The 144,179-nt window shown below is 35.4% G+C and overlaps 5 protein-coding genes across 7 annotated transcripts; 2 read left to right on the top strand and 3 right to left on the bottom strand.

Annotated features, from left to right (window-relative positions):
* The first annotated feature begins 34,907 nt into the window (after positions 1 to 34,907).
* LOC141341175 (rac GTPase-activating protein 1) lies at positions 34,908 to 49,314 on the top strand. Its single transcript, XM_073846317.1, has 16 exons — positions 34,908 to 34,989; positions 36,403 to 36,605; positions 37,395 to 37,531; positions 37,630 to 37,702; positions 37,843 to 37,899; positions 38,526 to 38,624; positions 40,223 to 40,364; positions 40,440 to 40,585; positions 43,724 to 43,885; positions 43,959 to 44,054; positions 44,407 to 44,605; positions 46,216 to 46,321; positions 47,500 to 47,636; positions 47,729 to 47,851; positions 49,068 to 49,179; positions 49,260 to 49,314. The coding sequence occupies exons 1-16, from the start codon at positions 34,908 to 34,910 to the stop codon at positions 49,312 to 49,314; spliced, it is 1,929 nt and encodes a 642-aa protein (XP_073702418.1).
* Positions 49,315 to 50,077: 763 nt separating this feature from the next.
* Positions 50,078 to 59,828, bottom strand: gmppaa (GDP-mannose pyrophosphorylase Aa). Of its 3 annotated transcripts, XM_073846011.1 has the most exons (13): positions 59,544 to 59,828; positions 58,720 to 58,817; positions 58,509 to 58,612; positions 58,202 to 58,394; positions 57,160 to 57,219; positions 56,959 to 57,089; positions 56,801 to 56,815; positions 55,893 to 56,027; positions 55,694 to 55,791; positions 55,565 to 55,611; positions 54,068 to 54,160; positions 50,555 to 50,723; positions 50,078 to 50,471 (listed from the first exon to the last, which is right to left on the bottom strand). In XM_073846011.1, exons 1-13 carry the CDS (start codon positions 59,581 to 59,583, stop codon positions 50,371 to 50,373), a joined length of 1,284 nt encoding a protein of 427 aa, XP_073702112.1. In that variant the 5' UTR covers positions 59,584 to 59,828; the 3' UTR covers positions 50,078 to 50,370. The 3 variants fall into 3 exon arrangements, with proteins under 3 accessions (XP_073702112.1, XP_073702113.1, XP_073702115.1); XM_073846012.1 differs by lacking the exon at positions 56,801 to 56,815; XM_073846014.1 differs by lacking the exon at positions 57,160 to 57,219.
* Positions 59,829 to 62,117: 2,289 nt separating this feature from the next.
* Positions 62,118 to 70,339, top strand: LOC141340510 (protein lifeguard 3). The gene is made up of 11 exons (XM_073845509.1): positions 62,118 to 62,360; positions 63,461 to 63,531; positions 63,643 to 63,707; positions 63,826 to 63,879; positions 65,762 to 65,812; positions 65,893 to 65,932; positions 66,016 to 66,053; positions 66,149 to 66,236; positions 66,520 to 66,615; positions 68,241 to 68,294; positions 69,834 to 70,339. The coding sequence occupies exons 1-11, from the start codon at positions 62,123 to 62,125 to the stop codon at positions 69,981 to 69,983; spliced, it is 945 nt and encodes a 314-aa protein (XP_073701610.1). The 5' UTR covers positions 62,118 to 62,122; the 3' UTR covers positions 69,984 to 70,339.
* Positions 70,340 to 70,390: 51 nt separating this feature from the next.
* On the bottom strand, positions 70,391 to 113,162 carry dars1 (aspartyl-tRNA synthetase 1). Its single transcript, XM_073845508.1, has 18 exons — positions 113,007 to 113,162; positions 104,001 to 104,103; positions 103,137 to 103,166; positions 102,181 to 102,238; positions 101,401 to 101,493; positions 96,644 to 96,746; positions 90,137 to 90,239; positions 89,261 to 89,341; positions 88,144 to 88,203; positions 83,183 to 83,294; positions 78,552 to 78,686; positions 76,774 to 76,921; positions 76,063 to 76,209; positions 75,921 to 75,963; positions 74,864 to 74,944; positions 74,657 to 74,768; positions 74,386 to 74,457; positions 70,391 to 70,855 (listed from the first exon to the last, which is right to left on the bottom strand). The coding sequence occupies exons 1-18, from the start codon at positions 113,027 to 113,029 to the stop codon at positions 70,764 to 70,766; spliced, it is 1,596 nt and encodes a 531-aa protein (XP_073701609.1). The 5' UTR covers positions 113,030 to 113,162; the 3' UTR covers positions 70,391 to 70,763.
* Positions 113,163 to 117,929: 4,767 nt separating this feature from the next.
* Positions 117,930 to 119,833, bottom strand: cxcr4b (chemokine (C-X-C motif), receptor 4b). The gene is made up of 2 exons (XM_073845759.1): positions 119,783 to 119,833; positions 117,930 to 119,499 (listed from the first exon to the last, which is right to left on the bottom strand). Exons 1-2 carry the CDS (start codon positions 119,795 to 119,797, stop codon positions 118,453 to 118,455), a joined length of 1,062 nt encoding a protein of 353 aa, XP_073701860.1. The 5' UTR covers positions 119,798 to 119,833; the 3' UTR covers positions 117,930 to 118,452.
* Positions 119,834 to 144,179: the final 24,346 nt, after the last annotated feature.

Here is a 144,179-nt window from a genome sequence, read left to right as displayed (position 1 = left end):
AGTGCAACGTGAAAAAAAAAAAAAATAATAATAATAATAATAATACACATACACACATACATATATACATATATATATATATATATATATATACACACACACACACACACATATATATATATATATATATATATATATTATATTTAGAGAGATTAAAGTCATAGTCGAATTAAAGTGGAAATTATGAGAATAAAGTCAAAATTATGACTGAAGTCAAAACATTACAAGGATGAAGTCGAAATGTTTTAAGAATAAAATCAAAATTTTTACTCATTTTGACTTCATTCTCGAAATATTTCCACTTCATTCTCGAAATATTTCGACTTCATTCTCAAAATATTTCGACTTCATTCTCAAAATATTTCGACTTCATTCTCAAAATATTTCGACTTCATTCTCATAATTTCCACTTCATTCTCGTAATTTCCACTTCATTCTCGTAATTTCCACTTCATTCTCGAAATATTTCGACTTCATTCTCGTTATTTCCACTTCATTCTCGTAATTTCGACTTCATTCTCGTAATTTCGACTTCATTCTCGAAATATTTCCACTTCATTCTCGAAATATTTCGACTTCATTCTCGTTATTTCGACTTCATTCTCGAAATATTTCCACTTCATTCTCGTTATTTCCACTTCATTCTCGTAATTTCGACTTCATTCTCGTAATTTCGACTTCATTCTCGTTATTTCCACTTCATTCTCGAAATATTTCCACTTCATTCTCGTTATTTCCACTTCATTCTCGTAATTTCGACTTCATTCTCGTTATTTCCACTTCATTCTCGAAATATTTCGACTTCATTCTCGAAATATTTCGACTTCATTCTCGAAATATTTCGACTTTATTCTCGTAATTTCCACTTCATTCTCGTAATTTCCACTTCATTCTCGTAATTTCGACTGTATTCTCGTAATTTCCACTTCATTCTCGTTATTTCGACTTTATTCTCGTAATTTCGACTTTATTCTCGTAATTTCCACTTCATTCTCGTAATTTCCACTTCATTCTCGTTATTTCGACTTTATTCTCGTTATTTCGACTTCATTCTCGAAATATTTCGACTTTATTCTCGTTATTTTGACTTTATTCTCGTTATTTCGACTTTATTCTCGTTATTTCGACTTTATTCTCGTTATTTCGACTTTATTCTCGTTATTTCGACTTTATTCTCGTAATTTCGACTTCATTCTCGAAATATTTCGACTTTATTCTCGTAATTTCGACTTCATTCTCGAAATATTTCGACTTTATTCTCGTAATTTCCACTTCATTCTCGAAATATTTCGACTGTATTCTCGTAATTTCCACTTCATTCTCGTAATTTCCACTTCATTCTCGTAATTTCCACTTCATTCTCGTAATTTCCACTTCATTCTCGAAATATTTCGACTTCATTCTCGAAATATTTCGACTTTATTCTCGAAATATTTCGACTTTATTCTCGTTATTTCGACTTTATTCTCGTAATTTCGACTTTATTCTCGTAATTTCCACTTCATTCTCGTAATTTCCACTTCATTCTCGTAATTTCCACTTCATTCTCGTAATTTCCACTTCATTCTCGAAATATTTCGACTTTATTCTCGAAATATTTCGACTTTATTCTCGAAATATTTCGACTTTATTCTCGAAATATTTCGACTTTATTCTCGAAATATTTCGACTTTATTCTCGAAATATTTCGACTTTATTCTCGTTATTTCGACTTTATTCTCGTAATTTCCACTTCATTCTCGTAATTTCCACTTCATTCTCGAAATATTTCGACTTTATTCTCGAAATATTTCGACTTTATTCTCGAAATATTTCGACTTTATTCTCGAAATATTTCGACTTTATTCTCGAAATATTTCGACTTTATTCTCGAAATATTTCGACTTTATTCTCGAAATATTTCGACTTTATTCTCGAAATATTTCGACTTTATTCTCGTTATTTCGACTTTATTCTCGTTATTTCGACTTCATTCTCGAAATATTTCCACTTCATTCTCGTTATTTCCACTTCATTCTCGTAATTTCGACTTCATTCTCGAAATATTTCCACTTCATTCTCGTTATTTCCACTTCATTCTCGTTATTTCGACTTCATTCTCGTAATTTCGACTTCATTCTCGTTATTTCCACTTCATTCTCGAAATATTTCGACTTCATTCTCGAAATATTTCGACTTCATTCTCGAAATATTTCGACTTCATTCTCGAAATATTTCGACTTCATTCTCGAAATATTTCGACTTCATTCTCGAAATATTTCGACTTCATTCTCGAAATATTTCGACTTCATTCTCGTAATTTCCACTTCATTCTCGTAATTTCCACTTCATTCTCGTAATTTCGACTGTATTCTCGTAATTTCCACTTCATTCTCGTAATTTCCACTTCATTCTCGTTATTTCGACTTTATTCTCGTAATTTCGACTTTATTCTCGTAATTTCCACTTCATTCTCGTAATTTCCACTTCATTCTCGTTATTTCGACTTTATTCTCGTTATTTCGACTTCATTCTCGAAATATTTCGACTTTATTCTCGTTATTTCGACTTTATTCTCGTTATTTCGACTTTATTCTCGTTATTTCGACTTTATTCTCGTTATTTCGACTTTATTCTCGTAATTTCGACTTCATTCTCGAAATATTTCGACTTTATTCTCGTAATTTCCACTTCATTCTCGAAATATTTCGACTGTATTCTCGAAATATTTCCACTTCATTCTCGTAATTTCCACTTCATTCTCGTAATTTCCACTTCATTCTCGTAATTTCCACTTCATTCTCGAAATATTTCGACTTCATTCTCGAAATATTTTGACTTCATTCTCGAAATATTTCGACTTTATTCTCGTTATTTCGACTTTATTCTCGTAATTTCCACTTCATTCTCGTAATTTCCACTTCATTCTCGTAATTTCCACTTCATTCTCGTAATTTCCACTTCATTCTCGTAATTTCCACTTCATTCTCGTAATTTCCACTTCATTCTCGAAATATTTCGACTTTATTCTCGAAATATTTCGACTTTATTCTCGAAATATTTCGACTTTATTCTCGAAATATTTCGACTTTATTCTCGAAATATTTCGACTTTATTCTCGAAATATTTCGACTTTATTCTCGAAATATTTCGACTTTATTCTCGAAATATTTCGACTTTATTCTCGAAATATTTCGACTTTATTCTCGAAATATTTCGACTTTATTCTCGAAATATTTCGACTTTATTCTCGAAATATTTCGACTTTATTCTCGAAATATTTCGACTTTATTCTCGAAATATTTCGACTTTATTCTCGAAATATTTCGACTTTATTCTCGTTATTTCGACTTTATTCTCGTAATTTCCACTTCATTCTCGTAATTTCCACTTCATTCTCGTAATTTCCACTTCATTCTCGTAATTTCCACTTTATTCTCGTAATTTCTACTTATTTCTTAACGTGGAACTAAAGCACCGTTGTACCCCACAGATTCAAGACAAAAAGACAAAAAATGCCCCTTAACAATTAAACAACGTATTACAGCTGTCACGATTAAAATGAAATGTAAAAAATAAATGAGAAGTATCAATTTGTGTTAGTACTTGTTTTACACGCTACTTTGTGCACAGTTGAGCCTTATACCCAATCAAATGCATTTGTGTTGAATTTAGGAATGCACTGGCCAGTCAGAGGCGCTTAAAATAGTCTGCACAGAAAACATTGGAGATGCGATTAGTGTGCACACTCGCAAATTCCCTCATCATTAACAAAACGGTACAGATATAATGTAAATAAAAGACTAATGTTGTAGCTTCAGTGATTATAATAGGGAGCTTTTGCCAGACTAGACTATTGTAATGTACTGACATGTGCACATGTGACATGTGTACTGACATGTACTGACAAATAGGTTTTTTATATTGGTTTCTATATCGATGTTATTAATCGTTATTACAGTATAAATCTACAATAATGATTTTGTCATAATATTGAAGCCCTATGACCTCCTGTTTACATGTATAATTTAAATTTTAAACACTGTAATTGACAACAGTTAAAAAAATTCATTTAAGTAATTGGGTAAATAAAAATTGCCCTTACAAAGGTATAAAATGGAATTAAATCAACTCCAGGTGGAAAATTTTGCCCCTTAATGGTAAAGTTCATTTCTGACCTTGATGAGCAATAACTTATATATGTCCTCATGGTATGAAGCATGTTAACACATGTCAACATGTGAACTAAAGCAATTAGTATTCAGCACTAAGGATTCCTGGAACATCATGAGAGGTTTGCACGCAAGATTATACAAGAACTCTTTCCCTCAGCTCTCTGGAAGAGCAGTACATTATTTGTTACTTTACTTTATTTAACTGACACTTCAAAGCCACTTAAAGTGCACACTATGTGAAGACCCCAACAGCGTTCTGAGGTTAAGTGCCTTGTTCAAAAAAATAAAGTCATCATAGAAGATCTTGTAAACTTTCTGCTGACAGGTCACCACTAGCCAGGTTTGAAATGATGGGCTTTGACTCGCTAGTGCAGATCTTGAACCACTGCATCACCACCATGACGGATTTGATTTTAACCATGCGATTCAATTCAGTGTTTTTCAACATATGCTCTATTCACAGACTTACATTTCATCAGACTACTCTCCAAGCTGCTTGTTGACTTTAAATTTGTATCCGTAAATGGATAAAAATAAATAAATCTCATGCAACACTTACACAGCTCTGAGAAACTTGTCAAGGTGAGTTTTAATTCGCCTTAGTCCTCACAAGGAAATCTGTCCTCTAAAATAGAATGAAATGTTCCTGTATAATACTATAGGTGTACAAGAGGTTGTTACAGGTTCTGACAAATACTCATGTCACTTTAACTGATTTGCATTGAATGCACTATACAGAGAGAGAAAGCAAATCACTAAACGTCCACAACATTTTCTTTTTCCATCACTGAAAAAAATAGATAAAAATTCTAAGAGATGTCTGTGTACATTTTATGTTGATCAATAGCAATTGTTCTTCAAAGAATAATGAAATAATCAAACCAAATCATCCATACCTCCAGACACATACATCATTTTTAACAAATCAGGCACTAAAACAACCCAGACAGCATTTGAAAATAAACGGCACTATTATTCTTAGCGAGTTCCCCTAGTGTGTTTAACGTCTTCTTTGTTTGAGTATCATGTATCCCAGTGATTGAAAGTTAGCATATTATATATTTATTTAGTCTGTGCAGCTGTCCTTGTCCTAACCTCCCTCATGGGAATGTCCTGATGTTTGTGACATTTTAATAACAAGGCTATTTTAAGATGTGTTTACATGGATTGCTCCCAATCTGTTTCACTTTGTTCTTCTGTAGGGTTTGATGCATTTGTTTCAACATCTCTATTTGCACAGCAGTACAACACTCGTCATGTAACGTCTGTCTATAATTACATACTGCCAGACTTTTTCTTACCTAGATCTTAGTCGGCTGTCAATTAGATATCAGAGATCTCATTTGAATAAACTCATCACAAATACATCACAAATGCAGAATCGATCTTCTTTCAGCTAAAATATTAATCACTGTACTTGGTAAAATACAACAGAGCTTAATTAAGTTCATGACACAGACCCCCCAGATCTCAAATACAGCTCACTAAATGAAGTGGTTGTGTCTCTCTCTATAGGTCACCAATTATTAAGTATTAACACTTGTGAATGGCATGTACTACACTTTCAGTTTCAAGTGATGCATGCATTCTTCTGACTGAGGTCATTAAACAAAACATTGTGATTAATGTTGCTTTGGTAATGTCTTTTAAAAGGTAAGCTTACCACACATTCACATGAAGAAATTATTCACAATCTACTGAAAAACAAAACAAAAAATGCAGGTCACTGCTTTTTTACTTTTTTAAAAGAAATGTTAGCAAGATTGCATTAAATTGATAAATAGTAACAAACATTTATAATTTCTTTAAAACTTTAAAAACAATTGTGCTGCTTTAATACTTTTGTGGAAACAGTAATACATCAAGTTTAATGTAGATAATAATAATACGAAATGTTTCTTGAGCACCAAATTAACATTTTAGATTGATTTCTGAAGGATCAGGTGACACTGAAGACTCAAGTAATGATGCTGAAAATTCAGCAGGAATAAATTACATTTTAAATAGAGCCGTCAAATCAATTAATCACGATTAATCGCATCCAAAATAAAAGTTTACATATGGTGTGTGTGTGCGTGTATTTATACACAAATACAGTGCCTTGCGAAAGTATTCATACCCCTTCATTTTTTTCACATTCTGTTATGTTGCTGCCTTAGGTTATACTGCTTTAAATAACTTTTTTTTCTGCATCAATCCACACTCCATACACCATAATGGCAAAGCATAAAACAGGTTTGTAACATTTTTGCAAATGTATTAAATAAAAAAAAACTTAAATGATTTCATTGCATAAGTATCCGTTACCTTTCTGGAGGAGCTCAGGAGCATTCATATTGCTTGTAGATGTTGCTACACTTTGAGTGAAGTTAACCTGTGGCAAATTCATCTGAATTGTTACACATGTCTTAATAAAAGGTCTAACAGCTTAAAAAAAAAAAAAAGGAAGAAGTTTGAAACAACACAGACTCTTCCTAGAGCTGGCCTCCTGGTCAAACTGAGCAATTCATGAGAAAAGCCTTGGCTAGAGTGGTGACCAAGATCCTGATTATCACTCTAGTTGAGCTCCATGATCATATGCAGAGATAGGAGAGACCTACAGAAGAGCAAACATCACTGCAACGCTCCACCAATCTAGGGTTTATGGTGGTGTGGCAAGACTCCTCTCCTCAGTGAAGACACATGAAAACGCATTCAGAATTTGCAAAACAGCACTTAAAGGACTCTCAGACTGTGAGAAACAGGATTCTCTGGTCTGGTGAACCTCAATTCCAAGCATCATGTTTTTTTAGGAAACCAGGCACTGCTCATCACCTTAAGAGTACTATCTCAACAGTAAAGTGTGCTGGTAGCAGCCTCATGCTGTGGGGCTGTTTTTCAGCAGCAGGGATTGAGGAACTCATCAGAGTAGAAGAAAAGCTCAGTGCACCAAAATATTGAGATAACCTCAATAGTCCAGAGCATTCAGAACCTCAGACTGAGCAGAAGGTTCATCTTCCAACAGGACAATGAGCCTAAGCACACAGCAAGCGGTTTACAGACGACTCTGTGAATGTCCTTGAGTGGCCCAGACACAGCCTTGGCCTGCCTTGAACCCAATCAAATATTTCTGGAGAAACCTGAAAATGTGCATCTGCCCCCATCCAACCTGACAGTAGGGTTGTTTAAAAGTAAAAATCAAAAACTGTGGAACCAATTAAATAAATAAGAAACAAATATTTTAAAAACACTTCCTAGATAAACGTCAAAAGTCAAGGTTGGATATTTTTTTAAATCCAAAATATTGCCAAACAAGCGCTTTTGCATTTCATTTCGAAACTAAATCATCCGCTAACGTCTTGTCTTTCTCACCTCTCTCTTTTTGCCAGTCAGCTCGACTCAATCTCCTCACCTGATAAATAAAATCTAATGTGACTGTTGTTCAGCACACTGTATTGAGCAGCCATGTTCAGTTTTTGTAATTTCTGTTCTCTAACTGAACTAAATGATTTTATTACTATAAAAAAATCCAAACAACGGCGATGGGCAGTACCGCAGTGTGCAAGTGATAAAACCGGTGTTGCGGCTTCACACTGGTATCACCGTCAGAGCTTGAGAGGGGAAGAGGTGAGGAGAAGAATGACAGATAATTAGCAAATGCTGATGAGCAAAACTTGTTGCATCTTACCCAAAATCAATTGAGGCTGTAAAGGTGCTTCAGCTATATACTGAGTTAAGGGTATGAATACTTATGAAATGTACTTATTTCAGTTTTTCTATTTTTAATAAGTTTACAATTCTGTTTTTGTTTTGCTATTATGGTGTAAGGAGTGTAGATTGATGTGGAAAAAGTACATTTAAAGCAGTTTAACATAAGGCAAGTACATAAAATGTAAAAAAAAAAAATGAAGGGGTAGGAATACTTTTGCAAAGCACTGTATATGTAGACAAACTTTTATTTTTGGTGTGATTAATCGATTTGACAACAATCATTTAAAAATGTGTTAAATTAATTTTAAATTGTAACGATATTTCACAGTATTATTTTTATTTTAACTTAATTTATAATAAAAATAATAATAATTATATTAAAAATAAAAACTACCAACCCCAAACTTTTTAATGCTAATATATTTAAATATTGAAACTATTTAAACATTTAAATAACTAGACTGCTCCTTTTGATTAAAAAGTTTGGACCCAACATTTATATACGCAGACACACAACTATGAGACATGTGTTAAGACAATCAGTTAATTCATTGTGATGATGTTAATAATTCCCCTAACTGGATACCAATATGTTACTGGAATGCTCAATTCTACAATTCAATGCAAACAATTAAAAAATAGTTTGAAACTTTGTCAGACACTTTACTCATCTCAAATTTCAGCCCTTGTTCTCTGGCTTTTCAACTGTCTGTTTTACTAGCCTACAAGACAGGTGGTCCAAAACCTTTAGTGCACTTGAAAAAAGAAAGCAACTTCAAACAGAATCTGTTTCAAGCTTTGAAGTCTAGTTATGGTTAAAAGAGCAACCAAAAAAAAGACAAGACATTTTCGTAGTGGTTATATTCTAATTTCACAGTACTTGTGCAGAGGCCTTAGAAGATGTCAGATGAACTACCTACGAAGAAGAAAAAAAACTCATCTTAATCTATTCTCGTCATAACCTATATAAGTTTGACTCTTCAGTAGAGGGAAGTTTATATGCATATAAGGGGGTTCCTAGACACCTCTCGCAGACAACACTGGCCCGCGGCTACAGGGAGCTGAATGGATTAAAGTTCAAAGGCAAGAGCCAGGGATTACTCACAGATTCAAAGTCTTCAAGGGTGCAGTGCAGCCCCTGAAAACGACAAGATTTCACCATGTCCCAGAGGCGGTGAGCGGCTCGATCATACAGCTCCTGCCAGTCAAACCTGCACAGGTTGCACTCCGGCTTTGTGATGTTAAGTCGTGGCACGTATGCGCCGCCCGTTCGGCTGGTGCACTTAGTGAGGACGGTGTCCGCAGGAAGGCCCCAAATCCCTCCAATGTGCTGCACATCACAGTCCGTGAGAGCGGACAGCCGGACCGGGTTCATGTTGCACAGTGTAACAGCGGGAAATTGAATCTCGTTTCTCTCCTCATCTAGTTGGGTGACATGGTGGTATTGGAAATAAAAAGCAATAGTGCTGAAGAAATAGTGTAGGAGGAAGCCTAGTGATCCCAAGATGGCCAGCAGCCAGAGCGAGTATCTGACGGAGCCCATGTTTGGCTGAAGGAGGTTTCGGATTCCATGAAGAGAGGTTTGTTCTGCTAATGCTCTCAGATACGAATGGCGAGTTCTGCCGGCTTTTGTGGCGTGTGATTGATGGAGAGCTTCGTCCCACCACCTGTAAGACACATCTGCCATTGTCAAAACGTCTCTGTTGGAAAACATGCTAGAAGCACTGGTCATGAGCCTTTTATAGATCTCAGAGGTGGACTTAATAGGCTAATCTACCAATATAATCTAGTCTGAAAACTTTTAAGTGAGGCCATCATCTGCATTACATACTTTTATCACGATGCGATTTCATCTACAACTTCCTCATTAAGACTTCTCGCAAGCAAGCAAAAAGGGAAACGAGTCTGAACTCTTAAAAGTTAATTTACTGAAAGTTCATCATCACAGTGATTGTGACTGAACACAGCGACTGCAGTAAGATACTGAATTCCATTACCAGTCATTAAAAAAAAAAAAAGATATCTTGAGATATCTAGGCTTTCTCTTACCCAAATGCTCTCTGTTCTAGTGAAATTATAAAATAAAGCAACACAATTTACCACTATTACGATACTCTATAAAGACATACAAATAGATGTAAGACAAATAGATTTTTGGTGAAAAAAAAAATGCTGGCTGTGCAAAATTTTAACGTGCAATGTTTCATTCCATTAAATTCTCATTAGCTCATGATCAGGCAATGGAAGTCTAAATCAGGGTAAATCAGCTTGTTCAACTAGTTAATATAAAGGGACAGATTAAAAACAACATTTAACACTTAAATTAGGGCTGGGCGATTTGGCCTAAAATCAAAATCTCGATTAATTGAACATTTTAACCCGATTACGATTAATGAATGATTATATTTAAATAATATACATTTTTTTGCCCTCATAGTTCACTGACAAGTTTTGCACAGTAAATATGCTCACATATTACAAGTGAGAGATTTTTGAATGAAGGGTGCACACACTATCTACTATCTATGATTATTTATTGAACATTAGTGTTGAACAACTGAAATTAAAGCACATATTGCTTAAAACGAAAAGTCACATTTTTTTCTTAAATTAGTGAGAATAAATAACTTGCAATTAAATTATTTATAAAATAATGATAAATACGGTATTAAAAGTAGAAAATAAGCAGTATCTCTTCTAAATACAATTACTCTTGTATATTCTGTAAATACTTTTTACTGTATAAATACTGCTTAAGCTCTCCATCGACATGTCGGCGGAATAACGTAACGTAACGGCGCGGGGTCACCTGACTCCACACGCAGTAATGTTTTTAAAGGGAAAGTAATTGAAATAATTGACCAGGAAAAATTTGATCGATTATAGGTTCTGAATGTCGATTTCGATTACTTTTCGATTAATCGCCCAGCCCTAACTTAAATAGTATAAGGCTTTTTACAACAACATAAAAAGCCTCACTATTTAAGTGTTAAAAACTGCTCATTACTATTTTTATGACTCAGTTATACATAAATGAGTATTCTATAGTTTTAGTTGTAATATTGTAAACGTAGATTGTGCATTCACTCAAAAATCCTGAAAAATGTAACATAAAAACCTGGTTTAAATTGGTTACTTTATGATATACGGTGATATACACACACACTACCAGTCAAAAGGTTTTGATGTTTTTTAAAGAAGCCTGCATTTATTTGATCCAAAGTACAGCAAAAACAGTATAAATTTGAAATATTTTTACTATTTAAAATAACTGTTTTCTATTTAAATATATTTTTAAATGTAATTTATCCCTGTGATTTAAAAGCTGTTTTTTAGCATCATTACACCAGTGACATGATCCTTCAGAAATCATTCTAATATTCTGATTTGCTGCTCAAAAAACATTCATTATTATTATTACGTTGAAATTTTTTCAGGTTTCTTTCGTAACATTATAAGTGTCTTTATCATCATTTTTGATCAATTTAAAGCATCCTTGCTAAATAAACGTATTAAGAAATTATACTGACTCCAAGCTGTTGAATGGTATATTGTATATTGTTACAAAAGTTTTCCTATTTCAGATCAATTCTGATCTTTGGATCTTTCTATTCATCATCGAATCCTGAAAAAAATGATTTGAACAGCAAATCAGCATATTAGAATGCTTTCTGAAGGATTATGACACCCTGAAGACTACAGTAATGATGCTGAAAATGTAGCTTTGATCATAGGAGTAAATTACATTTAAAATATATTGAAATAGAAAGCAATTATTTTAAATAGTAAAAATATTTCACAATATTACTACTTTTGCTGAGTTAAAGCAAAAGAGACTTCTTTAAAAAACATGAAAAATCTTACTGTTTAAAACTTTTGACTGGTAGTGTATATATTTATTTATTCATCCATTCCTCCAACAGTTCTTTCTGATCCTCAAATCTAATTGGCTGAGAGAAGTCTAGTGATATCGGAACTCCAACAGTTTCACCATTTGTATCCCTCTGTTTGCGTATTTCTCTCAGCGAGTGTCATTGAGGACACCCAAATCTACTATAATTTTAGAAATAATACTGTTTTTGTCTCTCAGAATGTAGTTTTCAAAAGTGTAGCATGACTGCAGCTTAAACAAATTCAAATTGCGTGCAACTCAGAAACCGTAGCTTTCAAAGTAGCTTCCCCAAAACTACAAACTGTCTAGACTAATGCCTCTTTGTTTGCACAGATACAGATAACTAGAAGAGAGGCTTACGGATCGATAGGGTGATTGACAGGCTGAGCTCATTTAATGAGAGAACTACATTGTTTGCAATGCGGGATTTGTTGAGCGGCACCATTGCCAAGATGCAGAATGCGTAGGCAAGATGATGAGAGCGGCCATCTGAATCGGTTTAAATTCATACTTGTATACATGCACCAATATACATCTTCAGAGCTTCACCCTGTGGCACCATCATGCTCAGATGACAATGATTCTTCTTGAAGTATGAAACTGGGTGCCCTCTGGCCACCTCCCACACAGGAAGATGCCGAGTATGTCACTCCCACTGGCACAGATTTAAGGACAGCCAGAGCACTCCAGGTCTCTCTCTACCTGACACTTCGACACATACACAATGGGGTCCAAAAGTCTATGCCTTTCTTTATCAGTCGTAAAGAAATTATGCTTTTTGAGGCAAACATTTCAGGATTTTTCTCCATATAGTGGACTTCAATGGTGCCCCTCCAGAATGCAGTTTAAATGCAGCTTCAAAAGACTCCCAGCCAAGGAAGAAGGGTCTAGAAAGTCAAGATTTTCTAAGTGGACTGTTAGTTCTTGTTTAATAATACAAACATGCATTACCTCAAATTTATATTTAATGGATGTGAATCTAAACAGTGAGTCACAGACAGCCTATTACGTTTCATCAGTCAACAGCCTGAGAGAGAAAACTTTCTTTCAAATGTAACTGTGGAGAGATTTACACTTACATACTGTATATACTCTTCAAAGACAAAAAGTGTATACAGCATTTATGTGTCAAATAGAAAAAGCATTTACCTAAAGATAACATAAGCACCAAGGCCAGACAAGTGTCAGCAGTGATCAAACAGATTCCTATGATTTTATTGGTTAATAGTATTTCTCTGGGTCACATCACTACAAAATAAATGTCACTTTAAAGGTTGAGAAAAGTTATTCCATTTTAATGATTATGAAAAACATGTTCAATAAAGCAAATAACAAGTACTGATGAATTGTGCACAAGGCCAGAGACATTATTCTCATGAAAAGGAAGTGTGGTATTTATTTATATACACACATATATATATATATATATATATATATATATATATATATATATATATATATATATATATATATAAATAAAATAAAAAAAACTTGCAGATAATATAGTATTTAAAAAGACCTCTTAAGCGTATTGGGTCAAAAAGGCATTCTAAAGTCTAAAGTTAAACTAATTGGATTTTATATAAATTCAATCTACAACACATAATCATGTACTCACCATCTTGTCATCCAAGATGTTCATGTCTTTCTTTCCTCAGTTTTAAAAAAATATGTTTTTTGAGTTAAACATTTCAGGATTTCTCTCCATATAATGGACTTCTATGGTGCCCCGAGTTTGAACTTCCAAAATGCAGTTTTAATGCAGCTTCAAAGTGCTCTAAACGATCCCAGCCAAGGAAAAAGGGTCTTATCTAGCGAAACAATCGGTTATTTTCTTTAAAAATGTACAACTTATACACTTTTTAACCTCAAATGATTGTCTTGTCTAGCTCTGTGTAAACTCTGTGTATTTCGGTTCATGACAGTTAGGGTAGGTCGAAAAACTCCCATCTTATTTCCTCCTCCAACTTCAAAATCGTCCTACATCGCTGTTTTACCTTTTTTTGTAAAGGGCGTTTGACCTTCTATGCATGTTCTCTTTGTAAACACTGGGTCGGTACTGCAGCGACGTAAGACGATTTTTAAAGTTGGAGGAGAAAATGACATGGGAGTTTTTCGACCTACCCTAACGGTCATGAAGCGGAATACACAGAGTTCACGCAGAGCTAGACAAGACAAGCATCTGAGGTAAAAAAAAGTACAGAAATTGTAATAACTGATCGTTTTGCTAAATAAGACCATTCTTAAAAGCCCTTTGAAGCTGCATTCAAACTGCATTTTGAAAGGGGAACCATAGAAGTCCAATATATGGAGAGAAATCCTGAAATGTTTTCTTCAAAAAACACAATTTCTTTACAACTGAAGAAAGAAAGAGATGAACATCTTGGTAGAGGCGAGTACATTATCTGTCATTTTTTGTTCTGGAAGTGAACTACTCCTTTAAGTTTCCACAAACATTACATTCAGTTCACAATTAAGTATATTCTTTTATATTTTTTTTCTGTACTCATTTCTCTTTTTAAAAGCATGCTAAAAGTGTAGTTCTTTTTCACAGGCGTTATTAGGAAAGTAGTCTCAGCCTCTTACATCATGCCCGTGGACCGCTGGCTGAACATCTGATGCATATCGCACACATAGTTGAAAACACTTCAGGAGTTTCAAAGTCATCACTGGATTGGTTGAATTCTGCAGGATTTCCAGGAGATGTGTGTCGCAGTTTTTAACATTCCGCCTGGAAACAAAGATGTCATTACGTCAAACCCCCTGATGAAAGAAAGCCGTTGTGTTTACAACTCTGATGATAAGTGCTTATAAGGATCAACTAAATGCTGAATTTTCAAAAGTATGTGAAATATTTAAAGTTTGCAGCATAGGATCTTTAAAACATGTCCAAGAGTTTTTCACAATGGTCTGTTATCGTGGGGACATTTCCACACCACTAAACATGATGAAACATGATTGGTTGCTTTACCTGCCTCTTGGGCAGGCCTTGGCCATACCTGAATGCAACCTGTGAATAGGCTTTTAGAGGCAAGAGAATTTGGTAGAGAATCTTAGATATTGAGATGCATTTAACCGAAGTGTTATTTTAAAAAAGCATAAAGATCAAGCTGCAGTGAGCTGTCGAGTAAAGGAGGTGCGTCTTCACAATGTGACCCGTAGAGGGTTCATCTTTTAAAATCTTCACAGAAGGAAGTTTTCTTTTACCCTCGTCCGAAACAAATCAATCAGACCACAGCAGGCACAATCTGCTTCCATTTTCACCACTGTGATTGTTTTAGAATGCTGCAGCTTTCTTACTCTCAGGTGCTAAATCCTTTGACGGTTGTGGACGCACTTCTCTCCTCTATGATTTGAGGTGAAGTAAACATCTAATGGGAGCCGTGCTGAAGCCAGAATAGCACACATAGTGGAATTGATCCCAATCTTCTCCGCAAGATTGACAACACTGACTAGACTCGGTGGACAAGCCGAGGCAGCAATTTTTTCCTTGTCTGTCTTTTTATAATACTTTGGCACTGCCAAACATGGCAACTTCTGGTCGAGGCAGATCAGAGGTTAAAGACTTTGTTGACCTGGTCTGGTCAGTAAAAAGCTACACATTTTTTGTTGTTGTTAACATTAATGTATGTATTCCACCTGATAAAAGATAATGTTAGCATATAATGTCCTTACTGCCTTGAACGTAGAAGTTGTGTTGCTGGGTCAGAAAGCTCAAAGTTTTTGTGTTCTGAAGATGAACAAAGGTCTTATGGGTTTGGAAAGACATGAGGGTGAGCACTTCTCGAATTTTCATTTTTGGGTGAACTATGCCTTTAATCCAACATTTATTTATTTAGTAATATATTAGTATGAAACATTTTTTTTTTTTATAAATAGTCTAAAAGTGACCCGCAAATGAACTGCATGGAAGACTAAAACAAAATGCAAATAAAAGAAAGAAGAACGAAAAGATGATACAAAACATAAAAGCGCGTGTTTACCCTAAAACTGCTCTACATTTGTTTGCATTACGGTAACTGCATCAGCGACACGAGTAGCAGGTCATGGACCTCAGAAATGGCTTTGAGATATGATTGTGTAAAAGTGCCAGCTTTCATCATGCAGCCTGAAAGAAAATCAAAGCTGATTCTAATTGCTGCTCCACCAATCCACTTTCATTCTTAGACAAACTCCAGCTTCATCGCAGTGGATTCTGCAGTGTGGCCAATCCATTGAGATGAATTTCCACTTTCTACCTCGCATACAATCAAATCAAATCCAAAAATATACATATAATGGAAAGGAAGGAATGAGGCCAGCATGGTACTAATATTTGAAAGATCAGAACAAGAGCCATGAGTAACAGTGCGCAGAAAGAATAATGTAGGACGTATGTTTGAATCAGTGCAGGAATTCAAGGACATTTAATTAGAGCTTTTACCCAGCGCGGTAAAGAGCCGGGATACGGAGTCATTTATACCTGTGTCAGATTCATAAGAAGCCCTTGTCACGCTGTTGACAGCCCATGACATTATGCCAGTTACGAATAAAAGCTGTCGTGAAAGAATGAATCTTAATTGCTAGCTATAATCTGCTGTCTCGGTTTATGCCAAATTGCTACATTGTTTTCATAATAAACCAGGAGACCAGGCTGCATGTTCATTGGAGAACGATAATGATTTTTTAATCTGAGACAATTTGCCAATGTTCCCTTTACACTATACTGTAGTAATTACAATTACCCATAGCAGGGATAAGCAGAACTATCATCATATTTAACTCTTTATCTCTCCAGATAAGCTCACAAATCATGCTCCTGGGGTAATTAGCTGCCTGGATTAATGAAACTCCACTAATTAATAGGCCTTTGTCAGTCTTCAGTGACAAAATGATGTTTTACCTTTGACAGCACCACACTGCTGCAATCCCTGCCGTCTGATAGGCCACAACACAAAGGACGGAGAGAAAATAACGCAATCAGTTAAGTACAGCACTGCAGCACTTGCAGACTAATAACCTTAAAGCAGGCAGAGGCAAAATACAGTTTTTGCTGTGTTCACACTAAAGCTTTAGATCCAGATTAGAGAGTTTTTGAGTTAGTTTGGTAAGAAAACAGCAGGGTCTGGGAATACCATTCATGTAATCTGCAATTGGTACAAAGCAACCTGGCCTAATTTGCGTAAATAAAGCAGGAAGGTAGTGAAAACATTGTTAAAATGCATTGTGGTAGGGATATAACGGTATCAATATTGCGGTACTGTGGTATCGTAATAGCAAAACTCGATATGTTATTGTGACGATATGAAACGATAGGTCTTTTGTGAATTTTCTAAATATATTTAAACTTCTTATTCTAACATAAAAGGCATTAAAAGTTGTGTTTCAGGCAATTATGCTTTGGCACAGTATCTGTCAGACAAACTAAAAGCACAATATGGCTTAATCCCTTCATCAAGTCTGTTTTCGCTTTCGCTTTGTTTAAGCGATCAACTCGTGACCCGTTGTTTTCTGCGCCTCAGACTCAGTTCACAGTGAATGCAGTGAACTTGTTTATTGCATGTGCGTTTGGCGCATGTTTGAAAACACAATGGCGAATTATGCATTATTTTCACAGCAGCTGATAACAGCATTTCGCTAGATTTGTAGTGCGATGTGTTTTTGTGAGCCAGTTTTCACTGAAGCTGGAAGTTTCAGTCTAAATAAAAGCTTTACTGCCGTTTCCGTCAAACTAAAAGCTTAAAAGTACAGTATGACAATTAGCTGACAACTAGCGTTTTAAATGGGTAGCGTTACTGTAGTCCAAATTCAAAATATCTCTTTCAAGTGTGGAAATTAGGAAAGTAGTATTATAATTTCCCTACTGTAATGTAATTTTCATTTATTTTACAGTGCAGTTGTTTTATATGGCTATTACTGTCATAGGAATAACAGTAATATAAAAATAGTTGTTGTTGTTGTTGTTGTTATTATATTCTAATTTGCTTCCTAAAACACCAGTGTGAATGTAATTTAGACTGAGACGGTATACCACAAATAAAAAGAGGGTTGAGTCCGCTTTAAAATTCAGGTACAAGTCAATTCACTGACCTTTTTCTGACTTAAGATTTCTTAGTTAAGAACATGTTTTGGAGCTCTTAATTTTGAACTCTCAAAGTACACTAGATCGAATTATTTAACTTTAAAATGTACACAATTTTCATTTTTTCCAAGTCTTCATTTGTCTTTTTTTTTGTTTTCTTTGCACACAAGAAGTATTCTCGAAGCTTCATAAAATTAAGGTTGAACCACTGATGAACTATTTTAATGATGTCCTTACTACCTTTCTGGGCTTTAAACGTGGTTATTACATTGCTGTCTATGCAGGGTCAGAAAGCTCTCGAATTTCATCAAAAATATCTTAATTTGTGTTCTGAAGATGAAAATTCGTACAGGTTCGGAATGACATTAATGGCGAACGATCGCTTGAAAGGGGTCATCGGATGCCCATTTTCCACATGTTGATATTATATTGATATTATATTAATAATGTTGATTCTTTAGGGTCTTAATGAGAAGTCTATAACATACTCTGGTTAAAATTTCTCAATGGTAGTGTAAAAAAAAACACTCTTTTTACCTTGTCAAAATCAGCCATTTTTAGAGCGAGCTATTCTGTTGCATGGTCCTTTAAATGCTAATGAGCTCTGCTTGCCCTGCCCCTCTCTGCCTTGGGATGACCAGCTGTAATGTTTACTTTAGCCGCATTTAGCCACGAAACTTGCTAACTAGCACATTATTAAGAATAAAAAACCCTTATACTCAATTCTGCTGTGGGTGAAGCTGCATCAATGATTCGCATTCGGGATTGGCTCTTTTCTTTCAAAAACTAAAGTAACATTAATCCTCTGCGACTTCAGTGGCTCAGATGTCGGAGTAAATGACGACTGCTATGTTCATTATTACATCCAACAACAGAACACCTCAATCGCTCATTTAGAGTCTTCCTTTGCACCTGAGTTGACACAATGGCGATCGGAGTCGGACTGTTTCAGCTCGGTGAGGGCGGGTCTATGGTAAGGCGCTCATGTCAATCAACTATAGTGGGAGCGGCCTCTGTCGGTGTGCCGTCACAATGACAAGAAGCTGAGAATGACATGATTTTAAAAAGGGGATATTACTTTTAAAGATGAAAAAAAAATACCACTGGGTGGATTTTTTATCATTGTAGGGTGGTTGTGTACACAAACAACCAACACACATTAATGTTCAAACAACATGTAAAAGTGAGTTTTGCATCCGATGACCCCTTTAACAACATTAAGTTTTTTATTGTGTGATAAAAACTGGCTGGAAGTACATTATCTTCACATATTCTGAAACATTTGATTGTGCCTTTGCAAGAGATGCAAAAATGCTAACTGAAGGCATCAGCAGACGCATGCAAGCTGAATTCTGTGTGTCAATTTTGAGTGAAGTGGCGCTAACACCACTTTCTGTTTTTGGCAACTTCTCCTCCTGAGTTGTTACCTGGCTACGGCAGTAAACATCTGCTGCTTGTACTCTGGGTGGCACTCGTACTGATGACGCAAATGTACCGAAATACAAACATTTAAAAAGAGACCAGCAGGGCAGAGAGAGAGAGGTAAAATCCGCTTCGCGTCGGGTCCTGATCACACTGTCGGGGCTTATTTCTGCGATAACTACCGGCTGCCTGTACATTATCCCTTACTTATTCCTGCCTGTGTACATAACAGGTAACTCACTGTGTTTACATTAATGACCCGTCAAAACGCACTGTGGTCAGTCAGCACTACAGTAGTTAGCCCAGTGTTGTTATTTTTGTAGTCCACATGCTACTTTTCGTTACCCTGGAAATCCAGAGGTCTCGCGAGAGCACAATTTGAATTGTCTCTGCAAGACACTCTGGCATCGAGCAATGATCCACATTACTGCATTACGTAAGCAGTTCTGGGAACCAATCAAATGGGTGTATCTGATGTAGGCGGGCCAGAGGCGAGCTAAGCTGATGACGACAGCACTGCGACGTCCGGAATCATTTAGTAAACAGATGAACACCAGTTGTTTGAAACGGCTTTGGCCGCTACAATGAACGAGTTAGACTTGGCTTTTCATACAAAAGAGGAACAGAAAGCCGCGCTTGAATCGTTCCTTTGTAAGAAGGACTTATTTGCTGTTTTGCCGACTGGATACATCAAGAGTTTAATCTATCAGTTAGCTCCGCTGGTAGCTAAGCGTATGGGGCTCACACGGTGTATTGTTGTGATTGGTCGTGGCATTATCCAATTGCGTGCATTGAGAGTTTCAAATGCATGCTTGGTGCCGCCCCTCCAGTTAGACACTTTTCATTACTCGATGCCAGACCCTTAATCTTAATAGATTAGGGTCTGGATTAGGGCTGGGCGATTTGGCCTAAAATCAAAATCTCGATTAATTGAACATTTTAACTCGATTACGATTAATGAACGATTATTTTATTTATTAATAAAATTATATTTAATTATATTTATATAATATTTATTTTTTTGCCCTCATAGTTCACTGACAAGTAGGGATGCACCGAAATGAAAATTCTTGGCCGAAACCGAAAAAGAGGAAACCAAGGCCGAAAACCGAAACCCCGAAAGAATTATGCCAATTATTAGTACCATTCAATTTATGGCTATGACTGTGTACTAATCTTACTAGAATCAAGGCATTGCAATTGCATAAATTAATATTAAAGTTTCAAAGAATAAATCAATTATATTAATTTAAACAATTATTATCAATCAAGTATTTTATTACTTGACATATACATATATTTTACTGCCTTTGTTTAAATTGTTTAATCGTTTACATTTTTATAACATTATCTTCTGGATCCATCACATCATAGACTGTAAAAAAATTCACATTTACAAGTCTACGCGTTTCTCTTCCAGCAGGAGGCGCTGTCAGACTGGTACACAAAGCAGCGCAACAAATGACTTTGAAACGTGCAGCGCTCAGATTTATTCAATGGATAGCCTTGTGAAGTTTTATCATTTCTTGTCTTTCAGTCCCCACATTTAACACCTGAAATCATAATTAAGACTTTCTTAACCCTTAATAACACTGCAGTTTTCAATTAAAATTAAGAGCTTTATTTCAAGAACCGATTTTCTGAAACAAACCTTGCACAATATGCGTTTCTTTTTATACGTTTCCCACCATATTCAGGGCACAAGGAAAATATTAGGGGACTAAATTAATATCAGCATATGAAGTATAATCGTCTCTCACTGTCTCTGAGAGAATGCACGTCAGATGCTGAAAATCAGTTTTCACTTTCATTTTAACATTGCGCAGTTTTCACGTTGCTTGTGTGACATCCATTGGCTCACCTCCATGGTTTAAAACATAAATATTAATAAAAATACAGTATGAAAAGACATATCTTTAAAATATTGTGACGTAACACCAACGTAAAGCTAATGTTTTTCACTCACTGAAAGCTACATCTTGTCTCGATCTCTGCTCTTATCACTGCACGCACGACTGCAGACACAACCCCTCTGGAAATTTCGGCAAAACAAGTTTTGCAAATCGCTATCCGTGGGTCTTTCCATACGTCCACACCGCAGACGTGTTGCTTCAGACAAGCACGTGCAGGCTGCGGTTTCTGTTTGTGTCAACATACTGTTTCGGCCGTGTTGTTTCGGTGATAAAAGTCTTTCGGCCGAAAACCGAAAATGCACTTTCAACGTAGAAAATAAGCACTGTCTTCTAAACAAAATTACTCTTGTATATCCTGTAAATTTTTTAAGCTCTCCATGGACATGTCGGTGGAATAACGTAATGCAACGGAGCGGGGTCACGTGACTCCACACGCGGTACTGTTTTTAAAGGGAAAGTAATCGAAATAATCGACCTGGAAACATTTGATCGATTATAGGTTCTGAAAGTCGATTTCGATTATTTTTCGATTAATCGCCCAGCCCTAGTCTGGATTTTCCAGGCTAACTTTTCGTGGCAATATCAGCAAAACATCCCAAGAATGCAAACCAGTTTACAAAGGAGACGACGACTGTTGGAATTTATTTCGCTCATTAAGCACAGTAATATCATAAAAAATGCATTTTCTTATTCACATCCTACACTTTGTTAAAATGTGTGTACAAAATGAAACTATTGAAAATTAAATGCAGTCTCCTTATTTTGTCCTTGCTGCAAAATGCTTGATATTTCACATCTTTTAACTTCAGAAATACTGCACTTAGACATGCACAGACATAAATAAATGTCAATTATGCTCGGTGGATAATAAAGATTAAAAATTGCAGAAGAAAATGGATATATCCAGATTTGATATATGATATATTTAATATATGAATTTAGAACCACTTATGAATGAAACAAATTAATGGTAAACACAATTGCACACCACTGTTTAACTATTGTTTGGGGTTTGTAACAACTTTAAATCTTTTTGAAAATTTTCCATGCATACCAAATGCATTTGTGTGATCAAAAATACAGTTACAGTAATACTGCTGAATTTTCAGCAGTCATTACTCCGATCATCAGTCACATGACCCTTCAAAAATCATTTTAGTATGCGGATTTGATGTTGAAAACAGCTGTGCTGCATTTCTAAACATTCTTTGATAAATATAAAGTTCAAAACATCATTGCATCATTATAAATGTATTTACTTTTACTTGTTTAGATCAAATTAATACATTCTTGAATAAAAGTTTTTTTTTTTGAAAAATCCACAAACATTTGAACATTAGCTTATACATCTGCTCTAGTATTTATAAACTACTTCTTTATTAGTTTACTTTGTGTCAAGTTCACAATAAATTGTTAATATATCTATGCTTGACTTTAAGTCTTCTAGATCAAATGCCACCGCGTATATTATGTGATTTATATTACACACCAGCCTTTTCTGTCACCATTTCAACCCTGTAAAGATAGTGCATGAACTGCTGATAGTACAGTACGCTGTATTAAATGTACCAAAATAAAGTCTTTTTCTGACACCTTTGCAGTCAATGCTTGGCAGAATGATGAGTCAAAACTGTGGTGCAAAGGATTTTCAGAAAGTCGTGGGAACTCTGTATAACTCTAAAACTAAAACAATGTACGCCACATGGGAAGCTGACATCATCTTCAATCAAATAATGTGGCATTGAGAGACCTGTCCTCCGTTCAGTCAAGATTTACATTCATCTGATACAGGAGTTTCTCTCCCTATTCACACTGTAGTCTGACTTGCCTGTTTTAACACGGTTTGTTTCAGGCTATCAAGGCGGCTCCTCTCTGGAGAAGCATCTCTGAGGAACAACAGGATGAGGTTGGCTAGAATAATAATAATAAAAAAAAAAAAAGCCTAATAAAATCTCCAGTGAGATGTACCCGATTCATTTCATGCTTGAAAGTCATTTGACAGTCTAAGTGAACAGTGGCAAAGGGTGGATGTTTTCAAGTGGCAAAACATAGGGAACCGCATCATTGTCAAATAACTCAAAACATACAGTTCTCTGCCAAGAATGCCATTATAGAGCCCGAGAACAGATCCAGAATTAAAACTTTACCTTTAGGAAACATTAGAGTGATTGTTAGTAATGGAATAGCTTTGCTTTAAAATCATTCATGTCTGTCTTGTCTCTTTTCATCTGCAGTAAAGCCCAGAGCTGCATATACAATTAGATAAGCTAAACTTCAAATGTTGGTCTTTTCATAATCCATCTGAAAGTAAGAAATTGCCATTTCTTGGCCAAAAAGCAACACAGACAATATTTTCTAATGATTAGTGAAACATTGGACAAAACATGACTGCAGCTGTTCTTGATATTTGTGTTTAAAATACACTACCAGTCAAAAGATGATTTTTAATGTTTCTCTTTTGCTGACCAAGCCTGCATTTATTTGATCCCAAATGATTTGCTGTTCTAGAGACATTTTTGTTATTACTATTATCAATATTGATTTATTTATCAACAGTTCAGTACATTTTTTAGGATCAGCATTTATCTGAAATAAAAAGCTTTTATAACATTATACCATTCAAAAGATTTAATAATAATAATAATAAATAATAATAATATATGTTTTTTAAGCAGCAAATCAGAATATTAGAATGGTTTCAAATCATGTGACTGGAGAAATTATGCTAAAACTTCAGCTTTGAAATCACAGGAATAAATTATATTTTAAAATATATTCAAATAGAAAACAGTTATTTTAAATAGTAAAAATATTTTAAAATTTTACTGATTTTGCATCAAATAAATACAGGCTTGGTGAGCAGAAGAGACTTCTTTAAAACAAAACAAAAAAAAATCTTACTGTCCAAAAACTTCTGACTAGTGTACCTTAATTTCTAATTAAAATTTAATTCAGAGATAATCAAAATAATAATAATAATAATAATAATAATAATACATTATTAATACAATAAAATATATTTGTAACTATTACACACAAACACACACATACAAATCAACAAAATAATTATTACTATTTCAGATGAAAAAAAACAGTGTTTCATTATTTTTATAATAAAATATACTTTATTTTAATAGGTTTCACAATGGTGTCCCTTTTCTTTGTCAACACAAAAATAAAGGTATTTACAAAAGCATTTCATATTTCATCTGCTAGGAGTTCAATAGTTTTATTTCAATAAAAAAAGGTTATTAGTAGTTTTAGCTTAAAAATAACAACACTAATGGCAATATTAAAAAGTATCCCACTTTTCCACATTAAAGGGATAGTTCACCCAAAAATGAAAATTGTTTCATTAATTACTCATGTCTCCTCATGTCTTTCCAAACCCCAAAGACCTCGCTCATCTTCAGAACACAATTATTTTTTATTTTTAATGAAATCCAAAAGCTTTCTGATCCTGCATAGACAGCAACGCAGCTACCATGTCCAAGGCCCAGAAAGGCAAGGACATCATTAAAATTAAATCAATTTTTTGAAGCTACGAGAATACTTGGCTTCAAAACTTCATAACATTATACTGAACCACTGATGTCGCGTGGACTATTTTATTAATGTTCTTACTACCTCTCTGGGCCTTGAACATGTCAGTTGCACTGCTGTCTATGCAGGGTCAGAAAGCTCTCGGATTTCATCGAAAGTATCATAATTTGTGTTCCGAGGAAGAAAAACTTTAAGGGTGAGTAATTAATGACACAATTTTAATTTTTGGGGTAACTATCCCTTTAAGAAGAATGATTACAGCAACGTTTTTTTTGCCATTGTGTCAGACCAAAAACCAAGCGCTGCTTCTAAATTTCTTTATCAAGCAAATAGCGGAAACCTGAGAACACCAGCTGAGACTCTGAGGAAACATATGAGTATTTCTACACTTTTATATTGTGTCTAGTCTAGTCTCATGTGCATGCTAGTCCATTTATAGAGACTTCACAGCAATCTGTCTCTTCAAAGAAAAGCAAACACTGTTTCTGCCTCATTGAATGCAACTAGTTGCTTTGATATTATCTGAAACTGGAATGTCACTCGAAAGGTCATCCACTGACATTTGTAATTTCTTAAACAACGACACAATAAAACGAATCTAAATGTGCAAGAAATGGAATGCAGTCTGAACCCAACTATACTGTTAAATGTTGACATTTCTCCTCTGTGCACTTTCAAAACGCACTGGTTTTATCCTCTCTAAGACTAATGAGTCAGAGAGACATTAGTCATCTCATAAACTGATAAGTGATCGCAAATGGTCAAGCGCACTTGGAAATCCAATATTTGCTTAGTTCTGCTTAAGTGCGTCAAACGGCACCAAACTTTCCAATCAGTAGATATGGAGATAAAGCATAATCGAATAAAGCCAATTAAGGTAGATGGTCGACACTTTGACCTTTTCTCCAGTGTGGGTTGGATCCCATAGCCGGTTTCTGCCTTATCAAAGCGCAGAGCAAACGTACACAGACGGTGAGGGCTTTCCACTGCAAACACAGGTTTAATCTAATTCCTCAGCCTGGTTATCGGCTTCTCTGCCGTTTTAGATGTAAACCGAGTTCGGCTTTTAAACTTGCACTTGTAAAATCACACATTCTGCTTCCCCTAGAGAGAAGCTAGTGTGTTTGTTGCACATTTAAAAGCCATCTGATTAATTATTCAAGGGTATTATTTTCAGCATTCAATCTATTTCCTGCATCAGCGGTGCTGATAATGGGTCCCGGTGGAGTTGGGGAAGTCATGCATGCATATTCCTTGTTTATTCCATGCTCACCTCATAAGAACTTCACAGATGTACTGTACCTGGCTTAGAAATCAATGCTCACATGGGTATTAGAATACATTCAGGGAACAATTTCACAAACAGATGATTAGAAGAATTCAACCAGCTACCTCAGCTATGTATATTAGCTTGAGGCTTTTTTGTTTTGACAGTTTCAGTAACAGCGCTGGATGAGGCGCATTTACTTATTATTTTTTATTAGTGTATTTATACATATCTGAGTCCCCAGAGGTTGTTATTTTTCTTTCCCCAGGAGCATAATTTCAAGTTTTGTCAGCTGCTAAGTGCACACTGCGACTATGGAAGTATTGGTCTTTTAAGTTAACTTCTAAGCAGAAAATGGGTGACTTTATCAACATAATTTACAGTTTGTTCATTTCAACATAATAGGTGTGAAATAAACTATAAAATAAATATACACATACATTGCATAAATTAAATGGATATAGACAGGATTCTTTCGCTCTTAGAGTCTACGGCAGCTCGTAGAAGTGCCTGCGGGAAAGTTATGAAATTTGGCACATGGATAGAGGACAATATTAACCACAGAAAATTTGAAGTCTTTATCTTAAACTCTCTAGCACCACCAACAGGCCAAATTTGCGCTCATATTTTTGCTATTAACTTTTGAACTGTAAGGTCTAGAAGCAAAACTTATTTTTTTCCTCTCATTACTTTCCACCTAAATTGGCTCAGATCATCTTCAGAGCCTTCTAGCAAAAAGTTTTCAAAAGCTTTTTGATATACCAAATGGTTTTCATAAAGCGTGTTAACGAATTTGACAAACTTGTGCAAAATGGGCATGAGGCTATTTGACTGCATCGCTATTATCTCTGCAGTGCTTTAGTGGATTCTGTCCAAACTTGGTATGTGTAATAACAAGCATGACCTGAAGGCACATGAAAAGTGTTGGCACAGTGCCACCTACTGGTCAAAAGATATTAAAAATTGACATTTCTGCTTAGAACTTCTTACCAGTTTAGTCTTGTTAGATTTTGAATGGCACACCGAATCAAACAATGGCTAATTTTTCTATGATGGCCATTTTGAGTTTTGTAGTAAAATTCTGTATAACCGAAGGTCTTTAACAGGGGTCTCCAACCCTTCTCCTGGAGAGCTACCATACAGCTCTAATCAAACACACCTAAACCAGCTATCCAAGCTGTTCAGGCAAAGCCAGCAGAAGACAAGCCTGCAACACTTTAGCCAAAAAAGCATAACGGCTAATGCTAACGGAAAGGAGACCGGAGGCAGTTATTTTTTATGGATGTCAATGGAGGAGAGGCTTCACTATGCTGAATAAACAGCTTTTTTTTTTAGAGAAAACAGCTCAACATTTAATCAATCGACAGCCTGTCGGCTAATCTTCAACATGTTTCATGCTAAACAACACTTTCGGATTCAATTATTTTTAAAGTTCACACCGAAAGAAATGCTGTTTTTTAAGAAAAGTCACTGACTTTTTGCGACAGGTGGGATTCAGCTTAGCTTACGGCGCTTCTCCTTCATTCCTATGGTATCCGTAAATGGCGAATGAGTGTCGCACAAGTCTGACTGAAAATAAATGATGTCAAGGCTGTAATGTGATTGGTTATTAAGGCACATGTGATCCAAGTTAACCATTACGCTTTCTCCAATAGAAAGCAATAGACCAATTCAGAGTAGAAGTCACAGTTACGTCACTTGCAGCTGAGTGCGCATAGTGGTTGCAGAAAAACACTGGTAACAACGGGTAAAATCCATGCAATAAGAGAAAAATATATTTTTTTGCTTTTTGATGTCAAAATCGAAATGCAAATCATTTTTATAGAATACTGTCATCAAAGATGCCATTTGGAGCTAAACGCAGACATTTAAACGGACATACTATGGATGAAAACTGCTATGATTACTTTACTTTTAAAGCATAAATTTGATTTAAACAATAGGTCTACATAATATTCACTTATGCTGCTCATATGGGACAAATTATATTAGCCCTACAGTTACAGCATGCAATATTATTTAAACCCATCACTATTAACATTTTTACATAACCTTTATTTATTTTACCTCACAATTCTGACTTTGCAAACAAAATGCTAATTTATATCTCCTAATTCTACCTTTATAACTGGATTTACCTCAAAAATAGTCAACTCTGAGGGAAAAAAAGGCAGAAGAGCCAAGGGGAAAAGAGAGAATGATGAGTTGCTTTTTCTTATTAGAATTGTGAAATATCATCTTGGAATTGTGAGAATAAAGTCAGAATTTTTTAAATATAAAATCAAATTTACTGTCATTTTCTGCCACCAGATTGGCTCCGCCCACAAAAAAAGTCATCCCTGTTTCGGATCTGTAAGACTACCCCACTATCTCTAACATCAATTTGTTGAACAACAGTGCTTATCGCTGGGTGACAAGCTCTTGTAATATGCAAAGAACATTTTGAAAATTACATCTAATCACTATACTCTATAATCTTTTTAAATCTGATTATTTTGTACCGTATCCATGCGATTCTCTAGCCGTAAAGGCTGCAACCATTATGCACGCGTATCCCGAATGTTTACAAACCTATAATTGGTCAGACCCTCTCATCTCCCTAAAGTAAGACAATCTCTGGTTCAGGGCTACTTAATTACAGAAAGGTGTGTTAAAGCAGGGTTGGAACTAATGCTGCATTCCAGGCAACCCATTACCAGTGTTTTTCCAACCTTCTACCCGTAAAAGTGCACCGAAAAGGCAGTCAAACCCGTGAACTCGTACTAGATCGATGTACTCCCAGTTCCGAGCTCTGACGTAACATAGCCAGCGAAACAACAATGTCAGCCCCTACAGGTGCGGTGTTTATGCAAGTGGTACACGGTGGAAAAATAGAGTTTAGGACAGTATAACGTTGCAATATAAAAATAATAAATGCGCTCAGGCAGTTTGGCGTGACTTGACTGGAACGCTACAAAGTCGTGAGTCGTGGTTTGAAGTCGTGATTTACGGGCTCAAAAACCTGCCTGGAACACAGAATTAAAGGGATGGTTCGGAGTAGAATTGACTTCATTGCTATGCACTCCGAAGCCCATGTAAATACCCCATCCGAAGTTTTTTTTACCTTAGTCAAACATTTATGGAGATATTAGAGTTTTTCGAATTGCTTGTTACAGGAGTGAATGGTACATGTGATGTATCCCGTAAATTGCACCACTAAACGTGCAAGTAATCTTACCAAACTTGTACAGTAGTGTAAATAGGTTATGTACTCACAAAACGCTGCCTCAGAACATTTGTAAGTCCGCCATGAGTGTTTTAAAAACACGTTTTACCCGAGAACTACTAGTCTCAGAAACTACAAATGGCGACACGTCGGCGTCACTTCCCTGGTTTGAAAAAAGCACGTAAAAGTCCTCCTACAAGTTGACATGCACACAGTTGTAGTAGGAGGACTTTTACGTGCTTTTTTCAAACCAGGGAAGTGACGTCGACTTGTAGTTTCTGAGACTAGTAGTTCTCGGGTAAAACGTGTTTTTAAAACACTCATGGCGGACTTACAAATGTTCTGAGGCAGCGTTTTGTGAGTACATAACCTATTTACACTACTGTACAAGTTTGGTAAGATTACTTGCACGTTTAGTGGTGCAATTTACGAGATACATCACATGTACCATTCACTCCTGTAACAAGCAATTCGAAAAACTCTAATATCTCCATAAATGTTCGACTAAGGTAAAAAAAAACTTCGGATGGGGTATTTAGATGGGCTCCAGAGTGCATAGCAATGAAGTCAATTCTACTCCGAACCATCCCTTTAAGTCTGCAGGAAGATAGTTCTCTAGGAGCAGGGCTGGAGAACCCTGATCTTTACTGAGAATTTAAAACAGCTCCTCATCTCTTCATTTTACCTCTGTTGTGCTTCGCCCCTTAATTGCTGCTTGCAGCTATATTCATTTTAATTTTATTTTTTGGTCCTGTTATGGTTTGCTCTTGACTGGTAATAGTACCATAGAGCACAGGGAAGTCCCAGCTCTGCGTTCATATTTCTTTCTAGTATGCTTTTGACTTGAAGTCACACTTGTTTAAATGAATCATGAGTGCTTTGGTGAGAGAGATGAGGTGGTCAGGGGTACCAGACTGAAAGTTTGGATTCACTGAACTGAAAAACACAGTCTACAGGCTGAACGCTCATTACTGAAATCACTTCAGAATATCTCTCACCGCATTCTGGCACAAAGAGGTCAAAGCTCAAGTCAGGATCTGAATGTATTTAGACAGTTTTCACTTGCTTGTGTTGCTTTCTCTTTTACTACACAGGTCACTTTGGAAGGAATTATGGTTTAGGACATGAAGCAGATCAGATTTGACCCTGCAAGCTCATGGGAGGACTACAACGTCTCAACAGCTTTTATGTGACAGTCTGTGCTTATACAAGACCGTAGCTCCACACATCCTTCATCTTCACTTTTATATTCACGGACAGCAAACCTCACATAAAAAGGATGAACGGATCCGGGTAAATACTTAAAGAGAGAAATGGCTCATTCAGTAAAACCGTGTTGACTAAATAGGGACTAGTATCAAACACATTCATCTCTGGTCCTCAGATTAGCATCTCATCTGCTGAGCTGTGTATATACTCAGCCAAAGGCAATAAGTTTCCTAATGAGCCAATGCAGTGTAAAGCAAACATTAATATTATGCAAGAGACAATGAATTGCTTTTTTAATGTTTATGTACAGAGCTCCTAAAATCTATTTGTTCTATTCTGTAGACTCCCAGACAAATTAACATAAAGTACATCTTCCAGAAAAAAAGAAGAAGAAAGGAGTACAAGAAAAGGTGTATTTAAAAGATTTTAGTTTCTCTGGGGTGATTAATTAATGTTTAATCATTAAATACAAACTAATCTGTAATAAAATATTCAGAAAAAATAAACTACATGTTCAGGATATCTTTTATTTTATATAATGATGTTAGATAATATATTAATCAGAAAACAATGCACGTCATTTCTATTTATAAAACAAATTAGGTTCTATTATAAATCAATGTTTTTCCAAGATTACCAAATGTGCATTTGCCATCAGAAACTGATTATTTTGTGGGTTCTAAACAATGCAAATATCCAAGCACCCTCAGAGAAAAACAGATTTTGCATTCCAAGCAGCACACACGATCACAATTACATTTTTATCAATGTCGCAGTAAGAAGGGGCTTTAATTTAGGGAGGAAACTGCATTTCTAAACTCACTGCAAACAGTGGATTACAAAGACAAAGAGTTCATATATGAAGCGCCTTTGCCCCTTTCAGTAGAAAATGTAAAACAAATGGTGTTGCGATTTAAATATTACTCTTTATTTTATATAATCCCTTAATATTAACCCTAAATTTATATAATGCAACAAGAAAAAACAATATTGGTAGTCCAATAAACAAAGACAGCTCATGCAAGATCAATATAGGGTTATCATACATGATTTCTAGTCTTACAATTTAAATATTAGATAAGAAGAGCAAGGACCCAACAAACCCAAATGTTTACAATCAGGACCAAGCAGCACCACTGCATCTATTGCTATGCAAAGGGCGACATTTAAAACCCATGGCAGCACTAAAGATAGGACTAAAATTCAAATGCAATAGTGACCGAGGCCTAGCAAGCCAGTTAAACTTTTAACAATGAGAAAGACCTGGTGTTGCAAGTCTTTTATTTCCTGCAAAATTGAATTCAGTCTCTCCAAATGCCGGCGCTCTTGATCTCCTATGCTCAAAGCAGCCATGTTAAAAATGACTGTAATAAGATTTTTGGGTGCTAAATTAAAGTGACTCCAGTAGCAGCAGAACCCATTATTTGTGTAATGGAGCATTTGCAGTGGAGACTCAGAGCATGATATCACAGAGAAGCTTATTTTCTTGCGAACAGCGTTGAGTCAAGCAAACACAACAAAGCTTTGCTCAAACACCACCCTAATCACTGGCAAACTCACACAGCCCCATATGGTGAAGGGACAACAATCCTAGATGCTCAACACAAAATGCCTGGACTGCCCTCTACTGGCTACAATGGATCAGGGCCGAGAGAAATCTTGAAGGAGCTCTCAAGACGGTTTTAGTTTAGAGTGAGATCATTTTTTTCCCAAAATGATCTTTAAATTAGGAATTAAAATAAATTCGTAAAATTACAGTATCATCATATTTTGGTAGCCCTGTTGAAAAAAAAAACAGCATATGCTGGTTAGGTAGGTTTTGAAGCATGAATGCTGGTTTGAGCTGGTTCTTAGCTGGTCATGACCAGTTTAAACCAGCTTATGACCGGCACATGACCAGGGGCGTCGTAGTTGGGTGAAAAGGGTGACTAAATTACCAGGGCCCCAAGTGGGGGGAGGGCCCCTGAGGAGTGAAATTTTATTTTCTTTTAAATATAATTTTAAGATCACAATAAATGTTGTTAACTAATGTAAATCAGTGATGCGCGGGTCAATGTATAAACAACCCTAATCCGACCGACGTTTTCAACTAACGCAACTTGGACCGCAAAAAAAAGAAAAAAAAAAAAAAAAAAAGAAAGAAACTATTGTACCCGACCCGCTTCCTGTCTAATATTTGCGACTGACACAGCGATTATATGCGGCTATATGCGGTGGAGATGCGTTCACTGTCAAACATCATTTGGCATTAATTAGGTAATTTTGTCAAAATAAATGTTCTTGATTGCAAGAAAAATACAGATTGTTCTTGTTGTGATTTATTTTGTCTTTCCTTTATACATATTTAAATAGTTTCGTTTTTGAAGTACTCTAAATTATGTCAGTGATTCTACGCGATTAAATATGATCAAGAATTATTTTATTTCGATCTACAGTGTAATAAGAGTTTAGAAAAAGATTAGCCAATAGCCATAAATTATATATATATATATATATATATATATATATATATATATATATATATATATATATAGACTACAAGCTTATTCCTTTTTTCTTAACTTTTAACTTCTTTTAAAAATTATCAAGAATATTAAATCAACTTAATAGGCTAGGTTAAACGAATTTTCTTATACAAACATAATGAATGCAATTCAAAACGAAGTTTTTATAGATAAATTCAGGAATTATGAATATGACAAAAAAATATTATTTTATATATATTAATTGTATAGCTATAATAGTTGTATCAAATGAATAAGGAAATTATAGTGCCTTGAATTTATTAAGTAATGTTTAATTTCGTTCGTTTCGCTCTCTGGAAATGTAAAGAAAAAATACAGTTTTTACTTAGAATTCGTTTTTAATCCCTGGTTTTAAACAAGCATATACATGAGATCATTTATATGTTATTGCTTGAATAAACGTTTAAAATAGTGCTAGAAATTTTATAATTAAGGAAATTAAACAGACCTAGGCATTTGAAAAGACATAGTGAAATGTGTCTAATAATTCCAAAAAGAAAGAGAAGCATTGGACATAATCAAGATATTCGAGACATTTATTAGGAATACCATTTTCTTAACAATTTAAGATGCTGCATGTGTTTATCAGTCTAATCGAAGTGTGCGTCTCTCCTGCGACTTTCCAAACAAAAATCCCACCCCCTCTCAGAAAATACATACAACTGACATTACTATATGCGTTTAAAAGTAGCCTATTAAAATGGTACAATGGCATTGATCAGTTCAACGTGTTGGGAAATCGGGCATTTTGTCCCGCGTCAGCATTTATTCAACAGTTAATAGCGCTCAACATTCAAAAGGTAAATATTATTCAGGCAATAAAGTGTAGGTCTATGTATTTCATAGAAATAGTCTAGTACTATACAAACTACAAAGGTTTAATTGTCATCTTTATTTCAGGGACGTAGTACGCGAAACCCCCCCACCCCCCCCCCCCCCTTTTTTTTAGGGGGGGGGGGGCTTAGCCGAGTCAGTGCACAGGGCCCAGAATTCCCAGCGACGCCCCTGCACATGACCACCTTAAACCAGTTCATGATCAGCGAGGGCCAGCTTAAACCAGCATCCATGCTTCAAAACCTACCTAACCAGCATATGCTAGTTTTTTTCAACTGGTGTACAATTAGGTAGACCGAAGATGATTCATAATAGCTATGCAAATTTGGAACGTTTGTTGTTTACCGTTACTTTAAATTGAAGATTCGTTTTGACTAAAACAAAATTTGTTAATAATATGACAAAACCCTGTTGAAAAAAAAAAAAAAGCATTTGCTGGTTAGGTAGGTTTTGATGTTGGTATCCCTGCTGAAAAAAACCCTAGCTAAAACCAGCCTAGGCTGGTCTTAGCTGGTTTAAGTTGGAAGTAGCTGGTTTTTCTGGTTGACCAGCTAAAACCAGCCAACCAGCCTAGGCTGGTTTTAGCTGTTTTTTGTTTTTGTTTTTTTTTGTTGTTGTTTTTTTTCATGCTGGGATAGCTTTTGGTGCTGGGATTCTGGTTTAAGATGGTCCTTTGCAGGTTTATGCTGGTCCTTAGCCAGCAACATGACCAACTAAGAACCAGCATGCCAGCAAACCTACCTAACCAGCATACGTTGTTTTTTGTTTTTTTTTTCAACAGGGAAGTTATCTAAAGTAGTAAACAAACAAACAAACACATTTTCCACTTTGCCATTTACACAAATAGGTAGTCGAGATTGCTGGCCTGTACTAAAAATTACCCTGATATTAACTGTATTAAAAGTGATCGTTAACGACCTGCAGGTGCGATTCCAAAAAGCAGCTGTAATGACAGTTTCAAAACACCTTAAGTAAATTAAAAGCTCTTACCTCTGCTTTGAAATAACTGATGTGGAACTGAAGAAGTTTTCACCTGTTATTGATGGATGGACTTCCGGGATGATTGTTAGTATCCCAAACGAAACTGAAGTTCAGTATGAGCAACTCCATGTGACCCGGGCCGCGTACACTCACGTGACGCATTTAAAGCGGTTTGTTTGAGTTTGATGCGGGATCATCAGCTGACACGACAATGGGGGATCAGTTTATACGAGAAGTGCTCAGTCTGTGCTTGCAAAGGCTTGCTATTGAAGAAGCGACCAACTCTGAGCTCGGTAAGATGTTATAGGCCCTGTTTATTTTATTATTTATTTTATAGAGCTATAAAAAAAAACTTGCCCCATGGGTCCAATATGTCTGTCATCCGAAAAGCATATTTTTTTTCTTCTTCTTCAAAACATGTAATGGTCCTTCACCATGTTGCGTGGAGTACAGATGGCTCTTTTTGCAGTGATGTATTGTATGTATGTTTTGGCATGCTGTACTCTAGAGATTTGCTTTAGCACTAGTTTGTATGTTGCTCTTTGAGTAAGGAGTTTAAATACCTACTTATCCAGAGTTTTGTCTCTTGTGTGCTTTGAAAAACATATTTTTCATGATTTTATGAGGTCTTTAGTAATGATGTATTTCAATTGATGTATACAATTAATTTTCATGTTACTGCCATTCAGAAGTTTGTTGGGGTCTGTAAGATTTCATGTGTTTTTTTGTTTGTTTTTTTTAAGAATTTATCTGGGCAAAAATACGTTAAAACAATAATATTGTGAAATATTAAGAGTAGTCATGTTGTTCCTGTCAAAGCTGAATTTTTAGCAGGCAGTCTTCAGTGTCAAAAGATCCTTCAGTAATCATTCTAATTTGCTGATTTGCTGCTCAAGAAAACATTTCTTCTTATCAATACTGATAACAGTTGTGTTGCATAATATTTTTGTGATAACCATGATGCGTGTTTTAGGATTCTTTGATTAAATCTAGAAGACTGAAACTAACAGCATTTATTTGAAAGAGAAATATTTTGTGACATTATAAAGTCTATATTGTCACTTTTGATCAAATGTGTCAGTGCTGAATATGAGTATTCATCTGAGATTGGTAGTGTCATTGATATACACACTTTTTTTTTATGTACTTTTGCTGAGGTTAAATTAATCTCCAACTTGACCTAAACCTGAATCAACATTAATATCCTGGATGGCAATTACTTCTGAAAACTGTATGCCCACTCTATGATGAAACAGATGCTTTGAACTTAAATAATATGTCTGGTTGGATGGATGTCCAGCCCTTTGTAGAGCTTTATTACATTAATTAATAATTTGAAAATACTGTTCTTTCTGCATTATTTCAATATTTTATTACTGGATATTGGAAAAAAAAAAAGGAAAGTTAAGTAAATTTCAATGTAACATGAGGTATAATTTTGGTATCTGAAAAGAGCTTTTGTAGCCAAGAATACTTTTGGTTATTTATTAAAAGTATTAGGATTACCAAATTACCCACTTTTTATTACATTTTCTGTGACAGCTTCATATCTTTGTGTTAGAATTATTTAAAAAAAAAAAAAAACAAAGAAAAAAAGATTGTCTTGATAGTCATTCTTTGATGTGCATAAATGTGACCCTGGACTATATATATATACAGTATTTTTTGCTGTTTTGAAGTCTCACCAGTTGTCTTTTATCTACAAGAGTTCATTGAGGTGGTGAGGAACTTTGAAGCTGTCCGGAAGAAATGGCTTCATGCAGAGCTGGAGCTGAAAAAACAGAAGGAGCTCCTGGTAAAGTCTGATGTGGGCCGAGCAGCTCTGGAGGTCAAACTCAAACATGCTCGAAACCAGCTGGACGTGGAGATCAAGAAACGTTACAAAGCCGAGGCAGACTACCAATGCCTGGTTAGTTAAGAAATTATCAGAGCTAGGTAGTAACTGATTTCATGTAATCTGGATTATGTAATCAAATTCCAAAAATTATTTAGATTAAATTACAAGTTATTATATATTTGTGTATTTATATAAAATTATATATTTATAACTTTTCATTAAACTCATAAACCCCCTGCAGTTCCTTCACAAATACCAGTTTGAGAAACCTTGATGCAATATAACGTTTAATGCGCTTCAATGTTGTTGTTAATAACAACAAATGGAATACATTTTCTTACTTTTTGTATATTTTATATCAATATGGTACAAGATTATCTTATTTAAATCAATGTGATAAACGAGTTTGGTCAAAGGTAATCTAAAAGTAGTCTGATTATATTACCTAAAATGTGTAATGTAATGGATTACGTTACTAACTACAATTGTTGTCATGTAATTTGGAAGCAGTAACTGATTATAATTTGTAAGTAATCTACCCAGCCCTGGGTTTTTTTTTTTTGTTTTTTTTTTGTTTTTTTTTGTTTATCTACTGTACCTTTAAGACTTTATGTAAATATTGAAGTTGAAGCCAACAAGCAAAACTTTGCCCATTTGGCCAGTGCCACATTACATGACTAACATATAGACTTGATGGAGGGTGGCATTGAGTACAGGGCCATGTGAATGTGGGTGGTCATGACTCATGTGTTAATGTGCATAGGGATTCATAAAATAGAAGTTCTCTGTGATTTATTGACCATTCTTGTGAGAGTTTATTAAGGATACTGTATCTTTCTCGCTCATTAATTCATTTGACAGGAGCGGCAGATGCAGTTGATATGTGACGTATTGGTGCATGACAGCAAGTCTAATGCTTGTCTCAATGATGAGCAGAGGTCAATACTGACCAGCATCAGTCACAAAGGAGCCAGTGTCCCACAGCCCAGAGGAAAACGGTACCTCAGCACTCAGCGTGCTTTTCGTTTAGTTCTCAGTTTGCTGGAGATTTTCCCCCTTTTGCAATGCTGTTTTCCATCTTGTGTGTTTATATCAGGTTATCAGTGATTGATGAGTCCTCCTTCCTGTCGCATTCTGACATTAGTTATGACAGAACGGATGATGATTTGGTGGAGTATCATATTTAGTATCATTTTTTATTCATGCTGTAGGATTATTGCCAGACCCGAGCAAAGTGCATGTGCATAAAAATCACAGAAGAGATCAAAACAATTGTTTCTCAAAATTATTTTGCTGGTATGATTGCTAGGACTTGGACAGCACAGCGTTTCTCAAGCCTCTCAAGTCAAGAGCTCGTGAGAGAAGAGTAAGTGCTATCAGTTGCCTAGATAATAACTGTTTGTCTTTCATATTGTATATATTATGGAAATATTATTACAATTTTAAAATGATGTTTTCTAATTTAATACATTTTAAAATGTAATTTAGTCTTGTGATGGCCAAGTTTTCAACAGACATTATTGCAGTCTTCAGTGTCACATGATGCTTTAGAAATCACTCTAATATGCTGATTTGCTGCTCAAGAAAGTTGGTTATATATTGTTACTATCAATGTTTAAAACGGTTGTAATGCTTAATATTTTTGTGTAAACTGATGCATTTTTTCAGGGTTTTTTATTTTATTTAAAAAAAATCAATCCTTGCTGAATATAAATGCATTTTTTTTTTTTCCTTTAGAAAAGTGGAAATGTATGAATAGTTCAATCTTATTATATAAATTCTGCAAGTAGATTTGTGTCACTCAAAATACGTTATAAATTATAGTATATATAATATGAATGATTAGATTAGATTATACAATTGGATAGCACACTAAATATTCCCACTTCTTTTTCCAGATTTTTCAAGGTTAAAAAGACACAGCATTGTGTCTATTGTGAAGTGCTTACACTTGTCCTTAATGTCTCTCCCATTTTCACTGCTTGTTTTTAGCGTTCGTCAATGGGCCCAAGTGTTGGTCCACCGATTCAAAAACGTGGAAGAGTAAGCGGCCGTTCAGGAGATCTACTGGGGGCTAGACCACTGGAAAAGGTTGGTAAAGTTTATTAAAGCTACTATTTATTTTTTGTCTCAGTTGTTTTAAAGCTGACCTATTATGGCACTTTTTACAAGATGTAATATAAGTCTCAGGTGTTCTCAGAATGTGTCTGTGAGGGTTTAGCTCAAAATACCCCACAACTCATTCATTATATCATTTTGAAAATGCCTATTTTAAGTGGAAGCAGAAACATGCTGTTTTCGTGTCTGGATCTTTAAATGCAAATGAGCTGCTGTCCCTGCCCACTTTTTCGGAAAAGGTCGGTGCCTTTACAGCTCGTACCTCAGATACTCTGCCAAAAAACATCTGTTTGGTTTTGAGTATCATGTCTATCGCACCGTTTTAAACCATATTAGTTTAAACTTCCGATAAATGGTTTTCTGAGCGCACACATCCTAAGCATGCGCATAGAAAGCAGCTGTTACATGGTATGTGAGTACTAAACTAAGTTGTCTTTCTTGTCTTATTGCGCTTAAAAGGTCAAATACACACAAGTTTGTGGTAAAAACATTAGTCAGTTATGTCTGTGAGGTAAACAGCTGGAAAAGCTATCTAGTGGCTCGTTTTTTCACATGCTTTGAAAGAAAGGCCTACCAAAACAAAATGACTGGGTTGTCCTTTTTCATGTTTTCTGGGTTGGTAGATGCACCGGGACCCATTTATAGTTTAAAGTCAGATTTTCATGATATGACACCTTTAACCATTTCAGTAAAAACAAATACATGAAAAGTGAAACATTTTAAGGGCAAATGATCTGAATCACTATGATAATTTCAGTAAGTTTAGTGTTAAAATCTTTAGTAATCCTACATTGTCATTTACCATTTAATGAAACAGCTCCTCCTACACTCTTAAAAATAAAGGTTCTTCATGATGCAATAGAAGAACCTTTTTTTGTCTGAATGGTTCCATAAAGAACCTTAAACATCTGAAGAACATTTCTGTTTTATAGAAGGTTCTTTGTGGCAAAAGAAGGTTCTTCAGATTATAAAAAGGTAAGAAAGAGTTGGTTCTTTAAAGAACCTTTGACTGAATGGCTCTTTGTGGAACCAAAAATGGTTCTTCTATGGCACCTCTTGAAGAACCTATTAAAGCACCTTTATTTATTTAAGAGTGTAGCTAAGATATCAGTGGTGGATTGTAGCACACAGTAGCAAGCGTGAGGTATTTCTTGGAAATGTACAGACTCCTTCATTTTTTTTCTTTCTTCCTATTAGCAGGGAGATCATGTTCCCTCTTTAGGTTAGTCTGGTGTCGTTTCTCATCAGCCTGTTCGTTCATCAGTCCCTCATCCGACTGTTTGCCGTCATATTGTCCACACCCGCCGCCACGCTGCTCGGATGAGAACAGCAGTGGACCATGTCTTGTCTGTCTCCCTCCATGGGACTCATATCACTCCCACTCAGCTGGCACTGATCACTAAGAGAGAAGCAAAGCAATTTGGCACTTTGAGAAACTACATTTGTCCAGGAACGTGGACACGAGCTAGATAACCAATTGTTATGCTACTCTGAGGGTCTTCCAGTTCGGCAGAAAGAATGATTGGCTTCAAATGGATTTTTAGTGTGTGTTTGTCTGTGTATGTGCTTAGGAAATCGAGACGACGACTGTGAAGGCGTCTGTCACTACCCCAGAGACTAGAGGTCAGATTCACATGGTAATAGACATAACCCAGGAGACTCCGGAATATCAGTCCAGGCCTCTTAGAAATGAACATTTTCCGTCTGTTGATGGTAAATAAGACTCAAAGGCGCCACTTTCAATGACACATTCCAACCTTCCCAAACTAACCAGAGTCCTCCACGCAGAACAAACGTCTGTGTGGGCACACAGCGAAGTCACAGAGGCTGAAACAGTCGTTGAAATAGAGGTGAGCACCCCGGAGCCAGCCGTCCCTCAGGACCTCACGCCCACCGTGGATAAGACTTTGCAGCATGTATTTCAGCAAAAAACAGTAGGAGGCTTCAGTAGTACTTCTCAACATATTGTGAGGCTTTCACATCTGGTTTTAACAGCAGTTTCATGAGTCATGAAACAAACATTTATTTGATTTTTTTTAAATATATGTATAATATAATATAATATAATATAAAGGACTTTTTTTTACATTTCCAGGGTTCTCAGAAGCTGAGAAGTCATCATAGTTAGGTAAACTTGATTAGTGGTGGACATAATTTTCCTCAAAAGGAAAAGAAAAAAGAAAGATATCAAACAGTTTTCTGTGATTTTATACCAAGGTGATACAAGTATAATGTTATAAATGTGTCTTTAATTTAAAAAAAAATTAATGAATAATAATAAATAAATAAAAATATAGAAATACTTTTACAGTCTGGGAAAAAGATCAATGTAAAATGATGTGTTTTTTAAATATATTATATTATATTATATTAAAGAGCAGGTCATATGTTTTTTTTAAGTGTCCTAATATTTTGTTGAAGTCCCCTACAATGGGTTTAAGTGCATCTAAGGCAAGAAAACATTGTAATTTTCTCAGAATTTATACACGAGTCATTCGTCAGTGATTTCTAAATGGTTTGTTCGAATCAGCTTTGAGCATAATGTCCCTCCCTTTCATAAGCCTACTCTGGTCTGATTGGCCAGCTGGCCAAGCCTGTTGTGATTGGCACAGAGAGAAGTACTTGAACAAGTTAGTGAGCGCTACTCTGTGTTGCCAAGTCTGTGAATGTTTTTGATGTCCGCGGGTTGAAGCGACCCCAATAACGTCATATTTATGCAGATTTGCAGGGGAACCCTGAAAAAAAAGCGTGTATTTTACATCCCAGAATGCGTTTTTTTTTTTGTTTGTTTGTTTTTTAAATGGAGGATGTGTTTAACCTGGAAACCTAAAGCTGCACTAGGTATACATCGCATATTAGCACTAAAAACTAGATATTTTAAGCACTCACTTGTACATATACGTACATCATATCAATCGTACTTACAGGTTGCGGTTCGGAGACGCTTGTTAGTCCAAATAAAGAAGATTAAAAGCCAAAGAATATAATAGCCAGAATTAGAGAAGCAGTCCTTGGTAAAATGAAGAGCACACAACAAAAGTTATGAATTATATTGCTGTGGTATCATGAAAAAAAAAATATTTTGCAGGTAGGATTATGCTAATATGTTACCCAGTGATGTAGATCAGTAACAGGCAGAAGATTCAAAAAAATGTACTCATTAAACCGATTCTGAGTCGACTCTTTCTTTTGAGAGATTAACAACTTTGCAGATGGTTTAAATTGAAGAATAGCTATGGTACAAACTGCAAAAAAATATTTTTCGAAAACCCATGTGACCTGCTCTTTAACATTAAATTCATGTTTAAAATAACAAACTAATCACATAAAATGCAACAATTTATAATAGAGTTCTATGTACACTATCTACAGTTGCAATCAAAATTATTCAACCCCCTTGACCTGCAAGACATTTTGCTGCAGAGCACAACATTTTGTGAAAACAATTCAACAAAGGCATCAGTAAACTATTAAAGAAAGTTTATTAATACACATTTGAGTAATTCTGAGAATGTAAGTTGATGAATGTTGAAAAAAAATCAAATTGGCTCTAAACATTTATGTTCAAAATTATTCAACCCCTGAAAGTATATTTGCTGTAGAATCTTTTATTCTTTAAAACCACCAAGAAACACTGCCTCGGAGTGCTTAGATGCTTCTGTCACCTTTCTGCTGCAATTTTGGGCCATTCCTCCCCTGAAAAAGCTTTCAGATCACTGATAATCTTTGGTTTTTACTTTGCCACTACTTGCTTCAAATTCAACCATGTATTTTCAATGAGATATAAATCTGGAAACTGAACAGGCCACTCAAGAACATTCTATGACTGATCCCTGAACCAAGCGTAAGAAGATTTGAATGTATACTTTGGGATGATTGTCCTGCAGGAAAGTCCACTGATCATTAGCTTCAGACTTTACACAAAAGGCATCACAATGTTTGCCAAAATGGTCTGATACTTTAATAAATCAATGATATCCTTTGTATGGTCATGTTTTCCACTTCCTGCTACAGTGAAACAACCCCATAACAGGACTGGCCCACCTCCATGTTTGATGATGGAGATGGTGTTCTTCTGCTTATAAGCTTGGTCTTTTTTGCACCAGACGTACCTCTGATCCATACATCCAAAAAGTTCCAGTTTGGACACATCACTCCATAAAACATTCTTCCAGAACTCCACAGGTCTATCCAAATGAATTTTGGCATGTTCAAGGCAGCTTTTTTGTTCTTCTTGGTCAAGAATGGTATTCAGCAAGATTCCTCAACATGAAGTCTGCACTTGTCTAGTGTTCCTCTTGTACACAGCATTGAGATATTTTTCCTCCTTTCGTTGGGTAGTCTTGCAAGTCTTTGGCTGTACATTGCAAGTTTTTCTCAGTTGATCTGATCAAACATTTTATGACATTGTGCTTTTTTTGTTCAACAGCCTCAAAGGTTTTCTGGTTCAACACACTTTAATCTAAGGAATACAGCTGCCAGCTGTGTCTCTAGGGACTTGCAATGTCTTAGAAATCTTCATGTAGTTTTAGACTTTCTAATATAGCAAACTATTTCTTCTCTATTGATTTTGTGTGAGCTTTGATGACTTTACCATATTTGCTACTCATCTTCAGCACACGCATGGGCTAAGAGCATACTATGTGTAACACCCCAAGCTAATTCCATTTTTAATTAGTTTGTAAAGGCTTAAGACAATTTAAGACAATTTTGTTCCTGACCATAAAAATAACTGTCTTAAAACAGCAATGTTGAATAGGGGTTGAATAATTCTCAAAAACATTACATTATATATTGACATTATCACTTTTAATATGCCAGAAAACTGTTGTAGATGCAATATAGTCCTGGATCTTCAGAAAGAGCAAAAATCATTTGTAAAGTACTGCAGTTTCTGGGGGGATTGAATAATTTTGATTGCAACTGTAGCTCTTTCAGTATGTGTGTGTGTGTGTGTGTGTGTATATATATATATATATATATATATATATATATATATATATATATATATATATATATATATATCGGAAATAAATTCTAGGTTCTGTATGTCAGCAGTTTATATTTTCTAGGTGATTCGTCCAGAGACATGCGTGCCATGTGGGAAGAGGATTCGTTTTGGGAAGTTGGCCATAAAATGCAGAGACTGTCGAGTGGTGAGCCATCCTGAGTGTAAACAACTATGTGTAGAGAGATGCAGTCCTAATGCTCACGGTTCAGCCCAGCCCAATGAGGTATTCACCCTTTATAGTGCACATACACATCCTTACGTAAAGATGCCAAAAGTTGTTTGTTTCCCTCTTATAGGAGACTTTAGAGAGCTTTGCCCCCTCCGCACGTCCAAGGATTCCTTCTCTGATTGTTCAGTGTGTTCACGAAATTGAGAGAAGAGGACTTGAAGAGGTGTTTTTACTCAATAATACACCAACACATGGATGGTTTCTCAAGCTGAAAGTATAATCACAGTGCTTGAAATTCAGAGGTGTATAATTAAGCTTAATTTGGATTTAGGAAACAAGCCTTTTCTATCATATTGCAGTACATTACAACATCCAGTTATAGCTTATACGGTTTCTTCAAAGTGCCCTACACGATCCGAGCCAAGGATATAAGTGTCTTATCTCGCATATAATCAAACGATCAGTCATTTTCAAAGGAAAGTACAAAATTATATACTTTTTAACCAAAAAAAAATCTCAATGCTTGACCTCTCACAGTTTTAATTTATGTTTTTTTGGCTGACTGGGGTATGTAGAAAGGTATTTACAGAGTGCCCGGAGGAGAGCGCCTGGTGAAAGAACTGAGGGAGAAGTACGTGTCTGGGAAAGGACCGCTGATGCTTCACAAAGTAGAAGAGGTTCATGCTGTCTGTGGACTCCTCAAAGACTTTCTGAGGAAACTCAAGGAGCCTCTCATAACCTTTAAGCTTCATAGAACATTTATGGAAGCTTCTGGTAGGTTTTCTTAATAATGGAGATTATGGAGAAGCATTTCATTTTCATTTTAAATATACACTATACGGTTCAGAAAGAAATCTCTTATGCTCAACAAAGCTGCCGTTATTTGATCAAAGATATAGTGGAAATCGGTAATATTGTGAAATATTGTTACAGTTTACAGTAACCCCTTTTTTTGTTTGAATATATTTTAAAATGACCACTTGGCCTCAAGTCTTAGTTCAAGACCATATGTGACTCTGGACCACAAAACCAGTCATAAGGTTAAATTTGACAAAACTGAGATGTATACATCATATGAAAGCTCAATAAATAAGATTTCTATTGATGTATGGTTTGTTAGGATAGGACAATATTTGGCCGAGATACATCTATTTGAAAATCTGGAATCTGAGGATGCAAAAAAAAATCAAAATACTGAGAAAATCACCTTTAAAGTTGTCCAAATTAGGTTCTTAACAATGCATATTACTAATCAAAAATTACATTTTGATATATGTATAGTAGGAATTTTACAAAAAATCTTCATGGAACATCATCTTTACTTAATTTCCTAATGATTTTTGGCATAAAAGAAAAATCTATAATTTCCCATACAATGTATTTTTGGCTATTGCTACAAACATACCCCAGCGACTTAAGACTGGTTTTGTGGTCCAGGGTCACATTTATCAATTTGGACTCCTGATTAAGACTTGACTGTTCTGGTCTTTTGGCTCTTAACCTGGACTAAAACTCAAATAAGTTGGTCTTGACTACAACACTGAGTGAAAAGTGCTAGTGGAAAAAAACAGACTTTTATGGAGTCAGCGAGTTGGGTTTTTTGAACACTGTTTTAGGGAGTAAGGACAAGACATTCAGAACAGACAGTTTTTTCCTGCCCATCATCATTGAGTATATCAAAAGACCCATCTTGTCTTGACATTAATAGTCTCAATTTGACTTTCAAGATTTGGTATTCTTCGAGGAGTCTGACTAGATTATCCGAAATGGTGGCAATTTTGCAGAGGGTGGATTCTGTAACAAGCGTCTGGCGCTTGTATATGCCGGAGGCGTGAGGATGTATGCTTCCCTCATTCATTTAGGGCGTATGGTTATTTCCCATTACTTGTGATATAGTTGACAAGTCCCTGATGACTCGGAAACAATCAATGTCGAACGTTATCTCCCAAACCAGCGCTTGTCTTTTTCAGCATTTTAATTTCAGTCGCCGCTGCTGAATGGAGGGTAAGTGGCAGATTTAGGAGCAGTCAGGGTGCTTCTGCTATTATTATGGCGTTTTATTTTTTTTCTAGCCCTCATAGATTTAGGATGACTCCAGGGTAAAGTACCTCCCTTTTAAATTATAAATTGGATTGGATGTCATGGGGAGAACCATATTGTCTAATTTCCTTGGCCAAGAATGGCTGTAGCATATAAATGAGAGAAAGTCCTTCATAATGCACCGCTGCTACAGGTGTTTATGTACTTGTTTTGTGAACGCAGATATCCTTAAAGTCAGAGTTGATAAAGTGATAATTCACCTGAAACATTGCTCTGGCAATGCAGCGTAATTGAATCTGATACTGTGGCTGGCTCTGACAAAATAGTCATTTTATCACTCACAGAGATGACTGATGAAGACAAGAGTGTAGAAACATTAATAAAAACTATCAAAGAGTTGCCGCAGCCGAACAAAGACACCCTGGCCTTCCTGATTCTGCATTTGCAGAGGTAAATTGCTCTAATTTAGACATTTCTGCAACTCTGCCTTTGCATAGCTGTTTAAGCATACAGTTGAGGTCAAAAGTTTACATGCGCTTTGCAGAATCTGCAAAATGTTAATTATTTTACCAAAATAAGATGGATCATACATATGCATGTTATTTTTTATTTAGTACTGACCTGAATAAGATATTTCACGTGAAATATGTTTACATTTAGTCCACGAGAAATTAAGCGTTTCATTTATAATAGTCCAGAAGACAAAAAAAGTTGAATTTATCAAAAATGTACATACACTTGATTCTTAATACTGTGTTCTTACCTGAATAATCCACAGCTGTTTTCTTTTTGTTGTTTTTGTTTGTTTAGTGATGGTTGTTCATGAGTCCCTTGTTTGTTCTGAACAGTTAAACTGCTCACTGTTCTTCAAAAAAAAAAAAAAAAAAATCCTTCAGGCCCCACAAATTCTTTGGTTTTTCAGCATTTTTGTGTATTTGAGCTCTTTCCAACAATGACTGTATGATTTTGAGATCCATCTTTTCACACTGAGCACAACTGAGCGGCTCATATGCAACTATTACAGAAGGTTCAAAGACTTGAAAAACAATACAATGAAGATGAATAAAGATGTTTACATTTTTCTTATTTAGTATTATATATATATATTTTTTCATTTAGTACTGCCCTTTAGAAGCTACAGAAGATGCAAGTTTCCCAGAAGACAAAATAAGTCCTCAGTTGTCCTCAGTGTGAAAAGATGGATCTCAAAATCATAGTCTATGTTGGAAAGGGTACATATACACAAAAATGCTGAAAGACAAAAGAATTTGTGGGACCTGAAGGATTTTTCTGAAGAACAGCGGGCAGTTCAACTGTTCAGGACAAACAAGGGACTCATGAACAACTTTCATTAAATAAATCATTCAGGTAACAACACAGTATTAGGATGTATGTAAATCTTTTTTATAAGTGTATGTCATTTTTATTCAACTATTATTTTCTCTTGTGGACTATATGTAAATATCTTTTATGGGAAATATCTTATTCAAGTCAGTACTGAATAAAAAAAATAAAAATTGTGTATGATCTCTCTTATTTTGGTAAAATCATCATTTTGCAGATTCTGCAAGGTGTATGTAAACTTTTGACCTTAGTCATTTTGCAACTACATTCATGTTGTTTCTCAGAGTAATGCAGAGTCCAATGTGTCAGATGGATCAGAATAACTTATCCAGAGTGTTTGGGCCCACTGTCATTGGTCATGGGATGCTAGAACCTTCTCCCATGACTATTATGAGAGACACAAACACCCAACCCAAAGTAAGTTGCAAGAAAATCTTAATGTGATGCATTCCTTGTGTATTTAGCTTTATGTTACAAGAAATTAACCTCTTCTAATTTCTTCGCAACAGGTAGTAGCACGCTTTCTGTCCTTCCCCTCAGATTTCTGGGAAGGTCTTCTAGCTGATAAGGAGGATCCGCTCGTGACTCCTGTGGTGGATTCCAATGCTGGCAGTGCCTGTCCAAGTACTAGCAGAGGTATATGTATCCACCATGTTTTGAGTTGAAGGACAAGTTCATTTCCAGAATTAAAACCTCCAGATAATTTACTTACCCTCATATCATCCAAGATGTGGTCTGTCTTCAGTCGCAAAGAAATTAATCTTTTGAGAAAACATTTCAGGAATTCTCCATATGTGACCCTGGACCACAAAACCAGTCATAAGGTTAAATTTGACAAAAACTGAGATTTATACATCATATGAAAGCTCAATACATAAGCTTTCTATTGATGTATGGTTTGTTAGGATAGGACAATATTTGGCCGAGATACATCTATTTGAAATCAGAAATCGGAGGGTGCAAAAAAATCAAAAATGCTGAGAAAATCACCTTTAAAGTTGTCCAAATTAGGTTCTTAACAATGCATATTACTAATCAAAAATTACATTTTGATATGTTTACAGTAGGAATTTTACAAAAAATCTCCATGGAACATGAACTTTACTTAATTTCTCAATGATTTTTGGCATAAAAGAAAAATCAAAAATTTTGACCCATACAATGTATTTTTGGCTATTGCTACAAACAAACCCCAGCGACTTAAGACTGGTTTTGTGGTCCAGGGTCACACATAATGGACTTCAATGGTGGCCAATGCTTCAGAAGGAAACACGATGCATTAAGAGCCAGGGGTGTAAACTTTTGAACAGGTTGAAGATGTGTACATCTTTCCGATTTTGCATAAATATTATATTTTTCTCCATTTCGTACTGCCCTTCCCAGAATTATGTTTCCCAGAAGACAAAATAAGTCAAATTTACCCTGATCTTCAAATTCTTAATGCATTGTGTTTCCTTCTGGAGCATCAGTTAGCATTTGAACCTTCTGTAATAGTTGCATATGAGTCCCTCGGTTGTCCTCAGTGGGAAAAGATGGATTGAAAAATGACTGAAAAGGCTTAAAATACACAAATGATGAAGAACCAAAGAATTAAAGGATTTATCTGAAGAGCATTTCTATAGTCATTTTATAAATTAAACAATTACTTTTTCTTGTGGACTATATATAAACATCTTTTATGTGAAATATCTTATTCAGGTCAGTATAAAAAAATAACATGCATTTTGTATGATTTAAACAGTTTTTTATGATCTAAAGTAACTTTAACATCTTAAATGTAGTCGTATGTTTCAGTTTGTAGACTGTATTTTGTCTTGATTCATTAACTTTGTTTCTAAATTTGTAGGAACAGAGAAGATATTCAAGCCTCTGACCTCTCCTGAGTTAAGCAAATACTCTAAAACTACATCCGGTGGCTCAATAAAGGGTCGAATCAAGCATTTTGGTGGCACTTTCAATAACCCGTAAGCTGCTGCCTCTCATTGTACTGGTCTTGAGCATGTTAGTATTGCATATTTTCATAACCATTGTTTTCCTTTTCTAGAAGCAAACCAAAAAATGAACCAGGGAAAAAGAAATTCTTCACATCCCCCAAATGATTTATGTATGTGTATAAATATGTATTTTTGTGATGCACAGGGACACTTGTACTGTTATTTCCACAACACAAAATCTAGCACTTTATATACTACCTTGGAAAAATAACTTTTTCCTATGAATGTAATTCTGTCCAGAAAAAAAAAAAAAAAAAACTATGACATATGAGATTACACTCTTTGTATTTTCTGTATGTTTGTCTATTTAATGAAGCGGTAGGAGATAGAAAACATAGGTCCTGGAAAATATCTAAAGGTGATATAAACACAGGGTGAAATGTCAAAATAATTTAAAATAAAACGGATGAATTCATGTTGTCTTGTGCATTTATATATCTATAATAAGGGCAGTATCTACACTAAGGCCCTCAGAACTCGAACAGTATTATAAATTTATATAGAAGTGTTTTATTGCCAAACTGCAAAATGTGAAGTCTGTAATCGAATTATTCGTCTCGGTCTTAAAGGTTAAAATAAATAATTGATGGTCCTGTAGCTGTTTATCCATAAATACAGACACTGATTTTCTACAAGGGCAGCGGTAAATTACTTTATTACCTTTTGTGACTTAATCAAAATATAATTTACTGCAGACGTCTGACTCTTGCACTGCGTTCGGCTTTCAAACAGGGAGCAGTCACAGAAACATCAATTATTCAAAACAATTACCAACACGACTGGTATCCATTTACAAGATTTTACCATTTGACTTAGCATTTTTTGTTTTACATGACATGTTAAATGCTGGAACGAAATAGTAACAGACTGCACAAATAAACATCATTTTATTTTTGCACTTTTCTGTAAATATCTTTGACATTTCACTGACAACAGGGAGCCAACAAGCTGCAAATAAAATGAATTTCAAGTCATTTCAGAAACAGTTTGACAAAGAGAAGTCATTTGTTTTATCCAGCTTTGACGTGATAACACTGTACAATGGTAAATCCATATGCACAATACAGTAGCTGACATTTTAACACAAACACCACTGAATCTTTAGATGATTCATCCATCGTTTTCACTTCAAATACCTGTTTTAGTTGTATGCAAATGACACTAGAGTATGATTTGGTTTTTGAAGCTTCTGTTGAGGTCTTTGTGTGGCAGGACGATGGAGTTGAGTATAATCACTTCAGATGGAATATTTACATTACAGCCTGATGAGACAAAGAGAAAAGTCACATTAGATGAATCACTTTCATATACATAATATATTCATGATTATGTTCCATAAAATTACCTAGAATTGTAATGGAGGGTGTTAGTTTTCCATCTCTGAAGAGTGTCTCGCTGTCAATTTTGGCATATGGGTCATTAGGATTGGGGTCACTTGGGGTTCCTTCCACTCTGGCCCATTTACCAATGGTGCTGCCCCAGCCCACAATACTATTCAACACACAGCTGTGATCCTAGAACACACAGTCAGTATATATGTGACCCTGGACCACAAAACCAGTCTTAAAGGAGCCGTATGTAGGATTGTGGCCAAAACTGGTACTGCAATCACTTTCAAAATACTGTAGAACGGTGTATCCCCTCCCCATCCCCCCTGACTCGGGGTTGCCAGCTAAGCTGCAGGATCCAGCAGGAACGTAGGCTGCTACAAGGAGCTTCCAATGGCAAGTGACGAGTCCTACACAGTTATTTTTTTTCTTCTGTTAATTATGTTTATGCTTCATTAAGAGATGTTTTGCGAAGTAATTATGTATCGCAAAAATGTACTAATGGCGATTAGCGAACTACTTCGTAAAGATGTACTGTAATACCACATTTCAGTCGGAGCATAGATTGTTTTCATACCCTGCTAGTGGTGCGATATAACGCTTTTTATGAATGCATTTAGCACGGGTGACCGTTTACGGAAGCAAAGTTAGCCAAACAGATGAATCTTACCTGTCCAGGAGAAAATTAGCAACGATGGCGTCTGTCTTCAAATTCTTCTCCGTTTTCAGCCGTCTGCATCTTTCAAAGGCATCTCCTAAACCAGGGGTCTTCAACTAAAACGGCTCGAGGTCCAGTAATGAACCCTGCTCACCAGCCGAGGCCAGGACAATTATATATAAAAAAACTATTTATGTTTTTTGCGAGACCAGAGTTTCTGCAGTATATTTTAGCTTAAATTCTAGACATTTAAATACCTTTTTAAAGACCTGAACAATAAATAAATAATTAAAATGACTGTAAAAAGCATGATTTACAATTCAGATGCAGGTTTCACAAAACAAAAAAGATTTCTTCAATTATAAACTTCACATTCCAGCATTCAAGAGTCAAAAGTATCAATTTGTATATTATTTTAAACAATTATTGTCAATCAAGTATTATATTAATTAACATATACATATTTTACTGAGTTAATTGTTTAAATTTGTATAACATGATCTTGTCGATCCATCAGTTCACATTTACAACTCTACGTGTTTGCTGCCTAAAACTAGGACTGATTTTCACGTTGGTCTTTTTGACAACAGAAGATTGATACAAGCTGATTAAAAATGTCAGATCATTCTCTTCCAGCAGGAGGCGCTGTCAGAATGATACACAAAGCAGCGCCGCAGCTGACTTTGAAACGTGCAGAGCTCATATTTATTATTATATGGATAGCCTTATAAAGTTTCATCGCAATTCTTGCCTTTTAGTCTCCACATTTAAGACAACCTGAAATCATAATTAAGACTTTCTTAACCCCTAATAATACTGCAGTCATCAATGAAAATTAATTATTTTAAACACAGACTTCCAAAAACAACCCTTAGCCTACACGAAATACGTTCTTTTTATTTTTTCCCCACTGTGTTCGGCGCACAAGAGAAATATTAGGGAAGTAAATTAATATCAGCATATTAAGTATATTCGTCTATCATTGTCTCTGAGAGAATGTGCACGTCGCTGTTTTTACTTTCACTTTCACTTTAACATATTGCGTAGCTGAATAACAGTGAAAGCTACATCTGTCTGTACGCAATGCGCCGATCTCTGTTCTCATGACTGCATGTAAGATTGCACCCAAACGCTGACCCTGGTGTGCTTGATATAAATTTATTTATTAGAAATTGGCGTTTGGCATTTTTTTATTTAAATATGTCAAAAGCTTTCACGGTCCGCATGGACGCATCTTGCACCCCGGTCCTAAACAAATCCTTGTTTTATTTCGAACTTTGTCACGACGTATTTCGGATTCATAACGAGGCTTTTAGGTTTCGCAACGTTATACATGTGTTATCCGATACGTTCGTAGCTGCAGCAGAGCTGGCAACCCGGAGGACGAAACTCTACTGACTTCGTGATTGGTGGATAGCTGGAGGGTGGAGCTTCAGACCAAAACACAAAACGACAACAATAACATCAGTCGTGGGCTGCAACTCTCACTTTTAAATGACAATATCCTGGCCGGACCACTGTTGTCAGTGATATAAGTATTTGAAATGAACATGATTTCTTAATGTCTAGTGACATGTCAGGGCCATTTTATGATTAACTGAAATAAATTTCTTACACACAGTTCCTTTAAGTAGCACAGGTATATTTGTAGCAATATCCAAAAAATAAATAGTATGGGTCAAAATGATCAATTTATCTTTTATGCCGAAAATCATTAAGATATTAAGCAAATATCATGTTCCATGAAGATATTTTGTACATTTCCTACTGTAAATGTCAAAACTTAATTTTTGATTAGTAATATGGATTGCTAAGAACTTCACCTGGACAACCTTAAAGGAACACTCCACTTTTTTTGGAAATAGGCTCATTCTCCAACTCCCCCCCGAGTTAATAAGTTGAGTTTTACCGTTTTGAAATCCATTCAGCCGTTCTCCTGTTCTGGCGATATCACTTTTAGCATAGCTTAGCATAGATCATTGAATCCTATTAGACCAATAGCATCGTGTTCAAAAATGACCAACGAGTTTCCATATTTGTCCTATTTAAAACTTGACTCTTCTGTAGTTATATCGTGTACTAAGACCGGCGGAAATGCAAAGCTGCGAGTTTCTAGGCTGATAAGATTAGGAACTACACTTCCATTCCGGCGTAATAGTCAAGGAAGTTTGCTGCCGTAATATGGCCGAAGCAGGCGCAGTATTATCAGAAATGAGTTCCCAGCTAGTTTAGCATTTGCACATGTGCTGCGTGGTATTACTGCTCCTGCTTCGGCCATATTACGGCAGCAAACTTCCTTGACTATTACGCCGGAATGGGAGTGTAGTTCCTAATCTTATCAGCCTAGAAAATTGAAGCTTTGCATTTCCACCGGTCTTAGTACACGATATAACTGCAGAAGAGTCAAGTTTTAAATAGGGCAAATATGGAAACTCGTTGGTCATTTTTGAACGTGATGCTATTGGTCTAATAGGATTCAGTGATCTATGCTAAGCTATGCTAAAAGTGATATCGCCAGAACAGGAGAACGGCTGAATGGATTTCAAAACGGTAAAACTCAACTTATTAACTCGGGGGGAGCTGGAGAATGAGCCTATTTCCAAAAAAAAGTGGAGTGTTCCTTTAAAGGCGATTTTCTCAATATTTAGACTTTTTTGCAACCTCAGATCCTAACAAACCATACATCAATGAAAAGCTTATTTATTCAGCTTACAGATGATGAAACAAAAAATGACCCTTATGACTGGTTTTTGTGGTCCAGGGTCACAGATAGTGTATATTGTGTTGACTTGTGTAGTGTTATTGTGTTTTAAATGCCAGACAAAGCAATAGTGAGAGAAAGTTAATGTTCTGTGCCACTGCTTAAACTCACCTGTAAAGTAGCACCATGGAGGATGATGGACTCCCTGACGCGAACTCCTGCACCGATCGTTACGCCTGTTCCTATGGACACGTTTGGACCTAACTAAAAAAAGAAAAGAACAATACGGCATAAATTAAACAAATGAATAATTTAAGTCACTTTTGCTTATGTGAGTAATTTATAACACAAATGATTAAAAATGGCATGCAACAATCTCTGCCACTAGCATCAACAGCTGGATTTGCACAAACATGTTTCCCCCTGTTGTCCTATTATGCTCAGTTCCACAGTGCATGTTATTCTAAAGTGCTTTTGACTTGAGTCCACCATGTCACATTACAAGGGATAGTTCACCCAAAAATGAAAATTCTGTCAACAATTACTCGCCCTCATGTTCCAAACCCGTAAGTCCTTTGTTCATCTTCGGAACATAAATTAAGATATTTTATCAAAAATATCTTAATTTGTGTTCTGAAGATAAACGAAGGTCTTGAGGGTTTGGAACGACATGAGGGTGAGTAATTAATGACAGAATTTTCATTTTTAAGTGAATTATCCCTTTAAGTGTCTTTAACTACTAATTAATACAATTAAATGAACCATTTGACACAATGCACTTATTCTGTATGAAAAATACATGCATTTAATTATGTCTGTGATTAATTTCTACAGTGGAACCCAAAAAATGGAACATTCCTCACTTATGAATAACTATAAATTATTGTTTTTAACATTTTGTTTATTTTACATTGAAATGTAGAGAATAAAAACAAATTATATTTGGATATAATGCAAAATGAAAATTCTGTCACTAATTACTCACCCTCATGTTGTTCCAAACCTGTAAGATCTTTGTTCATCTTCACAAATTGACACAAGTTAAAACATTTTTGATGAAATCTGAGAGCTTTCTGACCCGGCATAGTCAGAAACACAACTGACACATTCAAGGCCCAGAAAGGTTGTAAGGAGATGGTTAAAATAATCCACGTGACACCAGTGGTTCAACCATAATTTTATGAAGCTACGAGAATACTTCTTGTGTTCAAAGAAAACAAACAGAGCAACTTTATTCAACAATTTCTTCTTTTTTGTGTCAGTCTTCATCAGTTCTTTGTGCACAGAAAGTATTCTTGTAGCTTCATAACATTACAGCTGAACCACTCATGTCACATGAACTATTTCAAAAGGTCCTTAAGACCTTTCTGGGCCATGAACATAGTAGATGCATATACAGGAAGTATCTTAATTTGTGTTCTGAAGATGAACGAAGGTCTTATTTGTTGGAACGATGTGAGGGAGAGTAATTAATGACACAATTTAATTTTTTTGTGTGAACTATCCCTTTAAATTCTTTTCTAAATAATGAAAATATAATGATAACTTAACTAGTAAACTGGTGACTTTTTGTTTTATTTTGACATGACCAAGACTGCAAAGGTAAAATAATGTTAATATCATAACCAATAATACTTACGCTCAAAATTATCGAAGAGAAACACTTACCACAGCAGTTGGATCAATGTTGGCAGTTGGATGTATATAAACATTTCCTAAAATAAAAATAAAAAGCATTAGGACTGCATAAAGAGCTCTGTTAGGCAAACAAAATTCAAACTTCAGGCAAGCATTTACCTCTGGTCTTTGGCCCTCCTTCTCTATTAGTAGCTAACATCTCTGGATGGGTCTGGTGATACTGGTTAAGATACAAACGGCTTGCATAGATCGCAGATCTGAAAGAAGAGGGAAGCACAGCGTTAACTACAATCATACACACACTATCAAATGTAGTTACAGCATAATTGTAATAAAACAGCATATGTCAACAACTAACCCTGCAGATTTGATTTGGCTCCAGAAGCGGTCTGTTTTGTACACATATAATTTGCCCTGGGCTGCCAGCGCCGTGAAGATGTCCTGCTCCAGACGGATCACCTCTGCCCGATGCCAGCCGTTAGACTGCTCCTCTCTGCAGCACACAAACACATAGTGGCAAATAAAGTCCTAATTTTACCTTCTGGTGATAGTAAGAGAATTTATTACACTATGATGGACAAACACATAATTAGAAGATGCAGGGGGTTAAAAACAACATGAAATGGCATTTGCAATGTATTTAACTTTGAAATCTTATATATTTATATGCATGTATTTATTAGCAAATCAGAATTCTTGCAACAATCAGGTTCTGTAAGTAAAAATTCCATTTATTTTCTCCCAAGGGGAATCGATTTTTAACAAGCCTTTGTTCGAGCCATCAATGCACATTCCCCCGGTTTCACAGACCAGGCTTAAGCCTAGTCCCAGACTAAAATGTAAGTCTGAGCTGTTCCAACTGAAACAAAATTGCACTGATTGATCTTAAAATATATCAGTGCCTTCGTTTTGTCTCAAGATGCACACCAGTAATGTTTTTTTTCTAAGCGTGTTTATAAAAATTACTTAAATGTCCTAATTGAACTATGGCCTAATCCTGGCTTAGTCTAAGTCCTGTCTGCGAAACCGGGCCTTTATGTTTTAGATAATGATGTTTAACAGGGGAATTTTTATATACTTTTTCTGCTTCAAATCAAAGTTTGTGATGTTATCACAACGTGTGTGACACGTTATCGTCACACACAACATGCTAACGTCTAGTTGTCAGATCACACAAGCAGGCAAGCTCACTACAAAGTCTACATCACACTTGCTGTTCCTTGTTCTACATCCAAACCAAACCGGACCTTCAGTCCACAAACTTACCCCTCATCGTAATATCTGATGATGGAACGGGAAACAGAACGATGGCAGACAGGAAGGAGTTAAAGGGGAAAAGACAAATGAAGAGAACCAAGGAAAAGAAACTGATTGAGTATGCATGCACTTCCATTGAAGAACCCTACAGGATTTGTCCCACTCACAACAGCATGTCCTGTTGGTTCTTCTGGAAAACTTCTCCGATGTGCTGGAAAATCTCCGGAGTGAACAGATATATTCCACAGTTGATAATGTCACTAACAAATGTGCCGGGCTTCTCGACATAATGCAAAACCTGGAGGATAAGATGAGACAATTACGATCTTGTTATTGCTTCAAGTTTTAAAGAATAAAAAAGTAATTACCTCATCAGTTTGTTCATTCTCAACAATGCAGCCATAGTTCAGGGACTGTTTTCTGTTGGCCTGAAACAATTAGATTTGATTTTCAATTAAAAACAAGCTAATAATCAATTCATAATCCTGATGTATAAGCAGCCTGGCTTGTGGTTTTTATTGTAATACATCTATTGTTTGAAACACTACCATTCAAAAGTTTGGAATCAGTAAGATTTTTAATGTTTTTTTAATGCTCATCAAGGCTGCATTTATTTGATCAAAAATACATTCAAAAATGTCATATAAAGTTATGTAACGTTTTTCTGTTTTAATATACATTAAAATCTCATTTATTTATGTGATCAAAGCTGAATTTTCAGCATCATTACTTCACTATTCAGTGTCACATGATCATTTAGAAATCATTTTAATATGCTGATTATTATCAGTGCTGGAAACAGTTGTGCTGCTTAATATTTTTTGAAACATCTGATACTTTTTTCCCAGGATTCTTTGATGAATAAAACGGTTAAAAGAACAGCATTTATCTAAAATAGAAATCGTTTCTAACAATATACACTATTGTACAAAAGTTTGGGGTCAGCAAGGATGTGTTAAATTGATAAAAAGTGACAGCAAAGTCAAATATTGTTAGAAAAGATTTATATTTTGAATAAATGCTGTTCTTTTAAACCTTTTATTCATCAAAGAATCCTGAAAAAAGTATCACAGATTCCAGAAATATATTAGGCAGCACAACTGTTGCCAACATAGATAATTTTATTAATGAATCAGCATATTAGAATGATTTCTGAAGGATAATGTGACACTGAAGACTGGAGTAATGGCTAATGAAAATTCAGTTTTGCATAACATGAATAAATTATATTTAAAAGTATATTAAATTGTTTGTTTTTTTTCAGTATTTTTGAAATAACAATAATAAAAATAGAACAAAAATAAATAAATGCAGCTTGATGAGCATAAGAGACTTCTTTAAAAAATATTACAAGTCTTACTGATCTCAAACTTTTGAATGGCAGTGTGCATAAACACAAGAACTCCTAACCGTGGTGCCAAGGATGACAAAACTGTAAGCGTCTCCATGCTCCTTCTGAAAGTCCAACATCTCTGGCAGAGGAAACTCTGAGCACACGTCAGCATTCATGACAAAAAATGCTTCTGGACTGCCAGACAGGATCTGATCTCTGAAATGGTAGATTCCTCCTCCGGTGCCCAGAGCAGCATACTCCTGAAGGTATCTAAGAAGGGATTTCAGATAATCTGTGTAAACAAAAGCCTTGATTGATGGGAATTTTCTGATTTTACACATAAATATAAATGTTATATAATATGAATATTATAAAGGAACTTACCTTATTGAGATTTTGTAATCTTGTTGGGCGCACGACAAAAATCTGTTTAGTTCTTCATTGGGCTGGTAAAAGCCAATAAGTAAGATCTCCTTCATATGTGGAAGCTAAAGAAAAAATAAGACATAAAAATGATTAAGCAAGTGCACCATTTTCCCACATAGGAAAACAAATAAAATACCTTTTTATCTCAATATGAACTGAAAATAAGTACCTTAGAACAGGCCTCAATGTGATGCTGTAACATTGGAACTCCAGCCACTGGAAACAAAGGTTTGGGCACCTCAAAAGACAGCGGGCGAAACCGGGTGCCTGTATAAACAGCACAAACACAGAATCATACTTTCGATAATTTAGGGTACACTTTATGTCCATTGATGATCATTTTATTTTTCTAACAATTTCTTCACAAAAATCATAATTTCACACAAATATATGTGTGCATCCTATTTCAGTTTGCTTGAAATTGCCTTGATGTCCCTTAAATTACAGTTTTGCAGTGTCCGTTTTATGTGAGTGGGTTTTCTTGAGAAGTCAGAAGTCAGTTATATGTTAATTTTGGTTCTAAAATCTGAATACCTCATATTTCTTATTCAATTGAAAATGGCAAAATTGACAAGTTAGTGACAGCCTTAACCTGTAGAGCCAACTCTTGAACATACTGTGTGACATACTGTGCCACTGATTATTATGAATAATGAACCACCATAGATTGCCATTTTATCATAATTTAACCTTCGGTGTGCTTTGAGTTGTTTTTGAAATGTTTTTTTTTTTAACATATTAAATAACTTCAATGCTGCTTCTCTTGTCCTTTCAGAGTGCATATTATATCAACATAACATTAACATGTTATGCAAAATATTACAAAATGGTAACATATTAAACTTTAAAATCATAATTGTGATGTTAAAAAGTCCTGTCCTTGATGACAATGCTGAGAATATCACAAAATATGAATCTTGATATGCAGAACAGACAAAATTGTGATGGTGTCAATCTGCACCACTGAAACGAGTCTGAGGGATATTTACTCACCTTTCTGAGGACCTCCGATAAGAATAACCGCCTTCAGCATGATTACTTCTTCTTATATATACATATATGTGCAAAAAGCTCTAAAAAAACAGCTAAGGTTGAAGTAAACAGATGGACGAGCAGGAAGTACTCAAACTCCTTCAGTGAATCGATTTGATGCATAAATGTCATTCCATGTTTGGCTTTAACGTGCAAAAAGACAAAAAAACAGTATTTGTTTATGTATCCAATTCCAGGGTAAACAGCATGACAGCTGCGTAAAATCTAAAGAGTTTACAGTGACAGTTCCGGAAGTACCGGGAGGGATTTTTCTTTTCAAAATAAAAGTCTAATCCTCGCTGTGGTTGCAATGAAACTGTCGGATAAACAAGACATCTAAACTATATGGTTTTTATTATATTATGTAATTATAAAATAAAGATTTATTGCTTGTGATTGTTATACCTCTATGGTTGCTGATTCTTTTTTTTTTACATTATTGCACGTATGATAGGCTAAATAACATCACATCACAGTATCCAAGTAAACTGAACTGTTTTCTCCTCTCTGTTAATGGTTATGTTCTGTGTACTTTCTTCCCTTTCCGAGTTCCTGCTCATTATTATCATTATTATACATTGGGAATATATTATATTTCTATAGTTCCACTTTAATATTTTTTTCTATCTGAGTATTGCTTTGAGGTTTGTATACCAAACAATGTCATACAAGATACAACCAGTTATATTTCTGCGAGTTTAATGCAAAAGCTGGTTGAATAATTCATGGTGTTGTGATGTATGTTAAAATGCGTCTAGACTGAAATCAGCAAAGCAGAAAGGAAGGCCTGGACATGCAGAGACAACCGCAGTCTTATCCGCCAGCCAAAACCTCCAGGCAGTTCTTTTTCATTCAAATCTTTACATACAGTGTGCAGTTTATGTATGCTTAGTTAATTTAAAAAACACACAGGGAAAATAATACTGTCACACTGTTACCACCATAGACTGTGAAAAAAAAGACCACGTATCAGATTATGCTAAATCATGTGTAAATAAATGGTTAATATTGATGCTATGTCCAGTGAACTGACAAAAAAGGGACTCACTTGTACATCATAAGAGCATTCATAGATGTGAATACAGGCCGTTTCTGATTCCTGCAGGACTCTGATAAGCAGGTCCTCTGTGGGGCATTTCAGAATCTTTTCCTTCATGCCAATGCAGAATTATAAGAAGGTTAAAATCATACATTTTCATAATCTCAACAACCACAGCATGCTGAACATTTTCTTTGTCACTTATTCCTTCTTTCTTTTTTTATACAATCAAATAAATGTTATTCTTCAAGCAATGAGCATTAAGACAAAAGTATCTATTAGATTATGTCTTAATCTAATATTTGTCTAAATTTGTCTAAAAGAGTTATGTAAAAAGGTTTACAAAAACGTGAAATTGCATTCACTTAAGATATCAGTGCAATAAATTATATTTATATATATATTATATATTATATAATATTATATATATTATATGACTTATTTAAATAATTAAGAATTAAGATATAAATGACCAATCACAATTCAGTTCAAATAAATCTAAGATGACTAGTCGCAGTTCAGTAGCCTATGCAAATATTACAACGTTACTGATGTATGCAACGTTTGAATGGAGAAAGATCTGAAAATAGTGTGAGATTTGCTAATTATAATAAAACAGTTCTTAAAAAAAATATGTAATGCTTACACAAACCAAAGATAGAGAGCACACCAATCTACACAACAAACTTTGTCAAGTCTGTGTATTGAACAATGTGTTAAATGTAATAGCATGTTCATATAGACTAAACAGTTATGTTTTAGCGCCGACTGTTGGCAGACAGGCTTTACTACAAGATCATTAACTAATAATGACCATCACAAAGATCTAACGTTCAACAAGTCCTTCTGTACTTGTTGAATAAGACGTGTTATGAATAAGGCAGCGTGTAGATATATAAGAATACACATATCAATCTGATCTATTCAACCAAAAAAGAAGGAAGAGTTAATATAATTCCAAATACTAAACAGTGGTCACACAATACGTTGTTTTGGTAAGATGACTAGACTAATTCGGTAAATAGATAGCCTACTGAGCGCAGTCCAGTGAGGACAGAACCCTGGAAACTAGAGATGGCACAACTCCTCCTAGTTGTGTTGCCTGGTTCCAGCCAATCAGAACGCTCCATCACATGCTGCGTTATTTACGTAGAGCAGAACAAGTTTATTCTGCACGCTCTCATTTCATTCAGTCCCGTTGCTGAGGTCACAGCAAACGTGGTAAGCAAAGTATTACTACATTAATTTACAATAATTATGATTATGCTGTTGTCACACTGGCAAAACGACTAGGAACAGTTCACTTTTGTTGATTAGGAATATTATTTAAACTGATTATAATGTGTAACTACTGTATGCGCTTAGTCTGTCTTCTTGGATACTCTGTATGTGTGTAAACAGAGATAGAAAGCAAGAAAGAACTATTAATATAGGTATTCATTTCTTAATTTAATTATTTAAGAACTTTAATTATGTGGCTTGTTGTTTCAGGGACATCACAATGTCAAAGTCAGATCCCCCTCCGAGTTATGAAGAGTCAAGGCAGCAGCAGCAGCAGCATGGAAACTATCCATACCCTCCCTACGGATTTACAGCCCAGACAGGGGTGTACACGGGCCCTGGACAGCCTGGCATACACCCCCAGGCAGGGTTTTGGCAGGGTCCTGGATACTGCCCTTCAGCCATGCCATCTATGATGCCATCCTTTATAGCACCAGGAATATTTTCCTCTGACCTAAGTAAGAATCAAGTTCTCATGTGAATCAAGTGTGATCTATTACTTATGTACTGTATTTGTTTGTTTTGTATGTGAAAATCACATACCAGTTTCTTTCCAGCAAACTATTGTACAGTGTAGCCTTCTTTTGTACTTTTTAGTTCATACATATACATATTTGTATTCTCATTTTTTTTCTTTTTTAAGATATGTGACCCTGGGCCACAAAACCATTTGTAGCAATAGCCAAAAATACATTGTTTGGGTCAAAATTTTTGGTTTTTCTTTTATGCCAAAAATCATTAGGAAATTAAGTAAAGATCATGTCTATGAAGATTTTTTGTAAAATTCCTACTGTAAATATATCAAAATGTAATTTTTGATTAGTAATATGCATTGTTAAGAACCTAATTTGGACAACTTTAAAGGTGATTTTCTCAGTATTTTGATTTTTTGCATCCTCAGATTCCTAATTTTCAAATAGATGTATCTCGGCCAAATATTGTCCTACCCTAACAAACCATACATCAACAGAAAGCTTATTTATTGAGCTTTCAAATGATGTATACATCTCAGTTTTGTAAAATTTAACCTTATGACTGGTTTTGTGGTCCAGGGTCACATATTTTGTAGAGATTTTTCATTTTATTGATATTAAGTAAAGATCATGTTCCATGAAGATATTTTGTAAATGTCCTAATTCCTACCCTGAATATATCAAAACCTAATTTCTGATTAGTAATATGCATTGCTAAGAACTTCATTTGAACAAATTTAAAGGCTATTTTCTCAATATTTAGATTTTTTTGTACCTTCAGATTCTAGATTTTCTAATAGTTCTAATAGTCCTGTCCTAACAAACCATACATCATTGAAAAAAAAAAAATGTATTTAGCCTTCAGATCGTGTATAAATCTCAATGTAAAAAAACTGACCCTTATGACTCTTATGTTTCGTGGTTCAGGTCACATATGTGTCTGCTTTTTATTCAGAAACCATGCACTGGTGGTTAAGTATCTGGCAAATATCTGGTACAGTAATTGTTTAAATGCAACCTAGTTGTCCAAAGTCACTGTGACTTTTATAATCAAATAAGTTTTTTTTGTGTTCATTGTCTTGTAGGAGATGCAGAGGGCAATTCATCAACTGGCGTATGGGACAGCATGAGTGTTCGGCATGCCTTCATTAGAAAGGTATCAAGAGTATTTATTTTAAAAATAGAACTAGTACAGATTTATAAATATGAAAGTGTAGAAATAAAATGAAAATAAAAATAATTTGGCTTGTGTTCATTTTTGCACCAGGTTTACCTTATTTTAGCAGTACAGCTGTTAATCACTTCTTCAATCATTGCGGTGTTTGCGTTTGTGTGAGTACAACAAATCCACAAAACAACTGAACTTTTATGAACTGCTGTGTGAATATGATACATTACACATACTAACGTAATGAAACTGGTGTGTTTGCATACATCTCTTATCTTACAGTGAGCCTGTGCGTCTTTTTGTGATCCAAAATCCTGCCATTTATTGGGCATCATTGTGAGTTATTTTACCATTTTAAGTCTAAATAAGGGACAAAAACAAATATAATATACTGTTCAAAAGTCTTGAATGATTCTCAAGAGTATATTCAGATTTCTAATATACTTGTTGATCCCTTGTTTTGTATTCATTGATGAACAGAAAGTTCAAAAGAACAGCATTTGTTTGAAATAAAAATCTTTTTGTAACATTTTAAATGTCTTTACCGTCACCTTTGATCAATTTAATGGCTCCCTGCTGAATAGAAGTATTTTTTTATTACCCCTCTTCTGACCCCAAACTTTTGAATAAAACAGTCAGACCAAAAATTATTCAGACACCATATATATATATATATATATATATATATATATATATATTTTTTTTTTTTTTTTACTAGTGGGTACGGTACACTACAGATTATTTATGTAAGTGAGGATAGCAAAATAAAGTAAACTGTGGCATATTATACCCCAAAAATCTATGGCAAGCCGTTCAGGAAAAAATTCATGTGTATTGTGTTAATATGGATTGGTTCACTGGTTGAATGTATGGTTTAATCACAAACGCATTTGTTCATAATACACTGGTATAACCAGACATGTATTGGTTTAGATACATCGGTCTGATCACATGCACATGGGTTTGCTCCTGTATACGTTGGTTCGTTCAAGTAAACATTGGGCTTCTCAATAATGCAATGGTTTCCTCAACTGTGTATTGGTTGAGATAAATCGGTTTCCTCAAGTATACATTGGTTTGTAAGTATATTGTTTTCTTCAGGTATATTATGGTTTAGATACATTGGTTAGCTCGAGTATACATTGGTTTGTTCAGCTGTAGATTGGTCTAAACCGATGTATCTAAACCAATATATACTTGAATAAACCAATATATAAATACACAAACCAATATATTCCTGAAGAAACCAATATATACAGACCAATATATACTTGAATAAAGCAATATATATACACACAAACCAATATGTTCCTGAAGAAACCAATATATACAGACCAATGTATACTTAAATAAACCAATATATAATAACCAATACACAGTTGAGGAAACCGATGTATCTAAGCCAATATGTAATTGAAAAAAACTATATAAGCTTAAGTAAACCAATGTATCTAAACCAATCTACAGCTGAACAAACCAATGTATACTTGAGCTAACCAATGTATCTAAACTATAATATACCTGAAGAAAACAATATACTTACAAACCAATGTATACTTGAGGATTTATCTCAACCAATACATAGTTGAGGAAACCATTGCATTATTGAGAAGCCCAATGTTTACTTGAACGAACCAACGTATACAGGAGCAAACCCATGTGCATGTGATCAGACCGATGTATCTAAACCAATACATGTCTGGTTATACCAATGTATTATGAACGAATGCGTTTGTGATTAAACCATACATTCAACCAGTGAACCAATCCATATTCACACAATACACATGAATTTTTTCCTGAACGGCTTGCCATAAAAATCTTCATACAGTGGACTATTAGTCAAATTTGGGACCAAAAATTTGATTTGACACTTAGATCTGACCATGTTTTGTTACATACCTTTTTATTAAAGTTGACATTATCAAGATGAATTTGTTCTGACACAGTTGAACTCTTGAGTTCTTCTAATATTTTATTACCATTTTCTAAACTATAGCGAATAAACTGTTAATGTGAGAAATTTTGAAAGGTGTCTAAATAAATTTAGTTTGTCTGTAATTCATTTGATTATCAAGATGAATTTGTTCTGATATTTTATTACTATTTTCTAAACTATAGTGAATAAACTCTGATAATGTGAGAAATGATGAAGGTGTACATTTTGGTTTGACTGTAAATTGTATTGGAGTAACAGTGGAAATGTTTTTTTTCACAGCCCGGTGTATCTTGTTACTTACCTTATGCTGGTTTGCTGTGAAGGGCCGAGGTGAGTTTAGTCATTTCTTTCACTGTTTACATTAGCACCAAAATATCTAATTCATATTTTAACCCGTGACTTGTTTTTAGGAGACGTCATCCATGGAATTTAATACTCCTGTTCATTTTTGTAAGTGATTTTTGCATGCAACTATGCATTCATAGCACGTTTTACGTTGAATTACTCATTATTTACAATTCTGTCCTCCACAGACCCTTACGTTGTCTTACATGACAGGAACAATATCAAGGTAAGAACTAGAGTCTCCTCAGTTTCGCACACTGCTCGTGTTTGGTTTTAAACATCAGATAAGCTCTTGTTTTTTCCATCTGCCATTATTTACAGTTATTTTGACACCAAAGCAGTGTTCCTGGCCCTAGGGATCACCGCAATAGTGTGTATAATCGTCACGATCTTCTGTTTTCAGACCAAGGTAAGACCTGCTGTGACAGCAGCCACAGCTCTGATCGACTCGTCGGTGGTGAATGCTACTTTGTTGCCCGTGTAAAATAACCCCATTGTATTTGATTACAATGATCGCCTGTCTCTTTTTAAACATTCATGGCTTACTGGTAAATATCTCAAGCTTACTTGAGACAAAACTGTTTTTTGTGTGCACTTTTTTACTTTTATTTCTTGTACTACAGGTTTTACAGTTTGCAACTACTGAGTTTTTTTAAACGTAAACCTACTTTTTCTCAACCTGTGTTTGACAGGTTGACTTCACCTCCTGCACAGGTCTGCTCTGTGCCCTTTGTGTGGTTCTTCTGGTGACTGGCATTATCACATCCATTGTACTCTCCTTTCAGTATGTAAGTGGCGCCATTATGTCATTACTTCAGTCATTGCCAGTTATTCGGCAGTTTAAAGCAATGAGGGAGCTTAGCAAACTAAGCAAACAAAAGTTTGAAAACAAGCTGCTTTTTCATATTTACAGCAGCATACTAGAAGAAATCGTGTAGTTTATATGAGTGGTCTCACTTATATGAGCCTAGATTTGTGGCATGCTGTGAACAACCACATAAATAGTTTTGACTTTCCCCCTCAGATTGGTAAAAACAACAAAAAACACATAACAGTAATGCATTTTCAACGGAAGCAAGTTGTCAGCACTGTGAAAACACTGTTGCAAAAATATAACCATAGTTCCCCCAAAAACAAATCATTATACTCTTGATATACAAGGACAGTCAAAATAACAATAAAATACAGTCAAACCAAAACACATTTAAAATCTCTCACATATCCCAGTTTATTTGCTATAGTTTAGAAAAAGGTAATAAAATGCGACAAGAACTCAAGAGTTCAACTGTGTCAGAACAAATTCATCTTGATAATGTCAGATAACTTTGATAGAAAGGTATGTAACAAAACATGATCAGGTCAACATGTCAAATTAAATTTTTGGTCCCAAATTGTAATCAATTTCACTGGTAGTCCACCGTAGAAGAATTTTTGGTTTACTTTATTTTGCTATCCTCACTTACATAAGTGAACTATAGTGTCCTGCACCCACTAGTAAAAAAACTAAAAAAAAATTATATCTGGTGTCTGAGTAATTTTTGGTTTGATTGTAGCATCAAAATATCTTTAAACTAACATTTGGAATCATTTGGTAGCATTCTGTGGGGAACAGACTGAACATTTAGTTGTTAACTATCAGAATATCGGTTTATTAACTTCTGGAACCATGAAATGTCATTGTTTAATCTGAATTATTTTAGGGCCATTTTGAACTCAAACTAAGAGACTTTAAAGGAACTACATTTCCATTCCGGTGTAATAATCAAGGAAGTTTGCTGCCGTAATAAGGCTGAAGCAGGAGCAGTAATACCACACAGCACATGTGCAAATGCTAAACTAGCTGGGAACTCATTTCTGATAATACTCCGCCTGCTTCGGCCATATTACGGCAGCAAACTTCCTTGACTATTACGCTGGAATGGGAGTGTAGTTCCTAATCTTATCAACCTAGAAACTCGCAGCTTTGCATTTCCACTGGTCTTAGTACACAATATAACTACAGAAGAGTCAAGTTTTAAATAGGACAAATATGGAAACTCGTTGGTCATTTTTGAACGCGATGCTATTGGTCTAATAGGATTCAATGATCTATGCTAAGCTATGCTAAAAGTGATATCGCCAGAACAGGAGAACGGCTGAATGGATTTCAAAACGGTAAAACTCAACTTATTAACTCGGGGGGAGTTGGAGAATGAGCCTATTTCCAAAAAAAGTGGAGTGTTCCTTTAATATTGTTGCAGATAATAGAGTCAAAAACTGTCTGACAGCTGCACATTTTACATCTATTAGCAAGAGACTGATGTGACGGAATCGCTTAGCAGCCTGTCTTTGGAAAGTTAGACGTAAATCCTGTCTTATGAATACTTCACCTGGAATATACCTGTTATTTGATAATATACCATTAATGTCTCAGGTGCCCTGGCTGCATATGCTGTATGGTGCTTGTGGAGCAATAGTCTTTACCTTGGTGAGTTTATGAAACAACATTTATTGTTATTTTTTTAATTATTCACCAGAATTGTTGAAAATAAATCTCAACTCGTGTGAAAAAGAAATACACTTTGCAAATTTTTAAAAGAGTAAACATATTTCTAAAAAATATAAACTGCCTTTTAAAATTTTGGGATCAGTAAGAGTTTTAATATTTTTTAAAGACTTTTCTGCTTATCAAGGTTGCGTTTATTTGATTAAAAATGCAGAAAAAAAATGAATATTGCAATTTTAAATAGTGGTTTTCTATTTTAATATATTTTTAAATTGAATTTATTCCTGTGATGCAAAGCTGAATTTTCATCATCAGTACTCCAGGCTTCATCACATGATCCTTCAGAAATCATTCTAATATACTGATTTCTTACTTTTATTATCAACGTTAGAAACATTTTTTTGGAACCTGTTATTCTTTTTTCAGGATTCTTTGATGAATAAAAAGTTAAAAACAGTCCATTCATAAAAGAAATCTTCACTAACAATGTAAGCTTTCGCTATCACTTTTGATCAATTTAACATCCTTGATGGATAAAAGTATTAATTTCTTTTTAAAAAACGTACGTACCACAAACTTTTAAATAGTAGCATATATTGTTCCAAAAGATTTCTATTTTTAATAATAAATGCTGTTCTTTTTAACTTTTTATTACAAAAGTATTACAAGTTCCAACAAAATATTAAACAGCACAACTGTTTTCAACATTGATAATAAATCAGCATATCAGAATGATTTAGAAGAATCATGTAACTGGAGTAATGATGCTTAAAATTACATTTTAAAATATATTCACATATAAACCTGTTATTTTACATTGAAATTATATTTCACAATATTAGTTTTCCAGATTTTTTGATTAAATAAAAACATCTTTGATGAGAATCTTCTTTAAAACATTAAAAATCGTACTGATCGCAAACTTTTGAACAACAGTTAAGTGTAAACTGAATGTGATACAAATGAATGACAAATTATATGCAATTAGCTCAACTTTAGAGTATTTCTTGACCACTGGGGTGATGATATTCCAGAATGACATAATTATAATTATGCATTTATAACTAATATTTACTTTAATGGCACTACTACTGAAAATTGTATGTCAAGAATTTATTTGTATAGATTAAATTGCAAGTTAGTACATTTCAAATATATTAACTTTATAATTATTACGAAATTACACTACCGTTAAAATTGATCAAACACATTACATGTGCTTTAATATGTTAGTCAACACTTTAAATGTAGTGTACTTTTAATTACAAGAAGTTTATTGAAAACATAATTTAAAATGAATTGACTTCAATTTTCAAAAGTGTAATAAAGTGTTAAAAACATTATCATGAAAGGTTACTCTCTTTAAATGCACCCAAGTGGCCTTATGTTATTAATGTTATATTATCTACAAGAACAGTTTTGTAAGTATATACTTTTAAGGTTTGAAGTACACATTCAAAACAATGAAGCACAGTTTTTTTCTCACAAGGGAATACTTAATGATTGCTTTTGTTTTTATAGTTTTTGGCTTACCACACTCAGCTGCTCATTGGAAACCGAGCGAACAGCATCAGCCCTGAGGAATATGTCTTCGGAGCTCTTTCCCTCTATGTTGATATCGTCCAAATCTTTATCTTCCTCCTGCACATCACCGGAAGCTCTTCAGAGTAAACAGACGCACGCGTTCGAGCATTTCCGTCTCAGAGACTGAGCTTTCTTTGAGCTTATCTTGACTTTTTCAATCACTTGCAACTTAAATATTACCTTTAACACTAATGACTGTTATTAAAATTTAGTTGTGTTGCTCCATATATTGTTCTACAGAGGTTACTCATACTTGTAGCAAATTGATTGTCACTTTATTTACGATTAGCACTTTATTTTTGTAACATTCCACCTGTTCATTTGGATTTTGAAGAGTCTACTGTAAAAAGTGTGAGCAAGGACTAAGCTACACTGCGATTTGATAAATGCATTGTCAATATTTAGTCCATAACCTGAAGGGGAATAAACTATTAACAAATGTATGATGAGGAAATGTGGCTGTTTGAAAGATGGTATATAAATACTCAGAAACGTCCCATTTAGTTATTTATTGTGCATGTGCTGTTTAAATTATTTGTTAGAATTCTCAAAAACTGTGTCAAGGAACATTATCAGTAGAAAAAACCTACATGTACTACATGTACAAGTATGCTTTTAGTAATACATGTCACAATATCACCTGTATTGTTTAACAGTTACCATTAATTCCCTTCAAAGTTCATTAGTTTTATCTAACATCTGGTTGTGTCTGGTAAGAAGTATTATAAAAGTGGCTTTATTGTGTCGGTTAATCATCATGGCACTTCCACATCCTGGCACGTCCGGATCCCTGACGGCTGGGTGTCCGAGAGGCTCTACTTCTTCAGGTGGGACGGGAGACGAGAAGCCGACTGGCTGCTTTAATCTTTACGGGGTCAGGCGTTTGGGGTCACGGGGGAACATGGAGGTCTGACGTACATTATGAAGGCCGAGATAGAGCATGGTCACTCTCTCCAGACCTAAGAGATGGCAGACATTCAATATAAATATCATGCAATAGTGTCACGGATATTTTTAAATGAGAACTAAAACACTTAAACAGAATGTTTGAGGAACAATACTCTACCATTTAATAGTTTGGGCTAAGTACGAATTTATGTTTTTGAAATATGTGACCCTGGACCACAAAACCAGTCATAAGGTTAAATTTTACAAAACTGAGATGTATACATAATATGAAAGCTCAATAAATAAGCTTTTTATTGATATATGGTTTGTTGGGATAGGACAATATTTGGCCGAGATACATCTGTTTGAAAATCTGGAATCTGAGGGTGCAAAAAAATCTAAATACTGAGAAAATCACCTTTAAAGTTTTCCAAATTAAGTTCTTAACAATGCATATTACTAATCAAAAATTACATTTTGATATATGTATAGTAGGAATTTTTAAAAAAAATTCCTTCACGGAATATGATCTTTACTTAATTTCTTAATGATTTTTGGCATAAAAGAAAAATCAATAATTTTGACCCATACAATGTATTTTTGGCTATTGCTACAAATATACCCCAGCGACTTAAGACTGGTTTTGTGGTCCAGGGTCACATATGTCTCTAATGCTCACCCAGGCTGCAATTATTTGATCCAAAATACAGTAAAATGAGTTAAAATAACTTTTTCCTGTTATAATATATTTTAAAATGTAATTTATTTCTGTGATGAAATTTTTAGTCTCTTGCAGTTTTAATGTCGTTGACGAATAATTTTCGTCGACAACATTTTTCCACCGACGGAAACGAGACGAAAACTCGTTTTGAATGACAAAAACTATGCCGAGAATCCATTGACATTTGTGTCAATGAATAAAAACGAAAAGAAAATGTTTGGGGAAGAGCTCAGTGTTGCCAGATTGGGCGGGTCTCCGCCCTATTGGGCTTCTTTTGATCGGCTTGGACCGGAGAATAACGCATTGGGCGGGTAGACAAAATTTGGGCTGCTATAAAAAAATAAAAGCCGCCCAATCAGCTGCTTTTTTCTTCGCTTTTATCATTAGTGATTGTTATTTTAATACCTTCGAGCTCAAAGTATCACAGTAATATAATGTGTAGTGCAGTCATCAACTCATTTTGGCTTAACGCAACCCTTACTGGTTTAGTTTAACAGAGACCTGTCAATCAATTTACGTCTTTAACGTTAGTGAGATGTGATGACTTGTGAGTGACGAGGTTTTGGCGCTATAACGGGCAAGATTTTGAATATGCAGCTTATTCATTTATTCATTTGAAGTAATTGCGATGGCAAAGTGGCCTAAATATAAGTTACACTATAAAAAGTCTAAGTGGATTACATGTGGTGAGAGATGAATAGAAGACTTCTAAATGTAATTGTAACTGAAATAAGAAAACGTGGGTGTGTGCGCGTGAACGTAAATGCCAGCTACATTGTTTCTCATCACTTTATTGTGCACTTTTTGCACAGAAATTAGCATATTTTTACTGTGGACATTGAAAATGATGCATGTGTTTTTCCAAGGGTTAAAGTCATCGGTTAATTTCCACTTTGAAAAGAAGACATTTTACGCATATTTTCGGACTGTTTTGATCCATATTCCTGTGAAATTGATTTCTTTATTTTATTTGGTCATTATTCTTTTTTTAAAGAGATAACAATGGTCCTTATAACCTTGACATGGCAATAAAATTCTCATTATTTTGGCAGTTAAAATTTGGGCTGGTTTTTGTTGAAGTGGGCGGGTTTTGGTGAGCTTTTGGGCTGGAAATCGTCAACCCGATCTGGCAACACTGGAAGAGCTTCTTTCAGAACTAATCTGCTGCGTGGTTAGGAGGTTCGATGCGTTCTGTATCCGCCAATTGATCTATCCAGTGGGACAAAAGCTGACATACATTTGCCGCAGGTCTCATAAAACGTTCAAAAATGTCAATATTTAGGAGTAAGAGAAAGGCAGACATATGGATAAAGTTGGCGACGCAAAAGAGCACTCAATTCGGTCCAGTTTTCTGAGCGCAGACACCGAAGCAGCGCCTCTCAACCAGCATACGAGTAGGTTTTCGCGTCTCATGAACGAAGAAATACACACAAAATGATGTTGAATCGTCAGTTTTGACCAGTATTCACGTAAACACACTCGGTTACGTCTCAGGTGAACGTAAACATTTGGGACGTGTATCAGTAAATTGCATCTGTGCATTCGGTTTTAAAGGCACAGCAGCCTAACTTAGTTGCTATTGTCTGTGGCATTCATGATAATCAAGCAACAAAAGACGGACAGAAAATCACTCACTGCTCTTGACTTAATCACTTTAGTAGCCCCAATGAAGATTAATCTAAATGTATTTATATAAATAAACGTATCTGCTTGAAAGCATGAAGAATGTAGTAATTAGTTGTTCTAAAGAATGCATAATTGGTCTATATAACCATTGACATTTCACTGAACAGAAGACCATGTTTGTGTTTCTTAATGAGAAGTGGTTTCATTTAATTTTAATATCAAGGCATGTTACGAGTCACGGCAGTTAAATCGGTGTCTATCATGATAAAACCTTAATATCAATCCTATACAATGAGTTTGGTCATTTTAGAGAAATGCCTAAATTCATTACACAAATCTAAACCTAATCATTTTAGCCGACTAAATCTACTGTAAATTTCGTCGACTAAAATCTTGTGGTATTTAGTCGACTAAAATTAAAACAATTCAGATGACTGAAATGTGACTAAAACTAAATGGCATTTTAGTCAAAAGACTAAGACTAAATCCAACAGTGGTCTCTAGTCTTCATATGATTTTTCAGAAATAATTTCAAGAAATACTTTAGATCAATTTAATACATCCTTGCTGAATAAAAGTATTAATTTCTATCAAAAATCTTAGAGGGAACCCTGGGTGTTAAGATTTGCATGGCTTAATATAACATAAATGACATATCTTACTGAAATATGTAGTAGAAAACCCATGAAAGATTTATGTTATTTACAGAATCCACATAGTTTTTGACATATCTTAGACTATACCATTATTTCGATGACATGAAGTGGTTGCACTTGGTGAGCTACTAGCACTAACTGTTGCTATTTTTACCGCAACACAACTCAGAAAATGAAATACTGATACAATGACCACAGCTAATGAGCTCACAGGTGGCGATGGATATAAGTGTAGGCTTAAAACAAATGCCAAACCATCATTATTTCCCTACAAGGAGACTAAATGCCCCTGGATATCAAATGAAACCCTCACTGAGAAACTTCTTCATTCGCTACGGTGTCATGACAAGCGTCCGCATGTTTACATCCTGCCAGGATGGGATCTAGCATTTCTTGTCTCTGCCTTTTGTAAGCTCTTTCAGTAGCTGTGGTCTACCAAAAACCCGTCTTTCATGGGTTTTCTACTACATATTTCAGTTAGAGACATCATTTATGTTTTATTAAGCCACGCACGTCTTAATACCCGCTGTTCCCTTTAAATGACCCCAAACCATTGAACAGATGGTGAGATCTACAAAATGGTGAAAATGTTTGTTACCTATGCCACCACCAGCATGAGGAGGAGCTCCAAAACGGAACGAGTCAATGTAGGCCTTGATCTTCTCCAAGTCTGTAACACAGAGCAAAACAATTGTCATTATTTACCGAAAAGATTAACTATAGTGTTCAAATTATTATTGGTCACTCCACATGTAGATTTTTTTGTATATTCTTGTTTATTGGAACCGTTACATTTTCAGCTTAGCAATAGGTAACAGCAACTCTCTAGGTTTTGTAACACAGCTGTTGTGTTCCATCGCTATAGTTACCAATGCCGTGGTGCATTGCTCTTTCAGTGAGCAGCTGGGCATCGTGGACTCTCTGAGCTCCAGACAGAATCTCCTCTCCTCTCATGAACATGTCATATGAGTTGGAGTATTTCTGCAGGAATAACACGTAGGGTTTGTTAGGATTCATGTACCCTCTAAATAAAAAAAAGCAATGGATGTACATCTATTAGGCTTTAAAACACTTACCGGGTCGCTGGGGTCAGGCATGGTGTAGAACGGCCTTACCGCCAATGGGTATTTGTCCAGCACATAGAAGTCAGTGTCATACTAAAATAAACACAAAGTTGTGTTTAATTCACCTTGGCCATATTCCACTCATTTGTATAAACACATTTGTCCTGTTTTCAAGACTTCTATTGCTGAAATCATTGGTAATTTAGATTTACAAGGTCATTTTACACTTTCCCTGACTTTATGTAAACAAAGGTGTCACAAACAGACTTCAGAATGACCCATTTTTGTAGTTTTGATAAATTATCTGGGTGGGCTGAAGAGGGAGCTTGAGAGCTTTAGAGCACGTCTGCTCTTTTATTTCCAAGAAAATCTTTAAATGGGGTCAGTCATTTTTTTTATTATTTATTTATTCTAAAAAATATATATTTTATTCCACCAAATGCATTAAATTTCATATTTTTATAACATTTATAATGTAAAACAAGTAACTAAATGATCTTTTAAGCTTTCTATTTATCAAAGAATCCTGAAAATACAACTTATCGAGGTTTACACAGAAATATTAAGTAGTTTTCAACACTGATAATAATAATAATAATAATAATAATAATACATGTTTTTGAGCTTCAAATCAGCATATTAGAATGATTTCTGAAGGATCATGTGACAATGAAGACTGCAGTAATGGCTTTTGAAAATTCAGCTTTGCCATTAAAGGAATAAATTACACTTCAAAATATATTTAGCAAAAGATATGCTGCACTTTAAATCAAATAAGTGATTTGTGCACATAATTACAGAATTTTCGGCATGGAATAAAACTTAAAAATGTTATTGCGACTTTTCATCTCACAATTTAGACTTTTTTTCTGTGAGATAAAAACTTTTTTCCCAAATACTAGTTTGTTTTTCACAATTCTAACTTTTTCTCAGAATTGTGAGATATAAACTTGCAATTACAAGTTATAAAGTCCAGGTTTTTTTTTTTTTTTTTAACTTTTTTTATTAGAACGTGCTATAAAAGTTATGCACACACACATTAATTTATGTTTAAAAGATGTCTTTTTACCTTCTCCTTCACGAGACGACCAAGCAGCTTTTCATTAGGTGTGCTGAGGAAGAAAAAAATAAAATGATTACAGATATAAAATCTGTTACAGATTCCCTGTGTGTGCAATGTGGGAAATACTATCAAAGAAAGCCACACTAACCTCAAATCTTCTTCATCCCCCATTTCCACCCCAGCAGCTTTGAGCATGGCCACTGCCTCCTTATACTCCAGCCTCAGCGTGGGCTCCAGGAACTTGAACGGCTCACTGGGGTACTGCTTATTGACCGTCTGGATCTCTGTCTGGAACCTGGAGTGCATCCACATCACAGACACACGATGAGAGAGAATAAGCAGGTAGAAAGGAGATTTGCATGAAATGTGGGCCGGAATTCAATTGAAGGCTTCAAACAAAGTTTGTAAAGTGATTCTCAAGGCTTCCATTAAAACATCTCAGTGTCATCTTTCAAATCTAAACTACGTTCAACACCATTAAGCGGGCAAATGTTATTTTTCTCAATGGTGGTCAGGTTGTTTGTGATGACCACTGAATAAAACATTTATAAATTGCACATAAAGAGACTTCTGGGCCAGATTTCCATTTGTAAGTGACATTTTCCACACAGTAATGACAGAAGTAAAAGACCTGCAATATTAACATGAGCACTAGATGGCAGTGTATATCCTTGTTATTATAAACCACATGAACACGGTGGCATTTCTTTCACGTGAATAAATGATTCACTTTTCATGGATTTCAAGAGAAATTCATGTGACTTTATTCTCCTGTGATTCGCTTCTTATTAAAAGGAAACAGAACTTGACTAATTTTTTTGCAAATTTAATGCAATGTCGAAGGAGTCACGTCTCTTACCGGTCACGTAGCCCCTTAAAGATCTGAACCATGGTGTCAGTAATGGAGTCAATGACCTCGTGGTAATGGTAATTGAAAGCCATTTCAATATCCAGACCCACAAATTCGGTGAGATGGCGATGAGTGTTGGAGTCCTCAGCTCTGAACACTAGGAGAAATATTTGCATAGTCAAACTGTGAGATTCACATTCAAAGCAACCTCAGTGTTTGAATTAAACCACAGGCCGATTCATTTTAAACACATTTTACTATTACTACCGCTCACAGCTGACATAAATTTGACACTGTTATGATAGTTAACCACTTTAAATAAAGCTGAAATAAAACAGATATAAAAATCAGATTATAAATTTAAAGGGACAGTTCACCCAAAAAATGAAAATTACCATCCTAAGTGTATATGACTTTCTTCTTTCAGACAAATACGATCACAGTTATATTAAAAAATGTCCTGGCTATTCCAATATTTATAATGGCAGTAAATGGCCAAAAAAGTGCATCCATCCATTATGAAAAGTTCTCCACATGGCTCTAGGGGTTAATAAAGGCCTCCTGAAGTGAATCAATGTGCTTGTATAAGAAAAATATCCATATTTATAACTCCAGCTTCCGCTGTCGCACCAGGTTCACGAGAAAGTGGCGTTCCAGCGGATGATGCAGAATGTGGGCAAACTCAGTAGCATGAATTAGACATACGAAATGAAGATTTGTAAAGAAAAATATGGATATTTGAACACAAATTCATTGATTCACTACACTGCCCTACAAAGCAAAAAGACAGTAACTGCACTTTTGGTCCAAAATGAGTTATTATCATTTTCATGACATTCAAGGCATCCTTTGTTATGTGACAAAATATCTCATCTCAAATGTGTGTGATTTCGCGGCATCCTCACGGGACGGTTTTAACGTTGGATAACAGGCTGGATGACAGGATAACTTTAAAGTCATTTTTCTCAGTTCTGCACTCGGCGTAGTTACTGCCTTTTTGCTTTGTAGGGCAGTACAGGGGGCTTTATTAACCCCTGTGCTGTGTGGAGTACTTTTTATGATGGATAGATGTGCTTTTTTTGGACTTCAAATCTCAACACCCATTTACTACCATTATTAAGCTTGGAAGAGCCAGGAAATATTTTAATGTAACTCAGATTGTATTCGTCTGAAAGAAGAAAGTCACATACCTCTAAGATGGCTTGAGGGTGAGTAAATCATAGGGTAATTTTCTTTTTTGGGTGAACTTTCCCCTTTTAAGTATTTAATTTGTTTTAAAAAAAAATAAACAGAAATATTTTCAAAGATACAGAAGTGACAAAAGCATATAACAATAGTATTAAAACCTAAACAAAGTGTCACTTCAGTGTCAAACAACAGAAAACAACAGAATCTGACTAATGCGCTTGTTTCTTCATAGTGACGTCCCATCAGCAGAGGTCCCTGATGAGCTGTATTTTTCTGAAGTCTCATGTCCCATGGCTGTGCTGTAAGTGTTTGATATTCCTACTCTATTCAGTGTGCTGCACAGGAGGGATTTCTGTGCCCGCCAAATGCACCAAGAGTGCAATCAGTCTGTTTATCCTGCAGTACGTCCTGATCTGCATACACTGGTGAAGGTGACCTCTACAGATAGATGTAGAAATACACCGGCCAGATGCTTTTGAGTATATGATTGTCTCTGAGTATTCAGATTTCTTGCTATGCACATTTAGAGATGACCCGAGGATGGGAACGGCATATTGAAGAGAAAGAACGAGACAGGAGGGTGTATTTTTATGCTTTACCTGGTCCGACACAGAAGACTTTGTCAAAGTCAGCACAAATGCACATCTGCTTGTAGAGCTGAGGGGACTGGGCCAGGTATGCACTGGTTTTAAAGTAGGAGACGGTGAAGACATTTGCTCCACCTTCACTGGCAGCTGTGAAAAAACACAAACAGAGACATATGCACTGTGATCATTTGTGTACAAACGTGACGACAGAGAAGAGCTAATAATTCTCATGGTCATTATAAGAACATAATGTTCTACAGGGCACGTAGCGTTGGGTGTGGGCACCGGATGTCATGCGGTTTTACTGAAAGAACATAATGTTGATCTGTTGAGGGTGGTAGATCACACCGAAGGCGGCAAAGTTTAAATTCGAAATGCGTCACCAAGGCATTTTCTAATTGGCTGGTAGGGCTACAGAGGAAATGAAAGTAACTGTTTTCCTTAACAGCGAAAACCACACAAACACAACAGGGGCTTTTGCTGAGAGAAAGTGTTGTAACACCACCAAGAGCTTCACTGACGTAATATCTAGTCTTTAAAATCATTGGTGGACTAAAAAAGCAGCATATTTAAGTGGTGGTGAAAGCAGTTGAGCTACATCATTTCTGAACTACACTTCCATCACCAAGGACAACATCCTGATCAACATGCAACGAATCGTTCAATAAAAAGTTTAAGTATTAAGCAAATAGAGTAGTAACACAGATCATAAATATATTAATTTAACAGAATACACTGTGGTGGTGTTTTTTGTGTGTCGGTATTTGTATTTTTATAAGATTTTTATAAAAAATAGATATTTTAAATAAATAATAAAAAAAAATTATTTCACATTTCCTCCTGTGATTACAAAACTCATTCTTTCATTATACCAATATATTGGAAGCTTCTTTCTGCCTAACTAAACTAAATAATGAAGTTTATATCTCAATTTGCTAGTCTTATTTTAAAATTCATCTTACGAATATGAATTTTTGAATTTTAGAAGAAAAAAAAAACATGCACTGTAACTTTAAAGAATGTCAACTACGGAACATTAAACCCACTTTTTTGGGAGTCATTCTATAACATTTAGTTTTTATGCGTGTATAGTTAAGAACTGTGCTAGCTAACCATGTGCTGATCTTTGAGCTAGGTTCAAAAGTAGGTTCAAAGTGTTATTTGGGGTTTTATCCTATAAAATTGTCACTACTGTAACAGTCATGATCAAAACATGTCATCATTGTTTCGGTAGTGACAAAAGGGAACACATAATCATTTATTTTAATGGAAATAAACTAAATTTTAGTACAGATATGCAATTTATTTTTGTATTTTAGTAAGTTTTAGTAGTGTTTTAGTATGTGGATTAAATTTTGATGTGATCGCTACCAAAACATTACTGTCACTGCTGAAAATGTGCTGTCACACCTGAAAACAAGGGGTATTTTGTCAAAAATAAAGTATACTGAATTATCAACTAAGATGTTATGATAGTGTTTGGTTCAATGTATATTTAAACTAATGAAACCTTAACTTTGAAATCAGTATGATCAACTTTTTGCCTTTTACAAAGAAAAAATTGGATTTAAAATACAACAAATCTCAAAAATCACATTTGAAAGATTGCTAAAATTCTAATTGATTTACCTCTGAAAACTTAATAAAATAGAAAAAAATAAATAAATAATAAAAAAAATATATATATATATATATTTATTTACAAGGAGAATGTAAGCTACATCTTAACATGTCAGTATAACTTTTATTAAATTGCATATTACTGCAGTTAATATTATTACAGTTTTCTGTTTTCTATTTAAATATATATTTTTAAATCTAATTTATTCCTATGATACAAAGCTGAATTTTCAGCATCAATACTCCAGTCTTCAGTGTCACATGATCCTTCAGAAATCATTCTAATTATTACATGGTATCAATGTTGAAAACAGTTGTGCTCCTTAATATTTCTGTGGAAACTTCCGTCTTTTTCAGGATTCTTTGATGAATAGAAAGAGAAAGCAATCAATTTGCAGAGATCTGAGTCGAGTCAACAGAAGGAGGCCCTGAACTCTCCACAAAGACAGCTGTGCTCATGAATCCTAGTAGATCTGATAGCTCTTGGTGTACCCACCATCTCAAGAGTGCTAACATGGCATACTATCACTGACTGGAGACATATCTCCTTAATAAACACCACTTTTTCTTCAGCCGGTGTTTTGACAGTGTCGCGGTCTTCTTTTTACCTCAGAAAATGAAAAAGTATCAATCCTTGAAATTGAAATTTTTAGAGACTGAAGGTGGAGAGAAGGAACAATAAACTAAGTTGGACAGCGTGAGCAGGAAATCATTCAGAAGGCTCAGTGTGTGAGGACAGAGATAAGACCTGTGCTACTCCGTCCCCGCCGTCATGAATACAGATACTCCAGTGTGAACATGGAGACAAGATTATTTGCCTCATGTCATCTCAAATGTTCTGTGAGGTTGAAGTCACAATGTAACAAAAGTAGCGACACATCTTTCCTTCTAGATTGTGACCCAATATATGTGACCCTGGACCACAAAACCAGTCATAAGGTTAAATTTTACAAAACTGAGATGTATACATCATATGAAAGCCCAATAAATAAGCTTTCTATTGATGTATGGTTTGTTAGGATAGGACAATATTTGGCCGAGATACATTTATTTGAAAATCTGGAATCTGAGGGTGCAAAAAAATCTATATACTGAGAAAATCACCTTTAAAGTTGTCCAAATTAAGTTCTTAACAATGCATATTACTAATCAAAAATTACATTTTGATATATTTACAGTAGGAATTTTACAAAAAATCTTCATGGAACATGATCTTTACTTAATTTCCTAATGATTTTTGACATAAAAGAAAAATCGATAATTTTGACCCATACAATGTATTTTTGGCTATTGCTACAAATATACCCCAGCGACTTAAGACTGGTTTTGTGGTCCAGGGTCACATATATAAATGAAATGGATTATCGGATTACTGAATATGATCTTAGTCAACTGTTAAAAACTTATTCGATTTAGAAAAAAAACACTTTTTTTGACGGGGTCCCCCAGGTAAAATCCCATTCCAGGGGCTAAATATCTCGTTATTGGGGTTGCTTCAACCCACAGACATGAAAAACAACACACGGCAACAATGTTAAAGTAGCTTAATTCTTCAGGAAAACCACAGACTTAGCAACACTGGGTTTGATGTCCACATATTCAAGAAATGACAGTGGCCGCAGCGTTTCTCCCATAAAGAAATGGCCACATATTAAAGATTAAAGTGGACATTTGATTTAAATGTTATTAAGTCAATATTAAACAAGGATTAGATGGCACAGTAAAGTGTAAAAACAATTGTCAGGCCGTTGGCGCCCTCTGCAATCATTCGTTATAATGGGTAACGTACATAGGCTCTATTGTTTATAATGCATTTATAATGCATTTTACGTTTTGTAAAATAAAACCATGATTACTTGCTTTTGATACTTCATTAAAACTAACTATTATGGCGTCAATGCTATTATATATGTATTTTAAGTAATTATAAAGGCTATTGTTTGCTTAGGACTATTTTTATTACCTTAAACTAATTAATTATAATTATTTGATTACTCGATTAATCACCAGAATAATCACCAGATCAGCTACCAAAATAATTGTTAGTGACAGGCCTAGACTAATTGATTGGAGAAGTCTGTCGTTTCACCTGAAGATTAAGTTATATTTTGATTATGAGATTAAAAAGTTAACATTAATGGATGAACTGTGACATTCAAAAGACATTTAGCTTCCATAATGTGGCATATTTGTGACCCTGGACCACAAAACCAGTCATAAGGTTAAATTTGACAAAACTGAGATTTATACATCATATGAAAGCAATAAATCAATAAATAAGCTTTCTATTGATGTATGATTTGTTAGGATAGGACAATATTTGGCTGAGATGCATCTATTTGAAAATCTGGAATCTGAGGGTGCAAAAAAATCAAAAAGACTGAGAAAATCAACTTTAAAGTTGTCCAAATTAGGTTCTTAACAATGCATATTACAAATCAAAAATTACATTTAGATAGGTTTACAGTAGGAATTTTACAAAAAATCTACATGGAACATGAACTTTACTTAATTTCCTAATGATTTTTGGCATAAAAGAAAAATCAATAATTTTGACCCATACAATGTATTTTTGGCTATTGCTACAAATATACCCCAGCGACTTAAGACTGGTTTTGTGGTCCAGGGTCACATTTCGACACAAAACTGAATATTCAGCCCCGCCTTTATTACATCAATGGAAAAGTTGCTTCTTTTTTTTTTTAACCAGTGAACTTAGTGAGAACTAATTTGTAAATAAATTGCACAACGGCTCAAAAGAATGATTCAACTCACAGACTCTTGTGACTCATGTTTCTATCTGTACCTCACATGCTTGTAATATAGTGCACAAGTCATATGGACTGCCTATATTGTGCTATTATTTGTTTGTTGCTTGATCTGGTCTCTTTTTTTGCACTGAAAACAACAGCTTTGAGTTTTAGTAAATAACTAGTGAACTATTCCTCTGACAGTTCTCCACAGGTATGCAGAGAGATGTGCACAAAAAAAGAGAGATGAAGTGCACTTGTAGAGGGTCGTACCAGAGATGATTTTGGGGGTCTGGATCTCCACGAAGCCCTTGTTGATAAGCGTGTCTCTGAAGAGCTGACATACGCCCGACTGCAGCCTGAAGATGGCCTGGCTGGTTGTGGTCTGTGAGGGAAGATACGTGGGTTAGTAAACAAGTTATGTAACCTGTTTGTTTTGTTGTGCCAGGGCCTGATGTCAGCACTTCTGTTTCTATGCAGTGTAACACCTTGAAACCTCTACTGTTCTCTTTGCACTGTGAATGTCTTGTAAGTATCTCTGGAGGAGTAAGTTCTGGAGGAAACATAATGCTACATCTCAAAAGACCTATTTTTATTATGTTCTAATAAAACCTCTCTGGCAGCTGAATATATTCCGGTCATTTTTGACAGAGATACAAATAAATTAGGTCCTCTTCACAGGACCAAAGGGACAAAGTACTTCGAAAATCAATCTTCAGCAACAATCAAACCTCCTGAATCCTCCAGTCTTGAACAAAAAAGCTTTCTCAGCCTGAATTTCCCATGAATCAGATGACTCCCTGATGACCCGTGATGCGGGGCACGTTTCCTCTTTCTTCATGCGCTCACATAAATCCTGGAGAAACAATCAGCTTCTATATCAATATTTCAAGGATCTTGTTTATTTGGATAGGACAGACTCACTTTTGCAGACATGATTTCATTGTGATAAAACAACATTAAGATTCTGTAGAGATTTGAGATAATTAGATCTACTCTTGTTCTGTTTGTAGTTTTATAACCTCAATATAACCACATTAAGAGGGATTTTAGACCTGTACATGACAAATTACGCTGTTCCAAAACCTAGCGAGGAGTCTTGCAGTGTACTGCCTATATAGATAGTCACCCTCTGTTAGTCTCGTGACATTTGACCATTTTGATAAACAGCAACTTAAATCTAATTTTGAGATGCAGTCCTGACAAACAGTTAGAGTTTCTGGTCTTCAAGCAGATAAGAGCTTACAGTAAGAGTACATGCTGTAAAAGGGTGTTAATCAAGATAGCTACTTTGGTTTGAACTTAACATCATAAATGCTAAAAGTACACATCAGACATAGACAAAGCAGGGTAGATTACTTACAAACTGTAGTCAGTTTCTGATTCCAAATTACATGACAAAGATTGCAATTAGTAACAATCCATTACATTTTAGGTAATATGTGACCCTGGACCACAAAACCAGTCATAAGGTTCAATTTTACAAAACTGAGATGTATACAATAAATAAGCTTTCTATTGATGTATGGTTTGTTAGGATCGGACAATATTTGGCCGAGATACATCTATTTGAAAATCAGGAATCTGAGGGTGCAAAAAAATCAAAATACTGAGAAAATTGCCTTTAAAGTTGTCCAATTAGGTTCTTAACAATGCATATTACTAATCAAAAATTTCATTTTGATATATTTACAGTAGGAATTTTACAAAACATCTTCATGGAACATGATCTTTACTTAATTTCCTAATGATTTTTGGCATAAAAGAAAAATCAATAATTTTGACCCATGCAATGTATTTTTGGCTATTGCTACAAATATACCCCAGCGACTTAAGACTGGTTTTGTGGTCCAGGGTCACATATAATATCGGATTACTTTAGATTACTCTTGCCTCATCACATTGATTTAAATAAGATACTCTTGTACCACATTGATATTAAAATGTATATAAAAAAATACAAAGAGTAAGAAAATATATATTTCGTTTGTTGTTATTAACAGCATAAAGTGCATTAAATATTTTTTGGTTTTTTTATGTATGTGTATTTGAACCCTTTCTAATAAAGCAGTGTTGTTTTCGTCAACGATGACGATGACGAAATAATTTCGTTGACGCCACTTTTTTTCATGACGAAAACGAGACGATGACGAGATAAAAATGGCTCGTTGGTGACTAAAACATGACGAGGCGTGTGTGAGTTTTCGTTGACGAGACGAGAATAGACGAAAATGTTAGTGGGTGGTCCGTCAGACGTTTAAAATGCATGACATTTCCGCTTATTGTGCATGCCAATTAAAACTTAAAAAGTATCTGACGCTATGGCAAGCCGTTTTAGCATTAAATACTCTTTGCTATACTAGTATGGCAAGCCGTTTTAGCATTCCATCCTTGTTTGTCTTTTATGTTCTAAAACATTCCTTCATTATTGTAATTATTGGTGAAAATAGTCGATCCGGAAGTTCACATTGTGTTGAACTATAGATCTGCTATTTTCAGAACTTATAAGTGACACTACCCAACAGCAAAATACTTACTGACCTACAATAATTTGTTAAAAGACTACTTTTTTCCCTTTTTTTGACTAAAACTAGACTAAAACCTTTTTGACTTTTCGTCGACTAAAACTATCACATATAGAAGTGACTAAAATTTGACTAAAACTAAGAAGCATTTTAGTCCAAAAGACTAAGACTAAATCTAAGATGGTTTTCAAAAACAACACTGTAATAAAGATTGTAGGATTTTGAGACCCATCTTTTCACACAACTGAGGGACTCATATGCAACTATTAGAAAAGGATAAAATTGCTTATTGATGCTTTAGAAGGAAAAACGATGCATTAGGAGCCAGGGGTGAAAACTTTTGAACAGAATGGAGATGTGTACATTCTTCTTATTTTGCCTAAATATCATAGCTTTTTTCATTTAGTACGGCCTTTCAGAAGTTACAGAAGATACTTGCAGCTTTCCAAAAGACAAAATAAGTTCAACTTACCCTGATATTAAAATTCAAGAAGTTTAAGTTCATAAATTTAACTATTATTTTCTCTTGTGGAGTATACATAAATGTCTTTTATGTGAAATATCTTATTTAGGTCAGTACTAAATAAAAAAATAACATGCATTTTGTATAATCCTCTTCTGCAAGGTGTATGTAAACGTTTGACTTCAACTGTATATGTAATCAATAAAAAAGTAACTGTAATCTGATACTGAGTATTTCAAGATGTAATTTAATCTAATTACGAGTACTTCGTTTTCGTAAACTGATTACATAACCCATATAATCATTATTGTAATGTAATCAGTTATTACCTAGATTAATTGTTTTCCCTGAGCTTGTTACAATGCATTCTGCTATTGCCCTCTTTGCTTTAGATTTCAGTCATAAAAGGATAATCTCAGAAGGCAGTTTCATTTGCCTGCTTCCTTTAGGAAAACTTCCACATCTAGGTAGACAGCTTTGGTTTTGGGGAGAAAAAAAATTGCCCAAAAAGTCAATATTATCATTAGTGGCTTAAAACTTTAAAATGAGTTCCGACAACTTTTGACTAATGAATTTGACTTTTAAAAATCATTAAATAGAGATTGCCCTCACTAGCAGCACATTTCTAGTGATTAAATATAGCTGAATGCAACTAGAAAAGTTTAGACTTAACGTAAAAACGAAAAAGAGGTCAGGGTCATGGACATGACTATGGGAAACCTGCAGAAATGAAATGTTTTTTGAAATAGCAGTTACTGTATAATAATTTACGACTTTAAAATCATATAGTAAATGTAGTATAAACAGATCAATATGACTTCCTCGTATTAACCTGCTAATAAATATCAAAAAGTCAACATTATGACAGTCTGTCTATATAGCATACGATATATATCAAACCTGGCACCAGGGGTGCACTGCAAGGACAATAAGAGACTCGTCTATGAAGCTGAGTGGTTGTTCTGTTAATATGCAAAGCTTTTATCAGCGGAGTGTGTAAACACGCAGGTTTCAGTTAGCGTCCTCACACGTCTCTCGCTGGGGGCGTGTAGAAAGGAGCTGTGTGCGTCACACTACTGTTCACAAGGCAGCAATGAAAACCGAAGAGGTGCAAAAAGCTGTTGTCCTGTGGTTTGACTACTCCGCCTCACACTTTCAGATTTCTGCCTTCACTTTCTGGAAGCTCTCAAAAATGAGTCGCTTTCTCAGAGCATGGTGCGCTGTGGCAGTCCTACAGCCCTGCCAGCTTTCAATCTCATTTGTGTGTGTGAAAAAAAAAAAGACACAAGGTGTGTGCGTGTGAGAGCGTGACACGAAGGCCTTTCATTATGACAAAGCTCAGTCTTGCTGCCACTGGAAACTGTTTATCGCTTTACTCTTCACTAAAAAGAAAGTATGAAGGCAGGCCAGGTCTGTTCACACAGACACACTGTCTCAGAACCAGGTGCTCTCAAAAACCGCAAGCGGCCAATCGCAGCGCTCGAGTCCCACAACCACATCAGGGCTTCATAAATCTGAACAATACACTCATTTGGAATTCTCCCTTTTTTCAGAAGCTTATCGCTTTTTTCATATTGCACAATACAAAGGAAGTCAGGAAGGATAGACCAAGGAGGTCTATACGGTAGCAACTGAAGAAAGCTATCTGTTAACATTTACATTCATCCAAACTGGTGTTTTTAACTTCATATGGTGTATATGCTTGAATGTGTCAGTTGCGTCGCTGTCTACGCAGGGTCAGAAAGCTCTCAAATTTCATCAAAGATTTGTGTTCCGAAGACGATTACAGGTTTGAAAGACATGAGGGTGCGTAATCAATGACAGAAATTTTATTTTTGGGTGAACCATCCCTTTAAATGAAAATCATTTCCTTCGCTACATGAAAACATCTGAAACTTACCTATAGACATTATTCAGGATAGTGCCACTTTTTTTTTTTTTTTTCAAGGAATGAAATCTGATGTGAGAGATGTAAGTTCAATACATTTGATGGATTGTTCGGCTGACAAAAAATGTATGATCTAGGACTTTCATACACTGCGTGCCATTGTAAATACTTCAAGTCTATTTCTCACAGTCTCATTTGCTTGGCTGGTGCCGGGCCAATCACTGGAACCATTTTGAGCCAATAAAGATACAAATGTCATGTGATTATTTACAGGACAATGCTAACCAACCAAATCCTGACCCCTTGGGACAGACAATTTATCTTAAATGAAATCAACCAGAGATTGATTCAGACTTACCCTCAGGTCGATAACTCTGTTGTCCAGTCTGGTGTCCTGATTGACAGTGGCTCTTCCCTCCTGATAGAAAAACAGAAAAGGTCATGATTACTCAAAAAAGAATTTCTTCGACATTTTGTTGATTACAAATAAATCTGATTGGTCCAAAATTCCAAACCTACATATTTTTTCTTCTATCGTGGCTTATTTTTTGTGGCAGCAAAAGTACATTTACAAAAACAAAGTTTGCTACAAGCTGGAAATTATACAGGTATACACTACCAGTCAACATTTTTTAAACAGTAAGATTTTTAATGTTTTTAAAGAATTCTCTTCTGCCCACCAAGCCTGTGTTTATTTAAAATAAGCATATTAGATCTAGATCAGATTTCTGAAGGGTCACCGGAGACCGGAGCACTGGCCGCTGAAAATTCAGCTTTGCCATCACAGGAATAAATGACCTTTTTAAATATATATATATATAGTTGTAAAATGTAATATTATTTCACATTTCTGTTTTATTATATGTTTGGTTGAGTAAACGCAGCCTTGGTAATCATAAGAGTCTTTTAAAAAATATTTTAAAATGACAAAGTATCTACATTCAAATTGTTTTTCTTGCAGAGGCCGCAAGGCCCCTGGGCACTAACAGTTATGTTTCCTTCATAAAGTCAGTAAGAGCTAAAGACTGATCAACAGGCTGTTCATCCTCAGACCGTCCGGTAAGACACAAGCGTAATGAGGCGGCAGATGCTCTGTCTGACTGACGTTGTGGAATCCCTGCAGAGAACACCTGGACAGCAACTGCAGCTGGTTTCGTCTTACTACATAAACACTGCACCACCATTGACGTCAAGAAACACAGGCAGAACATAATTTTCATTTTTACATAAACTGTGACTTTAATGCATACTATGCAGTATATACTGTGCAGTATGCTTGCATTCCATTCCTACCGGGAAAAAAAAAACGAAAACAGACAGAAATACAGAGAAAACCCAACTTGTCTAACAGAATTTTAACTGTGGTTTATCATAACACTGAACTGAGAGATCTGTTTAACCTCTTAAGTTTTTATCTGTGTTCTGTTCTATTCTCATCACCCACATTTCAACTTCCTCACCACTCCGTTTCTCACCTCATCTCCTTCTCCCTCTGGCCTGACAGCATCTTCCAGCTGAAGGGGAAGTCTGGGCTCAGACTGGCTGATCACAAAGATCTGAGACAGACACAGAAAAGGGAACAAGACTTTAGGCTATGATTAGACACAAGACAAAATAAGTCATCTAGCAGAATGTCCAAGCTGTTCTTTTCCATACAATGAATGGGAATAGTGAGCTCAGTTGTCCCTGGTCCCCTCAAACAACTTTTCACGGTTAAATACACACATTTGTATGCATCAAAAATGCCCAACTTTGCAAGTATCCTCATAAACATAGTAATTTAAGTCTTAAGTGAACAGCTGAAAAAGAAAACGCATGTGTAACAGTATCTGGGGCAGCTCTTAAAGTGACAGCAGTGAAGAATAAGCAGTGTTTTTATACATTAGATTACCTAATACAATGTTCCGAGCATTTTTTATTTGTTCTGCTGTAGTTTTTTTGTCCCATTGTTTATAATTAGTTTCTTATACTCTTTTTTTTTTTAACACTGACTGTTTACTTGTCTTCAGTAAGCTTGAGTTTGTTTTGTTTTTCTTGTAGTAGTTTGTATGACACAGGTGACAAGAAATATGAAATTTCTATGGTATCAAATATTGATATCATAAAGACATTATTTAAAGCAAAAGCAGCTATAATGTGAAATAAAATTACTCATCGTGATACGAGATTTTGGTCATATCACCCACCGCTATTAGGCCAAAACAAATTCCACCTGTCTTCTTGTGGGGATAGATATAAAGACCCTATATTTTGTGAAATGTTACAATTTTAACTTTCAATATTTACAGATAACATTCAGAGGTGTTCTCTCAGTCTCAATCAAGTAATAGAGATGAATCCCAGATCTTTACCCTCTCTAAATGGAGCTCCACATCCTGCTGGGAACAGCTCTCGATCTTCTGCTCCACCTTCTTCACCACGGCTTCAACATCAATGATGCTCTCCTTCGTGAGGCTGTAAACAGAAAAACACAGCAGGATGAGAAAAAAAAGTTGGATTGGACATAGCATTCTGAAAATTCAAACACTGCAATCCAAAAATAAACATACATTTTAAAACACTCGTATATACACAATACAAAGAGTATGTGTTTTAGGGCGTGTTTACACTTGTCATGTTTTGTTCAATTAAAACCAACTCTGCTCTTTTGCTCTGCTAGTGTGGTTCATTTGAATAAGTGTGAATGCTGCAATCTGAACACTAGTGCGCACTAAACAAGCGGAACGAGGCCGCTAAAAAGATGGGCCTCAGTGCGCTTCCAAACCAAATGTGGTGCGGTTCGAATGAAATATGAACACGACAACAAGGACTAAATACTTCTAAAAACAGACCAAAAACAGGAAGTTATGACAAGATGCAACATTATGCATAATGGTTTCACGAAGGGAACAAGTGGTGTATCCAAAACAAAATAAGAAGAGGGCAAACGTGAAGCAACGAGGAAGTAAAGTGCCTTTTATGAGCTCTTTGAGAGTTCACAGCTGGTGAAAATAAAATCATACACATATACATATGAGCGCACTTAGTCTAGCAGACGGCATTAGGTGTAGTCGACTACTAGTCGATTAGTGAATGGTTACTTTGATGTGATACACCGCGCAGCACCACTTTAAGTCAAACACACCTTTTCTTTTTTTTGGAGAGTTACGTCACGAAATATACGTCACTCAATCCGACCAGTCAGGTTGTGAACGTATTGCCTTTAGGTTCGATATCTTTAGGTTCGCTGCCAAAAATGCCAGCGTGAATGATAAGAAGTCCAAGACTCAAAGTATCTTTTTCCTTTTTGGTCCGAACCAAATAAACCAACAGAACCGAGCTACATGTGTGAACACACCCTTAGAGACTACACTACAGTTCAAAAGCTTTTTTTTTTCCAGTCTCTTATGCTCACCAAGGCTAGAAATTACACAATTGCATAATTCAGAAATCCTTAATATGTTGATTTGGTACCAAAGAAAAAGTTCTTATTGTTATCAATAATTAAAGCTTTTTGTGAACACCATTATACATATAAAGTTCCAAACAACAGTATTTATTTGAAACGGATGATTTCATAGAAACCAATGTCATTACTGCTTTTTTTTTTTATCAATTTAACGGGATAGTTCACCCCAAAATGAATTACTCGTTCCAAACCCGCAAGATCTTTGTTCATCTTCAGAACACAAAGTAAGATATTTTTGATCAAATCTGAGAGCTTTCTGACCCTGCAAAGGCAGGAACACAACTACCACATTCAAAGCCCAGAAAGGTAGTAAGGACATTGTTAACATAGTCAAAATGTGACGTCAGTGGTTCGACATTAATTTTATGAAGCTACAAGAATACTTTTTGTGCACAAAGAATTATTTAAACAACCTCAAACGCTTGTCTTGTCTACCTCTGCGTTCATAAAGTGAACATAATGCCCTTTACAAACAGGTAAAACAGTGCTGTAGGACAATTTTGAAGCTGAAGAATAAAATAAGATGGGAGTTTTACGACATACCCTAACTGTCTTGAACCGGAATACACTCTAGAGCTACACAAGACGAGCATTTGAGGTTAAAAAGTATATAAATTGTCCATTAAAATAATAATAATAATAATAATAATAATAATAATTGTTTCGTTAGATAAGACCCTTCTTCCTCGGCTGGGGTCATTTAGAGCTCTTTGAAGCTGCATTTAAACAGTTTAAACTTAGAAGTCCACTATATGGACAGAAATCTTGAAATGTTTTCCTCAAAAAAAAACTATTTCTTTACGACTGAAGAAAGAAAGACATGAACATCTTGGATGACAAAGAGACAGAATTTTCATTTTTGAGTGGACTATCCTATTAATGTGTCTAATTACAAGTGGTCTTATATTTAAACAAATAAACATCTTATCGACCCTAAACCCTAATACACAGAATACCTCTGAAATTAATAAACCAAACCATGTAAATATACCTGTGGATTTCAAAACACAAACCTCAGGTTTATTTCACCATCTGAAAATAAACTGCAACTGAAAATGTTTATAAAAGTGAACGTATGAATTTGTAAGAGTCATGTGATATTGATCTGAAACAGAACTTTCACTTTCGAACAAAATTTAGGTGTTTTTTTTAAACAGCATTGAGAATAGCACACATGAAACAGAAACTGCAAAACAACTTCATGGAAACTCACGTAATTATTGTTAGGCAACAGTATCTTTGCAATTCAACTTTGTTTCAAACGATCACGTGGTATACGCACTTCTGCTTCTACAATTCAAGCAAACAGACTGTTGTTAGGAAGACCGTCCGGTAAGACACAAGCGTAATGGTGAAACACTCTGGTGAAACACATACTTCCAGTGTGTATTTTAAACATTTTGTCACAAATTTGAAAGGCGAAAGGATTCTCACCATCACAAATACCACAAAAATATCAGCATAAAAGTGAAAGGTTCAGCTAAAAATGAAAATCTGATCATTTACTTAACCCCAGTTTTCAGTGGAACACAAAACGAGAAAACTTCTAATTGAAAAATTCTTAAGCTTGGCAGTGTCATTGAGCTTGGAAGTATCATTCGTGATTTGTCAAAAGATAAATAAAGCCAATCAGGTTTGGAACGACATGAGGGTGAGTAACTGATGACAGAATCTTCATTTTGGATGACCTACTCCTTTTAGTGAAACAACATTAGATCGGCAAGACTAAGCCGTGTCGCCTCTCTAAGGTCAAACGTTAAGATGACGGCCAACTGTCTGCTTCACAAACAGACGGCACACATTGAGATTGCAACCTTCAGCTCCAGTCATTACAAAAGAGTAATGAGAGACCAGAGAGAGAGAGAATGAGATGCGCCAGTCCCTGCCAGCTGCTGCGGAGAGATCGGCCACATCGCTCTGGGATCAGTTCTGCTCACACTATCTCCATACAGACATGCTGCTCTTCATAAGTCCTGATTAAGTCTGGTTACTGAACACTAAGCCGCCCACAATGGGCTCTGCATTAGTGCGTGTGTATTGAAAGGATGCTGGCCTAAAGGGAGAGGTGGATATAAAGAGAGGATTATACAGGGAGCGAGTGTGTTTGACCTGCCCTCTGATTGTGCACATACGCTTTATTACACAACATTTGATTTTCAACAAGCGTCAGTGATCAAGGCTACACATCCACTGACCCACTGACCATCAGCTAGGGGGAGCTGTGTTTCAAAGCACATGGTCCGTGTTTGTGACGTCTCTGTACTGGTTTGAAGTGGGAAGGCACACCAAGCAAAAAAATAAATAAATCTATGCTCAGAAAGCACTGCTTAATAACCTTATTATGAATGGATATGGCATGAATAGGATGTGAAGTGGTGTAAGAAAACGTAAAATTACTGTGGATATCAGCAGTGTGTGACTTTAAAGCTTGGTTTGAACCCCTTTGAAATAAATTTCTATACAAAGGTGTGTTAAAATCTTTACTGCAAGATGTTTAATGATACTGTGACTCTTCCATGGTAAAAGGATGTGAAATTAACCCTTGAGTATGGTAAAACTTATAACGTATATAACGTATCGGAGTTGATTGATTGTCAAAAGACAGCAACATTAAAGCTGCAGCCTGTAACTTTTTTGTGTTCAAAATGTACAAAATTTATATAATGAATCCATTTTCCAAACAAAGATTTTTGGCTTATCCCGAATCACTATGGCAATCACTACACTGACAAATAACATCAAATCTAACAAAATGATATACATCATTATAATATACATATTATTACAATTAATATAATGTAATATATATTTTATTAATTATAAAAAAAAATTTGAACACAGGTCATCTAAATAGATTTTTTTACAATCTGTTAAAAAACAATAAATAATTGCAGAAATAATAAATAATGGTTTCTGCTAAACAATCTAAAATATAACAATGGAATATTTTTTTTTTTTTTTGAACACAGGTCATCTAAATGCATTTTCACAATCTGTTAAAAAAACAATAATCGCAGAAACAATAAATAATTGATTTGCCAAATAGTATAAAATATAACAACATCATATAAAAAAAAGTGTTTTTTTTACACAGGTCATCTAAATAGATTTTTCACAATCTGTGAAAAAGCAATAAATAATTGTTTTTGCCAAATAATATAAAATACAACAATATAATATTAAAAATGTAGTATTTTTTCTTCGAACACAGGTCAATAGATGTTTTTTCACGATTTGTCAAAAAATAAATAAATAAATAATTGTTTCTGCCAAATAAATAATATAACAATATAACAAAAATTCTGCATTTTTTTATTTGAAAACAGGTAATCTAAATAGATTTGTTTTATGATCTGTCAAAAAAATAATAATTGCAGAAACAAAAAAATTATTGTTTCCGTCAAATAATAAAATATAACAATATAATATAAAACTTCAGCATTTTGTTTCTTAGAACACAGGCCATCTAAATAGACTTTTTATGATCTATCAGAAAACAATAAATAATTGCAGAAACAATAAATAATTATTTCTCCAAAATATAATTAAATTCAGTATTATTTTTTTTCTTTGAACACAGATAACCCTAAATAAGATTTTTTCACGATTTGTCGAGAAACAATATATAATTGTTTCTTCTAAATAATCTAACACACTGATATAATATAAAAATTCAGTATTTTGTTCTCTGGTAATCTAAACAGATTTTTTCATGATCTGTCAAAAAAAAAAAAATGTTTTTGCCAAATCATAAAAATTCTGCATTTTTTTCTTTAAACACAGGTCATCTAAATAGATTTTTTTTTTACGATCTGTCAAAAAAAATGTAAAAACAATAACTTGTCCTGCCAAATAATATAAAACCTAATAAAAAATTAAGTTTTTTGTTTTCTTTGAATACAGGGCATCTAAATAGATTTTTTTCACAATCCATCAAAAATATTGCAGAAACAATAAATAATTGTTTCTGCTAAATAATATAAAATATAAAAATATAATATAAATTATTCAGTATTTTTTTCTTTGACCACAGGTCATCTGTCAAAAAACAATAAATAATGGTTTCTTCCAAAAAATAAAAAAATATAATTTTTTTTTTTTTTTTTTTAGTATCAGAATATACATTTTATAATGTGTTTTTAAGATGCTCTAATCTTTAGCCTGTGGTATTCAAACTGACAGGCTGAATGTTACAGTGATTTAACCATGGTAAGATGTGAAAAATAAGCATTAATCATAGTAAAACTTACTGTAATGCATGAGTTCATTGCTTTTAATGAACTCCAATGTGACAAAAGAAACCAACATAAAATTATAGATAAACATATATTCTGCCAAGGATTATATAATACAATATACATATCAGTCACATATTAAATATAAAGTAAAATAAAAAAAAACAGTTAATGCAAACCAATTTTAGAGCAAGAACTTTATTCTATAATGGGTTTTAATCGTCCTCCTGAAGTATTCAAACCAGCTTGATATTTTTAAGCAATTTCAGCATATATTAATGATGCATTTGGTAGAAAAGTTGGGTGTGTTGAACATCCTTTAACTGAAACTCTCCAACCGTTATGTTACTCCACTAACAGTTACGTAATGCAAAGAAAGGAAGTTTCTCTGCAGAATGCAAAATCTGTTTTAGTGATCTGCGAGTGCAGGGAAGTCTCATCTAAGATTTACCGCTGAGGTGAAATCCTTCAGTTAGATAAACAACAACCAAGTGCAGTGTGCACAGCTTTCAACCAGCACCATTTGAGTCATGAACAATTCCATTCAACTGCAAGCAATGGGAAACAAGATCAACAGCGTAAGGAACTCCCCAGGCCACAACACCCTTCCTAAATCATGACTGATAATGTGAATAGTGTTTAGCCACCATTCAATGCTGCATGAGCAAACGGAGGATGTTAACATGGTCAAACAAACCCTCTGACCCTCTTAAAAAGAATAGAAGTGGACAAGCTTTGTCGATCACACAGTTACTATCTGATGAAACCTGAGAATTCAACACAACCAATCATGCAAATGTTTAAACATACACAAATTTCATGCATCCAGACTGAATTGCACCTAAAATAGCTCATGGTATGGAACACAAGCTTTCGGTTTTGTATTTGTGGGTGAGTGTTTGTCCTATTGTTCCCTCTATTTGACCCCAAACCTAGAGTCATTCATTCAAGCCATACTTTTAAGTAGACATGTCTCTCTGATGTATCTACTGTTTGTTGTTTTAAAGGGAACGACCCATTACGGCGATGAGGGAAAGCTGTATCCGACTGCAAAAATGGAGCTTTTGTTCTGAAGTGAAACTTTATCGATGCCACTTAACACGTTGAAATGGAATGAGTCGCCAGGACTTCACTTTTCCCACCATTGTTTGGCAGGAAACATGGCCTATACTCACTTAGCTGCAAACTTGACCATCTGCTTGCTCGCACGGTCTCCCACAGCGAGCAGGGCCTGCACGGTAAACTGCTGGTGACGCAGGACCAAGAAGCACTGTTTCCCTAGAGAAAAAAAACAACCTGTCAGAACACATATATCAGCATACCTTTAAAACCAGGGTGGGTACTTGCCCACATCAAAGAGCCCACTGATAAAACTTATTATATGCTTCAGTTCAATAGTCTCGGGTCATTACCATTTTTTTTTTTTTTTTTTTTTTAAGGAAATTGGTACAAAATTCAGCAGGCATGCATTAACGTCATCAAATGTGACTGTAACAACATTTATGTTACAAAATGCTGTTCTTCTGATCTTTCTGCTCATTAAACAATGCATCACCTTTTTTAAGGAGCACAACCATTTTCAACTATGATAAGAAATGTGTCTTCATCACTGAATCAGCATTTTAGAATGATTTCTGAAGAATCGTGACACTGAAGACTTTATTCTCAAAATATTTGGACTTTATTCTTGTAATTTCGACTTTATTCTCAAAACAATTAGATTTTATTCTCATAATTTTGACTTTATTCTCAAAATATTTACTTTATTCTCATAGTTTTGGCTTTATTCAAAAAAATATTTGGATTTTTATTCTTGTGATTTCAACTTTATTCTCAAAATATTTACTTTATTCTCAAATTTTTGGCTTTATTCAAAAAAATATTTGGATTTTTATTCTTGTGATTTCAACTTTATTCTCAAAATATTTCAAATTTATTCTCGTATTGCTACGACTTTATTCACAAAATATTTAGATTTTATTCTCATAAGTTTGATTTTATTCTCAAAATATTTAGACTTGATTGTTGACTTCATTGTATAGTTTTGACTATTCTGAAAATATTTGGGACTGTATTCTTATGATTTCGACTTTATTCTCAAAATCAAAATGTTTCAATTTTATTCTTGTAATTTCGACTTTATTCTTAAAATATTTCGACTTCATTCTCATAATTTTGACTATTCTCAAAATACATCGACTTTATTCTCAAAATATTTAGACTTTATTCTTGTGATTTCAACTTTATTCTCAAAATATTTCAAATTTATTCTCGTATTGCTACGACTTTATTCACAAAATATTTAGATTTTATTCTCATAAATTTGATTTTATTCTCAAAATATTTAGACTTTATTGTTGACTTTATTTATTGTATAGTTTTGACTATTCTGAAAATATTTGGGACTTTATTCTTATGATTTCGACTTTATTCTCAAAATCAAAATGTTTCAACTTTATTCTTGTAATTTCGACTTTATTCTTAAAATATTTCGACTTCATTCTCATAATTTTGACTATTCTCAAAATATATCGACTTTATTCTCAAAATATTTAGACTTTATTCTTGTGATTTCAACTTTATTCTCAAAATATTTAAATTTATTCTCGTATTGCTACGACTTTATTCACAAAATATTTAGATTTTATTCTCATAAATTTGATTTTATTCTCAAAATATTTAGACTTTATTGTTGACTTTATTTATTGTATAGTTTTGACTATTCTGAAAATATTTGGGACTTTATTCTTATGATTTCGACTTTATTCTCAAAATCAAAATGTTTCAACTTTATTCTTGTAATTTCGACTTTATTCTCAAAATATATCGACTTTATTCTCAAAATATTTAGACTTTATTCTTGTGATTTCGTATTATTCTCGCATTGCTATGAGTGTATTTTAATAATTTTGAATTTATTCTCAAAATATTTCAACTTTATATGTAATAGAATAGAATAGAAAAAAGTTATAAAGTACTATCACATTATAACATGCATTGTAAATGCTGTTTCGTGTTGTCTTTATAGAAACTAACCAATTCATATAGATAGTTTCTGATTACAAAACCAAAACTAAAAGAATGGGTGGTTCAAAAATAAATATTATGAATAATATAATTAAATATTCATTAATTACTAAACACATTTGTTTATTTAAACATCTAACAGACTAGGATTTAGATTTGAGATTCCTGATTCCTGGTCCAACTCTTGTCAGAACAGCTAAATAAAAACAGCCAATTTACTGGCACCGATCAGCTTTCGACAGACTGGACGTCTCTTTGAAAGACACAGTGTGTGTAGTTTTGACTTGTCACCAAATTGCTAATCAGACACCTTGAGAGTGAACAAACTCTGATTTGTGTAAACCTGACACGCATCAGGTCAAGATCAGAGACCACCCAGACTCTTTGAAGTTCCCCTCAGTGTTCAGAGGCTGACAGACAGACAGCTGAGTGGTAGTTAAAAAAAAACCTTCATCGCAGAGCAAATCAGGATGTTGTTGTGCTGAAGGACATCCTTCACCCCAGAGCACACTGACAGAATGAAGGAAGCTGGAGGTTAAAAGATCCTTGACATGGAAGTTGTCGTGGAAGGAAACTTTAGTGATAAAGCCATAATACATGGTTTATTCATTACTGCACTCTTAAACCAGACAGGTACATTGCTCCCTTCAGACCTAGATTGTGTGGGACCGACAGGGGAAGCCACAAAGTTTAATTTAAGCTGAGGATTCAACCAAACAGTTTCTATTGATGTCATTTACTATTAATAAAACGCAGCCAAAAGGAGTGTTTGTTAGGTCATTTGTGAAAATGGCCACTATTTTCATAAGCTTTTACCAGCATTGGAAGTCATCCAAATAAAATTTTGGCATAGATAAGGCACATGTTGTGGGCACCCATATCCCTCATGGTCCTCATCACGTCATTAAAGGAGAAGTTCACTTCTACAACAAATATGTGCAGATAATTTACCCACCCTCTTGTCATCCAAGATGTTTATGTCTTTCTTTCTTTAGTCATAAAGAAATTATGTTTTTTTTTTTTTTAAGAAAAACCATTTTAGGATTTCTCTCCATATGGTGGACTTCTATGGTGCCCTCGAGTTCCAGCCGAGGAAGAAGGGTCTTATCTAGCAAATTGACAATTTATATACTTTCTACCCTCAAATGCTCATCTTGTCTAGCTCTGGTTCCGGTTCATGACAGTTAGGGCAGGTCGAAAAACCCCCATCTCATTTTCTTCTCCAACTTCAAAATCGTCCTACATCGCCATTTTACTTTTTTGCAAAGGGCGTTTAATCTGCTTTGCTCATTCACCTTGGGTTGGTACTTCTACAGCAATTTAGAACGATTTTAACATTGGAGAAGAAAATTAGATGGGAGTTTTTTGACATACCTCAACTGTCTTGAACCAGTTGAGTTGACACAGAGCTAGACAAGATGAGCATTAAAAGTATATATATTGTCTTTGTTTTTTTTTAAATAACCGATCGTTTCAATAGATAAGACCCTTCTTCCTCAGCTGGGATCATTTAGAGCCCTGCATTTTGGAAATTCAAACTCAGGGGCACCATAAAAATCTATTAGATGGAGAGAAATCATGAAATGTTTTCATCAAAAAACATAATTTCTTTACGAATGAAGAAAGAAAGAACATCTTGGATGACAAGGGGGTGAGTAAATAATCTGTAATTTTCTATTCTGGAAATGAACTTCTCCTTTCACCACAGCTATGGAAAATTACAGGATTGAAAAGCTTGAAAAAAACACATTTTTTTTGCTTAAATCCAAAAGCAATGCAACTGTTACATTCAAGGCCCAGAAAGATGGTAAGGACAATGATAAAATAGTCCACGTGACATCAGCAATGAAGCTAAGAATACTTTTTGCGCACCCGCACATAGAACAAAAATAACGACTTTAGTCAACAATTTATTTTCTTCTTTTCACTGATGCGCGTCAAATACTGACAAAGAAGAGAATTTGATGATTAAAGTGATTATTTTTGATTCCTTTGTGCACAAAAAGTATTGCCATAGCTTCATAAAATTAAGGTTGAACCACTGATGCCACATGGACTATTTTAACAATGTCCTTAATACCTTTCTGGGCCTTGAACGTGTCAGTTGCATTGCTGTCTATGCAGGATCGGAAAGCTCTCGGATTTAATAAAAATATCCTAATTTGTGTTCCGAAGATAAACAAAGGTCTTAAATGTTTGGAACGACATGAGAGTAAACAATTAATGACAGAATTTACATTTTTGGATGAACCATATCTTTAAGAAAGTCTAATTATCACCTCAGATATAGATATATTTAAAAAATTTAATCCAATTTAGAGTATAAAAAAATGCAACTTTCAGTAGTCTGATCAAATAAGTCAAATAAGTAAACAATGTTAACAACTGCCAATCTAAATGTACAAACACTTTAAAAGTGTTTAAAGTTAAAATGAATTTAAAGAATTAATCTGATGTGAACTTTGCGTGGAGAAATGCTTCATAAAACACCAGATTCCTAAATTCCTATTGAGATGACTGGATTTGTCCTTGCAGAACTTCAACGTAAAGGTAAATGTGACCCACACCCATGTCTCTTATGTATAATTATAATAATTCTATTTATATTGAAGCCTTTGGAAGACAATTTTATCTAGATCAACATTTTTTACATTTTCAAGGTATATACAGTTCCGTCAGTTCTTGCACTGCCTGGAAATCAAACTCATGACCTTGGTGTAGAACCCATGGTGTACTGTTTGAGCTAAAGGAACTGTAATTTTAGCGTTTATTAATGCAATAAAACACCCCGCATGTCAAATAAGAAACCCTTGAGCTTTAGTAAGAGCTGCTTCCACGTGTTGAAATGAACTGAGTAACACTTCCAGCAGCAGATGAGCTTGTGTAATAGCGAGGAGGCGTTTACCTTTAGCTCTGCTGGTGTGAATTCTGGCGCGCACCCAGATCTGCTGCTCTGCCTTCTCGGGTGTCAGGTCCTGGACACGCACCAACACCCTGTCTGCCTCAATCCAGGAGAGAAAGAGAGTCTCAGAGAAAAGACATCAAAGACGACAGGCCTCCCCCCTTGTACACAGATCCCCACAAAGGCATTCGCTCAGATTACAAAGCCACCGGGAGGAGGGCTAATAAATATGAAACATAACAAGCCCCGTCTGAAAGGCGACCATCACGTGAATTCTCCTCCGTTTTGACAAATACAGTGTCACCCTGGCTCCGCTGACTCACATTATGACTTTATTATGAGGCAGAAGAGACGGGGCGGTCCCACTCAGCCCAAGTAAAAGTGCTCAGGGCGTTTGGCTGATCCGGAATCCACCCACATGAAAGCTTCATCTATCTCTGCCTGAGAGGAATGCTGGTGGGAGACGACTTTGTTCTGTAGCAGCAGAGCTTAAAAACTCGCAGCCGGACAGTCGGGAGTAATGTCACCCTGATTCCTCATCCGAGATTTACCTCGTACAGTTATTCAAGACTATTATGTGTGACAGCGAGGGGAGGAACATCGGGGAGAGCTAAAGGGGACGCCAGGGAGATCCCGACAGCATTAGATTATCTCTTAAGCTCAAAGACATTCCTAATTATCATTCTACAGCAAAATTTTGCACTAGGAAACCTGTCTATATTCATCCTGTGGGAGCGAGATGCCCTCCTAAATCTCTACTTAAACACTGAGAAGGACACTGACCCAGTTTCTGCTGGGATTGGACCATAGGACAGATCCCATAGCGATCCTTGGCAAAGTCCTGGGAGGAGAAGAGAAGAAGACAGGGATGGTAATATGAATCTGAAAGGAACAGTTCAGCAAGGAAGTCCTCATTTATTCACCCTCATGTTATTTAAAACATTACTTTCTTCTATGTAACACCAAAGGAGAATGTTCGAATGGGTACTTAAACCACCAAGATATATACAGTTGAGGTCAAAAGTTTACAAGGAGAAATTATGCATTAGGAGCTGGGGGTGAAAACTCTTGAACAGAATGGCAGATTTTTCTTATTTTGCCTACATGTCATATTTTTTCATTTAGTACTGCACTTAAGTGGTTACAGAAGATATTTACATGTTTCCCAGAAGACAAAACAAGTTAAATTTACCCTGATTTGCAAATTCAAAAAGTTTTCACCACCGACTCTTGATGCATGTTTTTTTTCTTTCTGGAGCATTTGAACCTTTTGTAATAGTTGTAATTGAGTCCCTTAGTTGTCCTCAGTGCGAAAAGATAGATCTCAAAATTATACAGTCAACAAAAATACTGTAAAACCCAAGAATTTTTCTGAAGAATAGCAAGAATACCTGTTCAGGACAAACAAGGATTTATAAACAACTATCACTAAACTAAAAAAACACAGCTGTGGATCATTCAGGTAACAACAAAGTATTAAGAATCAAGGGGATGTAAACTTTTGAACAGGGTATTTTTTATAAATTCAACTATTATTTTCTCTTGTGGACTACATGTAAACATCTTTTTTTTTTTTGGTTTATATAATTTTATCCTAAAAACATAAAAATAAAGATCCAATCTTTCTAACACTAAAATCATTCTTATTTTTTGGTGAACTATTTCTTTAACACTTGATATGGCTAAAAACAGACAGGAAATGTGAATTTAACAAGGAAATGTAAATGAACAATACTTACATCCTCATCAGTTTCCTGCTGCTCTGCAGCCTGAATCAAAGAGAGAAAATGATTTCAATAAAACATCAACAGTGGAGGGAAAACAGACCATCTATAACAGCTAACATAAAAATTAAACACATGCTGATTACTCTGGAGAAAGGCAAGCACTGTTAAAATTGGAAATAAAATGGATTCTTTGTAAATTATTCAAACCCATGTGTCAATTTAAGTAAGAATTATTTTATACATTTGTTTTGCTCATGATTCCTGTATCTGAATAATTTATTTGACAAAGCATTTCCTAGAAGTCCAACAGACAAAAAAAAAACTAGAACTTTAGGACAGTACATAGATAATATTAAGTACAATGGACTGTTTTCATTTACTTTATGTATTTTTTATTTTATTTTATTATCATAGTATACTATTTTATTATTTTTTATATAAAATATGATGTATTATTAATTTTCCTGGGAATTGTTTTGCTCTGGACTGTGACAGTATGTTTTACACAAACCTTTTGTAAATTACAGTTTTGTTTTCATCATTAATCAAATTAAATAAAAAAATAATAATTTTCAAAAGTTAGTACAGTATTGAACATAGTATTGTCAGTATTGAATAGTATTGGCACAGCCCCATTGTCACTCACTTCAAATTAAATAAGACTTTAAGCAAACAGAATAAGAAAGATGCTCATTTTGGCAGTTTAAAATATTGAGGAAATATCTTCTGGATGCAAAAATGCCACTTCGTTTGGGCTCATAAACAGATTTGTAAGCACACATGAATTGAAAAACAATAGAAACCCCTCCATACAGCAGCTGTGGGCCCTGGACAGCACAGTGGGCAGAGTTTGCATCGACTGGCGCACACACTCACCAGCTTGGCCTGCTTCTCTGCCTTCTTCGCTGCTTTCTCTGCTTCCTTCTGCTGTTTCTTCAGGGCTTTCTTCGACTGGGCCTGCTGCTCCTCCTCTCCAGCTCTAAAACAGGAAGACACCACACCACAAAAACAGCTCTGTCAAACTTCCATCTACCTTTTTTTAAATTTTCTTCCGGGAAGCTTTTCTGATAGATGGGGGGAAAAGCAGTCCAAACTCGGCTCACACACATAGGCACAGCATCCCGCTGGCTTTTCAAGTTGCTGTGTCTTTCATCTATTGTTTCAACATGCCCAGAAAAACAACAGAGGCTAAATTAGACTTTCATCAGTGCCGTTTGCTTGTTTGTGCTCCTGTGGTTTAGGTAGTCCAGTTATAGCAGCACAGGAAGAGTGATGTCTGTCTACAGTAGCACACATGTTACATCATTCAGGTGATATAGTTATCCCATACTGTAGCAACAGACTGATTTAACAGTAAAGAGTATATGGAAGTGACAGGAACGATCGATAATGAAAAGAGTCATTTAATTTCACTTTTAATACTGTGATTTGCAGTCAATTCCATATATAGGCCAGCCAAATTCTTCAGTCCATATTTGGCCAAATGATCACATCTGAACAGAGTTACTAACACAGTCATTAAAGAAATAGTTCACCCAAAAATGAAAATTCTATCATTAATTACTCTCCTGCATGTCGTTACGAACCCGTAAGACCTTTGTTCATGTCAAGAACACAAATTAAGATATTTTTGACGAAATCTGAGAGCTTTCTGACCCTGTATAGACAGCGACGCAACTAAAACATTCAAGGCTCAGAAAGGTAGTAAGGACATCGATAAAATAGTCTACGTGACATTGGTGGCTCAACCTTAATGTTATGACGCTACACATGGACTATTTTAAAAATGTTCTTACTACCTTTCTGGGTCTTGAATGCGTCAGTTGCACTGCTGTCTATGCAGAGTCGGAAAGTTCTCGAATTTTATCAAAAATATTTTAATTTGTTTCGAAGATGAGCAAAGGTCTTAAAGAGTTTGGAACAACCTGAAAGTGAGTAATTAATGAGAGAACTTACATTTTTAAGAGAACTTTCCCTTTGAAGATGCTGTAGTGGTAACATGGAGTCAGATGGTACTTAGTCTCAGCCTCAGACGTCACGCCCACGGAACGTTGCTAAACGTCTGATGCATATGGTACGCTTAACTGGAAACACTTCAGGAATGTCGAAGTCGTCATCTGATTAGTTGAATTTGACCGGATTTCCGGAAGACGCGAGTGTCGCGTTTATTTTCGGTCCGCCGGGAAACAAAGCGCAGACTGATTTACTCGGCGTTTTGCTAAAATGTGCTTATGCAGACGCCATTGTTGTTATACACATTTGCGACCTTCGCGAACAAATTACTGACTTACTGCTTGTTCTCCCTCTTCTTCGTTATCTTTCAATGCTGGTTATTTCAGTGACTGACTTGTTGCACGCCAGTCTGTTGTTGTGGGGGCATTTCCACGCACAGAAACGTGACGCTGAACGAAACGAACTGTGATTGGTTGTTTGACATGCCGATCAAACGGTCTTATGGGCGGGCCTTGGCCAACTAAAGCTTCCATGAGTTCCAGACCTTCAGCCGTCAGTCTGAAGGTCTGGCTACGCGAGACTAGATGGTACTGAACGTAGGGATGCACCAAAATGAAAATTCTTGGCCGAAGCCAAAGCCAAAAAAAATTAAACAGTGAGCAGAAGTAGGGCTGGGCGATTTGGCCTAAAATCAAAATCTCGATTAATTGAACATTTTAACTCGATTACGATTAATGAACGATTATTTTATTTATTAATAAATTTATATTTAATTATATTTATATAATATTTATTTTTTTGCCCTCATAGTTCACTGACAAGTAGGGATGCACCGAAATGAAAATTCTTGGCCGAAACCGAAAACCGAAAAAGAGGAAACCAAGGCCGAAAACCGAAACACCGAAAGAATTATGCCAATTATTAGTACCATTCCATTTATGGCTATGACTGTGTACTAATCTTACTAGACTCAAGGCATTGCAATTGCATACATTAATATTAAAGTTTCAAAGAATAAATCAATTATATTAATTTAAACAATTATTATCATCAATCAAGTATTTTATTACTTGACATATACATATATTTTACTGCCTTTGTTTAAATTGTTTAAATTTTTATAACATTATCTTCTGTATCCATCACATCATAGACTGTAAAAAAATTCACATTTACAAGACTACGCGTTTCTCTTCCAGCAGGAGGCGCTGTCAGACTGGTATACAAAGCAGCGCAACAAATGACTTTGAAACGTGCAGCGCTCAGATTTATTCAATGGATAGCCTTTTGAAGTTTCATCATTTCTTGTCTTTCAGTCCCCACATTTAAGACCACCTGAAATCATAATTCAGACTTTTATAACCCCTAATAACACTGCAGTTTTCAATTAAAATTAAGAGCTTTATTTCAAGAACCGATTTTCTGAAACAAACCTTGCACAATATACGTTTCTTTTTATACGTTTCCCACCATATTCAGGGCACAAGGAAAATATTAGGGGACTAAATTAATATCAGCATATGAAGTATAATCGTCTCTCATTGTCTCTGAGAGAATGCACGTCAGATGCTGAAAATCAGTTTTCACTTTCATTTTAACATTGCGCAGTTTTCACGTTGCTTGTGTGATATCCATTGGCTCACCTCCATGGTTTAAAACATAAATATTAATAAAAATACAGTATGAAAAGACATATCTTTAAAATATTGTGACGTAACACCAACGTAAAGCTAATGTTTTTCACTCACTGAAAGCTACATCTTGTCTCGATCTCTGCTCTTATCACTGCACGCACGACTGCAGACACAACCCCTCTGGAAATTTCGGCAAAACAAGTTTTGCAAATCGCTATCCGTGGGTCTTTCCATACGTCCACACCGCAGACGTGTTGCTTCAGACAAGCACGTGCAGGCTGCGGTTTCTGTTTGTGTCAACATACTGTTTCGGCCGTGTTGTTTCGGTGATAAAAGTCTTTCGGCCGAAAACCAAAAATGCACTTTCAAAGTAGAAAATAAGCACTGTCTTCTAAACAAAATTACTCTTGTATATCCTGTACATTTTTTAAGCTCTCCATGGACATGTCGGCGGAATAACGTAATGTAACGGAGCGGGGTCACGTGACTCCACACGCGGTACTGTTTTTAAAGGGAAAGTAATCGAAATAATCGACCTGGAAACATTTGATCGATTATAGGTTCTGAATGTCGATTTCGATTATTTTTCGATTAATCGCCCAGCCCTAAGCAGAAGGCCAAAGGCTGAATACCAAACACCGTTTTTCGTGTTTTTTCTCCCATGTATTTTGCTCATTTTTTCACCATTGCATAAATTAAATAGCCAAGATGTGTTTTTTACAGTTTTGTCTTGCTTTTCAAAAAAAAAAAAAATCAATTATAAAACAACAATTTAAAAATATTTCCTTAACACTGAACATTTTTAACATTCTAGTAGACATTATAACCTACAGACAAAACACAATTTAACTTAAAATTAATAAGTCAGTAAAATAATATTCTTTGGCCATTTTTAAGACCTCCTTCTTGAATCAGGCATGGGTTTTAATGTACAAATAAATGCAGCCTTGCTGAGCAAAGTAATAAATGTATTTATAGAGCAGTTGTAATGATTGTTATCATTATTTTTGTCTTACTTTATTTTATTTTACAGAACAACAGTAAAATTACAATGCTAACATTTATGAAAGCTGACTTTTATTTTGAGAGAAACCCACAAGAAGACCTCAGTAGTACTTTTTCCTGACAGCAGCAGATGAATGAATGATTCTCATTACGCTGTTTCAGCGCAGATTGGACTTTGAATCCTGGCTAACAAGCTTGTGCTTTCTCTTCTCATCGAAGACATGTGATGCGGTTCTAAACAGTCTCTCGCTGTCGGTGCTTATAATGATTTTTGCGTCTTTCTCGGACAGTTTTAAATGCTTCCACACTGCCGACATGTCTTCTGCATTAGTGCGCACCTCACATCATTGTTCGATAAAATTTATTCAGCCTTATCGCTTATTCAGCCAAACAACGAAAGAGCTTTATATGATTAACAAAAAAGGCCTCTAACATAGCTTGCTCTGTTCTTTTTCTATTCTATCTGTTTATTATATTTATTATATAATTCACACTTGCTACATGTATTGCGTTAGGCTGAGACTTGTCATAGCACTTCCATATCATTGCTCTTTTGTTGATTTTGATTGCTTCCATTGTCCTCATTTGTAAGTCGCTTTGGATAAAAGCTTCTGCTAAATGACTAAATGTAAATTACATTTAATAATAGCTTTTTTTATCAAATCAATCCAGCCTTGGCATAAGGACTCCTTTCAAAAACCTTAAATCTTTCAAACACCAAACTTTTCAGACATATGAGAATATAGTACACAGAAACAATCCTAATTTAATTTTCTGGGAATACAATTTACTATTATTTATTACATGAAAAAAAGATGACAAAAACAAATATTTCTTATAGAGGGTTTGCACTTAAGTCACAGTTACAGTCAGTTACCCGGATGCATGGCCATATTGGCGATACTCAGAGGTAAAACAGCATGGATTGCACAGTTAATGTACTACTGAACACGTTGTTCTGCTAATTTATGCTGTCTTAACCATGGAAAGAAATGTGTAGAAGCTGCTAAATCCTATACGGGATGTATATGAACAATATTTTGACAAACTGAAGTTAATAGGTGGTAAAGATACGTACAAGCAGTGTTAATTAAGATATTAGCCTAATATTTCACCTACCTGACTGGAAATGATAAGAACAAACACAAATGCTGTCCAAATTCTTGCCCTGGAAACCCTAGTTCAGTTTGGCAAACCATAAATGCCTTTTGTTCCTCAGACAGTTTTTTGCACTCTTCTGCTTGATTTGTTATAACTTTTGGCAACCTATAGCACTCTGATTAGTACAGCCCAAAACATGACAATACTTGACCATTTTCAGCAGCAAAAATCAGCAAAATACGCAAGCTTTGTTTGCTTCAGTGGCATTGTTTACATTCAGTGCCGCCAATATGGCAAATTGATGACAAGTGAAAACACTCTATTGGCAATAAAAAAAAAAAAGACACTAGCTTATTTCCTCTATATATTTATATGACAGAAAACCAGCTTACATAGAAAAAAAATCAATAATTTAGAAACTGTTTGTCTTACCAAACATATAAATTAAATCAATTACTCTCTGAAATGACTTTCCTTTTTGGCATTAACACCTGAGTCCATGGGTTCATTAGTTTAAATGCTAACCAAGTCCTTTAACCGAGTAAGTCTAACATTTGACAAGACTACCGTCCATCATCCATCAAGTTAATACGGCAAAGATGGATTACCAAGCAGTTCAACAGTTATTTAAAACAAACACAATTACACAGAAACCCCAACAATATGTAAACTGATTCACAGGGCAAAGGCTAAAGGAAATGACATGCCTCTGTGATCTCCATTACCTTTTTAACCCCTTAACTGTCACTCCTATTTTTGAACAGCGACGTTAAAATGAAGAATTGAAACTTACATTTTTAGAACTCATGAACAAAAACATTTTGTAATATGACTTTGATGTACATTTTTCATGTTAATGCAATGTCTGGTTTTAAAATGGCTTTCAAAGGTTTGAGGTTTTCAGCTTTTCAACTAATATATAATTTCTTATGATTTCTAAAGTGTAATAGAAAAAAGGCAACGGGGAAGTCTGTCGGTGACAAAGGTCAGAACTCCTGTAATGAAGTAGATTTTTTAGGTGCACACTTGTCACACACTACATAATTTGTAATAGGGCTGGGCAATTTGGCTTAGAATCAAAATCTCGATTAATTGAACATTTTAACCCGATTACGATTAATGAACGATTATTTTATTTATTAATAAAATTATATTTAATTATATTTATATAATATTTATTTTTTTGCCCTCATAGTTCACTGACAAGTTTTGTACAGTAAATATGCTCACATATTACAAGCGAGAGATTTTTGGATGAAGGGTGCATTACTTGATTTTAAAATAATTGAAGGAAACACACTATCTACGATCTATGATTATTAATTGAAATCAGTGTTGAACAACTGAAATTAAAGCAAGCATTGCTTAAAACGAAAAGTCACATTTTTCTTAAATTAGTGAAAATAAATAACTTGCACTATTGGAAACAAAATAAATAATTTTCAATGTTTTTCATATTAAAAGTAGAAAATAAGCAATATCTCCTCTAAATAAAATTACCCTTGTATATCCTGTAAATACTTTTTACTGTATAAATACCGTTTAAGCTCTCCATCGACATGTCGGCGGAATAACGGAACGGAGCGCTTGTGTTTTTTAAAGGGAAAGTAATTGAAATAATCTTCCTGGAAAAATTTTAACGATTATAGGTTCTGAATGTCGTTTTCGATTATTTTTCGATTAATCGCCCAGCCCTAATTTGTAACACAAAATAAAATCTCTTAAGGAGCCTTAGACCTTTCCAACGATATATAGTTTGTCATGTTTAGATTTGGAATTATCTGTAAAATGGTGAAGTAAACTTGGGCGGTGACAGTTAAGGGGTTAAACACTCAATATCTAACACATGGTTTCCGGTTAACAAGACCAACCACTTTAAATATGCCCATTACTAATCACTCATCCGCTAAATTTAAATAATGCTCTCTAAGAATATGAATGGCACCATTAAATCTGAAACCACAAGAGGAACAGGTGGTCACCAACATGACCAAAACAAACCGGTGCTCCACCTCCAGACATGTAATAGAATTTACTATTACACTAATTACTCCAAACAACAGAACAAACAGAGTAACTAAGACTCCATTGCATAGTCTAGCTCTTTATCCAACACTGATCTACAAAGTACCTCCGAAAAGAGCAGAATCTGGGCAGGCGACCATATGGCAGCCCTCAGGCAACACAGGATCAAGTGCCTGCACACAGTGCTACAGAAGTTTAAACACAATGGATCAGTGAACGCCTTCCCCAGCACTACCACTGCCAAGACTACAACAGTCCAGCCGCGGGCTCCGCTGAGGCCTCAACCGTGCCAAAGCGGGCAATAAACTACTCTACTCCCCCCTCTGCATTATGCATTAGCACGGAACAGCAACACAGCACATAAAGGGCCACAGTGAAGGTATGCACGTCACGGAGCGCTTTTCAAGGGAATTCACGGATGACGGTCCCCCAAAGCATCACTGCAATTTCTGCTCACAGGAAATTGGAAGCACTGGGGCAGACAGAAGAGAATGAGAAGGCTGTCGATAATTAAAGGGCTGTGCCAGATACAGGGTTATGTATTTACACAGAAACACAAGGCCTGGAGCAGAGCAGGGCTATAAAAATAAGGGTGGAGCGTTCAGATGCCCTCTACGCTACCCCAGACAGCAGCTGTTATCATGTGACTCTTCGAATTGTGGCCTACATATTAAACCATAGACCAGCAGTGTCAAACTCTCAAAAGTGTTTCTGAGAGTTTACCTCCAAGCCTAAAACACACCTGATCCGGCAAATCAGGTCCTTCAGACTTATTTGAAAACTAGATGATATGTTGGACCTAAAACTTAAATTCTGCAGAGCTGCAGCCCTCCAAAAACTGAGCTTGACACCCCTGCCACAGACAGTATTGTTCACATAACACTGCTTTGGGCACAGCATAGCATTACTATATAAACAATGCATTAGAATAATAACTCAACTGCTAATTATTTATAATAAAAGATCTATGTATTTGCAATTGAAATTGTAGACAGAACAAACTTTCTTTCACTTTGTCTTTTGAAAAGTAAATGTAGGTCATGCTTAACTTACTGGAAAGTCACGTATTTAAATACCTATTTTAAGCTGGTCTCTCTTACCTGAGTTAGGGTACCGAAACTTATTGATCAATTAATTTTCATGACTTTATAGAATATTTTTCACCACAATAATTGGAAATTCTGCTTTGAGCTTACTATTTGTGACCTTGGACCACAAAACCAGTCTTAAGTAGCGCAGGAATATAGCAGCAATAGCCAAAAATACATTTGTATGGGTTAAAATGATTGATTTTTCTTTTGTGCCAAAAAATCATTAGGATATTAAATACCGATTATGTTCGATGAAGATATTTTGTTAATTTCCTACCGTAAATATATAAAAAACTAATTTTTGATTAGTAATATGTATCACTAAGATCTTCATTTGGACAACTTTAAAGGCTATTTCTCAATATTTAGATTTGTTGCATCATCAGATTCCAGATTTTCAAATATTGTCTCAGTCAAATATTGTTCTATCCTAACTATACATTAATGGAAAGCTTATTTATTCAGCTTTCAGTTGAGATATTATATATATATATTGAAGAAACAAAATGCCCCTTATGACAGGTTTTGTGGCCCATGGTCACATTTATCATTGAATGCTGAAAATAAATTATTTCCACAAAGATATTAATCAGCACAGATGTTTTCACATTGATATTAATAATAAACGTTACTTAAGCATTTTCAGGCTCATTTTATCACACCTTTAACAGACATTGCCTTGATTTTAAAAAACTGGTAACGTTAACTACCTGCATATAGTACATCATAAACACTGCGTGTACATATCAAATGTTTTCTTTACTACATAAAAATTTCTCCACGCTAACTCTGTTTATTAACTGTATTGGATTTGAAACGCCTGGAAAACTAAGCTTGCTTTCTTATATGTCAGTAAATGAATTCCCAACTAAGTTAGTAAGACAACCGTTTCCAACTAACGTTAACACTGTTAGTATATAAAAACACCGATCAGCTGTCATACTTAAAGATCTCGAAACTGCTGATGCAATCATGTGCAACTCTATTAGTTGCAGCTAGCAGAAAGGCAAGCTAATCAATGCCCTGACCACAAATATTACACATCCGCAGAAAACAATGAGTTTGTATCTCACCCTTGTACATTTTCTTTAGTCATAGTTCAGCTCTGAAGGGATGTAGTGAAACAAGAGCGCTAGATAGACAAGATTTCAGTTGTTTCATGTGCAATGACAGCCACTGGGAACGGTGGACATGTGGAGAAGAGACGGAAGTGTTTTGCTGGTGCACATTCACAACTTCCTCGCTAGTCCGTGTGGAACACGTCTCTACGTAAAAAGGTTCCTAGTTACTGTTTTATCCGCACACGGTGCTTACAGTAGTTAGTCTAAATAAAACTGAAATGAAGTGAAATAAAACATTACATATTAACAGTGTAATCTTACTGCCATGCCACCCACTGTGAACATCAATGTTCTGCTTCTAAGGTTTATAGTTACTTGCTTCTGTAACCTGATTATTCATTTCTGAGAAACATACTGAGGTACATGTAAACATATAGAGGGTTTGCACTTACTTTACGATTTGGTCAGTCACCCGGATGTGCGGCCATATTGGCGATACTCGGATGTAAACAACAGCATGGATTGCATGGTTAATGTACTACTGAATACATTGTTCTGCTCATTTATACTGTCTAAACCATTGAAAAAACCGTGGAAGCTGTTAAATCATATAGAGAAGTATTTAGTTTTTGTTTTGTTTAACTATTTAAGTTACAGTTTTTTTACAGACGCTAGGACACATTTCTCAATACTTAGGTCACTTTTGCAAAACTCTTCACACAGCGAGCACAACAGAAGTCTATGAGGGCTAAACTGAGGATCAATTATCATTGTTTTGGCACAAAATGCATTCAATGACTACATCTCTCAAATTTCATGCATTCTTTTCTCACTCAGACACAACAACTGACAAAAACCTTTGTACGTACAGGACATTTTGCAAGTGCTTACATACTGTTTTCAAAACTGTTAAACTTATGTTCAAAACAATAACATAATGCAAAACTGAATAAGACAGCAAAGTTCAACAGCAATATTTTATTGAAACATATTTCAAATCTAAAAATGCAGTAGATTAGCATTACTATTGTATCTGTATCAGTGGATGGTGTGTATACAAATTCTTGTATTTTGGAATTACTTAGTGCAAAAAAATAAAAATAAATAAACGACATAAAATATTGACGAATTCTGCATCATGTCTGATTCATTCCAGTAACATATATTGCAGTTATAAACAATACATATTGCAATTATAAACAGAGATGTGTCCTTGTTTTACACAAGAAAACACTGTGTAATGCTACATGTTGTTAGTGTTTTTTAGCTCATTGTTTTGTGGGTGACAAAGTGTGTTTGTCAGCTGTCAACCTTTGCCAGTGTTCTGGAAGAATGAGTTTATTTGAGACCTGAATAAAGTGTTTTGGTAGTTGTAGTGCATTTTGAATGTGAAATGAACTGCTTTGCCAAGCTGAAAGTCGGTTAGGAGAATTGTGTGAAGAGTTTTGCAAAAGTGACCTAAGTATTGAGAAATGTGTCCTAGTGTCCGCAAAAAAACTGTAATAGCCCTGCTGAAAAAACCAGCTAAGACCAGCCTGGCCAGGCTGGAAAAATGGCCAAAACCCCTCTAAATCCAGCCTGCCTCCCAGCTATGACCAGCTAAAACCAGGCTGGTTGACCAGCTAAAACCAGCCAACCAGCCTAGGCTGGTTTTAGCTGTTTTTTTCAGCAGGGAGGTGGTAAAGATACATACAAGCAGTATTAATTAAGATATTAGCCTAATATTTCACAAACCTGACTAGAATTGATAAGAACAAACATGAATGCTGTCAAGATTCTTGTCCTGGAAATCCTGGTTCAGTTTGGCCAACTACAAATGCCGAGTTATTTGCACTCTTCTTCTTGATTTGTTATAACTTTTGGCAATTTAAAGTACGCCAAATGTTTTGCCCGGTCCGACCAGTTAGTACAGCTTGAAACATGACAATAATTGACCATTTTCAGCAAAATAATTAGCAAAATATGCATTCAGTGCTGCCAATATGGCCAATTGATGGTGTGGCTAAAAAAACACGCTATACTGTATATATTTACATGTTTCTCAGTAGGATTGCTTCATATCACTGCGGTCACTGGATAATTAACGAGGCAATAAATAACCTCAAAGCACCCTTTCTCTTGAGTTACAGACCACAACTTCTGTTTGTTCTATTCAGTTGTGTTATAGGGCTATAAAGTCTTTCCAGAGCTATTGGTCACAGGAGGTCCTGATGCAGGAAACTGCCTTCCTGATCCTTCAGCCAAAACAATGTAAACGTAATAATAAACGAATGGCGAGAGTCGGAAATACAGTCTGATTAACCTTCTGTGCAATGAAGCTCCGTTTATAGCTTTATTTACACATCTAAATAAACAGGTTTATCACATTTCGGACTATAGTTGAGAAGCAACTGGCTTGTGCGCTATTTTTAAATGTTTTTAAAGAAGTCTCTTCTGCTCACCAAGCCTGCGTTTATTTGATCTAAAATACAGCAAAAGCAGTAAAATATTTCTATTATTTAAATAACAGCTTTTTATTTAAATATATATTAAAATCTAATTTATTCCTGCGATCAAAGCAACATTTTCAGCATCATTACTCCAGTCTTCATTGTGAAATAATCTTCAGAATATTTGTATTACTAATATCAACATTTAAAACAGTTAAGTATATTTTTTCAGGATTCTTTTATGAATAGAAAGATTTAAATATCAGAATTTATCTAAAATAAAAAGCTTTTGTAGAATTATACACTACACCATTTAACAGCTTAAAGCCAGTTATAGAAATTAATACTTTTATTTTAACAAGGACGCTTTAAATTGATAAAGACATTTAATGTTACAAAAAATTTCTATTTCATCAAAGAAACCTGAAAATTATATTTCATCTGATTTTAACATAATAATAAATGTTTTGAGCAGCAAATCAGAATATTAGAATGATTTCTGAAGGATCATGGCTGGAGTGATAATGCTTTTTAAAATATATTCAAATATTAAACAGTTATTTTAAATAGTAAAAATATTTCAAGATTTTACTGTACTTTAAATTAAACAAATGCAGGCTTGGTAAGCAGAAGATACTTCTTTAAAAAACATTAAAAACGTACTGTTCAAAAACTTTTGACTGGTAGTGTACGTTCTTTTGTTCTCAGATATTTATTTCTTTTTCCTTCATTAATTATTTCACAGCATTATAAAAGAGCATACATTATCAAACGGTGTTTGGATGAACTTAACATCTATTTTTGTTTCTCTAAGATGTGTGGTTTGATAATAGTTTTTTTGCAGAAGCTCCTTTTGGTTGGTCTCTTTTCAAATGGTAGTTTAGAGATGGGCGAGATGGTCCAGCTGAGCTCAATGGAGTGTTAATGGTGTGGCGTAGCTTTTGTGAACAGCTCTCATGCTAATGGCAGAACCATTCCAAAACATTTCCAAATGAACAAAATGCAGCACCGAATGCTCTATTTTTACTGGCCTCTCACTGTGAGAGCAGACACTGAAAAATAGCCAGAAACCTTCCAGTCTGATGCAGGGTACTTCACACCTCATTGGACTCTTTGGAAATGGTAATTTTAACTCACTGTGTTAAACATGAGTTAAGTCATTACAATATGAACCTTGTGAATATCTATGTTCTGCCACTGTGGTTTATAGTTTCTTCAAGGCTGCTAACTTGCTGTAACTTGATGATTAATCATCAAGCAATAGACCAGAATGTGACGACTGAGATATTTGCATTGCAAACAAGAGGTCAAAAGTGCGTGGCATTAACAGTAATCCTGTAAATTCTTAAGAATGTAGGAATTTACAAAATCAAAGGATGAAATACTTCATATTTGTCATCATTTGAGTGGGAATTTTTCTTCTTCTTTGTTCTTTCTTTCTTTTGTATATAAAAAAAGTACAGTACAAGAAAGCACCCCTATTCTCGATACTCTAGAAAGATCCATATTTATTCTCATAATTATAATGTAAACATTTATGATTAATGTATAAATGTGACCCTGGACCACAAAACCAGTCTTACGTAGCACAGGTATATTTGTAGCAATAGACAAAAATACATTGTATGGGACAAAATGATCAATTTTTCTTTTATGCCAAAAATAAGATATTAAGATCACGTTCCATGAAGACATTTTGTAAATTTTCCACTGTAAATATGTCAAAGCTTAATTTTTGATTAGTAATATGCTTTGCTAAGAACTTCATTTGGACAAATTTTCTCAATATTTAGATTTTTTCCAGATTTTTAAGTAGTTGTACCAAATATAGTCCTCTAACAAACCATTTGTGACTGGTTTTGTGGTCCACGGTCACATATTATAATTTTATTATTCAAAAGGTAATTTATTCCTTCTTCACCTCAATATTTGTTATGTTGATATTAATTTATGCCGTTTTAAAATGAAATGAGAGTATTTTTATTTGTAATAAAATAATGTATTATATTGATGAGAATCATTAGGGAAAACAATTGTTTGATTTGTGGGAAATTTTGTCACAACCCATTAAAATGTTTTCTCTTTCTCTTATACCAATTTGCATTTTACAGATTTTATTCAAATTGTAAATTTCAAACTTTACATCTTCAAACCACCTTATTAACTTCTTTTGCTTGTTATCTGATACAACAACAGAAATCCCAAAGGACAGCCAATTCTGTCCCTTTGTAGGTGGATGGGTGTCTTGTATCAGCAGTTGCTTAAAACGCTAAAGAACACAGATGTTCTTAAAATTACAGACCCTCTCCTCTGCCATTCTGTTCAGCGGGAGATCAGGTGGAGCTTTTGTTTTGGTAACTTGACAGACCTTCACTCCACTTCAGCTCTACCCCACCCCCCGCTGAGAGATTGGGGTGGAGGGGGTGTGTGTGTGTGTGTGTGTGTGTGTGTGTGAGAGAGAGTATGGCCACTGGAGACAAGTAAGAAGACACGATGTCAGACCTCATTAAAATTGGTGATTTTTGGGATTTATTATGAAATAGAAGTCAAAATGCAACAATTGTGACATGATTAAATTACAACCATTTAAACATTTTTTACAGTGTGAGCTACCATTTTAATAAATATCAAAAAGCTTATGGGGGAAATAAGAAACGCTAAGTGCACACACACACACACACACACACACACACACACAATGGCAAACAATGAACTATGTACAAATAATTTACACTACACACTCTGAAGCAGACAAAAGACAGTTTGCTAACATTTCCTGATAAGAACTTCTGCAAGTATACAGACTTTGTCAAGGCTCTGCCTTTAGGTCCCGTTTTAAAAGTACTAACATTTAAAAAAACAAAGATTAATTTAAGTAGTTGAATAAAAGACACAAGAAAATGAAGTGTTACAAAACAATTATCAACACGAGTTTACAATATACAAAAAGTGTAGTAAAGAGTCCTTTAAAAAAAATAAAATAAAAGCTTAGTCATCCATGTAGGAAAGTTTTATGTACAAAATGTCCATTAACTGGACAGGGCACTGGATGACTCTGACTCAGTAGATACTGATGATATAGGACCTCTTTTCTTGGTCAACATCTTGTGACTTGATCTACTGCTGATGCTCAGAGCATTGCGAGCAGATTTACTGAACTTGACTCCTAGGAAAGCATAAAGGATGGGGTTGAGACAGCAGTGGAAGTATGCAAGCGCCTCAGTAAAGAAAATCCATTTCTCCAGACCCTGCTCCAGGAAACAGCTGTGAGATATGACGTTCAGCATCACCAGAGTGTCCACCAGGATGCCGGCACAGTAAGGCAACCAGCAGATGAAGAAGCAAAGGATAAGGATGACAGTAGTCTTCAGCGCCTTTCTTTTCAGGGCTTGACCTTTGGAGTTTTTAGACAGTTTTGAGATGATGATACAGTAACAGGTCAGAATGATCAAACCAGGCAGCAAAAAGCCAACAATGATGTGCTGGAAGCGGAAAAAGGCCTTCCACACTATGTTCGCATGCTGCGGGTAGGTGAGCTCGCAGATCGTATTCAAGCCCGCATTGCGTACTTTGGCGAACACCAGATCGGGCACGGTGAGTAAGGTCGCTGGGAGCCAAACTCCAAGGTAGATTACCTTTTCTGCAAGCAGCTTGCGGATTTTCTGGCTGTTTGTCGCACGGACGACAGCCAGATATCTATCCAGGCTGATAAAGGCCAGAATCAGCACGCTGCTGTACAAATTCAGCGTGTAGATCATATTGACAGTGACGCACAGAAATCCCCCAACGTGCCATCCGCTGGCCGCATCCACAGCCCAAAAGGGTAAAGTGAGAACAAACAGGAGGTCGGCTATGGAGAGGTGTAACCTGTACTTGTCTGTCATGTTCTTTGACTTCTTTTGGAAGCCCATCACAAGCACAACAAATCCATTGCCAATGATTCCCAGGAAAAATATAATCCCGTATACAGTAGGGAGGAAGATCTTTGGGAAGTCTTCGCTGACCGTTAGGTCACAGAGCTCACCAAGGTCAAAGTCTCCAGACCCGGAGTCTGAGCTGTTGTCTAACACGATGCTCTGCAGAAAATAAAGGTATGTTGATTAATTTCACATAAATAAATGTTTTTAAAAAAAGTTAAAACATTGCAAATGTAATGTAAAAATCGAATTAAAATATTGAAACAGATTATTTACTTTTTAAAAAAAGTTTTAAAACAACATCCAAAATCTGAATGGTAAACTGTGACACTCAAAGTGTAGGTTACAAGACATGATAAACAACAGACTAAGCCTTATTAATAAGCATTTCATCAAATCACCAAACTACAGAGCGTTTTACAGTTATCCTGATTCAACTTACATCGTAAAACTCCATGTCGTTCAAATAGATGAACACAAAATCCGCGCTAAAACTCTCCACACACTTTAGTCAACGGATCTCTTCCAGCAGCATTTAAATACTCCCCCGTAGAGTCTGACACGCCCCCTTTTCAACGAGGCGGGGTCACAACGTAGGCGGAGCTCAGAAGGGCAGCGCTCTTGTGAGTAGTATTATGAATGCATGATGCCTCCAATGGTTATTGACATAAACTTAATATTTATGTTTCACTCGTGCATGGTAGAAAAAAATAGCTTGTACACAGACTTTTTTCCTGCTATCAATGACACTGCTTGTATTACAAATTCGAAAAGATAGATAGATAGATAGATAGATAGATAGATAGATAGATAGATAGATAGATAGATAGATAGATAGATAGATAGATAGATAGATAGATAGATAGATAGATAAGGTTTGAAGATATATAGATAGATAGATAGATAGATAGATAGATAGATAGATAGATAGATAGATAGATATAGATAGATAGATAGATAGATAGATAGATAGATAGATAGATAGATAGATAGATAGATAGATAGATAGATAGATAGATAGATAGAATGATTGTACACAGACCTTTTGCTGCTATCAATGCCATTGCTTGTATTACAAATTCAGATAGATAGATATTACAATGACTAAAGAAGTTTCCTTTTATTATTTTTAGAACTTATTTTGTATTATACTTTAAATTCGATTTAATAGTTGATGTGATTATGTTTATCTGCTTAGCAGCTGTATTACAAGGGGGATAATGAGCAGTCGGCAGGTCATTATCGCAAATTAATTCCCTTAAGGACAATACAAGCCACTCTGTTTTGTGTTGGGGTCCTAATCACCCTGTCAGGATTTAGGCTATGTTGTGTTAAAGGAATAGTTCAACCAAAAAAAAAAAAAAAAGCTGCTAAAAAGTACCCTCAGGTGCAGATATAGATGAGTTTGTTTCTTAATCAGAACAGATTTGGAGAAATTTAGCATAATGTCACTTGCTCAACAATGGATCCTCTGCAGCGAATGGGGGTCTAAAACAGTGATAAAGACATCACAATAATCCACAAGCAATCTGTCTCTATTTCATCAATTAATGTCTTGTAAAGCTGCATGTCTATAAGAATCCATCATTAAGGCTTTTTTAAATTCAAACCGTCACTTCTGGCAAAAATATGCGTCCATAATTCAGTGAAAAGTCCATCCCCTGTTGTCCTCTCACATCAAAATCCATCAACATATTTGTTTAGAACTGATGTTTGGACTGTGATGTAATGCTAAACTTATCCAAATTGGTTTTTGACGAAAAAAAACAAGCTCATCTGCATCTTGGATGGCCTGAGGGTGAATACATTTTCAGCAGATTTTCCTTTTTGGGTAAACTATTCCTTTAAAGTCTATCTAATAGATCAAATCGACTGAAGTGAACTTTCCCACCACCTCAGATGTCCTCCCAGACATCGCAGCAGTTTTTGTTTATGATCACATCGTGTTTCTTGGGTGAAGAACAGTGTGAAGGCCGTTACTTGTGGTGGCTTTAGGCTTTGTAGTGTGATTTACTAGATGACAGGTCTCCTCTGGTCCTCTTTGCAATTTGTTTCGTGCAGAACTCTGATTGTTGAAGGAACCGTGAGTGATGAAAGAAGAAGGTCACACAGTCACTTCCATCATACGCCTAGACTAACATTTCACGACGGATCCAAACTCTCTGTGACTCTACTAAATTTTACCAATGACAGAATCGCATTTCTTTGAAATATGAGACGCTTGTTTAAGTGATTTATTTGTTTCATTTTTGAGCAACATCTCTGCCATCCAGTCAACTCTTGTAGGTTTGGTTTCTTCTAGTGTTTGTTGTTATGTCTGTCCTCTCATAATGGTGCTCTTTGCATTAGAGCCCTGTGGACAGCACAGATGGAATTCCTCCGTCCATTGTGTTACTGTGAAACATCAACAGCATGGGCCTCTGGTGAGTAATGTATACGGAACGAAGGTGACTCAGGAAAAATATAAGTAGATGTAAAAGTGTTCACAGACAGATGAAGATATGAGAGAATTTTTATGCACTTTTTCTTAAGGATCATGTAACTGTGTCCAATAACAATAAACACTTGATCCTACATACCTTAAAGCTCAACGACACTTAAAAGTCTAGCGCTTTATTTTTGCTAATGATATAAATCACTCAGCGAATGCCTTATCTCTAGCTATAGATTGAAAAACTCCCATCTCATTTTCTTCTCCAACTTCAAAATCGTCCTACATCGCTGCAGAAGTACCAACCCAGTGTTTACAAAGTAAATGCAAAGAAGAACGCCTTTTACAAAAAAAATGTAAAATAGCAATGTAGGGCGATTTTGAAGTTTTTCGACATACCCTAACTGTCTTGAACCGAAGTAGTACACGCAGAGCTAGACAAGACGAGCATTTGAGGTTAAAAAGTATATAAATTTTTTTTTTTTTAATAACCGACTATCTTCTTTAGCTGGGATTATTTAGAGCCCTTTAAAGCTGCATTTAAACTACTTTTGAAATTCAAACTCTGGGCACCATAGTAGTCCACTATATGGAGAGAAATCCTGAAATGTTTTCCTCAAAAAACATAATTTCTTTACGACTGAAGAAAGAAAGCCATGAACATTTTGGATGACAAGGGGGTGAGTAAATTATCTGTAAATTTTTGTTGTGGAAGTGAACTACTTTAAGCTCAGAACTGCTTCGAACCAATCATTTTGAAATCATTGCAAAACTATTTTTGTATTAAATGTATATGTGAAAATTACAATGTTTTCTGACCTTAGATGCATTTAAACCTGTTGTAGGGGACTCCAACACAATATTAGGGCACTTACCATATGACGCTATTTCTAGGTCAATAATCTAATAAAATTATAACATTTAATGTTATAATTGTCAATGAAAACTGCACTGATTTAGAAAAATGCATACTGTAGGCATTTTCAGAGTGGATTCCGACTCAAACCCCACCGTCGAAAGTTAAAATAGGTTTTGACAGGTCGTTTCAGGCTGAATTATTAACTTGGCAATGCTTCCATGTTTTGTTTGCTTTCAATTATTTGAGGGTCAGGTCAGGAGGATGTGTTTCGCTAACCAGAGCTAGAATCCCCCCCCCCAAGAAAAATATGATACCCCATCCTGAGAGCACTAAACGCAATCTGTCTGTATATGCCGCCTGTACCCAGAATACAAAGGATCCGTGTGCTGTTTAGAATTCAAATAAAAAGTGTGAAGAGCGGCAAGGGAGCTAAGGAGCAGGGAATGAGCATGGAAATAAGGTAAAAGAATGCAGCAGAGATAAAGAACGAAATGTGTAAAGCCTCCAGAGAGTAAACAATGCTTGTTTTGCAGCCACAACTCATTCGTGGCCGTCAGCAAGCTTGCAAAGGATCACATTCATAATAATATGAGGGCTGAAGGATCAGCTCTGGTTCATAAGATAGTGTTTTTTTGGAAAATATGCAATGATACATAATTAATCATAAAATTCAGAGCTAGGGGGTTTCCAGCTATTACGACCTAGCTGTTTGTGTGGAGACTGTTGAGTTTTTGTGCTTTGATCTGACATTAAAAACCCCAAGCCGGTTGATTTGCTTTTCAAACATTTAAAAGTCAAATTTACTCTTAATTTTAAACAGGTAAACCTCACATGATTAAAGTACAAAAATTATTCATTTGCATGAGAGAAAAAAAAAACAGATAATGATCTTCTTTCTAATAAAACACTAGCTACAAGTGAACTAGTTCTATATGCAAAATAAAATTTCAACATTTCTAAACACTCTGTTTAAGATCAAGTACACTCTTAAAAATAAAGGTGCTTCGCGATGCCATAGAAGAGCCTTATTGTCTAAAAGGTTTCATAAAGAACCTTTAACATCTGAAGAACCTTTCTGCTCCTCAAAAGGTTCTTTGTGGCAAATAAGATTCTTCAGATTATAAAAAGGTAAGCAAGAAATGGTTCTTTAAAGAACCTTTGACTGAATGGTTCTTTGTGAAACCAAAAATGGTTCTTTTATGGCATCGCTTGAAGAACTTTTTAAAGCACTTTTATTTTTAAGAGTGTATCTCAAATTTTTAATATATATCTGCTCTTAGTTGGCACATCATTTAGATTAAAATAGCTGAAGGGCTTTTTGCGAACTGAAAAACATACATTATGGTTCTGCTTTGTGATATTTAATGTACATGCACATTGGGTTGTTGACTTATTAATTCCAGCGTCTTTGTGGTTGTGTTAGAACTGCATATTTTTCACCCACCACCCCTCAAGAGTGAGTGAAATATAACCAGGGCAATGACATGATAAGATTTGCCCATTCATGTTCCAGCTCAGAATATTTTTCATCTTTCGTGACTAAATGATAGTGTTACTCACATATCATAAAGCATACTTTCTCGGTTAAGGCGTGTGTCAAGGAGAAAAAAAAATCCAGTTCTTATGTGTTAGTGACATTGAAACATTGATATTAAGTAGATTTAAATACCACAGTTTTAACCCTACAGTATATGACAGAAATATTTCGGAAATGTCTTAAGAAAGCTTTATGATTGAACAATGGAAATTTTTAAGGACAAAGGTTCGCCTTATCTACGAATGGCACCTTTCTATGCTTCCTACTTGGGTGTGGGTCCGACTTATTGACGTTCTGAAAGCTCTTCCTCTTAGCATTAGGTCATGGCTTTGAGCTTTGAAATAAGAGGAGAGGGTCATTTATTCACAGGAGAATTTGTTGGACAGGCCTGATGTGCCTTCATAAAGTTTGCAGTCGATTGGAGTCGCCATAGTGTTGAGATAAACGTTTTTTAATCAGAAATGTTGACTCTCATTTTGTCAGTTTGCTGCACGTGAGCAAGACGTTGTTTACACGTGAGCAAGACTGAAACCATGTAAAACAGGCAGTCACATGTTGTACCATGAGCTGAGTGTGGGTGCCTGATCTGTGGTGTTGACTTACAACAGGAAGCACTATGGTTTGCATAATAAAAAAAAAAAAATCACTGACACATTTTCTTTGCCCACACGTTCTGACATGACTTCGAAAACGAAGGGGGAATAGAAAAGGAAAAAAATAAGTTGAGTAAATGAAATTTCAAATGGTGACACTTCCCCTGGGGTGTTGCTTGAAATTTATATTCATTATTGGCTCATAGCCCAAACAAACCACAACAGCGTCTCACAAGCCTTTCTTGGATGAGATGAAGTCTGAAGGGAAGGGTGTTTGCTGTTTCTCCATGATAAGTTCCTACATACTTCACTAACGAATAAATTGTGGTTTAGTGTGCAATTCTGAAAGTGACCAATCGAAGAGGGTTAGTATGTCACATAGGGTTACAAAACAGCCTTTTCCTACATTAGGACTGCTAACTAAATGTTAACTGCGCTGGGTAAATATCAAAGGGAAATGACCTAAAAATTCACTCCATAACATAGAAAATCAATCATAACCTACATTTTTGACTGTCTTACCAGCTGTTTTATTTGCAGAGCTACCTGCGTCTGACCTTCCAATAGAGCCCATGTGTGCTTTCAGTAGGAAAGCACTGTGACTATCTGTGACAGAAGGGTTGAGGGGCAGCCACTCCTTTTGCCCCCTTTCAAGTGTCCCCTTCTCTAAATCCGCCCATATGGCCAGAGTGGCTTAAGTAGAGGAGAAAGGGCATCAAACACATGGCCTGTTCAATTCTGCTTCACTTGACTCAGATAAGAGGGACGGTGCACCAGATGACAGCTCATAAGAACTCATGAGTAGGTGAACGGAAGAGTCATAAGTACCCTGCTAATGAGCGTTCAGTGCACCCACATTGCAATTCAGAGTTGTTCATTATTTATTAGGCGACTGATGTGAGATTAGTCCCCTGTCAAGGCAGATTTGAGGTGAAGTCAGTCAAGATATAGAGCAAAAACATCAAAAAACAAACAAACGACTTCATATCCGGTTGGTTTTGCAGATATTGTATATTTTCATTTCTATAGGAAGCCAGGAGGAAGTGTAGAGTTGACACATCTCATCTGCTTAAGGTCATTTAAGGTAGTAGGACTTGTGTTAAATATCTCAATCGCTATAACTTTTACTGAAATGCTTAATATTAAACAGGCTTAATATTTGAAATCGTGTTTTTAATAATTTTTTGATAAATATTAAATATGCACTACCATTCAAAAGATTTTTAATGTTTTTATTTGTAAAGAATTTTCTTCTGCTCACCAACCAAACCTACATTTGTTTGATCCAAAGTACTGCAAAATTGTGAAATACTTTAACTATTTTAAAATAACTGCTTTCTATTTGAATATATTTTAAAATGTAACTTATTCCTGTGATCAAAATTAATTTTCAGCTTTACCCCAGTTTTTAGTGGCACATGATCCTTCAGAAATCATTCTAATATGTTGATTTGCCGTTCAATATTTTTTTTTATTATTATTATTAGCAATATTTAAATCAGTTGAGTAAAATTTTTCAGGATTTTTTGAGGAATTGAAGGTCCAAAGATCAGAATTTCTCTGAAATAAAATTAAAATAGTATAAAATCTAAAATAGATTACTATTTCAGATCAATTCTACTCATCATGTGACTGGAGTAATGATGTTAAAAATGTAGCTTTGAAATCATTTAAAATACATTTTAAAATATATTTAAATATAAATCAATTATTTTAAATTTTAAATTTAAAAAAAAAATTCTGTACTATGGATCAAATACATGCAGGGTTGGTGAGCAGAAGAGACTTCTTTAAAAACATTAAAAATCTTACTGTTCAAAAACTTTTGACTGGTACACATTCATATTTCAGATATTTTTGTGATGTAAGCTTTAATGCAAAAAAGTCTAAATATTCACAATACATATTTATAATTAATTTTTTTTATTATATAATAATCTTTGGGCCAAAATATTTAATACAAATATTAAATACCATATATTGTAACAATTTTTCAGAGATAACAGGAAGCAAAGTGGGAGAAAGATAGGGGTGGGATTGGGAAAGGTCCTCGAATTAGGATTCTAACACGGGACGCTCAGAGCGCAACGGTGCTGTTGGCCCGCTGCCCACAAGGCTATCAGCACATATTGTAACAATTTTTTTTAAATAATTGTAATGTTAGTTTGTAAATAGTTTATTTTTGAGACAATATAGTCCTAAACTGCTAATTAAACATTACATATTCCAATTAGTTTTTAATATTTTAAATAAGACGTTCTGAATATTGTACAGTACGTTTTCATAGAACAAAATCTTTGATATCAGAAGATTACACATTTCTCACAATAACTTAAATGTTCTTTTCCGTGTTTACATCTGATACAGTGAACATTTTTGCGTAACATGAGAATGAAAGGGCACATTGCAGGCCAGACTTCAACCCACACAACCAACATGAACACCATTGCTTATCACCAAGAACATGCTGCATCAGAGCTCTGACACGCAGATATTTCTTAAACACCAGACTGAAACAAAGCACTCATAACCAGTACGGTCATATAACGGCACACTTTGTCTTCTCCGAGATCTGGTTTCTTGAAGCCTGAAAGACGAGACCAGAGCAATGGCCTGCAGCAAGCTAAAAACAAATGGTTATTTTTCGGAGCTTCATGTCTGGAGGTGAAAAAGAGAGAAAGATGAAAAACAAGCACCTGTTAACACGACTTGTTTTTGTTCCTCAATTTCATAGGCTGTAACGTATAATAATGGGCCACACAGTGAAAGTCTTGCCATAATTATAGGCCTTTTCAACTGTCTGAACTTCAAATTCTGACGCCTGACTGCTGTGCGATGCCAAGTGCTCACAGATACATATATTTAAGTCTATATTTACTGTATATTGCAAAGTTTAATTGACTTTTAACTTGCAATGTACGCTATATGACTTAATATTTCACACATGGTTCATTAAGCGTTTGTCGTGTCAACAGATAATACTATCTTGTTAAAATATATCAAAGTCTGAAACTGAAAGGAGATTCCCATGAGGCTTTGGGTTTTAAGAAAAGTAAACAGAGGACTCGGCTAAAGTTTCCGCCTCCTGGCTTTTTCCTTGGACAGACTGGGATCTTACTCCCAACATTAAGGGCTTTGTAAGTAACGGCTTCTCAGTTTATTTTGTATTACATTTCACGCCACAGTTTCCCTTTTTTCCTGTTATGGCTTGTTAATTCTGAGATGTCCTCACCGATAAAACCTGTTGTCGACAGACTCCAGACAGTGAAAGTGAGAGGATTGTTGTGAAGCAGCCAAAATATAATCCTGGTATAAGCATTGTGTGTTTACTTCACATTTAAGAGTGTCAATTAAGGCTCAAACCCCTCGAAGACAGTCATAACAAAAGTGGGGGGTCTTAAAAACATTAAACATTTTAATTATACATTTCAACTGTTTTCAGTAAGCACAAACGTTAGATTACAAGTTAGTCAGCTTGTCTATTGTCACATTCGGCTGAAATCTCAAATATCTACTGAACGACATTTTGGTTGCGTCATGCGAACCTCAATAGATTGTGGACTGAAAATCACCTACATATTTCTTGCTTTGAGCAAACTCTTTTAAAGTAGACAGATATTGAGTGCTGTGTATTTCTCAAAATGTCACATTCTTCTGTTCTGACTCACTCACAGCAATGTGTTTTGAATTGTGCTTGAATTGCATACAACTGTAAGCCCCTATTGTTCACAGCCAAAGTCACTTCAGAAGACGCAGACGATTTGACAAGGGAAATCTTGTTCAGACCTCTTACTTAGAGCCCAGGAAAGTGCTCTTCACTCTCACTTCAAATCAAATCAATGTCTGATCAATCATGGGCCCTGAGCCTTCAGGGTGGCAGAGGGGATCAATCAGCCATTTTTCAGGGTGTCCACTGACTGCTTATATCTAGGGCTACGGCTGAGGCCTGTCTAATTGAATTAGCAGGGCCACGTCCCCGGGGTGGTTTCCATCTGGTTTTATATGTAACTGACAAGAAGAAGTGACTTGAAGATACATCAACAGATGCAGCTGGTAGTCCAGGAGGGAACTAGACTCTGTAGAGGATGCAGAGTGAGACACTATTTTGCTTCATTTCCTTGGCGTGGTTTCGTTACGTGTTTTGAGTAATGCAAAAATGTTCGAAAATGGGTTTAAAAAGAAAAAGCTCTGCAGAAATGACATTTCTAATTGTACATTCTGACTGTTGTTTCCTAACAGTTGTTCTGGTATTGAGAACTATACGCATTTCTTGTGCTAACATTTTTTGGCATCCACTGCTGATGTTAATTAAATCAATGTTATCATTTCAAGTGATGACAACACCTGTGCTTTCGGTTCATTACTCAGACTGAATCACCTATTATATTGTCCTCAGTGTCAGACAGCAGAAATGATTGCTCAACCAACTTCAGAGTGCTTTGTCTTTGCCCTCAGACACCCATATCCTATTTCCTTGCTTTTCCTTGCAGAAGATGGATTATTTTCAGTGTTCCTGAGGCCAAATCACTAATTTCGCATTTATCAGGGAAGCCTAAAACACTGAACCATAAAACCATTCAAAATAGGTCTGCTATTTAGATTGTACTTTTAATGCGCCGGTGCCTTTGTTATTGCAAACTAATATGAATAGCTTTATGACATGCAGCAGGAGTCTAGCATTGTGTCACACCTTGTAAACCATTAGGTTACTAATGACTGAACCTGGTTTCTTCAAAGGGTTTTTTTTCTCCATTTCTGTCACCAATGTAGTTTTGGTTCCATGCCACTGTCACCTTTGAGGTGACACTCTTAAAGGGATAGTTCACCAAAAAATGAAACTTTGATGTGTATCTGCTTACCCCCAGGGCATCCAAGATGTAGGTGACTTTGTTTCTTCAGTAGAACACAAACAAAGATTTTTAACTCAAACTGTTGCAGTCTGTCAGTCATATAATGGCAATGGATCAGAGGTAAAACATGATATAAATACTGTTAAATTTTTTGCACAGACTGATTGTTTGGTGTCTTAAGACCTCAATGTATCATCACAAGCCGCAGGGTTTAATTTAGTTTTGTCTGTGTATGTTTTTTTGATTCTCAAAGCCCTGGAGCCTATTGACTGCCATTATATGACTGACAGACAGCAACGGTTTGAGTTAAAAATCTTTGTTTGTGTTCTACAGAAGAAACAAAGTCACCTACAGTACAGACCAAAAGTTTGGACACACCTTCTCATTCAAATGAATTCACTTTTGGTCTGTACTGTATATTTTTCTGTTTATTAAAGTTTTTACTCTACATTTGTGCAGTTTTCAGCGGGTTAGTGATATTTTTTAAATATATATAAATTAATAAATAAATATTTTTTTAAATGGTTTTTTATACAAAAACCGCTTTTTATGTAAAATTCACTTTATAAAAGACCCACATTTCTAACTTTAATTCATGGGGATAACATGGATAATTTCACATGGTTTAGTGTAAGATTTTTGCCCATCTTTTTGAAAATCCAGTTTTAAGAGTAAAAAAAAAAAACTTTTGCCAGTAGGTGGCTGCAGAGCTCCACTATTTGCTATTTGCTATTTGACCACCTGTAAGATATTTTTTTCACAAGTTTTTTCAGTTGAATTCATATCTACAGTACAGACCAAAAGTTGGATGCCCTGGGGGTAAGCAGATAATATCAAATTTTAATTTTTGGGTAAACTATCCCTTTAATTTCTAGCAATATTGTTGACTTGATTACACAGATAATATTTGGACTGAACTGAACTGAGCTGTCAATAATGAATCAATAATGAACTCACTTTTACTGAAAAATTTAGTGTCTACTATTGTCTTCTTGCAACTCAGCAGAAGATATTTTGAAGAATGCTGGTAACCAAACAGTTGATGGTAGCCATTAACTTACATAGCATTTTTTCCATACTGTTGAATTCAGTGGCTACCATCAACGGTTTGATTACCAGCTTTCTTCAAAATATCTTCTTTTGTCACGTAGCCAGACCTTCAGACAGACTCCAGAAGGTCTGGGAACCTTGGCTGCTGTGAATGGCCAAGAAATGCCCAAGAGGCCATATGACTGACAGGTAACTCAACCAATCGCATTTCATTTTGTACCGCGTCATGTTTAGAGCAAATTTCATAAATTCCACACACTTTTGAAAATCCAGCATTTATTTGATTCTGGTAAGTGTTGTCACAGTTGTAAACACAACGGCTTTCTTCATACATGAGGAAGTTTGGTATCATGCCATCTTAGAAGAAGAAAGAAGAAAGAATCTTTGTGTCCAGACAGAACATTAAAGGTGACATATCATAAAATTTCTGACTTTTTCCTAGTTTAAGTGCTATAATTGTGTCCCCAGTGCATCTACCAACCCAGAAAACATGAAAAAGGACAACCCAGTAACTTTGCTTTGGTAAGCCTTTCTCTGCAAGCATGTGAAGAAACCAGTGCATCAGATTTCACTCCTCCCACGCCGTGGTAAGGGGATCTTATTATAATATTACTGCACCTTAATCTAGACTTTTTCACCCAGGGCACCGTCTTTTTTCCCCGCAAGTGACAGGGGTGTACCAGTTCTAACACCATGGCAAAACCTCAAGCAAAGCATGCTAACTGTTCTGTCGTTGGCTGCACAGACAAGCACAGCACATTATTTAGAGTCCCAACATCAGAGGAGACAAGAGAGCAGTGGATTTATTGATTTATTTACTGTGTATTATACTGCTGCCACGCAGATCTAATAGAAACATATGATTTCTTCCCCAGCTGTTTACCTTCACAGACATAATCAACTGTTTTTGTAACTCCTGTGTGTTTTTAACATAAACTTGTGTGTATTTGACAGTTAGAAGCAATAAGACATGAAAGAGAACTTAGTTTAGTACTCACATGTGACAGCCACTTGAAATCTGCTAATATTGGCAGCAAAGTTAAAATACACTTGCTGAGGTAAATGCCTGAAAAAGCAATTTGACTAATATAGTGCAGTTATAATAAATAATCAACCAATTATGTAAGGTAGAATTAACAGAGAACAGTCAAAGTAACATAAAATGCAAGATAACTGTAGAGACTATTTATAAAGCCTGCCTTTTACCCATGCAGTAACTCTGAAACCATTTCTGACTTTTTTAATTCAATGATACAAGCAAATGACAAGAACACTCCAGAAAGCAGGTGTTCTAAAACCACTTACATTAAGAAGTATTTGAGCATAAATGCCTGAGCACCTTCCAGCAGAGCTGTTTTTACCAGTGCCATTTAGTTTGAAAAAACATGCAATAAAAAAATGAAGCCTTCTGCTGATGTCTGCGGGGTAATTAGCCCTCCCTTTCACTGCCTACCAAAATTCTGCCATTCAACATGTTACTTCAAACACAGTGTTCCAGTGGCTGAACTCTGTGTGAACCTGGCCTGTGTTCTGCTGATGGCTGCTGCTTCTCATGTTGTTCAAACCTCAGAGAAACTTCCCCTGTCTACCTAACTACCCCCCAGCCTAACACTACAGCCTGTTTATGCATGATAAAACCGCCTGTCTGAAATTAAATCAATAGCTGGGTACATTGATGAGTCACTGTCACACTGCTCATCTGCGCATTTCCCTGTTTTGCGCATTGATTGCGTGAGAGCCACTGTTAAAAACAAGAAGTTGTGACTTGTTTGTTTCCCTTTCTCAACACGCAGTGAGGTCAATGTCAAGCTAGAATACACTCTAGTCTGCCTTCCACCATGAAAGATCTTGTTTTGCTGCGTTCTTGCTCTGTGGTCTGTCATGCGGACAGCCTTCTACAACTTCACCTTGGCTTCACCTGTAACGAGAGAGGGGTTTATTCATGATCAAGAAAGCCACTTTAAAGCATGACCTCATGCTCCATGACATTTTAACCAACTGATGGAAAGGAATACTAAAGTGGCCGTAGAGACTGTATATTGATCGTGTTAAACTCCTGTTCATTCCTAAAGAGACATGAATAAATATGTAACACCTCTACACTTATGGGTGTCAACTTTTTTCTTTTTTTTTTATGTGGTGCGGGTGGTCATCCTGGTTCACTTAAAACCCTAAATGTATAACTTTGCAATTGCATTCAAAATCCACCCATTTTAAAAATCTAAGGAGGCATGCTTATCTTACTGACATCTATTAGAGGGGCAGATGGCCTCTTGTCTTGTATTGGTAGGGGGGTAGGAGGACAGGAGGTGTGAAGTGTGGCCTGCTCAGAGTGAATAGCTACAGCTCAGGCTTGAAGGAGCCACACACAAAGGCAAGCGCCTAGAGATTAGTGACATGACACGGCCATTCTGAAAGCACACAAGCGGAGCACGGAGATTGTGCTTTGTTGCTGTGGAAAATGGCAGGGTGACACATCTGGAGCAGAACTGCATTCAGCTCAGGGTTTCAAGACTTCCCACCGGGCTGCTTTCCACCATTATCTGCTCAATGGGTGGAAAGTCAGTGGCCACTTTCCTAAAATAGAGTACAAAGCAAGGTCTGAAACTCTTAAAAAGTAGTTTTTAAAACAAAACGGCCAGTAAAATGAGTTGTTTAACCTGCAGAAAAATAAATATTATATTTAATGTTTTATTTTTTGTGCATTTTGTTCCTATTTTATATTCTTTGATATTTGCAACCCTGTTACCAGAATGTATCTATTTATTTATGCTCGCATGCATGCATGGATACTGTGCAAAAGACTTAGGCCACTAGTATTTTCACAAACAAAAATCGTCAGTTTTTCTATATTTTGCTGTAGTGTGTCAGTAGAAAATACATTTTCAAACATTCATTTTACCATTAACTGTAATAATCCAGTGAGATTATTGTTTGCACAAGGAGTCTGACAACAGCCAGTGCTCCACACGGAGATCCAATCTCATCATCATCATCCAGTCTGTCTGAAATGACATGAAGAAACAGAACAAACTAAGACTAAATCCAGAAGAACTGTGGCAATGTCTCCAAGAGGCTTCCAAAAAACCTACCCGCAAAGCTACCTGAAAAACTGGTCACACCAAATGTTGATTTAATTTAGTTAATAGAATTTGAGAAATAAAATCTATTTATGTCATTATTTTTGACAGCATCCTCATTTTACAGCATTTTTACACAAGTGCCTAAAATCTTTAACAGTACTGTAGCTTTGCAAATAGGTTTCTTGAAGCATCTTGGAGACGTTGCCACAGTTCTTCTGGATTTAGTCTGTCTCAGTTTTTTCTGTTTCTTCATGTCATTCCAGACAGACGGGATGATGATGAGATCTGATATCTGTGTGGAGCACTGGCTGTTGTCAGACTCCTTGTGCAAACAATAATCTCACTGGATTATTACAATTAATGGCAAAATGAATGTTTGGGAATGTAAACTGATTTTCCTATTGACACACTACAACAAAATATAGAAATAACTGACTTTAAACCATTTTTAGCTGGTGTAAATACTAGTGGCCTTAGACTTCTGCACAGCACTGTATGTATGTTTGTACACTGAAAAAAATGGTGTAGAAACATATTTCAGAAATTGCTATTATATTTCACAAACAATACAAAGAAATGACAGGTAACACATAGAATAAAACAGGATATTTCACATTTCAAATATTCCAATATTTGTTCAATTTACAACTTCAGTTTAATTTACAAATTCTTGATTTATTAACAAGTACAGTTTTTTTTACACTGTAGGTATGCATGTTAAAGAAAATACACCAAAATAGGTAACAGAGTTGCAAATTTAACCGACTAGCTATTACTCTATGGGAGAATTGTTGACTTTATAAGGAGTAGTTCACTTCCAGGACAATAATTTATAAATAATGTATTCATGCCCTTGTCATCCAAGATGTTCATCTCTTTCTTTTTTCAGACGTAAGGAAATTATGCTTTTTGAGGAAAACATTTTAGGATTTCTCTCCATATAATGGACTTCTTTGGTGCCCCCGACTTTAAATATCCAAAATAGAGGTTAAATGCAGCTTCAAAGGGCTCTAAACGATTCCAGCAAAGGAAGAAGGGTCTTATCTAGCGAAACGATCAGTTTAAAAAAACAATTTCTATACTTTTTATCCTAAAATGCTCATCTTGTCTAGCTCTGCGTGAACTCTGTGTATTTCGGTTCATGGCAGTTAGGGTAGGTCGAAAAACTCACACCTCATTTTCTCCAACCTCCAACTTCAAAATTGTCCTACATCGCTCTTTTACCTTTTTTTTGTAAAGGGCGTTTGACCTTCTTTGTATGCTCACTTTGTAAACACTAAATCGGTACTTCTGCAGCGTTGTAGGATGATTCTGCTAGACAAGATGGGTGTTTGAGGGTAAAAAGTATATAAATAATTTTTTTAAAGAAAATAACCGTTTTTTTTTTTTTGCTAGCTTTCTCAGCTAGGATCGTTTAGAGCCCTTTGAAGCTGCATTTTAACTGCATTTTGGAAGTTCAAACTTGGGAGCACCATAGAAATCCACTATATGGGAAGAAATCCTGAAATGTTTTCCTCAAAAAACATAATTTCTGTACGACTGAAGAAAGAAAGACATCTTGGATGATAAGGGGGTGAGTACATTATCTGTCAATTTTTGTTCTGGAAGTGAACTTCTCCTTTAAATAAAACAAAACGTATTTATTTTTGACTATTATTATTATTTTTTCCTTAAAATAATTTGGGTAACTGTTTTGAATGGGTAAGCTTGACAAATGCAGTCAAGACTGGTTGTCAAAATGATGACATTGTTGTATGATTTTAATTGTTGGATACAGCTGAGAATTTGCACTGTATCTGTATGCAACAATTAAAACCTATTTGAGTCTACTTTATTACCAGAAACAAATATTTGGGTGAGAAGATTTGAGAGAGACCAACACTTTTTCAGACACTTGTTCAGTGTTTACAACCTTTGAAACTGGTGTATCTAATCTGATTTATGTTTGTGGTAAACAGATTGTTCTGTTTAAAATGTCTCCGTGTCACTCTGATCAACCATCTTCACCAAGCACAGCAAATAAGAACTAAGATAATATCACATATTCTGTTCCCACAGACTCAGGCATAACCATTGAAAATGATAAGACGACACGGTTTTACACATCTATGTACTCATATGTCAACAGTTTTTAGCATGGCATGGTTAAGAAGTTAATTATGTAACATCTTGCCCCTGTTTGTATGCCAATTGTTGTAGCTGTGCTTCGAGGGCAGGGTCACATGTTCATTACAGCACTCCAGGGCAGAATAGGGTTCAGAAGTCAAGGCACTTTAGTCATAAATCTCCCAATCTGCCTAGTCCTGTCAGTATTAATGCAACTCATTGGCTAACAAAGACAGAGCAGGGTTTTACTCTCTCTTTCTCTCTCTCTCTCTCTCTCTCTCTCTCTCTCTCTCTCTCTCTCTCTCTCTCTCTCTCTCTCTCTCTCTCTCTCTCTCTCTCTCGCTTTTTTGATTCATTTGAGAAAATTTGTTTGTTCCTTAAAGGGTCACTGAATTCTCCCAAAATAAACACATCGCACAAACATGCGCACAGACAGAAAACAACATGTGCACTGCCATCTGTGAAAGAAGGCTGATTATGATGTTCATTTGCATCCTTATTATGTTGGTTAAATTCATATTGATGGATATTGAATTCATATTGAATTAAAATATCAAAACGTAATAATTACTTTGAGTCATATATAAATATGTCTCATGTTTTGTCTTTATAAACACCATATTTAGGGTTCAAGAGTCCTTGGCGCTGTATAACAGCTATTATAAGTCATTTAAAATGTACAACAAATGTACAAAATATGAAAATGCATTGCATTTATTTAGTTATAGACAGAATAGCATTTCTGGAAGGCTTGAAAAGTAAAAATAATGTGATTAATAATTTAAAAATAAAATATTATGAAAGGTTACATTTACATTTATTCATTTAGCAGACGCTTTTATCCAAAGCAACTTACTTTTGGGGAATACTTCAAGTGATTTATCTTAAAGAGGCAAATCGACACAGGAAGTGCTCACAATACCATGTTTCAGATAAGTTGTTCAGATTCAAATAATTTTTTGTAGGTAAGTAGGTAAGGGAGAAATAAGAGGAGACAATGTTTCTTTTTCTTTTTAAAAGATGAAGTCAAATGAATGGACCCGTGAATGAACCTGATATGTAAATGTAAAGTATGCTTTTTAAGTTATTACAATGACCTTGGGGTCTCCCAGGCCCCAAACAGAGAACAAGGGTTAAGTAGTAACCTCATCTGACAGTGACCCTGTCAAGATTTATATTCAATATAAACCATTATAGTAAACAGTCACCAGGTGGCACTCCATTCTCCTTAATTCAGGATCCTCAGTCTTTCCTTTATTCTTTTGATTGAACTAAAATCAAAGCATATGTCAAGCGACTTTCACTTTTCACATTTAATCTGTGATCACTCTGCTGAGTGCTATTAGAGATGGCATATATCCGTGCTTTAATCAAAGTTTGATGAATCACAGTGTTTCATGTGAGGACTGCTCTCTTTTTCCTTCCTTTAAGCGCTTGTATTCTCTCTCCTCTGGGTGTTCAGATGTTCTGGGGGTGTAACATTTCGTATCCAACATACTGCAAGCACTGCAAGACTGAACCGATGCAAAGCTTTACTTTTAGACCCACTGATAATACGCAGAGGAGCTGTCAGTATTTGCTATAGCCGAAATTGCAGATCGAAAACAAATTTTAAGGTTTTACAACCAGACATTGATCGGTCCAAATTTGTTCCTCCAAGACTTCAGTTAGAGATATCTGGGTTTTGAGTGAGAATCAGCCTGCTGTATAGGGCAGGCCTCATCTCCCTCTCTCCCACGCCCACTTCTCCTCCAGTCAAGGCTAACACACTTTCTCCAGTTTCCCTCTGAAGAATAATTGGGCCTCCTCCTTGTTTTATTGTTGTTCTCCAGATCATAAATCAGTAAGAGGGATGGTGGCGGTTCCACTGCGCGGCTCCACTCCTGCCCTGCAGCCATGATGGGGAGTTGCTCTCTAGTGACATGCAGTATTCCCATGTGTGTGTGGATATGGATCCCAGAGTAAAGGCTGCCACAGGAAACAAAAGATGGCTTGTATTATTGTGACCGAGTGCCCAAAGGCTAATTAGGCAGAAAAAAAGGCAGCAAAAGCCTGCAAATCAATCATGCTGATGCTGCCTCTAAATAATGAATGACAAAATAATGAATTTTTAAAACATTTTTGTTTTCTGTTATTATTCTGGAGTATGGTGGAACAACACGCCTTTGTTAGCGGGTATGTCAAAATCAAAAGTGAGCTTTGATATGGTGATCATTTAGGATTTTTTTAGGGGCTTTTGAGTTACTACGAGTTTCACATACAGTGTGGAGATAAAGTGTGATTTGGTCTGCTGATCAAAACCACTTCCTGCTGCAAGGTAGAACAATTTGTACTTTGCACTGTTCTTTTTTTCAGTTTCCCTTTTTTCATATCAACACAGTCTTCATGATAAAACATTTGGACAGCTGTTATTTTAACACTATGCTGTTCACACAGTACTTCCTTTTTATGTAATTATTTGTTTATTTACCTCAGGCAAACAGTTGATGTGCATTATGTAATAAGCAGCCATGTACCATGCAATTACGGTAAAACTTGTGTAAAACAATGTACATACTAAAACTGAACTGCATTTAAGTAATATCACACTGTGCTTATCTTAAGGCCTGTGACAAAAGCGAAAGCCTCTGAGGGCGACAGGACAAGCATCGTTATCATTTGATTTAGGTGCCATCTAGTGGAGAGGGTGATATTCTAAAGACTCACTGAATCAATTTTTGAACCGTCTAAATGAATCGGCTCACTAAAATGATTCAAACGACTCGTTTTATCACGTTGTTACACTATTTTAAAAGTAATTGTCTCTCTACTAAATATGTAATAAATACAGCTGCTAACTTAAAATGGCTACTTCTGTTGGCACTTAAGGTTTAGAAAAGTTCATATGTGACTATGGACCACAAAAGTAGCAGGGTATTTGTAGCAATAGCCGAAAACACATTGTATGGGCCAGAATTGACGGTCATAAGGACATTAAGCAAAGATCATGTTAAATGAGGATTTTTTTTGTAGATTTTGTACCGTAAATACATCAAAACTTAATTTTTGATTAGTAATATGTTTAGCTAAGAACTTCATCTGGACAATTTCAGAGGTGCTTTTTTCAATATTTTGATTTTTTTTCCACCCTCAAAAAAAAAAAAAAAAATCACTTATGACTGATTTTGTTGTCCAGGGTCACGAAACTTTCGTGTACGCACAAAATAAGTCGGCGGCGCGAAAATCTTGTTTTAACTTCGAAGTATCACTTCTGGGGCTCCGTAAATTCTCCATCGACATCGACTTAGAACATAAATCCCATCTTATTTGGAAGACCGAGCGTCTTGACGGTGAGTACTGCCTATTTGTTGCTAGTTTAATTGTGAAGGATGAGATTCATTTGTGTCAATCAGCAAAAACAAACATTAAGGCTTACAGAGAGTAATTTATCCTGTTGTCTAAACGTTCTCGAGCGCTCCTTAATTCGGAAGCACAATTAGAGCTCAGTGTTAAAGAGGTGAACAAACATGAAAATTGTAACATCTTAACGCCACCAAGTGCAGATGAAACGATTAGCTGCTCAGTGTGAGATGTTCTGCTTGGTTGCAGGTGGGTCTCAGTCCTTTAGAAAGTCATAAGCCAGTGATGGTATGCTCGGTAATTTAGGAATACAAATTGAACAAGCCGATGTTGCAAAGAAACATCAGGCAAGGTGAAGGAGCATGGCAGAAAACAGATGTAACAAAACTGAGAGCAATAAAGAAACCTCTCAAAATGGAAATGACTTGCACTAGTCATCTCAGGCAAGCTGCAGTTTAAAACCCACCTGTTTCTTCTCATCTCAAATGACACGATTTATCAGGCAGGATTGGGGAAAAATGAATGTACTGGAGGTAATTTTCCACTGTATTAGATTTTAAACAAAAGCATGTGAAATTATCCACAGAGACTCTGAAACCATTTTACCCGCAGTTATGAAAATTAAACATTGTGGGAGGCAGGCTTTTCAGAGGATTGTTGGTACATTACCCCTGATATTATGCAATTTGTTTGTCTGTATATTTTTAGCCTAATTTTTATTTCACCTTATCTTGAACACCCCCTGTTTAAATGCCCTTAATTGAGACAAAGCGTTCTTATTTGGAGTCGGATCCCTCGAGATGCCTTACAGGAATATAATGACACCTCACTGCCATAATTATTAACATGTGCGTTTACAGCGGGGAACACTTAGCATTTGGATTAAACCATTGATCTCAATTGGTCCAGGAGGTTTGTCAGGTAATGGGTTTACACAAATCAAAGCAAGTAGAAGATTGTTCCTCCGCTGCCAGCGTGTCTGACGGCCAGTACCCTTTGTGGTTTGTTTAGTCAAAGCCCACAAAGCACTTCAATTATTACAGCACTCCTTATATCAGTGCTTGAGATGACAGCCATTTCTTCAGCTGTGGAAATCAAGTAGCTCTTTGTTTCTGTTTACAAACAGCCATAAAGCCGCTAAATGGAGAACAAAATGATGAAGATGCAGACGCACAAGAGGAGCATTAATCTGAGTGAGATGGAAAATTCGCTGACAGGTATGTCGACCTGTACTACTATTCTAATAAACAAACCACTCTGTTTCCCTGGTAATGCGCCTTGCTGCTTCCACTTCGGTAAATGGCTTCAACTTTCTCTTCTTTGGCCCTGGAAGAGCAGGGGTTTAATTTTTATATACTAACATAAAAAAGTCTGTGCTTTGACAGCGCTCCGGTTAAATATTTCCCTTGGCCATAGTCGAATTGCGAATACTTTTAATAGTGTTGAGGATTGAAGCGGGCAGGTCTGGGGACCGCAAGGTCCCAAGATGCTGGGGCCAAATTGACAGGCCCGTCTATGTTGGCTCAGTCTTCATTTACAGCAGGATGATCCTTGCCAACCCTGGTGGCAGCCAATTTGCTCTAGGACAGATGAATGTGGAGAGGTATATGGTTTTCCCACAATCCCTCTGGTGTGTACTGGGCAGATCTGAGACCTCTGTCAAAGAACTGACATCTTATTTACCTCATTGTTTGAGGAAATGTTGAGTCGGCCGTTTCAACATTTGGAAATGTTGAATCAAGTGATGACCACGAGAATCATTACCTTTTCACCCACTTTGACTCCCAAGAGGTCAGTACAGTTTATCTGAGTAGTGTCTGCCTATCTTTAAATCTTCTGCCATGGAAATGTATTTCATTGATTAAGTTCTGCTTTCTTAAAACACAAAAGAGCAAACAAGACTTTTAAGTGTTCCCTTAGTTTTAATTAGCCTCATCCCCTTGTCAGTTAGGAGAGGTGTAAACACTGCCCGGGGCGGGAGGGTGAAATTGGCCAGTTCTATCATTGCATGCAAGAACTTGCTGCTTTCTCACAGCACCCTATGCAAAGTCTTTTTGTGGTTGTGTTGGCAGGCTACTGAGCAAAAAAGTCAGTTTTGAGTGCATTGCTTGTTCCTGACAGAATATAAATGCTGCTTTGTGAAAAAAAGACACTTACTAAGCATAGATACATTGTGATTTTAATATGCACATTGCTTAATTTACTAAGAATTATCCTAAAAACAGCATATTGTTTCTTTAAAATTCCAGTAGAGTGCAGTTATTGGTTTCCTTAAAGGAACACTCCACTTTTTTTTGGAAATAGGCTCATTGTCCAACTCCCCCCGATTTAATAAGCTGAGTTTTACCATTTTGAAATCCATTCAGCCGTTCTCCTGTTCTGGCGATATCACTTTTAGCATAGCTTAGCATAGATCATATAGCATTGCGTTCAAAAATGACCAACGAGTTTTGATATTTTTCCAATTTAAAACTCGACTCTTCTGTAATTATATTGTGTACTAAAACTGGCGGAAAATGTAAAGCTGCAATTTTCTAGGCCGTTAAGATTAGGAACTACACTCCCATTCCGGTGTAATCGTCAAGGAAGTTTGCTGCAGTAATGTGGACGCAGCAGGTGCAGTAATATCACACAGCGCCTGAAGTTCGGTCAGAATTTCAAAAGCCGGTCACATTGGCAGTTACCTAACTGGGAACTAATTTCAGGCACTTCGTAAATTGCATAAATTGCATAAATTTTCTCCAAACTATGTCAACAGATATAAAGCGTTGATTGCCTCAACCCAAACCAGCAATATATTGGCAGTAAAAGATTGTGATTGCAGCCATCATTGCATGTTGATATCAAGCTTATTTCAGACCTGACAGTTGCATGATAATCAGTGCAATAGAAGTAGGCTAATGCTATATTGTTTGCCCTGCTACTGGTCTTTATATGATAAAACAACTTTTTTTTTCCATGTTTCAAAAAGTAGTCGAATATAGGGGTGTTCGATAATGACCAAAAATGGTATATCAATATTTTTTTTGGAATTTTATTGGTAATGTTATTTACACAATATTTTGCCGAGCCTGTTATAGTGCTGGAATTTTAGTAGAGCTGTTTGGAATCGATTCTGATTCTTGGGTAAGAATCGATTTCTCAATGTTGTTTTTGATTCTTTTTCGATTCTTGTTTTTAGATTGGAGGAACCTACTTTCGCTATGACTGCAGGATATAAAGGTCATAGAAAGTAGCCTTTTCATAATATAAAGCTTTATTTGTAAAAATTCTAATACATTTTTGTAGCTCTGATTGATTTTAAATTGTAATTTTGTCTGCTTTTCCCATGAAATTAGTCATAGCCCATAGCTGTGCAGTGGATATCCGTTTAATGCATGAATGGAACAAGACATGAAGTGTCTAAAATATGGCTGCACAGTTCAGCTGAATGATGTTTACTTGAAAATTAATAAGCTGTATACTGAAACTAAATAACCAGAACATTAACACAGATACAAGAGTTTGTGGTTTATCTGTTATTCAGATGCGCTCTCGGCCACTTATCTGTTTTCTTTCTGAATTATCATTGGTTGATAGAAAGGTAAAAAAAAAAAGTGTTTTATTTACGATGGAGTAAGAATGGCAAAGATTTTTTCTTTGTGCTTAGTAGGGCTGGGCGATATGGCAAAAATGTAATCTCGATAATTTTTTCCCATATTGAATGATAACGATATATATTTCGATATAGGCTGTTGATGTTGCCAACAACTAAAGCCACAAAAATTAAAGGGTTTATTATAAATTATAGTTTATTAACAAAAACAGATTACAGTTTTTTTACAGATATGTTATGTAGCCTAATTTGCGTGCATTGGGGAGTCACTCTCTAAACAAGGGGGATTAAAATTGCTTTTGAATGCGCGTGCGTGTTTTGCTTTCGGTTTCAGTTTTAACAATCGCACCAAGCTGAGCTGAGAGTCACTTTTCAGATAGCCAAACCACTTATATAACGGAATTCGTGCTACCTTTTTTGTCGACAATTTCAATGTCTTTGGATAATAACTCAAGGTTAGATTCACTTTCGTCGCTGCTTCCACTCTTCCACGTTTTTTTTTTGTCGTCCTTTGCTTCGCGATGTGCAGTAGGAAATTAACTTTGTACTTTGACGTGCACACGCACGCTGATTGGCTGTTGTCGCATATTTCTGCTGTGTGATTGGCTCTTAGATTAATCCATATCGAGAAAAAAATGTCTAGAGCTTATCATCGTTATTAATGTAAATTTTATCGCGATTCGATATGATATCGTTTATCGGCCCAGCCCTAGTGCTTAGTTTTGGTAATAAAATATGTCATTTTCATACCAAAGCTACATATTTTACAGTCACCGTTATGTAGATTGATCATAAACACAGCTGAAAGGCTTCCTACCACAGTGGCCATCCTTCACAAAACTAATATCTACCACAGTTTTATCACAGATAGAATGCAAAATGTTTCAATACAAGCTACTTTATTTTATGGGCATTTTTACCTTTTATAGGGCGAAACATAAATAAAAACATAATAAATGTATGCATTACACTTTTTTTTAAATGTAATTAATAAATTTAAATCGTAAGACACTATAGGGCTGGAACCAATCAAATGAAATCAGTATCAACAAAATTTGTGTTTGCAATGCAGAGGTGATGCAGAAACTCCATCAGATGCATTTAGATGCATTCAGACAGGAGTTAACCTGAAGTTACAAATGCATAAATAATGTTTTGATGTTTTAAAAACAATGTTCAATAGTGGTATTTTATAATTTTTTGGGGGGAAAAAATAAAAAGTACTTAATTAAATACAATAACAGTTCTGCTGCAACTTTGTTTTAAATTATTTTTGTTAATGAAATGGAGCAAAATAGGAACTTGTGTGTAAAATTGAAGTCAATTAATAATATTTTTTTATTTTATTTTATAGTTTATTTGACTTTTATAAAATCAAATCAGATTTGCATTTGTA

Source organism: Garra rufa, chromosome 8, assembly GCF_049309525.1.
Source record: "Garra rufa chromosome 8, GarRuf1.0, whole genome shotgun sequence".
In the NCBI taxonomy this organism is placed as follows: domain Eukaryota; kingdom Metazoa; phylum Chordata; class Actinopteri; order Cypriniformes; family Cyprinidae; genus Garra; species Garra rufa.
The sequence above is the reverse complement of the archived record's forward strand: the minus strand, read 5'-3'. Positions and strand labels throughout refer to the sequence as shown.

Coding starts and splice junctions, on each gene's coding strand:
- LOC141341175 (XM_073846317.1), top strand. CDS start 34,908: ATGGGGGATCAGTTTATACGAGAAGTGCTCAGTCTGTGCTTGCAAAGG. Junction 44,055..44,406: donor AGAGAAGAGGACTTGAAGAG/GTGTTTTTACTC, acceptor TGGGGTATGTAG/AAAGGTATTTACAGAGTGCC. Junction 46,322..47,499: donor CTGATTCTGCATTTGCAGAG/GTAAATTGCTCT, acceptor GTTGTTTCTCAG/AGTAATGCAGAGTCCAATGT.
- gmppaa (XM_073846011.1), bottom strand. CDS start 59,583: ATGCTGAAGGCGGTTATTCTTATCGGAGGTCCTCAGAAAG. Junction 58,613..58,719: donor ACATTGAGGCCTGTTCTAAG/GTACTTATTTTC, acceptor TTTTTTCTTTAG/CTTCCACATATGAAGGAGAT. Junction 57,090..57,159: donor AGAATGAACAAACTGATGAG/GTAATTACTTTT, acceptor CTTATCCTCCAG/GTTTTGCATTATGTCGAGAA.
- LOC141340510 (XM_073845509.1), top strand. CDS start 62,123: ATGTCAAAGTCAGATCCCCCTCCGAGTTATGAAGAGTCAAGGCAGCAG. Junction 66,054..66,148: donor ATGACAGGAACAATATCAAG/GTAAGAACTAGA, acceptor CATTATTTACAG/TTATTTTGACACCAAAGCAG. Junction 66,237..66,519: donor TCTTCTGTTTTCAGACCAAG/GTAAGACCTGCT, acceptor TGTGTTTGACAG/GTTGACTTCACCTCCTGCAC.
- dars1 (XM_073845508.1), bottom strand. CDS start 113,029: ATGACTAAAGAAAATGTACAAGG. Junction 89,342..90,136: donor TGGAGCTCCATTTAGAGAGG/GTAAAGATCTGG, acceptor TGTCTGTCTCAG/ATCTTTGTGATCAGCCAGTC. Junction 83,295..88,143: donor ACAGAGTTATCGACCTGAGG/GTAAGTCTGAAT, acceptor CTTCCCTCACAG/ACCACAACCAGCCAGGCCAT.